The following is a 140691-nucleotide window of genomic DNA, read 5'->3' on the forward strand; positions in this document are numbered from 1 at the left end:
CTTGGGCAGTTTAATGAGACTCTGTCTCCAAAATCATAAAAATTTAAAAAATTAAGAAAAGGCTGTTTGTTTGGCATGGGTGGGGCCATGGATTCATCCTCAGCATTGCAAGACAAAAGCTCATCTACAGATTGGATTGGCCTCTGGATGGCCTGTTTGGGGTCTTAGAGAGGGGAAAACCTCATCTCCAAAGTTAGTCAGGGTCCTGGGCTTTGCCAGCCATCCATGGGCCTCAGTCCTGCGTTTAGCGAGAGGAGAGGGTTATGCATGCAAGGGCCAGTCCTTACAACACTGCTTAGCTCTGGTTTGGGCATCTTGGTCATGGATTCTGATGCTGCTGAGTTGAAGTTGGGTCAGGTTGATATAAAGCTCTGATGGAGCCCCTCCTTCAGCCATGCCTGAAAGTGAGGGCTGGACCACCTGGATTGTGTGCCAATGAGCACTCTTCCCTTGACTGCCTAGATGCTGCCAAAGGTCCTTTGTAACTCCCCACCCCCAAGGAAGCCTCTCAGACTGGAGGTGTACCTACAGATCCAGATCCTGGGGAGGGGGTGGCTGCGGAGATGGCGGTGATGATAAACTCGGTGCACACACATAAAGCTTTGCTTTCTGGCTTTTGTGTGGGTGCTGTCCTAGTGAAGGAAAATCAGATGTCCTTGAATGGATGGAGCAGAGCCTAGCCCCACCCTTGGTGCCTGGTGCCGGAAGAGAGGCCAACGGTGAGAGAGGAGATCTCACATACAGTGTGGGCTGGGTTTGAGTCTTCCTGGGGCTAATAACAATGGCTGCCACTGTTACATGAGATAAAGGAGCAAGTGAGGGACGTGAGCAGGTTATATATTGGCAAACTGAATGAAAACCATGAAGAATGTGGGAGCAGGGGGGTGGCTTCCATTCTGGATGAGAATAAAAACCATTTCTCAGCTGGATGTGGTGGTGCAGGCCTGTCATCCCAGCTCTTAGTAGGCCAAGCCAGGAAGATGATGAGTTAGAAGTTAGCTTGGGATGAATAGTGAGATCCTGCCCTCCTCCCCATCTCTCTCTGTCTTTGGGATAGCAGCTTACGATGCCCACACTGCTCCTTTGGGATAGCAGCTTACGATGCCCACACTGCTCCTTTGGGATGGTAGCTTACGATGCCCACACTGCTCCTTTGGGATGGCAGCTTATGATGCCCACACTGCTCCTTTGGGATGGCAGCTTATGATGCCCACACTGCTCCTTTGGGATGGCAGCTTACGATGTCCACACTGCCCCTTTGAAGCCTCACTTCTAATTACTTTTTATTGGTTCAGCTTGCTTAATTAAAAAGTGATGAACTCGGGGTAATGTCCAGGCGTGTCACTTCTAGCTCTGGTGTTGCCTGAGCACCTACAGCCCTGAAGGACACCCACGGTGATACCAGCAAACTAAGAAGGCAGGAAGGTGATAGAGGGTGGTGACACTGGGCTCTTACTTTAAATTGGGGCAGGAATGAGGATGGCAGTGATACCCATCTGCAACTTTTGAGAAACCTTTGTGGGACACAGATGTTCAGGTGGAAGGGTAGCCTATTTATAGAAACACACGTCAAAGGAAGAAACAAAAACCAACCGAGAAAGACAATTAACCCAAGAGCTGCCCTGGCTGCAACTACAGTGGGATCTATGCCTTGGAGGTGGACCAGATGATCCTGGACAGCTCCACATGGAGACTATCCCTTCCCTGTGGGTGATGAGGGTGCCTCGGGGCTGAATGCATGCCATCTTCTGAGACTCCACTGAGTGAAGCTGGCCGCGGGCTCACGCTCAGCTTTCATTGAGTGGGGTCAGCAACACAACGAGAGCGCTCCTCTGCTCCAGCCGCGGGAATTAGCCCCATCTGTGTCTCCGTTTGTCCTTAGAGAAGGGCTCTCCAGATGCAGTTAGGAAGGTGGGCGGCGGGCCTCAGTGTAGATGCCCTTTCATCTGCAGATGTGGGCGACTCAGATGCAGCCCTGTAGAGCTGTTCTGCCTGCCTCCCCTTCACAGGGGACTGTGCTCCGAGGGGCAGGTCTCATCAGTCCAGGCAGACCCCAAGACCTTGCACTTAGTGTTTCACAAAGATCGCTCGACCTTGGGAGCAGCTGAGGACTTAGCACCCAGTGTCACCTCTCCAAGAGAGTAAACATTCATAAAGCACTAGATTGTTTTGTAAGACATTTTGATAGATGTTGGGAACGGGACAGAAAAGATAAACAAACCAACAGGAAGCTCAGGCTTTGCTTCTCAAAAGTCTATTCATCTTTTTTTTTTTCTTTCTTGGTTTTTGAGACACTATACAGCTCAGGCAGGCCTCCGGCTCATTGTCTCCTCACCTCAGCCTCCTGCGTGCTGGGCTTGTGGGTAGGCACTACCATGCCCAGCAATACTTTATAATCTGAATGAAGAAAATATCGAAATATAATACAAAGTGACATGCTGGATGGAATGACTGGGTGGATGGGTGGTGGTGGCAGGAGTCAGGTTTCCCACTCTTGGCGTGGGGGAGGGTTACAAATGGAAGAGAAGGCTAGAGACACACACCCTGCTGTGCTGGATTATCACGGGGCAGCAGTGTGCATTTAGTGTGGAACTGCAGATGGAGACATACGAACGTGTTTATGGATTTGTGCATATACCAAGGATATGCGCGCACACACATACTTTTGGTCAGTTGTCATGGCTTAGACAATTTCGTCCTAGTAAACATCGAGCCCGCAGAACCCAGACCTTGTTTTCTGTAGTTTGCCACGAAGAGGAAGCAGGCTTCCCAGGAGAAGTGGCTAGTTCTAATGCTGGGACATCTTTCAATTGTCCTGTTGTAGTAAAATACATGTAATATAAAACCTGCCACTCTTTGGACAGAGTCTCACACTGTAGCCCAGGCTTTTTGGGAGCCTAGCACGGAAGGTCCTTGAGCCCACAGATCTCCAGAGAAACCAGGAATGTTAAGCACACAGGACTGTCTTTCCAATGGGAAAGATGAAAAACTTGTTCTTTCATCCAGAAAGCTGGGAATTGGAAGTGATTAATAGCCTGGTGATCTGTGTTATCTGTTGGGCCAGGCCATACGAAGCTCCTAGAGCCAGGACCAGAGGTCACAGTCATCTAAATGACCCTTACAACCAGGGGCTCCCCAAGTCCCACAACCAGGACCAGAGGTGGGTATTAGTTCAAATGATCTCTATACTATCTGTATGACTAGGGCCAGACCAGACTCTTCCTTAGGCCCTTTGGCTAATAAAGGTATCCTATCTCTAGAACCCAAATAGCCTGTACCCTGAGTTGAGTTTTAATGTTTTAATTATACTTCCTTATGCACCATGGGTTGTATTATACCAGTAAACTTACCCCCCCTTTCAAATCATAAATGTCTTAAATATGCTAGGAATGAACCACCTGATACCAGACTCTTTACAAGTCTTGATCCAGGTTGATGAAGTCAATCTGAGCTGAGTTTTCATTCTCGTCTCTTCCCAGTTCACAGCTCTGTCTGATACCTGCAAAAACTCCCTCACAGGCTGGCCTTAGACTTCTGTCTATCCTCTGCCTCAGCCTCCCAAGTGCTGATAGTACAACCATCAGGGCTGGCCAAAATCTAACTCCTTGAAATATTAATTTTTAAGCACATTTCTTTTGTGTTGGGGGCAGGCTTGTGTCACGGTGTTTGTGTGGAGGTCAGAGGACAACTGGCGAGAGTCAGTTCTCACCTCCCACCACGTGGGTTCTGAGGATCCAACGCAGGCAGTGAGCTTGGCAGCAGGCACCTTTACTCACGGAGCCACCTCAGCAGCCCAGTTGTAAACCTTGCTAAGTGTGTAGTTCAGTGAGGTTAAATATGCTTGCAATTGCCTGCAACCGTCACTGCCACTCATCTGTGTGCCCGGGGAACTGAAACCACGTCTGTTAATCAGTTTGCCTCACACACCCTGGCAATCCCTCCACGCCACCAGCCATGGCACCTGCCCCTGGACCCTCTCTCTTCTGCTGGTTACCTTAAGACCCCCTAAGGCATTCGCCTTTTCCTGCCTCGCCCACTTCTCCTACAGTGGCGTCTTCCAGGTTCACATAATTGAACCATTTGTTCAAATCCCCTTCCCTGTGAAAGCCAGAAGCATTTTGTAGGGCCTGAGCCTTAGCCATTCAAAGAAACCTGCACAGCGTGTGAAACCGTCTGAAGCAGCAAAGGGAAATATTCTGAGCCTTTGTGCAGAAGCTCTCTTCCTACAGTTGCACATGGAATGGAATCTTCACTGTGCGCTGTGAACAGCTAGTTCCTCCCAGAGTGTTCCAAGCAAACAGGACGGGAAAACCACAGCTTCACAGTGGAGAAAGCTGGCGGAGGCAACTCAGGCAGGCACACAAGTCAGCATCTGCCACGGTGACTGACTGTGTGTGCTGCTGACATGGTTGGAGACGGCAGTTATCGCTTGGTCTTGGACCAAAACTCTCGGTGAAGGGATTGTAGAAAGATCAGACAAGTTTGCTCTCAGCCTTGAATTCTCTACCCTGCCCCACCTCCTCAGCTCTCAAGTGCTGGGGTTATAGGCTTATATGTACCACCATGCCTGGCTGCTATTAATTCTTTTAGTTGTGACACATTCATGTTGTGTATGTAAGTGCTTCATAAGAGAGAGTGAGCTCAGGGTGTAGGTAAAACTGTTTTAAGAGGAGCTATGGCCCGAGGCAGATGGAGAGAAAGCTGCGCTGGCAGGCAGAAGGGGGCAGAGCCAGTTGGGGCCAGAAGTCAGGGCAAACTTAGGAAGCTCAGTTTTCTTGGGTGTGTGTGTGGTGGGGGGGGGGCTGTCTCCTTGTCTCCTGGCTCTGATGGCTTCTTCTCTTCCTCCCCAGCTCTGAGCTACTCCCGCTCTGCAGGTACTCTTCCCCAGCTCTGAGCTACTCCCGCTCTGCAGGTACTCTTCCCCAGCTCTGAGCTACTCCCGCTCTGCAGGTACTCCTCGGATATCTGTTTTCTATCAGGTTGACACCCTGAACTTCTGAACCCCAGGAATGAGGGATTCAGAGAGGCCAGTTCCACTGGAGACACAGCTCCACACCCAAGATGACTTTCCGTGGACAAGGACCCTGTCCTCTAGGTACTTGGACTTCACGTGGAACCCATGCTAACGGCACTGCTGGGCCAGGACTCTAGTGGAAAGGCCGTGCCTGTATGCTTGCCTGCTTGTCTGTCTTTGAGACAGGGCCTCCTGTCATCCGGGCTAGTCTTGAATTCACTATGTAGCTATGGATGACCTTGAATCTCTCATCCTTCCACCTCAGCCTTCTGAGTGTTGGGATGACTGGTGTGTTTTCTAAAAGCAAGACTATCATCTCTTTACAGACTTAACATAGTTCAGAACATGAGATTGATCCTGACTGCATCCTGCTATTCGACCTGCAGACTTCACCTGTTTGTGCCTGCCATCATTGCCTTCCTAGCAAGGAAAACCCGAGTTCTGAGACTTCCCTTAATGGCTCCTCTGACAGGAAGCTGCTTTTGAGTCTTCGTCTTTTGTCTTTCGAGAAGTGCGTGTCGGACGCTTTGTAAAATGTCAAAGATCCCCTTGAAAATAAATAGATTTTTATTTTATTTTCTACAAAATGAGTTCATTTAAAGAAAATCTAGTAAGGTACCCAGAGGAACCAGCAATCCACATATAAAATCTTGAAGACCCACAGGGAAAATGGGCCGAGGAAACGATTTGAATCAGCGGTGCTCTGCCCTGCGTTCTCACCCCACTGGGGTGGTTGACAGTGGGGCAAAGAGCTGACCCTGAGAATGCCCCAGACTAGGAGCAGGAAGCCATCCCACGGAGCGGAGTACGGTACTAGGTTCTCCCCAGGTGCTCCGGGGAGGCAGGGCTGTGCTCCTGAATGGGTGGAGGGTTAAGATGGACTTAACCAAGCCGGCTGGGACATCAGGCTTGGAGCCAGACAAGCAGAGAGGACCAAGTAGGGACAGGCAGTTCCCAGGACCCCTGGCAGGGGCACTCGGGATCTTCACAGGCCAGGGCCCAGAGCCAGTGCCACTGCTATCACCCTCCCTAGACTCCCTAGATAGTTTCCTACTGCCAGAGCCTTAGTGGCTCCTATTAACAGGGTAACCTGGCTGCTGTGGCTTTGTACTGACTGTCCCCTCTGTGTATGCATGTACATGCGTGAATGTGTGTGTGTGTGTGTGTGTGTACATGATTGGCCCTAGGCCCTAAGAGGGTTGGTCTGCTCTTGACAAAGGATCTGTAGTCCTGCAGAGAGCAGGCCTCCCTCTTGGGTGTCTGAGGGTCTGTAATTGCCCTCCTGGCCCTCCCCAACGCTGCTTCAAGCTGCAGAGAAAGGTGGAAAGAATCAGTGCCAGAAAACACAGAGCCAAGTTTAGGAAGTCAGGATGCCAGCCAGAGGTTAGGCCACAAGTTTGGGGGAGCAAAAGGTGACCATTGAGGTCATATCACAAAGGGGTCACTGTGCTGTAACCAAGCAGTAAGAATCGGGGGTCACTGTGCTGTGAATATTTAGGATCTCATTCTCAGAAGCACAGTGGCTACATACTTGGGACCCAGGGGAAGGCCAAGGGGAAGGATGGAGGCCAGGGGGGTAATGGAGGCCGGGGGAAGGGTAGAGGTCAGGGTTGGGATGAGGACAGGGTGAGGGCGGAGTTCAGGTGAGGGGCAGAGGCTAGGGGAGAGATGGAGGCCAGGAGAGAGGTATGGAAGCCAGGGGAAGGGTGGAGGTCATGATAGGCATGAGGCCGAGGAGAGCGTGGAGTTCAGGAGAGGGATGGAGGTCAGGTGAGAGGTAGAGGCTAGGGGAGAGATGGAGGCCAGGGAAAATGATTGTTGTACCCAGTAAGGGAGCTGCAGGGCAGGGTTGGGGCTTAGCTGCAGCTCTATGTGCTGAAGCCCCGGTCTCCGGAGGGATGCTGTGTAGCCATGGAGGAACACGGTGTGTTTGTTCACTCTGCTCACCTCTACGATATGACTCGGTACAGGGAAGCTGATGCTGCGGAGAGCGGTGGCAGAGGTAGGAGGTATTCTTGGAAGCTGGTGACCTCTCAGAGGCAAATGTTGAGGTAGAGCCCTCTCTCTCTTCATACTTGGGGGTGACTGGGGTCAGGTGGGCCTGGGTTGGGCAGGGAACATCCTCCTGCAGCCGGGATGGCTGGGCTCTTCTGGGTTATCCATAGCCCTTACTCAAGATAGACCTACCACCTGACCAGCCCTCTTGGCCCCTCCAGCCAGTCCTTCCCACTCATCTTTTCTACCCTGGGCAATAACTTGCGGACTGAGTCAGGCTCCACAGTCCCACTCAGGTGGCCTTGACCTACTTTGAAGACTTTTCTGGGCTTCATAGCCCTGACTGAAGACAGGTGAGCCAGGAAACGGCAGGCCTGGGGTGAGGACTCACCAAGACTGCGGGATGTACCTTGCCCATGACATTCTTTCTTTTTTCTGTTCCCCTCCCCTAGCTGCTATTTTGGTCCTTCCTCCATGATGGTGCGGGGTGAGCCTCTTTTCATGTCAGGATGCCAGGCCCCCGCCACCCTGTAAACAGCTGAAGGATGTGGTAGGAGACAAACTTTCCACTAAGATGTCTTTGAACCGGTTCCCTCACACAGGGGCTCCCCAGCTCCTCTCAGCCAAGGGGACCCTGTTCCATCTCACTAGGCCAGGCCAAAGTATCAAGGTCATCTCTAGAGGGGTCCCAGTGTCCCTGCCCATCTTGAGGACCCTCACAGGGGTCTTCTTGAATCTGCAGAAGTGGCTGCCGCCTATCAGGAGGATGCAGTGAGAGCTTTGTAAAGTCCACCCTGCAGGCGAGTGTTTGAGCCCTAGAGCCTGTGGCCAGCCTGCCAGGGAGGAAACCTCAGAGCCAGGTCCGTGCTCGTTCTGGCTAGGCAATCCTTCCAGTGATTCCTCCTGAACTGTGTCCCATCCACTGGGACTTCTCCAGACATCTCAGATGTAAATGAACTGGGAGATTTGCAGAAAGCCGCATGGCTCTAGCCCTCACTTTCGCACAATAGCGGACACAGACAGGAGCCTTTCGCATGGATCTTGACACCTTCAGGAGGCCACGCAGTCTCAGCCAGAGCCTGGTCACACTGCTCCAGAAAGACTGGTTCCCAGCCTCAGTTTCTTCCACTGTATGGAAAGTCTGGTGTCCAGGACAGCCTGGCGTGTGTGAGCTCAGGACTGAAGCTGCCGTTATCAAAATCACTGTCAGCAACTCTGTTACGGCCAGAGACTGGTGGGTAAGAAAATCACACCCCCCCCCCGCACCAGTGAACACTCTCTGAACCCCAAATCTTTATCCAATCTCCCCGCTGTCCCCATCTCCACTCCTGGCCTTTTTGCTCCAAAGCCACCTTCCCAGTGGCCCTCAGACCAACCTCTTTTCTACAGCGGAGATGTTTCTGAAGTTCCTCATATCAAATCACTCCCCAGGGGCCTCAAGAACAGTGAGCGACACCCTGGGGAAATGACATGAGCCTCCAAGACACTTGCAATGGTCGTTATTACCTGGAGACTTGTTCCCAGACAGGCGGCGCAGCCCAAATTTGGATGCCTCTATGGATATTTTTATTTTCTTATCCTGTCACACCCTTCAATGGTCAGTTCAGCCATCCCCTCTTTTATCCTGTTTTCTCCTATTAGACACTGTTTTTTTGTCTCTGTTCCCACTGTTACTGTAGCGATGCGGTGGTAACTTGTGCAAGGTAGAGATGGTGTGTTTGGGTGACGTCAGTGCTTCAGGATGACACTTCCATTAAGATTGTTTAGTGCTGGCTTCAGTCAAAGCTTCAGATCGGTTCAGTAAAATAGCTAGTTTGTTTTAGAGTATCACATGTGAGAACCGAGTCTTTAGTAACTAAGTCTTCCAGTGTGGAGAGAAGCCCACGGTGTCTAAGATGGAGAGTCTGGGGGGTGAGGGAGCAGAAAAGCTCTGCCTCCTGTCTTGGCCCTCCTAGGCTTGTTTGGGAGCAAGGGGGTGCCAAGAGGTTCCCCGAAGTTCTTGTGGCTTAGACATGATGTGAACTCATCGTATTAGCAAGTGGCTCCACATGGGGTCTTTGTGTTAGGAGGGAAATTTTTGCTATCTGCCATGCGGCTTCTGCCTGGCCACTGAAGCTCTCTGGCCTCGGTTTCTTTCTAAGTGGCGCAGATGATCCCTTCTCAGAGTGCCATTATCACAATGCTATGAAACCACATCCCCCTGGCAAACGCTGCTCCCCTACATTGCTTGTCAAATTTGTCATCACCATCCACAACCCAGACTGTGAAGTCCCCAAGGGTGACGGCCAGCTTCCATTCCTCTCTGTGCACTCAGGGCCCGGAGTCTGGTCCCCTGTGCATGCTGAACTTTCTGTGTCCCTGAGCCTAGGAGGGTATGTGCCCTAACAGGGAATCTGGTGTGCCCCCCACCTGCAGCTCAGGGCTCCAGAGCGAGGCAGGAGGCCCTGCTGAGCCTGGCCCTATGGTTCTGACCGCACAGGGACAGAGCAAGTATGCAGATTACCGCTCAGTCTCAGGAGCCAGGGGTGTGGCCTGCGTGTGACACTGAACCTCTATGAACCTTAGCACTCTCACCCACAGAAGAGGACTGTCCCCAGCCTCAGTTCCTTGGTGTCATTGTTCACGTCTAACGTAGACGTAGACACCATGTCCAGTCTTCCCCAATGTCACAGCCAGTGCTGCTGATCCTGCCACACCTGCTCAAGTGTCAGCCCCTGAAGGCCTTCCTGTGAGTGCTTACACAGCTAGCTCAGGGGTTCTGGGAGTTAGGGGAGCCTCCACCATCCTTTAGCGGCTCCAAGAATCTGAAACTGTGGCAGCACCCCTCTCTGATAGCGCCCCCCATTTCTGCAGCCACGCCCTTTGCCTGGGTGGGATTCCTGAGGGCTCCATCCCACACCAGACCCCTGAGGCCTTTTCTAACTTAAGGTCCTACAAGAGTGGAGGGGAAAACACTTGCTTTTTTAGGGACTTCCCTGCTCTCTGCTCCTTCAAGCTTGCTGCTTAGGAACAGGGGTGGAAGAGGGTGAAAAAGGCCTTCTCGCAGGTTCCCATCCCCTCCTCCCCTGCTACAAGTCCTGCTGCCCAGAGACTGGAAAGTGGTGGGGAGACACGTCAATGATTTATATTTCTCGTGTAGTCGGGGGATCTGGGCTTAGAGAAGGTGCCTCCTCTATGTCTGAGGCTGGGTTGAGGATAAGGCAACCATATTTATGACTCCTTATTAATTCTCTCTCAGTGACCTGGGGACAAGACCCTTCCCACCCCTCAGCCTCTCTCCTCCCCAAGTTGTCCTAATGTGAGACTTTATTAATCTTTCTACCAGTGTGGAACCATTGGGTACAGAGCCCCTGACCCTCCCCAGCAGCCAAGCTTCTGTTAGCAGAGGACCAGAGCAGGCGAGCTGCTGGCCTGAGGCGGCTCAGGATTTATGGGATGATTTAGCACTGAAAGTAAAACACAGATTGTGGAGCAAAAAAGCTTTCCCTGTGGTTCAGGCCGGCAGAATGCTCCGCCCTGCAGTTGCGACTCCTCCCCTAGGAATCCCCTGCAGTGGTTGGAGACTTGGTTGGGAGGTACCGCAACACAGGCGACCACATCCTGGAATGGTTGCCCCGGGAGCGCCTGTGGCTGGTACAGCAGGGACAGGAACGGGAAGCAGGTCCATCAACCAGGACCCCAGCTCCCGGAGGAAAGCTAGACCCACAGTCCACAGGCGGCATTGAGCAACGACGGCAGTAAGACTAAAGTCACCTGCGACTGGGTGAAATCCCAGTCAGGCAACATGGACCACAGCACCTACTCTGTCTGGGGAGGTCCCTGGGCTGTCGGGGTGCGAACAGCCAGCTCCTCTGGCAAAGCCAGCTTGGCCCACAGGCCTGGGAACAGCTGGGCAACTCCCGTCTGCCCTCCATCCTTTGCATCACGCGGGCCGGGCTCTTCTTTCCCTACATTTGGCTAGAGTACCAGGCCACAGTGGATGACAGCTTTGACATTTCTGCCCGAATGGATCAAAGCTGCCTCCGCTTTGCCCACAGCTAACGTGGAGCCCAGGCACAGTGCATTCAGCTGGTCTCCTACAGACAGTGTCGGGAGAAGCTTGCTGCTCTTAGGCCACCTTTGCATTGAAAGTATTTTAGGGGGGCACCGGAGCATTGGGCTTACCTTCTAAGGCAGCTGGGTAGTGGTGGGGAGTGGGGGGAGGATGAAGCATTCCCAAGTCCCCAACCAACCACAGGATACCCGTCTCTCATCCCTTGTGGAACAACCTTCAGGTGTGTGTTCAGATAGCCCTCAGGACTGAACCTGGGAGGCCAGAGCACAGATGAACTTGTACATGGTGTCGCCTCCTTCCTTAATTCTTGCTGGAGCCTCCAGAACATTCCACTGCAAGGGCTTGAGATCCTCTACCCTTGAGGAAATGTATGCACACACACACACATGCACACATACACACATGCACACATACACACATGCACACACACACACATACACAAGCACACACAAACACAGACACAAACACACACAGCACCGAGGTTAAGGAATTGTCCCAACACACCTCATTTTCACTCAGCAATCATTTAATCTCAGGAACTGAGGACAGGCCACCATAGCCCGGCTGGAACCCTCCAGTTTTCTGAGGCTGTGGGGAGGTCCTGTTTAAAAGTCCTGGGGGCAATAGCCACATTCACCTAAAGCGTTCTTGTCAACCCAAGGGGATCTCTGGGGACTCAGAGCTTCTGGTGGCCTCTGGCCCTCCAGGACAGACCTCTGCACTCTTGCCCCAACTGAGCAGCCCATCCCTTGATTCTGTGACTGGGAAGGGACCCCCAAGGAGCTCAGAATAATGTTCTATTATTCAGGGATAGAGACAAGGTCCAGCCAGTGCCTGTGGTGGACTCAGAGAACCCTGGTGGGCAAGACTGGCCTCGGCCCGACTGGGTGGGAGCATGTGTTTGTCTTGGTTGCTCTCAGCTGATGGTGCCCAGGAAGGCCATGTCCCATGCTAAGTGGATACTTCTGTGATTACATTCAGACAGTAGTATCTTCCTGAGTGATAATGGCAGCCCCTGACCCAGGACTTATCTTGCAACAGTGAGTGAGCTGCTCAGCCCCTTGGCAGCTTCCTGAGACTTAGGATCAAAGTTTCTGACACACAGAGTGAGCTGAGGCCTCAGAGTCACCTAGCATGGCCCTCCACCACTGCCAGAAGTGGCCAACCCTGCTTGCTCAACCCAGAGCGCAGTGCTCACACCGTTAGCCATGCCTTCTGCTCCAGGTTCCTGCAGGTTGATGGGCAGGTGGAGGATGAAGGTCTGGGAGAATGCCCTTCCATCTCTGCTAGGGGTCGTAGCCTCTTGGAAGCTGATAGGTGGCAGAGCAGGAGAGCAGAGGGCCAGGCCATCCGTAAGCCTCAGGGACCCAGGCTAGGCTGCTCCGATGTCATCATAGTCCTCCTCTTCATCAGTGGAGTCTGACTGGGGGTCAGGGGGTCCTGTGGGGCCAGGAGGATCAGATCAGCAGGGGGCGGAGTCAAGGGACATGCCATGCCATGGGGCAGTGAGCGGGCCTGTGTCCACCCCCTACCTCGGTCCCTGTGGCACCATCTGAAATCATCTCCTCCTCTTGCCTACTGCTGCCTCCAGTCCAGAACTGAGGTTCCCAGGCTGGTGCACAGCGAGTGAGTGCGTGCGGGCAGCCTTACCGCTACTGGCACCTCCCCTATGTGGCCAACAGCTTCTGCTTGGATGCCTCCAGTGGCAGTGAGCTCACTTCCTCTTACAGAAACCTCCAAATATTCCTCCACCCTGTTCACATCACCCACCCCACCCTGCCTCTGCCCCGGGTACCTGGACATTCAAACTGCTCCCCTGGAGGATTGTGGTGTGGTGACTGGAAGTTCTGGTACCACTCTCCGGATGAGGTGCTGGAACTGTCACCGTCTGCTGTCCCTGCTGAAGACCCGGACTAGTTACTCTCTGCCAGGAGCAAGCCTGAGGACTCAGGAGAGCCAAGTCTGGAGCTGGGCACATGAGGAAGGAGAGGCCCAGAGAGAGAAGGAGACTTGTCCAAGGTCACACAGCCAGCTAGCTACTCAGAGTTTGGGCTCTGTGCCTCTGCTGGGTAGGTTGGACATAGAATTAGGAGCTTGGAAGGGGGGGGGGCATATAACTACCTGAAAACATTGCCTGAGAGCCAGCCAGTTCCAAGTTGGGGGGCTGCTCTGTGGAGGGATTCTTCTCAGAAGAAAACACCTGGGAATTCCACGGAGGTGGCTTGCTGCTGGGATTGTTGCAATAACCCTCCCCAGAGGAGGTGCTGGAACCACTGTTGCTCCTCACGTGGTACTGAGAGCCCAGAGGTGGGACATTGGTCACACAGGGTCTGGGGTCAGCAGCTGGGATGTGGGAAACGTGTAGCTCTTCGAGTCCTGGGCCAGGAAAAGGGAAAGAAGGAAGCAAGAGGGTTTTATTTTATTTTATTTTTTTGGTTTTTTCGAGACAGGGTTTCCCTGTAGTTTCTAGAGCCTGTCCTGGAACTAGCTCTTTTAGACCAGGCTGGCCTCGAACTCAGAGATCCGCCTGCATCTGCCTCCTGAGTGCTGGGATTAAAGGCGTGCGCCACCACCGCCCGGCCCAGCAAGAGGGTTTTAAATTAGACTTCCAGCAGAACTTACTGCTTATGGGAATGTTAGGCCAGAGACACTAGTTGAGGAAAGTCGCTGCTAGTACATCCGAAGACGAGCTCAGCTACCGAGTTTGGAGGCAGTGTTAGCACCCTGCTTATCTTTTCCAAGACCTGCCCACTCTGGACTCACCTTCCTCCAAGGGTGGCATCCGAAACCTGTTCTGCTGGGCCTCCTCCTCGGTGACCCGATGCCTCTGGGAATCTGCAGGAAGCAGGGTGGGTGAGGGGGCATCTCCTACCAGGAGCCTGGAGGAGGACAACCCTGACTGGGACAGGGTTCGAGTTTCATCTGTGGTATCTCAGGTCTACTGTGGACCAGTGTGGAGAGACAAGTGATTCCCGCCTGCCCCTGCCCCGTGCCACACATGTTCCTCATAAGAATGTTACCAACTCCGTGGCTCACACCCGTGCCCTGGTTGGTCCAGAAACGCGCGGCTATTTGACCTGGGAGGCACTTCCTGGGTGGAGAAGCCGCACGGCCCAGAATCGTTGCATTCTGCGCAGCTTCAAGGCTCAGGATCAGGCTTAAGAATGTGGGTCAGCTCTTGGAAGCCTGACCATGACTGTGAGTTCCAGTGTCATAGCATCTGGGACACAACATGACACCTTACACACCTGAGTTCGGATGTCCCACCGTATCTGCATGGCCACCAAGCCTCACCCACGGGTCAGTGGATGTGGATCCTCCTCTGGGATCCTCCCAGAGACCCCAAGTCAGCTGTGAGGTGGGATAGTGTTCATCCTTCCTCTGCAGAACCCTCAGAGGCTCCCTGTCCTGCCCCCTTATAGCTAGCAGGCTTGTTCTCTGAGTGGAGGGATGGAAGTGAAGGATAACCTTGCTGTCCTGCTGTGTGGATTGGCAATGGCTCATTCTGTGCCATGTAGATAAAGGTCATGGCGGTGTTGAAGGAATCTGGGACTCCCTCAGCTTCCAGGACTCTGATAGTTGGAAGGTTTCTGTCACGCATGACCGAACTCCGGTACTAACTTGATTGTACAGTAGGCATAAGTGACACTCAGGGATTTTTGACATGTTTCAAGGGGATCCATAGAGGTGTGGGACCCTTGTCTGTCCTTGTCTGTCCCCCAAGCATTGCCTGGGTTCTGATGTGCCATCTTCCCTGGTCCTGCTCCCAGCAGGCAGTGGGAGAGCTAGACAGACTGACTAAGAGGCATGCGCTGGCATAGCAGTGGAGGGACTGGGCAGGCCGGAGTAAGACGTGGTTGGGGGATGATGAATGTGTAAGAATTTGCCTGAGCTGTGTCTCACCTGGAGTCTCAAGGTTTGCACAAACTCAGCATCTTTAGATGCATGTGCGGGGCCTGGTGAGGGTACTGAGACCTTATCCAGCCAGGGATAGCATAGGCCACACTCCTGTGAATAGGCAGATCGCCAGGGTCACAGGGAACTTTGGAAGTTTTAGGACCATTTGGAATCAGTACAGGGGAGCACAAGGAAGTCCCATGAAAGTCTTAATGGGCACCAGCAGGTGCCCTCCTGCAGGTCCCAAGCCCCTGAAGCCAGCCCAGCACTCACTGTAGAAGGTGGTCAGGGCCACAGGTGGCTGGGAGCTGAAGTCATATTGCTCATAGTCAGAGCCGGAACTGGTGTCTGAGTCCTCAGGGACCCGGGGCTGGATGAACAGCATAGGCGCTGGGGAGAGAACAGAGGATTGGGGCACATGACCCAGCACTAAGGTGGGCAGAACCCTGAAGGGGAGAGGCTGAGAGCCCAGAGGCAGCGACAGGGGCAGAGTAGCAGGTGACCCATTTTGTTTCACAATGCAATGAGATTGAGCTCAAACTTTTGGAGGCAAATCATGAGTCCTAACGGGTGTGTGTGTGTGTGTGTGTGTGTGTGTGTGTGTAGAGATAGCAATCTCTTTTTCTTTGTTTGTTTTGATAAAGGCCTCATTGAGTATACCTGGCTGGCCTGGACCTCTCTTATGTCAACAGGACTAGCCTTGAATTCATAGATATCTGCCTAACTTTGCTTCTGGAGACCTACGATTAAAGCCACCTGCTGCCAGCCACTACCCCTCTCTGCATTTTGACAGGTTCTCTTGCTGGGACCTGGAGCTTGCTCAACAGCCTAGATTGAGTGGCCAGTAAGACCCAGGGATCTTCTGCCTGTCTCAGCTCCCCAGCACTGGGATTATAGCCCCATGCTACCATGCCCAACTTTTTGCATGGGCACTGGGGACTGAATTCAGGTCCTCATGTTTGCAATACAAGCACCTCAACCGAGTTATCTCCCCAGTTCTATTTTTTTTACTCAGAGAATATGAAAAACATAAGACCCAAGAGAATCTTTTTTCTTTCTTTTTTAAAGATAGGGTCTCATGTAAGCCATGTTAGTCTCAAACTCAATATATAGCCAAGATGCTCCTGAACTGCTGATCCTCCTGCCTCCACTTCCCATGTACTGGTATAACAGGAGTGCACCATTGTGTGGGTTGTGTGCTGCTGGGGACTGAACCCGAGACCTGTGTGTATTAAGCAAGTACTCTACCAATGTAGCCACACCCCAGCCTTTGTTCTGGGAGAATGGTGATGGGCCCTGTGGGGCATCTGGTTGGGGGGCATCTTGAGAAGTGACATCACATGTCTACTAGCTAGTGAGCAGATATAATGTTTCCTCCGAGAACCAACAGTCCAAACACTTGGCTGTATTTGCTCAGAACTCAAAAGCTCAGAGTTGGTGCAAGGCTGAACTAGAAAGTCTGCTAAGTCAGAGAGGCTGTGACTGCTCAAAGCAATACAACCTGTGCGTAGTCTGGCCTGGGCTCCTCTTCTGTTGGTGCCACTTCGACCTCAGCAATGGCGACCCTCCAGAGTCCACCCTCCCATCCTTTGCCTGCCTTCCTCCATGGGTGACATCCTACCTTCTTTGGGAATGGTGATGGGGACAGCATGATAGTTATTGCTTCCTGCTTGGGTGGCAGCGGGCAGGTTCTGGTGGTTCGCTGAAACAGGGAGGGCTGAGGAAGGGAGGCAGAAAGCCTATACATCATTTTGATTTTCCCTGTCTCTCAGACTTTCAGGTTCCATCAAGGGCACATTTCCTTCACCCCACACCCAACACAAACACAGAGTCTGCTTCTCCCAAGAAACCTCCACTAATAGGTTCTACTACTATGCATGCTTGGAAAATTCTTCCCATCAGCAGGTTTCCCCAGGCCTGAGCTGGGTGGTCCTTGCAGGGCCACTCCCACCAGGGCTCTTCCACACCTCATGTACTGGGGGATGCCTATACCTCACAACTGCTGTTTCCTGTGCAGTAGCCCTGGGAAGGTCACACCTACCATATTGTCCTTTTGCTCTCAAGAGAAGAACAGCTATGAAGACGAGGGAAACAAGAAGGAGACTTCCCAAGACAATACAGGGTATGAGGAGTGTCAGCTCTTGAGACTCCTTGTCCTTCACGCTCACCGGCACAGAAGATTCTGGAAACCCAATTCAGGCAGAAAAAGAAATGGATGTGGGCCCCTTTAACACCTTCCTATGCCCTTTCAACCTTCATGAAGCATCCCCACCTTCCTTTTCACCATTTTCCTCCTCCTGTGCCTTTTATTCAAATCTTCCCATCGGCTTCTAAGTGCCTCATCTATGGTAAGTGCTCTGTGAGTGCATATTAAATGAGCAGTTGACTAAATGTATTTACTATCTGAAATTTCCCTTTGGCTACTAGCCCACAACTCACCCTCTCCCCTCCCTCCCCCTCCCTCCCTCTTTCCCTCCCTCCCCCCTCCCTGCCCCCTCCCTCTCCCCTCCCTCCCCCCTCCCTCCCTCTTTCCCTCCCTCCCTTTCCCCTTTCTCCCCCATCCTCCTCTCTCAGCCTTCAGCACTCAGCCTTTGTTCAGCAGACAATCATTTAGTACCCTGTGTGTCAGGCATTATAGCCTAGGGTTACACCAGATGACATTATCACAGGCCTGGAGGCTCTGCCAAGGGAGGAGCTTTAAGGAGAGCCATAGGCTTTGACTGTGTCTGCTTTCCCAGAGGAAAACACAGTTCTCCATCAGCTCTCACTTTCTCTCCTTTCCTTTCCCGGCTGCTGACAGGGATGGTTTGGGCTAGGAAGGGAAGGTGGATTTGGTACCCAGAAGCAGTGTGAGGGGATCCTGAAATGTGGGGGTTCTGGGGTATAAACCCCAAGGAAACTGCTGGGGCTAAGGGAAGTGTTGACAATGGATCCCCACCTGACTCCAGGAGGCCTAGTCTCTCTTTGCAGTGGGTGTGACTCCCTACCCTGTTTCCAAGAAGGGACATGGGAGCTGCAAGTTCTGTCAACCTCATTCTATAGCCTGAGCAGTTCCTAGCGTCTCACTCCTGTCTATGTTCTTTATCTGTAGCCAGGGCCTCTGGCAGGACACTGTTCCTTTGGTGTCTCCTCCAGGCCCTGTCCTGCCCCATCTTGAGGGTCTGAGGTGGGTGCAAGTGATCAGGCAGAGCAGCAAGGAGCGCAGCCAGTGCTGGACCTCCACACGGCTCTCACCGCACAGACTGTGCTGAGGGTTGGAAAACTCTCTCATGAAATAAAAGAACATCTCCGCAGCAGGGATGTGAGCCCCAGGAGCCAGCCCTGGTGCCGGCCAAGCAACACAGAGCTAGCAGACGGACCTGGTGCAGAAGAGAGCTGAAGCTCCGAGTGCTGGCCAGCAGGGCTGCTGTCACCCTAACTCTGGACCTCAGCTTGTTCCTCAGATTTTAGAGAGACTTCCCTCAGTTGATGGGGGGGGGGTGCAGAAAGGTTTGAGAAATAGTGCATGAGGGCTCTAGACCCCACACCCTAAACCTTACTCACACTGACTGGTGCTCTTGGTATCCCACCACCTAGCCAGGCCAGGAGTTTGGCACCCAAGTGGTTCCAAAGCACTTAGGACCTCTCTGGCTCACAAGAAATGTCTCTCTCTCTCTCTCTCTCTCTCTCTCTCTGTGTGTGTGTGTGTGTGTGTGTGTGTGTGTGCATGTGTGCGTGTGTGTGGTGTATATTGCTGACATATCTCCTTTATGGCAGGATGCCCCCCAAGGGACTAATTCATCAGTGGGATTGGGGGCCCAGGAAACAACCAGCTATCCCTAGGCAGAAAGCCATGACTATATGAACTCACATGCAAACACAGGCACCTGCCCTGCTGGGAGAAGCTACACTCACCTATCGTGACTGGAACTCTGGAAGGCACTTCAGCAGTGGACAGGTTGAGATGTCTCCGGGAGTCTGTTGGAAAGTACCACCCATTCACTAAATGAGTTTACTGAGTACCTACTGTGTACCAAGCCTTGGTCTAGAAACTGAACAAGACAGACAAGCGCCCTGGATCCCACTGTAGGCCTAAGGGTACAGGAACCATGCCCGTAGCAGTGAGAGGAAGAGGCTTCAGTTAGGATGGGTGTGGCTAGAACTATCCCTTCTTCCTCTATAAGCTGCTGCAGACTGTGTCCTTTCCCCACTCAACTTCCAATTGCTCTTTAGGACCTAGGAACTAGGGAGCTGTGTTCTCGTTTACATAATCCACACCTCCTCTAGCGGATTCCTAACTTGTGGCAATTACACAGCCCTTAAGCCATAGCATCTCAGTCTCCAGCTACCCAGAAGAGCACCCTTTATTCTGAAGCCACAGATGTTAAGGAGCTGTTAACATCCCAGTCCTCCTGCTGCTAAACAGCAAAGCTGGAACTTGGAGTCAGGATTCTGAGCCCCACAGGGAGGCTCACACTGGGTTCCTGCAGGTGGGGAATCTCATGTTCATACTACAAAGCCTCTGTCACTGGAGCAATGGCCTCACTCACAGAGAGCATGTCAAGTTTGAACAAACGTCTTTTTAGTTTCTTTCACCACACCAAGCACAGCAGGATTTTTGGTGTTTCTTTTCCCCCCTCCTTTCCTCTCTTCTCCCTTCTTCCCTTCCTTGAGGTGTTGAGGTTTGAAGCCAGGGCATCGGGCACACCTTGGCAAGTGGTCTGCCACCAAGCTGCACCTCCGGCCTGTTTTTATTTGTCTTTATGGGTCATAAGACACCAATGTTATGAATTCCACTGTGGTCTTAGAATTGGAGAAGTGCAGTAGAAGCCTCCTCCTACAGTGGATGTAAGACCGGACTGAAATGAGCTGCTAAGAGCCTGGCAGTGTTTGGCATGTGACTACAGCTCCAGATGCTGTCACACGTGTTATTACCATTCATGTTTCCTAATCTGCTTTTTCCTGCAACCATCACCTTTGGGATAGCAAACTGGCTTAACCTCCTGAACCATTCCAGTCAACAGGGACCAATTAGTTAGCACATAATAATGACTTCCTTGGTAATTACTTAATCCATGAATTTGGTTCTGAGTTGAGTATCTTGCAGAAAAAGACAAAAAACAAAAAACAAAAACAAAAAAATCGAAACAAAAAAATTATTCTGATCCATTAGTAATGCCTGCCCGAGCACGGTAAGGGCAATGATCTTTCTTGGGCCAGTTACTAAGCCATCTGTAGGCACAGACAAAGGCAAAATTTGTGGATTAGATCTAGTGGTGGAGGGACTGGGGAAGGATTACCTGAGCAGACGACTCTGGCTGCCAGCGACTGGCGACACAAGTTGGCGTTGTTGAAGCGCCAGAAGCAGTTGCTGAGGGTGGGTTCCTCTCCTTTACAGGAGTAGTACATTCTACTCTCCAGGGAATGCGGCAGCCCCCTGGGCCGATCCACCTCCGATCCGCACCCCAAGGACCGACAGAGCACTTTGGCCTCAGACGGGTACCACTCGCTGTCACACACAGTGCTCCAGACCCCTCGGAAGGACACCTCCACCTGCCCTTCGCAGGAGTCGATGCCTCCAGTCAGGCGCCAGGACTGGTGCTCTGTGGGCAGGTGACAGAGTCAAGCTAGAATGTTCTGGGCCCAAACCGCTGCCAACTTAGAACCCCAATGCAGAGATGGGCCCAGACAGCCCTTGTTTTCGCCCCTCTTGCACCTGTGATCCCTCTGCCCACCCCACCTGCTCTGGCCAGCCCCCTGGTGGGACTCTAGATCTTGGCTGCTCAAATGTGAGCTGTGAACAGACAGAAGCAGCTCATTCTGGGGGTTGTCACAGATCACTTCACTAACTCCATCGCTGTGGATATAAAAAAGCAGCACAGGTAGGACCAGAAGCCCTGGCTCAACAGTGATGGGGGAGGGGGAGATACGACACTCCCCGCCTTCAATCCAACTTCTACTAAGGGTGTCCCATCACAAATATGGCACCTCCTTCAGGCTCACCGACTGACCTGAACATACCACTCCTGCGTCCTCCTTGTGACCGCAGTACTGGTCTCCAGGCAGCCCTGGACAGTCCCACAGATAGTTCTCAGTCCCGGAGCAGTTCACCTGGTCTCGGTGGATGGGTCCTTGGCCGGGGGTGAAATGCAAGCCAGCCAGCGCTTGCACTGCCCAGCCGCACCTCAGTTGCTTACACACCACGTGTGCATCCTTCAGGTCCCACGTGTCATCGCACACTGTCCCCCACTCGCCATGCTCCAGCATCTCCACGCGGCCAGCGCAGCGGCTACCACCATCCACTAACCGCACAGCCTGGTTCTCTGAGGATGGGAGGGTTTTGGATGTTGGGGGTGGGGCAGGAAGACTGGGTCCTTGAACTCTGTGGGAGTGGCTATAACCTAGAGGGAGGATTGGGAGCCCCCTCTAAACTGTGAACCCCGTGGGTGTGACTTAGAGATTATGTGGGAGGAATTTGAAAGACAGAAGGCAGGACTAAGGACCAGGTAGGCAAAGCCTTGAGTATTGTCTCAGTCACCAAGACTCAGAGCAAAGACAACCTGTGAACATGGCAAATTTATCTACCTGGAGGGAAAAGAAAACATATAGGTCCCAATCAGGAAGGGTACAGGGAATAAACAGACTGGGTTAGTATAGGAGACCAGAGCTGACCAAGAGGGTGCTCTGAAGATCCAGCTGGGGAGGAGTCTGCAGGCCACATCTGAGGTGATGCTCAGATCTTGTAATGACACGATATGGTGGGGCATCAAGGTGGAAGGAACCCCTTGAGTTGGTACGACTTGGGAAGCTGGTGGTGGAAGTCTGGGAACCAAAGTTTGACTGCAGTGGTTGAAGTCTAAACTGTGGGGGAGTTCAGGGGCAGGCACATGTACCTGCACAGGTGACCTGCACCAGCCTCTTGTCGCTGCTGCACTCGTGGTCCACCACCTTGCAGAGCTGCCAATTGGCTCCGCTGCATCGCACGGTTGGTGCCTGAGCCCATGTTGTATTCCCGGCACTGCTGATGTTCCCAGAGGTGGCCCCGGGTGACAGCTCCGAGGTGGGTGGCATCAGGTAGGTAGCCTTCTCCAAAGCGCCGCACCCCAGCGCTTCACACACAGCCTCGGTAGTGAGTCTGTCTCCGTCCACCACGCATACAGGCTCCCAGGACGTCACCAGTAGAACCTCCACATAACCGCTACAGGGACTGCTCCCGTTCACCAGGCGGACTCCCAGCTGCTCCTCTGGAAGCATCAAATTTGAACTGAGAGCTCATCAGAACTTTGCTCCCCCATAGGAACTCTAGCGTTCAGTTTAGAGAAAACGTGTGGCTCAGGAATCAAACTAGTGCTTTATGGTAGGTTAGTCCCAGTGTGAGAATCAGAGACTGGGTCCCACAATCCCCTCTCTGGTACCCCTGTCTCCAGTGGCATCCTTTGTAACAGAAAATCAGGATTTTGGCTCAGGGGCCCTTGTTGGACCAAAAGTCCCTTCCTAGTCCCTGAGCTATACTGAAGGTGCTATTGTAGAGGACACACAAGACCTGCTGTTGCAGTGAATTGGATGCCCTTCCTATAGGAACCTTTCTTAGGTCCCAGGGACCTTCCTATAGAAATAACCTGTTCCTGCTCCCAAGAACGCACCCCACTGCTTGCTCACAGCTAGCTCTGCACAGAGTAGGGCATCAATAAACACTTGCAGAGAAAACGAAAGACAGGGTTGATGGTGCTCATCACCCCACCACAAACCCCAGCTTGCACTGCACAAATCCCTCAAGTGGCTTGTGGTATACATGAGACTCTCAAATACAGTTGTTCTCAGACTGCAAGGAGAGCCTAATGGGACCCTGGTTCCCAGGCCAGGAGGAAGGGGCGTTCTCTGGAGTCAGAGGGCTTCCTTGGTACCTGAAAGTCCACTGTCCTTTCTCACTAACCCAGAGGCAGTCAGCTTGGCCTCAGAAAGTTGACTGTGGGGCCTGGGAAAATGGTGTGCTTACCTGGGTCCAAGGGCACATGTGTGGTGCTGCCATTTCCACGCTGGACGGAGGGGAATGGAGATGGGAGACCTGAAAAACAAAACAGTGGTAGCCGGGGTGGGTGAGGGAGCTCCAGCCTGGGAGCCACCAAGATGTCCTAATGACGGGAGCCTGCTGAGGCTCCCAGGAAAATGTGGTCCTCAGCCTCAGGTTCCTTTGCTCCCTTTAGCCTGGGGTGGGGGAGGCTCTCACTGTGTGGGAATCATTGAGCTACAAATTGCTTTTAGATGAAACTGGTTTTCTCTAAGGGCTTGTTCCAGATCTTTGCATATCATAATCCATTTACTCTCAACAACACAGTGCAGGCATAGTTATCAATCCCATTTTACAGATCACAAAGGGAAACACAAGTGATAAAAAATGTGTTGCCAATGCCAGAGAGGGGGCTTTTGTCCCTTTAGTGCCATTGCTGTCCACTCTGTCCTGGGAGGCTAACCTCAGCATCTGCCTAGGGCTTTGGGCTTCTGTTGGATCCAGGCTATGGGGAGCTATAAAAAAGCTGAGAGGGAGGGAGGCCAGCAGAAACATGGTGCTTATCCCCCTGGCCCCCTCCCTGCGAGGTCCCTTGAGCAGGCTGTCCCTTATCTGAATGCCATTGCTTCTCTCAAAGTATAAACCTCTCCTCAACTGTCTCCCTCTGGATTTCCCTGCTCACTGTGTTGTCTAGGGCCTAGGGAAGTCCCAGGGCAGCACCCTTGGAGATACAGTCCTTCCTATCTAGGCCCTGCCATCACCCTGATAGAAAGTAATCAGGTCTTTAACTGCCAGTCTTCACCAGTTCCGTCCTTTGCTTCCCAGCCTGACCTATATGGGGAAATGACTCAGAATTCAAATTACAAACTCCACAGCGACTGTAATATTCAGAGCGAGAATTCATATGTGCATGAATGAAGATTGCAGAATTTTGCAGAATTCCGGTTCCCATAGCAATGAGCCCAGTGCCCAGGTGTGGCTTTTAATATTTGTGCATATGCGGGGGAGGGAGAAGAAGGGAGGGTTGGAATGGTAGCTGGGGGGCTATGTGTAAGTGTATTAGCACGTGACTGAGACTTTGTATTCATCTGGTTGAATGTCTGCGGGTGCATGCATGTGTGTGTGTGTGTGTGTGTGTGTGTGTGTGTGTGTGTAAAATCATGTTTGGGGTGGGGTGGATCTGGGGGCTATGTGTGAGTGTGTCAGCATGTGATTGAGACTTTGTATTTATCCGGTCCTATGTCCAAGTATGTGTGCATGCAACCGTGTTTGGGGTGGGTGGGTGATTCAACTCCTTTGGTATCATCTCTCTCTTAGTGCGGACAACCACTTTCTTGTGCATAAAGGTGAGTGCTATTTCTCCTATACCAGAAAGTCCTGGAGGGCAGATCCCAGTTGGGTCCTCCAGGACACAATGTTTGTTGATGGGCGGACTGAATGAAGCTGCCAACTCCCAGGGTTACCACAGTATTGAAGTTGGCTGAACTCCAGCACCGTGGGCTTTGTGTTACAGGCACTGTCCTGTCCCTGGTTGCAAGAAAGGACCTGGCTTTGTGTGACCTTGAATTTCTTGCTGTGGGAACAAGAACAGAGGCTACCTCAAGCCTTCCTTCTACCATGGTCTCTGTTCACAGAGATCCCAGGGCAGGAATCCTTCCTCCTTGTCGCCAACACTTTGACTGGCCATCAGTTGTCGTTTCAAATTGGGTCACAATTTTGCAATAAAACTTCATGAAAAGAAACTTTTGCCTTTCCCCATGAGTTTACTTTGTACCATTAAGAAGCCTGGACCTATGGTGGCGCACGCCTTTAATCCCAGCACTCGGGAGGCAGAGGCAGGCAGATCTCTGTGAGTTCGAGGCCAGCCCGGTCTACAAGAGCTAGTTCCAGGACAGGCTCTAGAAACTACAGGGAAACCCTGTCTCGAAAAACCAAAAAAAAAAAAAAAGAAGAAGAAGAAGAAGAAGCCTGCTGGACCTAAAAATGTGCGGTGCTGATAGAAGAGAGAGCTCAGCGGGTAAAAGCACTTGCTGCCAAGTCTGAGGACCCGAGCTCAGCCCCCAGACTCAAATGGTGGAAGGAGAGAACCTGCTGCCGTGGGTTGACTTTGACCTCACGCGCATGCTGTGGCATGAACACACGTGAACGAATATGATGTGTGATTCTTTGAAAGGAAAGCAGTGTTCAGTGCATTTTTATGGAATAGCACAAAACTACCCATGGATTCAAATGACTGTCCATGGGCACACTGCTTATAAAGTCTGGTCTGCTCATAGCATGGCGTCGTATGCAGCTCTTTGAAAGACAGAGGGCTGAAATAGCAGGGCACACCTTTAATCCAAGCACCCTGGAGGCGGAGGCAGGTGGATTTCTGCTTGAGGCCAGTCTAGTCTGTCTAGCACATTCTGGGAGCAGGAAAAGAGGAGGAGGAGGAGGAGGAGGAGGAGGAGGAGGAGGAGGAGGAGGAGGAGGAGGAGGAGGAGGAGGAGGAGCAGAAAGAAGAAGGAAGGGGAAAGAAATAGAGCCATGTTGATCTGAGGGATTTTCATGCTTTATTAAGTAGAAAAGGCAAGACACAGAGAAGAAACAATGAAGGAAACGCTTCGTTCAACGGCTGTACTCTAGTTTAATAAAGCAGTCACATGTGTAAAAGGTATGTACGTGAACAATGAGAAAACACTGAAACACAAAGCTCCTTTTATACCACACACATGAAATAGAAGGCAGGTGCTACTGCAAGCATATTAAAAAGAAAGAAAGCCCAGAGGCTTTAGTGAGGTGAGTGTCTGACATGCCTTGGGTCCCATCTTCTGCACTGCACAAAACAGACACAGTAGCACTTGTGTGCATAACCCCAGAACTTGAGAGGTGGTGGCAAGAGAATCAGAAATTTAAGGTCATCCTTGGCTACACAACGATTCACTGTTGTATGTTGAGTTCACTGACCACCTTAAATTGTCCTTCATTTTCCCCAAACACGAAACCTTGAACTGTGCTTTGCATGCTAGGAAGCAATGGACCAGGAAGAGGAAGAGGTGGAGAGGAAGAAAGGGAGAGAGAGAGCAACCCCAGGCAGCAAAGAGTCTGCCTTTGCAGCCCGGTCCCAAGCAGAAGCCCAGGTGGGACGGGAGCTGCTGTGGAGAAGGCTCCAGGGGAAGAAGGGACAAAAGTCCAAAGGAAGCCAGGAGCAGCACAAGTCCATGATCCTACTACCCAACGGGACTGAGAGGAAAAGCCAGAGAATTCCAGGTCAGCCCATGCTAGGTAGCAGGACCGTCTCAGAAAGAAACAACATCAAACCAGAGCTGCGGAAGAACCCAGGATGGTGGTACATGTCTGTAAAGCCAGCGCCTCAGAGACAGAGGCAGGAGAATTAGAAGGTCAGTTGCTCTTGGCTACATAGTGAGCCTCAGTATCAGAACAACAAAGCCCATAGGAGAGCCTGAGGAGCTAGGACTCTGATTTATCCTGTGTCTTCAAGGCTCATGGGCATACTAGGGGAGGGATGCTGGAAGGCAGAGGGGAGAAATCTGGACACTAAAAGAGAAGCTGAGGCCCCCAGGCCATCCCAGCATTGGAACAAATTCAGTAAGGAGACTCTCACTTCCCTTCTCAGTTGTATATGTCAGTTAGCTACCAGCTACAGCCCGGGGCGCCTGTGGCCACGGCTCCACCCAAGATGCCAAAAAAAGCATAGGTGCCTAATGAAGTTGAGCACGTGATGGATGAAGGGTTCATGTTGGGGAGGAGGAGGGGAAGGGAGGACTGAGAAATAAGGAGATTGAGTCTACAGAAAGAACCTCTTGGGAAGTGTGGTATGAGCCACTGCTGGCAACAGGGTTAGTAGCGTGGAAAGTGATTTCAAGTACACACATCAGGAACAGCCGCAAAGGAAGCCCTCTGTACCTGTGCTCTGCCTCTGGGCTTGTAGCTTGCAGGCGTGGCCTTGAGGGTTGGGGGTGAATTGGAGCCAGAGAGCTCATCTAAATTGTGTATTTGCCCCCATTGGATTGGGGGGAAAGGGAAGAGCGGGGAAGAGAGTAGAGGGGTAGGGAAGGGAGGGGAACTTCCGGATCTGGTTACTCATGGGGCTCAGAGTCCATACCTGGAACTAGTGGTTGGAGAGACCTTGCTCCAGCTGACACTCTGTCTATGTAACTGAGGCAGGTCATCGACCCTCTCTGAGCCCCAAACTGGAAAGAAGTCTCACCATTTTACAAGTTCCTGATAAGAATGAATCAATATGACATCTAGTCATTCAAAGCCTGGGGAACAGAGTACTCCAAATGCGCTGGCGCTGTTTTTACAGATAAAAGCTTCTGGCCATCTTGTTTCTCAAAGTACTAAAGCCAAAGCAAGCAGATACCCACTCTCCCCAAAACCAAAGACCCCTGAGTTCCCTAGAAACCACTGGAGAGCTGGCTGGGAACACACAACACAGGCAAAAATGTTTGCCATAAATTACTTATGGAGGGGTTTTAATGGCTGGGTGAAGGTTTACAATAGAATGGCAGTTCACCTTCTAGAAAATTGGTAAATCAGATAAAGGCTGTGCTTCTGAGCCTGACAACCTGAGTTTGGTACCTGGGGCCCACGTGACGGGAGAGAACAGATTCCTGCAAGTTTTCCTCTGATCTGGCCATCCCAACCATACCCACACAAAATATATAAAATCCAGATTAAAAATGACAGGTAAATAAATAAGAAAGCAAAGCTACCTCTAGGTGTGCCTGAGGATGTTTCCCAAGAGAGTTCATTCACTAGGGGAGGGGATCTACCCTGAATGTGTGGCATCATCCCACAGGCTTCCAGAGAAGAGCAAGCCAATAAGTGCAACTATGTGCGTGCTCTCCCTCTCCCTCTCCCTCCTCCCTTTCCCCTTTTCCCCCCTTCCCTCTCCCCTCCATCTCTCTCTTTGCTCGCTGGCAACCATTCGGTAAACTTTGCCCTGCCATGTACTCCCTGCAGTGATGGATGGACACCTCTGAAACTATAAGCCCAAATCAATCTCTTTTTCCCTTAATTCACTTTCAAGTGTATCTGCCACGGCAACAGAAAGCCTGGCCAACACAGCTCTGCTATATTTTAAGCGACACATGGGCAGCATCCATATCCGTGTTGCGGGCCACATGCACCGAGCACAGAGCCTCGCCCAAAAGCAGTGCTAAAAGGATGGAAATAGAAGGAGCTCAGTCTTTGCCAGTGAGGAAAGATCATCGGAGAAAGAAAACACATTCTCCTGCTGTGAGGTTTTCTGTTTTCTGCCTGCTTCGCGTTCCCCTAAAATGTCCATGTATTCTACATCAAAACGAAAACTAGCTCACCTACACACTCATCAATCTTCAAATGAATGTGCCAGGTGCTGCCCATGGCACCAATGAAATGAGTTTTAGGGCTGGCTATCTGGGCATTCTGCTCACACAGTCCTGCAGAGAAAACTAGGAAAAAACATATGGCCAGGTTAACCAAAGCCAACTCCCTCCTGGGGAAGAAACGAACAGCTTAGACGATTGCAAGATCTGGGCATTTTCCATGCAAATGTCAGCATTCTCTAGGGGGAGGCACAGTGGGGGGAACGCCAAGCTAAACACTTGCAGAAAGGGATCTTGTTTGGTTCTTATCATTAACTTGCTGGGTGACCTTAGGTGAGTCCTTTGCCTGTCTGACTCTGTTTTCTCACTGGTGTAATGAGTAGATGACTATTTTGATCTCTTCTACCCCCTACAGTCTTTGGTAATTCGATTATAATCTAAAAAGAGAGAGAGCAACTATTGAACACTTACCACATGTTCTATAGTTGTACCTGTCATTCGGCTGTTTTACATGGAAGGTGGACCAGAGGCCTCCCAAGAACGCTCTTGGATAGGCCCCCTTTTCAGTCTTACGTCACTATCAAATAAACAGACACAGTGAGGTGCAGCAAACGGTCTAGGGATACCCAGACAGGCAGTAACAAGGGCAAGATTTGAACCTGAACAAGCTAGCTCTTGAAGCCACTCACTAAGCCCCCAAGCACAGACAGAGCAGTGTCTTTACACGCCTGGCATCCCACTGCAGAGGCTGGGCCACCGCCACTGTGTGTGGAGAGCTCACAGCTAAAGGCCGCCAGGAACATGGCTCTGAAAAGACTAGAGATTGTCCTGTCCAGCTTGGCGGGAGAGCTGCCTATGCTGTGGCCCCATGACAGAGGGCACACAGAGCACCCAGCATGTGGTCTGTACAGCCGAGGGAAGGAAAGCTTTATTTCACTTCGTCTGAGGCATGTCTATTAATTTTAAGTTCACTTCAGCCCCTGGAGAGCTTCTCTAAAGGATAAATTATTGTCATCATTGCCGTCATCGTTGTGTGAGGTGGGAGCCCATGCCACAGTGCATGCGTGGAGGCTGGGGGATAACTTTGTGGAGCTGAGTCTTTCCTTCCACCTGTATATAGATTCTGGGCATCTAATCCATGTTGCCAGGCTTGCTTGGCAATTGTGTTTACCTCCAGAGCCATCTCTATTGGCCTGGAGAGCTTTTAAAAAATGCTTGGAGCCGGGCGGTGGTGGCACACGCCTTTAATCCCAGCACTCGGGAGGCAGAGGCAGGCGGATCTCTGTGAGTTCGAGACCAGCCTGGTCTACAAGAGCTAGTTCCAGGACAGGCTCTAAAGCCACAGAGAAACCCTGTCTCGAAAAAAAAACCAAAAAAAAAAAAATAAATAAAAAATGCTTGGAACAACTTGGGTACAACAGTCTCCTTGTTCAACTGGATATCCTTGTTCAACTGGATAGTTATGAAGTCTTAATACAGATGATTCCTTTTCCTTCCCCCTCCTCTTCCTTCTCTCTCTCTCCCTCCCGTCCTCTCTCCTTCCCTCCCTCCCTGTCCTTGTTCTTTTCTTCTTTTTGAGACAGGGTTTGTCACACAGCTAGCTCTTCTGGTACTTGCTTGTAGCCCATACTAGCCCTCAGACTCCCAGCCATTCCATTGCCTCGGCCTCCTAAGTGCTGGGATTACAGGTGCGAGTCACCATACCCAGTGCAGATTGCTTATTTCTATAATTAATGTCCAAATTTAGATGGCCTTTACATATGAAGTCCATACAGTATTAATGAGGGAAACAAAGTATAAAAAAGACTCACTAATAATTACTTTGATACGTTGAAATGAAAATATTTTAGATAACAAAACATTGTTAAACTAACTTTTGTCTGTTTGATCAAGGTAGCATTATTAGTTTGGAGTTTCGATATGAGTTCACTTTACTTCAGAAGCCTTACATTTTCCATTCACCCATGCTACTTATGAAAGACTTGAGGATACACAGAAGTCTCTATGTACTTGACTGACAGAGAGACGTGAGTGTCAGAGGCTCAAAGGCTTCCAAACCCAAAGCACTTCAGTCTCTCAGGTCAAAGAAATACAACTGTGTGTGTGTGTGTGTGTGTGTGTGTGTGTGTGTGTCTGTGTCTGTGTGTAAGTGTGTGTGTGGTACATGAACATGCATGTATGGTGTATGCACACACATGATTGTGCAGAGGCAAATAGTGGGCGTTGGTGTCCTATTCTTTCACTCTCTCCCTTATTTTCTTGAGGCAGGGTCTGTCACTGATGACCAATTACCCCGAGGGATACCCCTGCCTCCCCCTAACTGCCACAATGCTAGTGTCACAGGTGTGTGACCATGCCTGGCCTTTTACAGGGGATTGAACCCAGGTCCTCATGCTTAGGCAACAAGCACCCTTACAAGTCGATCCACCTCTCCAGCCCAAGAATGCAGCTTTTAAAAGCATCCTTGTCACTATAGCGCACAGCAGAGGATGTTCACCTGCTTGGCTCTTTCATGCCTTCCTGAATTCTAATTTTTTTTTCTCCTTTCCTTTCTGCCAATGAGTCCAGGCAGATGGAGAGGGCATTTCAGAACCTCTACTGTAGGGTCTTCACAGTTCAATAGGGTTTGGGTCTCCCCCGCCCCAGTGGGAGACAGTGAGAACATGTGAGCAGGATTCTTCTCAACGCTGAGAAACAAGCCTGTTGTCTGTTTGCCAAGGTAGGCAACAAGCCCATTAACATGTGCTGAACCCAGCTTCATGCTGGGAGCTGGGGCGGGTGTGAAGGTGATGAGAGGAAACGGAATGATCTACAAAGTGAAAGCAGCACACTTCCAGAGCAACAATTCTTCGGTGTCACGGCCTCTGCTCTCAAGACATTCTGTTTTCACGATTTAAAAGAGGGACCTTGGAAACAAACAAACAGCGATTTAGATCACCGCTGCTGATCACCAGCTACAGGACCTGGCAAAGTCATTAAGCCCAGATAGTTATAATCTGGTGCCGGGCACAATACACAATGCACATGGGATTGCTCTGGGGGTGATGTCTGTGGAACGTGGAGGACTTGGCACATGGTAGCCACTTCACCCTGCACCTTGAGGCTCCATCCTCACTTCTCTAGTTCAGTCCAAGTGGATTTGAGAGCTCAAAGGACTATTAATTATATATTCTGCCCTTGGCATTGTGGTGACCATGAAGCCTCTCAGCCTTTGCCTTTGCACAGGAACAACCCTCCTTTCCCCAAAGCCCCATGCTCTCCCTCTCCCTCCCCCACTTTGTCCTTAACCTCATTAGAGCTGCTGCTCCTTCACAACTTAGCTGCTGGTTTCCCTGACTCTGCAAATGTAGCATCCTCTGTTCCTGAAGAGGAGATGTGGGCTCTGGTTGCCATAGTAACAAGAGTTTCTCTGTATGAAAAGGCTCCCTTCTTGGCCTCCAGGCCTGCTCAACTTGCACCTTCTTTGCAGCTACCAGACTATACGATGAGATACCACTTCACAGAAAGTAAAGAGCACTCGAAATAAAATCCCCAAGGACTGAGAGGGAGACCTTGCCTCTAAGAGAGCCCAGCAGCCAGGAACACTGCCTTTTCCTTTGCCTCATGCCTTTGATCTCCCTCTAAAGATTCAGACTGGAGTAGCAGAGGAAGTCCAGGTCCCTTCCTAGAGTCTCACTCACTGGGAGATCTTAGACAAAGTTTTGCTGTCTGGTGGGGGAGGACCATCTGTTCTAGCAGATGTTACACAGCAGATTGGAATCATGCACGAGTAGATTCAAGACTTAGCCTCAGAGCTAGGGATGTAGTTGTATCAAGTGAGGACATGACCACCTGCTTCAAGATATGGTTGAGGGAAGGTTTTATTGTAGATTTGAGGGAGAGTACAGACAGAGGCATCTGGAAGAGTCCAGAGCAGGGAGAGAAAACAGAAGACTAAACATGACCAGTAAACTGAATCAGGCCATGAGAGGAGAGAGAGGAGGAGAATGAGAGAGGAAGGGAAGAGAGAGCAAAGAGGAGAAAGGGCCAAGAGAGAGGACCAGGAGCCAAGAGACCACAAGGCCAATATGGCAGGGTTATATAGGAGTGAGAAGCTGGGGGAAGGGAAGTCCATGAACTGGAGAAGTTTAGGGTAGGAGCCAGGGTGCATGGACTCTGTAGCAGGAATATGGGCTCTGTAGCTGGCTCTGTAATAGGAATGCTGGAGGAACCTGGAGGTCCGCACATGCTTTGGATGCTAATAGGCACCACAGTTATTCACTTGTGCCATTTCTTTTGCCTGGACAGTAGTTCAGTCAGGAGAGTCATTGCCTAGCATTCATGAGACCCTGGGTTCCAGGGCCACCATCACACAAACAGATGTGGTGGTACACACCTCAGGGTGGAGAGGAAGCTGACAAGTTCAAGATCATCCTTAAGTGCATTGTGAGTTAGAGGCCAGCTTAGGGTGCATGAGGCCTGGTCTCAAAAAACAATAATATTTATTTTCAAATACTCATTTTTCCTTCCAATGGAGTGATCTCAGGCAAATCTCTTCACATACTGCCTCCTCGCGTGTGTAGAAACCTCACAGAGCTGATGCAAGATAACAAGAAGAGCCCGTTCTGGGAACTGGCTTAGTCAGTGCCCAAGAAGGCCTTGTTGAATCGACCAGTACAAATATATAACATATGTAATAGATTCATGTATGCACATATGTCTGGTGGGTGGGGAAACCCTAAATATACAGGATGTCCTTTTATTTATAATAGCAACAGTGTAGAAAAGGGCTGGTGGTGATTCCTTGATAAAACTCAAGATGCTAGAAACCATCCCTTCATGTGTGTATCTTAGGAAAAACATCCTGGGTGTTTTCATGCTGATGTATGCAAAAGATGCTCCTTGTTAGCAGAAGAAAGTGAGAAGCAATCTAATAGCCTACAAGTTGTAAGCATAGTGTGTTGTATGCTGACCCAATAACCTGTGAATGAAGCAGTTCGTTGGCACATCTTCAAAACACAGGTTGGAGGTTTAGGACCATGTGTCCCATAGCAAGTCATACATATTATATATACCCTATCCACTCTTGATCTTGGCTGATCATAGAAGCTAAGCAGGGTGAGACCTGGTTAGTACTTGGGTGGGAGAATGGCATCTATATGCAATTCAGCTCATATACTAATACTGCCCTCTGTGCATGGATGAATTTTTGTGTAATAAAAATACCAAAGCATGGAAGAAAAGATGCACACACCATGCTGGTCGTGGAGGGTGGCAAAGACAGGGAGTCTTTTAATAATATCTGTATGCTTTTTCATTCTAGTTAATAATGTCCTTATAAGATCTGGGCAACTGTAGCGAAAGAAAACGTAACTTAAACCTGAAGGATAAGGATGACGTTGGCTTGTTTAAAACACTCACAGTACCCTTGTATGTTTGTGATAGTTATCAAAACACTCTGGAAGATTCTGTAATAGAGTAGTAACGATCCATCTTTGAGGGTCATCAAAATGGCTCAGTGGGTAAGGCACTTGCTGCTAAGCTTGGCGACCAGAGTTTTAGCTCCAGCAGCCACATGGTGGAAAGAGAGAATGAACTCTCAAAAACTGTCCTCTTACTGCCGCAAGAAAGCTAACGGCATGCATACTAAATAAATAAGAACTACCTTTGAAGGTAGCATTATTGGCATTTTCTGTACTTTCAAAATTCTGTAACATTTACTATGTGCGATTGTAGTGAAAAAAGAAAAAGAATTGATGAATGCACAAGTGGGAGGTCCCGGAAGTGGGAGGTCCCGGAAGTGGGAGGTCCCGGAAGTGGGAGGGGCCGGAAGTCACCCGAGTCACGGTGATGTGTGCCAAATGTCTTTTTGCCCTTTCTTGGACCATGGTTTTCACTCTCTGTAATGGTGCTCAGAGATAAATTTATTGGTAAAGAGATAGGATTTAAGAGATGAAGGAACTTTCTGAAACAGTAGAGTTCCTAAGAGGCAGAGCAAGGATCTGAGCCTGATTGGGAATATTCTGGACTCCTTCAATTATCACCCAGTCACCTCAGGGTGACTCACAGGGTGACTTTGCTATGGATGGAAGAGCCTTGTGGCCTACTTCACTCCACCAGTGCTTCCCGAGCCAAACCCAGGCCAGCCACTCTTCTGTAAGGAAGTGGAGGTGTGGGAACCTGGCATCATCCAGCCTGAAGGCCCAAGAATTCTCTCTGTAGGATATAGATGCTGGCAGAGAAAGGAACGATGGGCCAGGAGCGCAAGGACTGCTCTGTCGAGGCAGAGTAGCCAGCAAATCCAGGAAGATCTTGGTTTTGTTTTCTCGGTTCTAAGAATTACAGCCAGGGTCTAGCATATGCTGGGTAAGTAAGGGCTCTGCTTGGAACCACATCCTCAGCCCACTGTTCTTTTGGTGTTTTGTTTTGTTTTTTTTTTTTAACAGGCTGGCCTTAAACTTTACTGTGTAGGCCTTGCATGTATGGTCCTCCTATGCATGTGCACATCCATGCTTGGCTGAAGTTAGGAAAGCTGGAGGAGAGGTGAGTGACCTTCAGGCTAATGACCCTTCATGAGGAAGATTCCTACTGGTCTGGTGAACCATATCCACATGTACAAGAATGTCCTTTCTGCTGAGTAGTTGAAATACTTATATCACATGAGGGAATGCTAGGAAATCCATCTCAGGCTTAGAGAGACAACTGCCGAAAAGAGCTGACTGGTCCTCCAGGGGACCCAGGTTTGATTCCCAGCACCCTCGTGGCAGTTAGCAACCACCTGTAGTTCTAGTTCCAGGGGCTCTGATGCACTTTTTTGGCCTCCATGGGCAGTGCACACACGGTGCACAGACATACATGAAGGCAAAACACGCATAGATAAATCTCAAAAGAAAAAAAAAATCCATTCCATTTCAATGACAAAGATGCTCAGGGAAATTAAGTTACCAGCCTCAGGTCACATGGCTTGGAGATAACAGAATGAGAATTAGACCCAAGTTTGCTCTCCAGATCCCACTCCTTCCAATATATCAGGTGGCCTCCATAGATGAGAGAGATAGAAAATGAATGTTGGGCAGGAGATGCTGTGAGCAAAGGCCTGGAGATAGCATGGGACCTGTGTGTTCAACTGAGGAGCTGTCTAGAGCTTGGCTGTCAGTGTGAAGGCTGAGCTGGCTTCTGTAGGCTGGAAGGGGCAGAGGTCGAAACTGCTGGGCCGAGTATCACCTCTGGGGCCTGTCCCCACCCACTGGCTTGACTGGAGGTTGGGGGCTACAGTGAGGCCTTCCGGGGATGCTGGGGCAGCAGTTTCTGAGCAAACGAGTCTCGGTGCTGTGGGGCCGGGTTGGGGGCCAGGGATGATGACAAGACGTTTCTAAGACAGCTGAACTCTCCTGGGAGAAAGCTACCTTGATGATGGGTGTCCAGAAGCCACTACAAGTCATCTCTCCTCAGGAGGAAACACAGGCATCTCTCCTGTGCCCATAGACCCCATAATCCTGCCGTCCTCTTCTCTTCCACCACCCGGCTTTCAGTGAAGTCAGGAGTAAAGCCAGATTCAAAGAGGAGCTAGGGATGAACTGAGGGTCCACAGCTTGCTGCCCCACAACGACCATGCGTTTTTAACGGTTGGGGTGGTTCAGGGTCCAGCGGGTCCACAGCTTGCTGCCCCACAACGACCATGCGTTTTTAACGGTTGGGGTGGTTCAGGGTCCAGCTAGGCCTAGGGAATGGAGGTGGATCTGACTGCCCACCACGAACCCTTGCTTTATATGTATAGCAGTGTGCTCATTCATCTATGTTAGAGACCCACGGAATCTCAGGTTACAGATGACAGAGTTGAGGCTCAGCAGCAGGTAACAACCTTGCCCAGATAACAGTTACTAAGCAACATGTCCAGGATTAGATGCCGGCGTCTCTGCCTCCGAGCCTGCACTCTGAACTACCTGGCCATATGGTTCTCCTACACAACACCCTGTAAGCCACGTTTTGGATGCCTCTGTGACAGCTCCAAATCTTTCCAGTTATTATGTCTTTAAACTCTTCGACTGGGGGCTGGAGAGATGGCTCAGAGGTTAAGAGCATTGCCTGCTCTTCCAAAGGTCCTGAGTTCAATTCCCAGCAACCACATGGTGGCTCACAACCATCTGTAATGGGGTCTGGTGCCCTCTTCTGGCCTGCAGGCATACACACAGACAGAATATTGTATACATAATAAATAAATAAATATTTAAAAAAAAAATAAACTCTTCGACTGGGGGCTGTGGGTTGCTCATTTTTCTATGGATTCCTTTTTCTTAGCCTGTGTCAGCCTGTCCTGGCAGAGTTCACAGATGACTGTGATCGTTAAAAAAAAAAAAAAAAAAAGAGTACGTTTTGGCGTTTGAAACAAAGTGCTTTGAGAGAAATAAAGATGAGAAAGAATGATACCTTAAAGACGGGTGCTCTCAAGAACGAGGACGTAATAGAACAGAAGTCCGGATCTCTGCCTAACGGCCTATGCTAGCTAACAGGTACCTTCTCAGAGGGCGAATGAGTAAGATGTCGTTGTGTAGAACAGTAGCCTGCCACTCCTACTGCCCCCAACCCCATCCACACACACACACACCTTCCTTTCTTCATCAGTGAGATGGTGCAACAGGGAACCCATAGGCTTCCTGGCAAAAATATTCAAATCTCGGCTTTAGTGCTGAGAGTGCAGTGCTGCCTTCCCGGCCTCTGAATGTCATTGGTCAACACGGCTCCGTCATACAAAGTCCATAAGTCTTCAACACAGGGCTGAGAGTGACTTGGTGGAATGTTTGTCAAGGCCAAAGTGTAAGGTCTACTTGGGAACGTCTGAAAAGCAGCCATGCCAGGCTCTGAACATCACTACCCACTGTTTAGGATGATGGTCTGCCCCAGCTGATGGTCACCTGCCTGCTCACCCCCAGCTTCCTCTTCTGGTATAGTCTTTAGATTTTGTTGTTTTGTTTTGGTTTTGTTGGTTGGTTGTTTGGCTGGTTGGTTTTGGTTTCAGTTTTTCTAGACAGGGTTTCTCTGTGTAGCTCTGGCTATCTGGAACTCATCCTATAGAGCCTTCAGCCTCTACCTCCGGAGGGCTGGAATTAAAGATGTAGAACAGCACACACAACTATGATTTAGTTTTTGAACTCTGGAGTCCTTGGGAGAGAGACGTCAGCTCCACAGCTTGAGAAGATCTAAGGAGGCAGACTGAGATGGGTTCAAATCCCTTGCTTTCTATTTTTGACCCTCAGGAGGTTTTGTCAACCTAACCTCCCTCAGGCAGTAAAAGAGAGCATAGTCACCCAGGGTCTGCCTTAGTAACCATCCTGGGACAATCTTACACACCCATACTGCAAATCTGAGGCTCTAGAAATTGTTTCCATAACTGTTGATGGTGAGACCTGATCTAAGGAGCCATTTGCAATCTCTATTTATCTCTGAGGAGTGAGGTGTGAATGTAAGCGGTTCCAGCGGCTTGCCTGCCTCCTTCCGACACATTGCATCATGGACAATATGTGCATCCATCGTGCCGACTTTTAAAAATCCAAGCCAAGTGTGGAAAGGGCCACCCTTACTCGCTGCTGGTGGGGCATAAACTAGCATAGGCACTATGAAAATCAGTAGGGAGGTTCCTAAAAAAATAAATAAATCAAAATAGAACCGCAATACTCCCAGGAACACACCCAAGAGACTCTCTCCCATTACATAGACACATTCTTGCACATTCTTCTCAGGAAATAGAAGCAGCCTAGCTGCCCACCCACGGCTGAGTGGGTAATGGACACCCAGTGCACACACACGATGGAATTGAGTGGGTAATGGACACCCAGTGCACACACACGATGAAACTGTTACTCATCTACTAAGAAGACTGAAATAATGAAATTTTCAGAAAAAGCGGGAGAACTAGAACAGACTATATTCAGTGAGGCGACCAGGTCCAAGCGAGACCACACACGCTTTCTCTCATACATAGAGCCTGCCCTTTAATGTTTGTATATAAATAATGTATGTAAATGCAAAGTTGTGAGGTAGATGAAGACCCTATGAGACTAGATAGGAGACCACTAGAGGGGAACGAGGGATCGAAAGGGTGAGGCCAATCACGTGACTACAAGAAGAGAGAAAGCTATCGATGGAGGCATGGGGGGCTGGGGGAGAAGCAAGAAACAACAAACTATTTTGTAAGTGCCATAATGAGGGGCTAGAGAGATGGCTCCGTGGTTCAGAAAACTTGCTGTTCTTTAAAAGTATTTGGGTTTGCTTCCCAGCCCTCACGCGGCAGCTCAGACCCATCTGTAGCTCCGGTTCTGGAAAACCTGGTGCCCTCTCCCAGCCTCAAGGAGCACCCCACACATCCACATCCACACATCCAGACAAACATTCTTACACACAAAGTAAAAATGAGCAAAAAAATTTTCAAATGCCATAGTGAAAGTTATTTTGAAGTTAATAAAAAGAATGTAACAAGCCAGGTGTGGTGGCCCACACCTTTAATCCCAGCACTTGGGAGGCAGAGGCAGGTAGATCTCTATGAGTTCGAGGCCAGCCTGGTCTACAGAGTGAGTTCAAGGACAACAAAGGCTGTTACACAGAGAAACCATGGGGAGGGGGAGTTTGCAAATATTATTTTAACACACAGAAATGCCATAATTACCCATTCTTATTCTTTTATTTTTTTTGGTTTGTGCATGTGTGTGATATTTTTACCATTAAAAATAAATACTGGAATCTTAACTCCAGTTACCCTAGAATATGACCTTATTTAAAAATAAAGTGTTTAAGCTGGACAGTAGTGGTGCACACCTTTAATCCCAGCACCTATGAAGCAGAGGCAGGTGGATCTCTGTGAGTTCGAGGCCAGCCTGACCTCCACAAGAAGTTCCAGGATAACCAAAGTGTTACACAGAGAAACCCTGTCTTGAAAAATACCCAAATAAATAAATAAACAAATAAATAAGTAAAATAAAGTGTTTATATAGTTCATCCAGTGAAAATGAGGTCCATGAGGCAGTTCCTAGTCTAAGATTACTGATGTCTTTATAAAAACAACTCAGATGTAGTGCCTAGGGAAAAGGCTATGTTAGGGTTAAGTCAGAGACTGGAGTGGTATTTTTCCTTTTGTTTTGTTTTCTGAGACAGAGTCTCCTATAGCCCAAGCTAGCCTTGAACTCTTAGCCGCCCAACCTCCACTTCCCAAGTGCTAGGACCACAGTGTCCACCACCATGCCTGGTCTACACAGCACTGTGTATTGAACCTAAGACTTGTTGCATGCAAGGAAAGAAGTCTACCAATGTAGCTACATCCCAGACCCTCAGTGATGTTTCTGCAAGTCAAAGGAACACCCTAGATGGGACACAAACCTGCAGAATCAAGGAGATGGGGCAGATGTCACCTCACAGCCCTCTGCAAGAACCCTAGCAGCTGACATCGTAACCCTGGTCTTAATTCAAATTTCCAGTGCTGTGTGAAAACACATGTCTCTTATTGGTGCCACCTAGTCTTTGGGACTGTGCCACTTAACCCCAGGTCAGTAAATTACCCACCCTGACACTCATATCTAAACAGAAATTCAACAGCAGCTTTGTGGGAGGAGCCTAAAATTCTAGAGAATTTGAGGAGGGAGGAGAGGAACCAGCAAGAGGGAGGGACATAACCTCCTTTATTTCTGGATACTTGTAGAGCCTATAAGCCAGCAAGTCCTTCTAAGGCCAGAGTTTTATGGCTATGTTGATATCGCTAGAGCTAAAACAGTCTCATAGATGTTGGTAACTAAATATTATTTACAGAAGCCTATAGGGAGCCACAGGGTCTGTCACAGCCCAGAGCTGAGGGGCTGACCTACTGGCTACACTCATTTTACCTGAGAGGGCTGAGATTTTCTCAGATTCACAGCAGAAGGGCTAGAGCTTAGCTTGAAGACCCCAGACTCCATGTACAAACAGCTGCTCCGCAGAAGCTGCTGAAAACCTGCCTCAGGCCTACTTCTCTGCACCCCCACCTTTGTGCTGAGGGGCCAAAACGTCCTCCATGCTTCTGGGAATGAAAAGGTCCCTTCTTCAAGGACCGAGTGGGCTGTGTGAAGGGGCTACGTGAGACTTCTGCTCTCTTTGCAGTTCTTTTTTAAATGTGGTTGTTACAACTTTTTTACAATAAGGATGACTAATGTTTACATTGTTTCTGAACGTTCACTAGAGTTGGGTGGGAGCGGTGAGAGTAGGCAGAAGAGGCCAGCTACTGTAGCCATCTTGGGCAGTAAGACCCGGATCCTTTCCACAGCCGCATTTCTCTGTATTAAAGGGTTCTTTGGACCAGCTGAAGTCTGGCTGAAGGAGCTAGAGGGCACCCTCATTTACCAACGCTGACTGCAAACTGCTTCTATCCCTCTAACACGGCCCCCTCTCCATCCTCCCCCCCCCATTTGCCTTTACCCACTACTGCTCCCACCAGTTAGTGAAACTTTCCCACAGCAGACTTAGCTCAGAAGACAGTTTAAGATAAGAGATTAAAGGGCACTGAATTGCATAATAATCAAATTACACCCTTTCTAATTGTCCAATCCTTCCAAAAAATCTGAAGCAGTCCAGATGGCTCAGCTGGTAAGGGTGCTTACTGCTGAGCCGGACAACCTGAGCTGGATCCTCAGAACCCACATGGCAGGAGGAGAGAACCGACTCCTGCAAGTTGTTCTCTGATCTCTATACATAGACTATAGTTTGAGTGCACGCATGCACATGTGAACATAGTCACATACGTGCGCGCACACGCGCACGCACGCGCACACACACACACACACACACACACACACACACAGCAATAAGACCAAAGTCTCAGCACAGCATTGCCAGCCTTTAACTCCTACCGCCTTCTAAGTGGGATAGGGCCCGCTCAGGCTGGGTGGCAGGCTCTTTACTGACCCCTTTTTTGTCAGTGTTTTGGTGCATATGTATAAATGTATTGTATATGTTAAACCCTGATTTCCCACTCCCCCCCCCCAGGTCGATTCTAAACCACTGGCTCTGTGACCCTTGCTAGCCTCTCTGACCCCATCTCCTCTCCCTCACTTCCTGGGATCTCTCCTTTCACATCAGGCTTCATGGTCCCAGCTGTTCCCTTTTCCTGGAATGACTTCCTCCCTGCTGTCAGCATCCACAGATGTGGGCGTCACCCAGGCCCCTGTTCAGATGTCCTTGGAGCTTTCACATGCAGCCTTACCTCCGTTCCTGTGCATATTAGTTTCTGGAATAATACAGTTTTTCGAATGCATTTATTTAGCTCTTCCCCATAACTTCTATGACTTAAAAAAGTATCCAACATGTAATACTGAGGTCCTAACAAGCCAAAAGAGAACTCCCCACAGTGGCAGAGGGTTGCTGGGCCAAACTCCAACATCTGAGGCAGAGATGGCCGCCACCGGAGGCTCCCCTAAGGGCAAATTCCAGCCCTGGTTTCATTCCTACCAGCCTCCCGTGCACCAAGTCACCGAGATCTCACCCACTGAGGCAGCTAAGAAAGTCAAGCCAGTAATGATAAATACAGAAGGAATGATGATGTTCTGAGATTCCAGACCGGCAACCATGATTATAGTAACTGATCCGGGCAAGGATCATCCATGTTGCAATGAGTGAGCAAAGGTTTGAGGGGGAACCCAGAATATTTATGTATACATTCTCAAAGAATCTACTGCAAAAGTATGCTTTAGTTCCAGAAAGAGGCAGTTCTAATAGACAAACCCAGCCAAAAGTCATCAGTTAGGTCAACAACATGGGACAGTCCATCCCATGGGCTGCATCGATTATGACATCCCTGCCCAACAAGTCATGACTCAATCCATCAGGGGCAATCACCAGACCAACCAGATAAGGAACATTTCCCGAAACAACTGTTCTGTGTGCTTCAAGAAGAACAATGTCATGAAAGAGAAAGAAAAAGCTGGTAAATCATCTAGGTGGGAGAGAATAGACACAAGAGCCTCACACAGAACGTGAAGCAGAATTTTCTTCTGGATATTACTGGACTGACGACACCGTTTGAGTAAAGTCTGGAGAGCAGTAATGTTGTGTTCGTGGTCATTTCCTGGTTTTTGGAAAGTGCACTGTCATTATGCAAGAGGATGCCTTCTCCCCCGTCCCCAAAACTAAAGTGTTCAACCCTAAATGGAACATTTTACACACACACACACACACACACACACACACACACACACACGGTAGTCAAGGGTCAGGAGATATCTTGGAAGAGGAAGGAGAAAACATGGAAGAACTCGAGGATGGGAAAAGGTGCTGTGCAACGCTGTCTCTGAACATGACATAGCTGTTGCCACAGCCACAGTTCTTAATTCGGTTTATGTGCACAGTTACATATGCAGTAGCTATAGACACAGCAGATGTAGTCATAAACTCAAGATGAAGCCAGCCAAAATGCCCGTACAGACGGGAGAGGTGCCCCAGGCCCTCGCCCTTGCTGGCAGCCGATGGCTTTTACAAGAGAGCAAATTGTTCTTCTAGGATGTGGCTGCTGCAACTTCCCCATGCATCAGTGGAGGACCCCACACCCGTGCGCATACGAGCAGCACTAATTGGACTTAATGGGCTATAAAAGGGGGGCTTTAAGTTGGGAGGGAGAGGTATGGGGGAACGGAGTTGGAGGAGGATAGGAGGGATATGTGGTCATATTTCATTGTATACAGGTATGAAGTCCTCACAGACAAAAAGAGCCTAGTGCTGGCCATGATGGTACATGAATGTAGATCTAGCTACTTGGGAAACTGAGGCAGGAGGATTACTTGAGCCCAATCTGGGCAACATAGTAAGATTCTGTGACCCTGTCTCAAAAAATAAAACAAAATAGCAATACAAGCTAAGAAACAGAACTAAAACATAGAGTATTTAGAGGGAAAGAGACAGAACGTCCACAACCTGCTCTCAGACTGTTAGGAAAATGGTAACGGATAACAGAAAACTGACTTTGAGAGCAAATGAGAGGCACTTAATGGCTGGGAGTCTGGGTGAAGTGTTCATGGGAAGTCTTTGTGTTGTTCATGAAACTTCTCAGTAAGTTTCAAATTAAATGGCTATGATAAGATTTACAAGATAGAGAAGAGAGTAAGGAAGAGGGAAGAAAGGAAGGTAGGAAGGAACGGAGGGAGGGAGAGAGAATTAAAAAAAAAAAAAACAAGATAAAAAGTAGCCAGAATTCAGGGGCTGAGTCAGCTGGTAGATGGGCAGGGTAGAGGGGCTGCCCAAGACAGCTCCTCTCTTCACCCAGCTGGCCAGCAAGTTGAAGCTGAGGGTTACCTGTGTTCAAGTGAGACCCAGTTGGATCAGAGCATCCCCTAGCTATTCTGGCATGAGGATGGGGAGCTGAGCATGAGCCAGGCTCATGGGTAATGTGAGAAGAGGCCTGGGATGGGAACTGGGAGCCTGTAGAGCTGCCTTCTCGCCCTGACCTTGGGCACCTCCCTTCCCATTCTGGGGTTCACTTTCCTCCTCGGTTCACTCTGGGTTTCGTCCCGCTTAGACGTCTTTGTGTGTCTGAGTCTCATCTGGACAGAAGACACTTCTCCAAGGAACTTAATTCTAGTGTCCAGAAAGGACACAGAGAAGGCTAGAGCAATGAGCAGGGTAGGAACTAGGTCTCTGGCAGCTCAACAGTGCATGGTTACCTCTGCCCTGACCCCCAGTCAGCCCCAGGCACCCCTCCAGGAAGAGGTAAACACGCTAGCGGAAAGCATATTGTCTGCAGAGAAAACCCTTCCTCCTAACCCCATTGAGGAAGCAGCACCTGATGGGGGTGAGCTGGTGACCAGGTCTGTCAGGACCTGAGGGCTCTTTGGTATCACTCTGTTCTTCTGTAATGGGGGCAGACCTCTGCTCAGCTTTGTCTCCAGTTATGAAGACACAGCAACTTCTCCTTGACCCTGACAGTGACAGGTGACTCCTAACTGAGCTCTGAATCTTCTCTCCAGCCTGGCCCCACTCCTGAACAGTCCACGCATGCCTTCAGTCCCAAACAGGCCCTTTGGGCATCTGGCGGCACTGTCTGGAGTCGTCAGCTAGGCCAAGATTGTGACAGAAGCCTGGAGTGGCCTGAAGAGGTGGAGGCTAGATCTTCTACTATCGCCCCATCATGAAGACTCGTGGAGACCCAGGAGCTGGGTCTCTCGCAGAGGAAAGCAAGAGGTTGCTTCCCCATGGTGAAGACCCTGTCCCCAAGCTCTCAGGAGTGCCAGGCCCAGTCCCACAGCTTGCTCAACAGTGGATCAGCTTCTCTGACTATTGGAGTTTGTCAGGTGTTTCAAGCAGGAGGCTGTCGGGCTACTGAACCTACAAAATGGCGGGAGGAAACCTGGGCCTTGCTTTGTTCCTCCTCTGCTGCCCCATGCCTCAGCCACATCGCCCCCTCGCAGCATCCCAGGACGGCTCACCGTTTTCTCAGTGTGTCACAGTTAGCATTTCTCACTAGCTGGGTTGACTGGCTAGCGAACCCCAGGGATCCACACGCTACTGCCTCCCCTGCACTGGGATTACAACTGCATATCACCACGCCAGGCTTTTGTTTTCTAACATGGGTTCTGGGTGTCAAATGCAAATCTCCATGCTTACAAGGCAAACACCTTATCCACAGAGCCATCTCCCTAGTACCAGATTTTTTTTCCTCCTTAAATTTAGCATTAGCCACCACTGAGACAAATTACATGATCTTCTGAGCCTCAGTTTTTCCCTACCTCTAAAACAGGGGTGGCTGTCCCAGAATTGGGAGGTTAGGATATGATAAACACCTAAGCCGAGACTTCGAAAAATGGATGTTGCTAGCAATGGGTGGGAGCTATAGTTCAGTGGCTGGCATCTGTGGCCACAGTAGGCAAGGCCGAGCTGGTATATTTCCCCACCTTTTTCATAATGAGATGACTTTTGTATCTTGTATCTTAATACAGCCCAAGGTTCAATGCAGAATAAATATGTTGAGATGGAACTTCCTGCCAGGCAAGCTTCCCCTTGGCTCCTGGTGCCTCCTGAGCTTCACTTTTCTGCCTGGTCCTGATGTTTGTCTTCACTGCCAGGAAAACTCTCTTAAGGGGAGCCATGGCTGAGTAAAGCAGCCACATTGTGTCTCCTGTACTGCCAAAGGCCTTCTGGAACCACGGGACCACAGAGCTCCTCCAGGCAGACCCTGGGCTCAATGGTAAGCAAGCCAAAGAGACAGTATCATTTGGGGAAGGAACTTCAGAGCTTGATAGAATGCCAATCAGGCCTCTTACTTACGGAGAAAAGGCCCTGGGCTGCTCGGGTTCTGGCACTCACTAGCTATAGATTTTGCTAAGCCTCCATTTCTGCATCTATAAAAGAGAATTGCCTTCTGGGTAAGTGTGCTCACTGTGCCAATGGTACCAGCTTAATGACTAAGTCCTCTGTACTTGTACAGGGTTAATCACCTTTGGCCTCATGTGACACGTTTCTAATATAACAATTATGAACACCTCAGTTTGCTCAGGAACTTTGGATGTATTATCTAAGCTGGCTTGACCACCTGAGCATGCCAGGCATTGCTTTCTGTTGCCTGCAGGCCTACAAACAACCCTGGGGTCTTACAGAGCTGGGATTGGAAACAAGCCTGTCTGACCCCATGGGTCCTGGCTGGAGTTGTGACACACTATGTCCATCCTGAGGCTGAGTGTCTACTGGATCTATGTTCTCTCAGCCTGTGATCTCCAGGGCTATACTTAGAGGACAAGGATTTTTAGATCCATCCTTAGTGTCCAATATGTTCATTTTCCAGGGAGGAAACCAGCACCAGAGAAAAGAAGGAGCTTGCCAGAGATTACCCTGTAGAGTTTGTTAAGTCAAGAGCTGGTTCCCAAAATCCAGCCTCACTTCACCCCTTCAAAGACTCCCCATCTTTCCCAGGTCATAGGGAATCCATTTCCCAGAGTCTATTGGGAGGGGACAGCTCAGCCTGCACAAGGACCTGATTTCAATCCCCAGGCCTCATGCAAAGTAAGCTGATCATGGGGTATGTGTTTATAGTCCCAGCGTTGGGGAGAAAGTCAGGCAGATCCCTGGAATTAGCTGGCCAGTTACCCTAATCTAATTTGTGAGTTCAAGGCCAGCCAAAGATGCCTTCTTAACAAGGCTGATGGCTGTCTGCTGAGGAACTGTCTGGCTCTATATATACACAAATCAGAGTTGGGTCATGGGGCATGAGTTAGGGTGTCAACCCTATTTTAAGGCTTACCAAAGAAATTCAGGAGCTTCTCAGAGTGCCCTGGGACTGCCTGTTATGTGTCTCTTATATCCAGAATGTTCCAGGCAGCCGAACAGCTTCCTCAGACTGAGTCTTGTCAAAGGGGCATAGGCCCAACCCCTCTGCCCTTTCTTTGATCACTGTTTCCAAAGTGCAAGTACACACCCAAAAGTTTGCACAATGGCTTTGTTGGCTGCCACCTCAACTCTATCATCACCGATTTGTTTATCTTGCAGCTTGTCATGGAGGACAGGGCCTCCTGAGGGACTAGTTGTAAACATCCCTGGCACCTGCAACCCTCCTTTGGAGGAAAGAGAGTAGCAAAGCAGATGGCTGGCATCTAGTGTCTGGTGACATCTTTCTTTTTCCACGACATTTCTTTTTTTACTGATGGCACGTTCAGGTGCTTTCCAACGGCTTCCCCTGTGAGCCATGTGGATTCTCTTCTGCGAATAAACACGACTCCACTTTAAAACGTCCTTTAAGAAGGGTTAAGGGGTGAAGAGCTGTAGGCTACTGGCAACCTGGGAACGACAGCCTTCAAGGGCTCCTCAGTGCAAGCGTCGGACCTGGTACAGGCAGTGCAGTTTGTAGCTTCAGTCTGTGGTCCAGGCTTGGGAAAGGTGACCTGGTCTTTTCTTTTCCTGTTAGACCTGCCAGCCCTGTCCTGATCAGTTGGAGTTACTCACTTGCTGCTCACTAACTCACCTTTTCTTTCTTTCTTTCTTTCTTTCTTTCTTTCTTTCTTTCTTTCTCTCTCTCTCTCTTTCTCTCTCTCTCTCTCTCTCTCTTTCTTCCTCTCTCTAGCTCTCTTCTTCTCTCTCTCTTTCTTTCTTTCTTTCTTTCTTTCTTTCTCTCTCTCTCTCTCTCTTTCTTTCTTTCTCTCTCCCCCCTCTCTTTCTTTCCCTCTCTCTGTCTCTGTCTCTGTCTCTGTCTCTGTCTCTGTCTGTCTCTCTCTCTCTCCTCTCTCTCTCTCTCCTATGTATATGGGTGTGTCACAGTACATACATGGAGGTCAGAGAACAAGCGTGAATCTGTTCTCTCCTTCCACCATGTGGTTCCCAGGGCTCTAATTCTCGCCACCAGATTTGGCTGAACCATCTTGCTGACCCCCATCAACAGCTACTTATTCTTTTTGTCTCAGGGGAAAACTTGGGGTTTTTTTTAGCCTCAGAATCCAGCAGCCAGGGCCTGGCTCTCTCATGAACTTTCTTGTAAGGAAATGAGGCTGGTGTGGGCAGCAAAGAAGGCCTTGGCAAACCCAGAATGAGCATGGGAGCTATCGGCAATGTGTCTCGGGCCTCTCAGATCACTCTGAAACCATCTACAGCTAACTAAATGTGCCAGCACTACCCTGTGGGACGGCCACTTGTCCCTTATCAGTTGTCACCTGTGGCCAGACAGCATGAGAGGCCAGATGGTGCAGAAGTCTGGCCCGTGTCACTGATACATCTGTGAGCTGTAACGCAGGCAGGAAGATGGGGCATGGGATGGAATGAAAGAGTGGACGTGTGACGGATTTTAGTCACCCAGGTGAGGACGCAGACATAGAAGATTAGGTTTGTGATCCATGTACCCAGAAACTGTGGGTCGAAGGACTGCCCAGTTGAAGAACAGAAAGACACAGCGTGACCATTTGCAGCACCACAGGAATCATACCTTCTATTTTTGTAAAATGACGAAAGAGCCGACCTCAACTGAATCCACCAACATGACAGACTCTCCCTGCTTGAGAAAGCCCCAACCTCCAGCACACCCTTCCAATCAGGCTAGACCTTACATAGCATACCCGATTAAATAAGTAGAACCTTCTAGTGTTTCTAGAGGAGCACAAAGTGAAAACTGAGCCAAATTCTGTGCATTGGTACGTAAAAATCCCGTGTTTGTGATATTTGAGGACATGGTCCTCAGAACTTGTGCACATGATGGAGCAGCTGCTTTCAGTTCAGTTTAATGTAGAAATTCAAGAGAATTCAATAATATCTGCCAACCTCATTAGAATATTTAGGAGAATCTCGCGGTCGCTTTGCTCGTGTCAGAGTCTTAGGTCTAAAAACACCCTTCCTTGGGAAGAGTTTGTTCCCTGCTGTGAAGGGGAAGGGATTCACGGTCTGAGAGTTTAGCGCACATAGGACACTTGCCTAGAACCTGCAAGGACTGGAGGTCAGTGAGGGATGTGCGTGAATATTTGAACCCCTCAATTCCTAAATTCAGTTTAGAATATCAAAGATGGGCTGGTAAGTTGGTTCAATATGCAAAGGTGCTCACAGCCAAGCCTACAACCTGAGGTCCGTTCCCAAGACCCACATAGTAGAAGGAGAAAGTCAATTCCTAAAAGCTGTTTTCTGACCTCCATGTGTGTCATGCATTAATGTAATAACACTATATAAATATAAATCCATATATATATATATTAACTCATTTTCAGAGTTTGTTCTGTAATTTGCACTGATACATCTCAGATGGAGGTAACAGTGGCTGCCATATTAGAAAGCACAGAGCTGAGGGAATTAATTAGCTAGAATTAATTAGTAAGGGGCATTTATTATTTAAAGAAGTTGCTCTCTTCATCCTGATTAGTTCAGAGGCCCCTTGAAATGATCAAGCTTACAAATAAAACAAAATTTATATTTGCAAATAAGGAAAAATAGATTACTTTTTAAAAATTAAACCATTTCTGTATGTGTGGCGCTGGGTGTCAAAGTGGGCATCTTGTACACACTAGACAAACGCTCAACCGCTGAGTGGCATCTCCAGCCCAAAGTTCTAATATTTTAAAAATAGTACAAACTGCCTTTTCAGAACACAAAAGACGTTATCTACTAACCAGGAAAGTGGGGACCAGGGAAGGATGGGAGCTCAGGCCCTCGGGGAGTCAGAAGCAACAATGGATGAAAACCGGTTTTATAACCCTGTCTTCCCTGCCGTCAGGACTTCTACTTCACTACCTCAGTCTCCTTCCCTTGTGTGACCAGGACCCTGAGGCACAGAACTGGGCCCGGGTAACAGGGGAACATCATCGTGAACCAGAGGGTCTGTCTCTCTAATCTGTGGTCACCCAGTAACATCCAAACCTTAGCAGGGGCCAGCTAGGCAGAGAAAGCTGTGTGGGACTGAGTAGGGAGTTAGGCACCAGGCCTAAGTGAGGAGCAGAAGAGAGGAGTCCTGCAGCTCTTAGGAAAGCCAGCACCTACAACTGCCAGCCCCTGGCCCTCAGAATAGAACCAAGCAAGGCTTGGACCCCTCACCAGGCCTGGACCTCACCAGGCTTCACCCTTCTCTTCCCTTTATTCTTTATTCTTGCTGCTCATCATTTTCTACCTCTTTTCTCTTTTCTCTTAATGTCCTTTCCCCAGGCACACGTGGTCCACACAGATCCACCACCCCTGGAAGCATTTCCACACCCAGTCAGCAGGGCCTACCAAGTCAGGCAGAGGGGAAGGAGCATTCAAGCCCTGAGTGCAGCCTCCCTAACATCAGCAGAGAGAGACATGGGGACACCTTAGGGGTGCCGTTTTCCTTACACTTGCAAAGTTCATCCTCTCAGGACATTTCTCAGTGGGACATAGACCACCAGTGACTGATGAACGAACATTGCCCAAAGAGGGGACTATCCCTGCTCAGAGTGCTGGACAAGTTCAGAAGAAAATAACCACTTTTTAACCAGTTTGTCATTACCCCCTCCCTCACCACCCCTTTAACTAAGAAGGAAGGTGGGTCTAGGCCTTAGGCGCCAGGAGCTTGGTTGGCCTCATTTCAAGTGCCACAGATTGGTTTTTGCCCCATTTATTTTTAATTTCCCTTTAATTACTAGCGAATAATAAGGGTTTTCCACTTACAACATAACAAAGCGTTTTGAGTGTTTTGCTTTGTTGTTGTTTTTTTAAACTAAAGTTGTATTGGTAACAATAAGCAAGTCAACTGACATCAGCACGGGGACAGGAGGGAGCCGGGGGGGGAGGACATTAACACAGGGACGGGGGGGAGTACAGGAGGGAGCCGGGGGTACTGATTCCGTGCAGGAGGCAGGTGCAGCACACACCGAGGGAGGCTCTCTGGACTGGCCTGCTGCCAAGGTCTTGCCTTCCCATGGGCATCACCCTGACCCTTCTTCTTAGACCTAGGACCAGCCACCTATGAGCCTCAGCACAAAGGGCTCCTGTATCCTCCTGGCTCAGCCCCAGCCCTCACTCCTACTGGGAGGCAGTGGGAAGAGAAGGGGTTGGTTTGTTTGAAGCCCCAGTCTGGGCTATTAGCAGTCCTTTCGCTTTAGGACTTAATCCTGAGCCTGTACCGGGCCTCTTAGGAAGGGCAGGGATGGTGGCACTGACGGACAGGAAGAGGCAGGAGACCTCTCACCAGCTGCAGTCAGCCTGGGCAGAGGGCAGCTGAGCCCCAAGAGTAAGTGCTTTGGGAATGGCTGGTCAAGAAAGGATAGCCAGACCCAGGCCCCTCCTGTGCAAGATGTAAAAGTCCCTCTTCCAGAGTAAAATGACTTTTTCCTAAGCCAATCTGGCACCAGGAAGCTTCGAGGACATGGCCGCAGATCCAGACAGAGAAGAGACAATTCTTTGGATATTCCTGGGTGCTCACAACCTCTGAAGCCAGACAGCTATCCCTGTCGCTCTGCCCGGGCTCCCCTGCTGTAGGGCAGACCTAACTCCTTAGGCCCTAAGTCTGTTTCTGTACCATCTTCCTCCCCTAGATGTAAGTCCCAGCATGTGCAGGAACTCCCAAGTCTCTGGGCTGTTGCCTGTTCCAGTAACTCGGCCTCTGTCCTCTACTCTACCTCACGAGTGTCTGGTGATCCCATGCCTTTGCCCCCGAATCCTGGCCCAGGAGGCCAGAATACCTCAGCACTCGGAGGGTAACTTGGGACCTCAAGAGCCTTCCTGATCACTTGTGTCTCAAATTAATCCAAGAGGATGAACTGAAGTCACCAAGAATGACAGTCTAGGGGTCCCCTGGGTGTTCCTGGGTTCTGCCTCCGGTCCTGGAGAGCCCTACCCTGGGGCTTAACATGGGGCTTAACTGTTGTCGGTTGGTCCTGTTTCTCAAAGGTTCCTTCCTTCCTGTGAGATGGTAAGAAGGCGTATGGGGGACTTCCTGAGCCTGCAGGTGGGTGGTGGTGTGCTCCCCTCCCCAGGCCTAGGACCCTAGTCAGGCACAAAGCTCATTCATCTCACTCCCAGGAGGCCTTTTAGGATGAGAGCACCATCCGGCCCATTCTGGTCCCTTAAGGGGTCCCCGTGTCATCTCAAGCCCCAAGGTGTTGTCACACCAGGATGGTCTTAACTTAAAGGCTCTGCAAAGGTGGCCACAAGGAAGCAGGTAGCAAGAGGTCAAGCTCACAGTACCCAGGTCCTCTAGCATAAGTGGCAGGAGGTGACAGAGAGAGAGATCTACCTGAGAGAGCCGCTGTCAGCAGTCCAGCGATCCCAACGAAGAGCCACATGTCTGGTGCCATCTCCAGCTGTTGCTGCTACACATGCCTGCCTGTAGGAAATGCCATCCTGGTGCGGGGAGGCAGCCGTGCCTGGTGGCCTCTCTCACCTGCGTTGCTCTTTCTGTTCTTGTTCTCCTTTGTGTCTCTCTCTCTCTCTCTCTCTCTCTCTCTCTCTCTCTCTCTCTCTCTCTCTCCTACACACATGCCTAGCCTGCTGCGAGTATCTTACACCTCTACTTTCTGCTTGTGGTTTTGGTGGCCAGGAAGCCAGGTCTGTTGTTACAAGAGGTGGGGTGGGGGAGCCCAGGCTGCCTGTCATAAGCCCACCAACCCAGGAGAACCCCTAAGAGTCCCAATTACATGTCCAATGTGCACATCCCCAGCGGTCTTCCAAGAAAGACCAAGAGGCTGTGCCTTGTTCCCGTGAGATGAGAGACAGCTCCTTCCAGAGGTGTCCAGCAAAGATTGCTAGTAGCAGAGTGAATTCACGGCCCCCTGCTGCCCCGCCCACAGAATCCAGCTCTCATGGGGTTAAGTTCCAAGGTTTGTGTTTTCCTTGGGGGTGTAGTGATGAAGAGGCAGAAGGATAGCATCTTAAGGCACTTTTCACTTGCGTGTGTGTGTGTATGTGCACATGCGTGTGTGTGTGTATGTGCACATGCGTGTGTGCGTGTGTGTGCATGTGTGTGTGCACTGCAAGTGTGTATGTATGTGCATTGTGAGTGTGTGTGCATTGTGTGTGTGCACATGCATGTGTGTACATTGCGAGCGTGTGTGTGTGTGTGTGTGTGTGTGTGTGTGATGTGTCTCGTGGCGGGCAGGGGAGCTGAAGCTGATGCTGGGAATCTTCTTCAGTTGTTTTCCATTTTATTTTTTGAGGTTGGGTCTCTCACTGAACACAGAGCTCGCAATTCCATTGGTCTCTCTAGCCAGTTTCTCCTGGAGGTCCCCATGTCTGACTCCCAGGTTCTGGGCTTACAGGAGGCTGTCCTGACATGGGTCCTGAAGATCTGAGCTCTGGTTCTCCTGCTTCCATGGCACACTACTGAGTCATCTCCCCGGTCCTGGGATGCAGTTTTGAGAGGCAAGGACCCAAGCCCATCCCAGATGGGAGTTGCACAGAGGTGATTCGGAATCTGAACCCCACCTTTGAGGACTGGCTGTTCATGTCCCGAGAGGTGGATGAGAGGGTGAGCAAGTTTTCAGCAGATGGTCATGGGGAGAGGCTGCTGGGTAAGGAAAAGATTCAGAGAAGAAAGAGCCGGAGTGGAGAGGACCAGGTTGCCTGGGAGATGAAGAATATGCTCGCGAGGAAGCTGGGACTGTGTGTGGTTAGCTCACCAATGTGCTCCCCTTGGAACACATAGTACCTGTTAAATAAATTTTGTTGAAAGAATGAAGGAATGGATTATTCTGGTCTCTAAGCTGAACCCTAGGATCTAGAAAGGCACTGGTTCCCAATTCCAACCTTGCCCCATACGATGACATTTTCGGGTTTTCCACTCTCTCCATTCTAGTTTGTTTTCTTCACTTGTGTGATGGACAGGATTTCTCCCTCCAGTAGGAGTGTCCTACCATCTGAAGGAACATTTGCTGTGGCACTTTGGAAGCCTTAGAGAACCAGGCCCCTCCCATAGTAAGACCCCGCCCAGACCAGAGGAAGAGAGGGGCGGGAACTGATTCTGGCATCAGCTAAGGGCACCCTCTAGTGGAGAGTCTCTGACAGCACAAGATGCCCCTGGACAATGGAGCTTTGTCTGGTTTTCAGATTCTATTCCACTGGAGGCCAGAGTCTTGGGAGTGTGCTATCTCAGAGTCGCTGCGCGGGAAGAGAAGAGATGAAACGACTTCCCTGCCTTCAGGAAGCATACAATTCACAGCAAGAGCGAGACGGCTCAGTGAGTAAAGGAGCCTGCTGTCAAGTCTGACGAACCGAGTTCAGTCCCTGGGACCCCATCACGTGGTAGGAGAAAACTGACGTCTGCAGGTTTCCCTCTGACCTCTGACCTCCACATACTCATGAACACAGGCAGGCAGCTATGCGTGCACGGACACGTGCGTGCACACACAAACACACACACACAATTTTAAAAATAAATTAGTGGATCCAAAAACTAGAATGGAAAGGGATTTGTCTCTAAATCCAAATGAAATCAGGGCAGACAAAAGAAAAGACTGAAATAGAAAGGAGGGGCGGTTTTCAGCGGCAGAGGTAGGTACAGGGCAGGGGAAAGGTGTTTCTAGCAGGGGGCACTGGGTACCTCAAGGCAGGACAACAGGAGGTGTTACTGTGGCTTCCTAGGACACGATACATTGTAAACTGCTCATGCTTTGGGGACTTTAAGATCAGAGCAGGAAGCCAAAAAATATGTCCAGTTGGGTGCTCAGACCAATGGCGTCATGTTTATTTATAACTATTGGAACCAAGACTTTTGGATCTCAATTTGCAAGGGAAACAAGAGTGGCTCTCTGTGGTTGAGGAATCCAGGCGCCTTCCACTATCTCTCCACTGACCTTGGCCAGATGAGAGAGAGAAGAGTTTCTAAGCAGAAGGAAAAGGAAGCCCACAGAAGCAACCCACTTCTGTATGCAGCAGGGAAGGTTGGATGTTACCATTCTGAAAGTCGTGGTTGCCCCCCTCCCCCGCCTCGTCTACCTCCACGCATGTGCTCAGTCCATTCCCACAATAAATAAGTAAATGCAAACACACACACACACACACACACACACACACACATGCTTAGACAAGAGAGAACTGGGAAATGTAGAATTCAAAATCATCATGACTCACTCATGAAAGCTTTCAATCACCATAGATGGAAAAAATACAATATTCCATGATAGAACCAGATTTAACCAATACCTATCCACAAATCCAGCCCTACAAAAAGTGCTAGAAGGAAAACTCCAACTCAAAGAAGTTAGCTATACCCACAAAACACACGCTATATATGATCTCACAGCAGCAAATCCCAAAGAAGGGAAACAAACACAATGTCCCCGCCAACAACAAAAATAACAGGAACTAGCAATCACTGGTCATTAATATCCCTTAATATAAATGGACTCAATTTTCCTAAAAAAAGACACAGGCTAACAGATTGTATATGAAAACAGAATCCATCCTTCTGCTGTATACAAGAAACACATCTCAACCTCAAAGACAGACTTTATCTCAGAGTAAAAGATTGGAAAAAGAATTTCCAAGCAAATGGACCTAAGAAACAAGCTGGTGTACCTATCCTAATATCTAACAAAATAGACTTCAAACTAAAATCAAGCAAGAGAGATAAAGAAGGACATTTCATATTTGTCATCAAGAGGAGATCTCAATTCTGAACATTTATGCCCCAAATAAAAGGGCACCCACATTTGTAAAAGAAACACTACTAAAGCTTAAATCACACATTAAACCCCACACACTTATAGACGGAGACTTCGACACCCCATTCTCACCACTGGACAGGTCTGCCAGACAGAAACTTAACAGAGAAATAAGGAAACTAACAGATATTATGATTCAAATGGACTTAACAGACATCTATAGAATATTCCACCCAAACACAAAAGAATATGCTTTCTTCCCAGCACCTCATGGAACCTTTTCTAAAATTGACAACATACACACTAGGTAACAAAGCAAACCTCAACAGATACAAAAAACTTGGAATGCACTCTGAAATGCTCCGTACCTTTGCGCTGGCTCCTTTTGTCAACTTGATAGAAGTTGCAGTCATCTAAAGGAAGGAAAACTTCATAAGATGGGGCTGCAGGCAGGCCTGTAGGGAATTTTCTTAATTAGTGAAGTGGGAAAACTCAAGTCATTTATGGGTGGTGCCATCCCTGGGCTGATGGTACTGGGTACCATAAGGAAACAGACTGAGTAAGCCATGAGAAACAAGCCAGTAAGCAGCTCCCCTCCACAGCCTCCTTATCAGCTCCCGTCTCCAGGTTCCTGCATGATTTGAGTAGCTTCCCTCACTGGACTGCGATTCAGAATATGTGAGCCAAATAGGCCCTTTACACCCCAAGTTGCTTTTGTTCATAGTGTTTCATCATAGTAACCCCACCTAGGACAACCTTCTTTCCATTCCGTTACATGTAGTCCTAAAAAGATGTGTGACCATGGCCTGTGGTTATTTTGTGTGTGTGATGTGTATGTGTGTGTAGTTGAATATGCCTGCCCGTTCCCGCCGTGTGTGTGTGTGTGTGTGTGTGTGTGTTTAAAAAAATGGAGGTCAACCTCGGTTGTCTTCCTCAGTCACTCGCCACCTTACTTTTCTAGACAGGGTCTCTCACTAAACCCTGGCTAGAGATCACAATTCTGCTCACCTTGCTGGCAGCAAGTCCTGGGGATCCTGTCTCCACTTCCCTAGCTCTGGGATTAAGGGACATAGCACTATACCCACTTTTTATGTGGTTTCTGAAGATTTAAACTCAGGTTCTCATGTTTGCATTGAGAGCATTTTACCCACTGAGGCATCTCTCCCGGCCCTGGATTGAGTTCATACTATGAACAGTGCTAACAATTTCCCTGCAGACATTACATAAAACCAGTTGTCACTCATGTTTGCTCCCTCTGTGTAGTGTAATCCAGTGGCTACAGGGAGTTTTTGAGATTGCCAGGCCCATGGCAGCTTCAACCACCATTGCTTTTGATCCAGGCCAACTATGCCAGTGGAAAAAGAAAAGCAACCCATGGTCTAACATGGCTATGAACATAATTTTGACTTCATGAGCTCCTGCAGAGGGCTCAGGGATCCTTAGGACTGAGAAAGGCTGTGGTCAGAGGTGAAACCTGGCACCTCTTCTTAAAACCTAGTTCCTAGTTCCATAGAATAGCCAGAGGCGAGCAGGTCCCCTTTCGGCACAGCCTAGGGCCAGTGCTCTCCCCCACCGGATCCCAAGGCTCTCTGACCCCCCTATTACTCATCGCTGATCTTTTGAATTGTGCAGCTGCTGGACCCAGCACTCCCCACAGAGCCCTGAACAACCTCGGGTGGATTCTGATAATCGAAGCCTTGGAGCCACAACAGAGTGAGCTCTGGGAAATTCGAGGGAAACGCAACCATCCATGTACGTAGGAAATGCCTTGATTTGTGACCTTCTTTTGTTCTGTAACTATGAAAATTTCATGGAACTGTATAACCTTTGGCTATAAAAAGACACTTGTAGCCCCTCACTGGGGTCACAGAACCAAATACTTCTCTGTGGCCGTAACTAGTTAGAAATTTTGTTCCCTGAGGTGTTTTTTAATCAAGTTGCTTCTGGTTGACAGACTTCAGTGGTCTGCCCCATGTTATTTGTGCAATTCCAGAACCCAACATTTTGTGCACAATTCTGGAAAGACACCTCAGCTACTGGCAACTTTATTCTACTGGTTCTGGCCAGTTGATAAGTTTATCTCTGGTTTCTGTATCTGGTGTCTGGACAAACAGGAGGCTCAGTAGAGAGCGGGTGAATGCAGTGTTGAGCTTTGAGCCAGAGGGGAAATGGAGGATGCTTTGACCCCTCTTCCGGTCTTTGAGTCACTTGGGATTACAGGGCCTTTCGGGACTGGTTTGGGATTACGGTGATCCTGTGTGCAGCGTTCTTCCTTCCGTATGTCTCATCAACTTTGTTTAATTGTCCTGTTGTCTACTGTCAGTCTCTTTATGGTAATTGTCAGTAAATTAATGTCTACCATGGGCCAAGCTTCCTCTGAACCTCAGGCTCCTTTGGATCTTGTTCTCTCTTGTTTCCAGGGTTTCAGGAACTCAACCGTAGTTTCTACTAGCTTTCTCTGCCCCTCGCTGTCTCAGGTATCCGTACTCTGCACTGCAGTCCTGATGGCTCGGGGCCCCACTGCCTAAAATACCAGCTGGAGAAAGTAAGAAACGTTTTGTTTGGTTTAAATGCATGAATATGGCCACTAAATGTTTGTCTTTAAATGTATGAGTCAGCTACGTTCAATGTGTTCTGGCTGCAGCCCTTACTTCCTGCCCAAGCTCAGAATTTATCTCTGGGTGCTCTGGTAATTGGATCTGATGTAATAAGGATCCAAATGTCAAAAATTGTTTTATGCTGTTAAAGAACTGGCTCTAAAATTGGAATAAGATTTTTGTGCAATTCCTGTCCTGTCTTAAGACAAATATAAAAAGACAGACATAAAAAGATAGGATCTAAAACAGTGCTTATTTAATAAGATATTAAGGTTGCATCTCTATGCTTTTATATGCAAAACTATACCTGGCTCTGGCAGCTAAACTCTGTAATTTAAGCATCACTCAGGTGATAAGGGTTTTAAAGGCGTAAAGAGATCATGGGGAACAGGCTGAGATCTAGAAGGCAGGCTATGTATATGCTGCTGCCGATGGGGCAAAGAGGTGCTCTCAAGTCCCTTGAGAGAACCCAAAAGACTGTGACTAAATCCCAGACATAGAGCTTTGGATTGTTTGCACGTTTGGAGCTTGGTTTTTCCTTATGTCGATTGAGCTTGTGCCCTGTTTCTCCCTCTTTAAATAAATAAAAAAAACCAGGACTAGATATTTTAAAGAAATAACTTTAACATATAAGTTTATATTGCTCTGAAACACTTTAAAATTTATATTTTATTAATGCTGGACAAATATCTTAGAAATTTACTAAGATAACTAATTACCCAATGCTTAATCTATTATACAACATATCCAAAGTTAATAAAAGATGGTAACCCAAGCCATTTGACAACTTGAAACTACTGGCTTAGAAAATGTCTCTCCTTAGTTAAGGTTTATTCATGCTAACAAAAACTGACTTAGAAATATATGCCTACCAGCACTCGGGAGGCAGAGGCAGGCGGATCTCTGTGAGTTCGAGACCAGCCTGGTCTACAAGAGCTAGTTCCAGGACAGGCTCTAAAGCCACAGAGAAACCCTGTCTCGAAAAACCAAAAAAAAAAAAAAAAAAAAGAAATATATGCCTAGCCATCTTGTTTTTGCTAGCATTTTTTTTTTTTTATGGTTTTTCGAGACAGGGTTTCTCTGCAGCTTTTTTAGAGCCTGTCCTGGAACTAGCTCTTGTAGACCAGGCTGGCCTCGAACTCACAGAGATCCGCCTGCCTCTGCCTCCCGAGTGCTGGGATTAAAGGCGTGCGCCACCACCGCCCGGCTATTTGCTAGCATTTTTAAACTATAACTATTTTGATAAACTGAGTCATGCAGAGAATTGTTCCATTATAATACACTATAGAAAGATAAAAATAATATCTTAAAATTATGTTCTAAGTTCTTATCTCAGGACTTGTAGATTGTTCCTTGGGTATGGTTTAAAATCTATGTAATTTATAACAAAATTTGGCTTTAAACTTATAATAAAGGACTTATAATTAAAATTCTATACATGGATATACATTCACACACACACATATATATAAGGTTCAACTCCTGTTTAAGATATATATGCACATATATTACTTGAATTTAACTCTCTATATTATATATAGCTAAATAGATAAATGTAAGCTGGATTTAATTCTACATATATGTGCTTATAACTTAGATCTAACTATTATTTTTAAAAACGTGTTTTAAATAGCTACCACATGGCTCTCCTCCATCCTGGCTGGTGATCTCATCAGGATGTAGGCGGCCACATGGCTGGCCACCATCTTTACAAAAGTTAGAGAATAAATATCATTTGACACTTCTTAGTCCTAGTGAGTTCTCTGCTCATTGTATCTCCTTTTAAATTAAGGAAATAACAAATCTCAGATATTTTAATTTGATACTTTTATATAATAATAAAAAATATAAGGTTAGATTTATTACAACATACTGTATATATAATTCAACTCTGATTTAAAAATATATTCTATATGATGCTAAAAATTTAAAGTTATAAAGATCTATTCATATTAACAAAAGCTGACTTAGAGATTTGCACCTAAATACTTGTGTCTTTGCCAAGTGTTCAACACCAAGCTTCTAGATAAATGGCAATAATGTTTAATAAATAAGATATTTGATAAAATAAATTCTATATATTATATCTTATGTATTCCATAATAGTTTCTGGTCCCCCAACAGGGTCCTTTTCCCAGGGTTGGACACTTGGGCAGAGGCCCCATGGCTTGTTAAGGGCAGTGCTGGCCCTTGGGCTCCCTCTTTCCCAACTCAAACCCCCCACCAAGTTCACAGGTTCCCTTTTCTCCTGTTCCCATCTGACCCTAGGGATCTCTCCCCTGTCACCTTTCCTTGCCTTCTCAGTTTGGAACAAACTTGTTCCATTCTTACCCACAGAATGGCTACTTTGATTTCTTTACTAATATCTTACTATAAACAATTAAAGACAATTAAAAAATACAAGTTAATGGCCACCTACCTTAGAAATGGAATATAAAGTCCTAGTCTTATGAAAGCTGCTGACCATTATAAACCATTAAACAAATCACAACTTAATAGTTAGTCTTCTTATAAATGATCAATTCTTTAATTATAATCATGCTAAATACTAACATAATTAATTACACAGATAAGCCTTACTTAGCTCCCTATGTATATTTTCAAAGTTAAGCTTAAAACAAATAACTAAAAACAAAGTTCGTTTATTCAGATATACCTAGGAGATAGACAATCCTCAAATACTTTAGAGATCTTCAGACTATGGCGTTTAAGATTTTTAATAAAAATCTTTTTATAATAGAGAGACAGGCCAGCTCCTGACAGCACTCCTGTCTCCTCCAAAGAATAGAGATGGGCACAGAAGAATCTCCACCTGGAGCTTGCTTTTCCAGACCCTGTCCGGACTGTGGACAAGCAGGACACTGGGGAATTGATTGCCCTGCTTTACTTAGACAAAGTAGGCTGGTTCCCCCAACACACATATACCCAAGTTCCTACTCTACAGAAAAATCTGTAAGATCTTCTGGCCTGGCAAAGGCTGATGCTGCCCTGAGACCTCTGCACTCAGTGACCGTGGAGGAGCCTGGGGGAGCTGTCTAGGTAGCCAGTAAGTCTTTCTTTTTTTTAAAAATAGATTTGGGAGCTACTTGATCTGCGTGTCTATTTATTCAGGCAAAATTAATCCTTCTCAGAAATCTGATGGTATTTGATAACTCGGCTAATGATGGCTTTGTCAGTTTGACAATAGTAACCAAGGCTTCTGCCACCTTCTCAGTTCCCTTTGTAAAGTTCAGGGCAGAGCTCTCTCTCTCTCTCTCTCTCTCTCTCTCTCTCTCTCTCTCTCTCTCTCTCTCTCTCCCTCCTCCCCTCTCTCTCCCTCCTACTGCTAGACTTAGACCCAGTTTACCTTGTTACCAGAGTTAGAGAAGACATAAACTCACAAAACAGATTTCAATGTAACTTTTTATTATTCCTTTATTAAAAGGAACTCAATTAACAATGATGGCTCTCAGCAATCAATCACCTGTGTCTCCTGGTAAATAATAGTAAAGATAACAGAAACTGTATGGATACAGATTAGAAAGTCATAAATAAATAATTTAAGACATATAATAATATAAAAATGTTTTTATTTCTTTCCCTCTCTATGCTATTGTTACTCTAAGATTTCTGAAGTTCAGAGTTTTAACACTGATCAATTTTAATAAGAATTCCAATAAGAGTTCTAATAAGCTGATAGGGCACTGACTCCTTAGTGTTAGATATTTTGGTTGTCTTCTAAATATATATAAGCTTAAAGATGCTTCTCATTGGGCTAAAGACATCTCAGTCCAATCCATATCTGGCTCTCTGGACAGAAAAAAAATATTCATGCTTTTTAACCTCTGTAGCTTTTGCTAGGACTCAAAGGTGTGAGTCTACTCCAGCTGCCTTACAGATAACTGTTACCTGCATTTTCTACAATATGGATTTCAACACAGAATGGTAATACTAATGTATTAGAACTTTTATGTCTTTTTATAGACTAAAAATTTATGAAGCTTCAGAAAATCGAGTCCTAAGACTTGGATTCACTTCTCACACATCAAAAGAACTCCAGATAAGTACAGACTAAGTTTCCCTGCCTGGCTACTCTTGAGGATGGTATTCCTTTCTCTCCTGGTCTTATGACTTCTCCCCTTCCCCAATTACTAGGACTATGGGCCTAAAAGTTTCTGTTGTAATATTTTTAAATTCCCAAATTTTAACTTCCCTAAATATACCTGTTTAAGCAAATTTCCACTTGACTGACAGACATATCCAGACATCAGTGTGACTTCAATCTGTAATCCCTGGACTTGCTTAAAACTTACTTGGACCAATCCAGCCAATGTAAATGTTTCTTGTCTCCAGTTGGGTCAAACCAGATGCTTCTGATAAATGTCCCATTATCTAAATTTCCTCCTTACCTTTACTAACCTTTCAGCCTTCCTGGGCCCTGACAATATATGCCCCGTTTCAGCTTGAAGTAACCTTAGGAAATAGTACATTGTCTCTGCCCCTGAAAAAAGTCCAAGTCAAAAGAAAACTCCCTCACATAGAGCTAGCTGTAATATAAAGCCTATTGGTGTACCAGAAAAAGGACCTGTTAAAACCAGACCTATCAAAAGATAGATTCATTAGCTAAAATAATTCTATAATATAAGATACTCAACCTACTCTAAATAAAATAGAGAGGTTATCATATAACTTTAAGATGATCAAAATGAATCAAAGGTTTGGTTTGTTCTGATATAAACTCAAGGGAAAATGAAGAACCCAGAAATATGAAAAATTATATGCCTACAGCCTGATAATGGCCTTAAAACAAGCTACCTAAGCCGGGCGGTGGTGGCGCACGCCTTTAATCCCAGCACTCGGGAGGCAGAGGCAGGCGGATCTCTGTGAGTTCGAGACCAGCCTGGTCTACAAGAGCTAGTTCCAGGACAGGCTCCAAAGCCACAGAGAAACCCTGTCTCGAAAAAAAAAAAAAAAAAAAAAAAAAAAAAAAAACAAAACAAAACAAAAACAAAAACAAAAACAAAAAAAACAAGCTACCTAATCCTTCACCCTACGTTCTCCCAGATACAGGAAAGCAGTTAGAACAGACCCAGGCTATGGAGACATCTTGAACTAATACCCTGTAATCAGAGGTTGTGAATCATGACACCAAGGGTACACTCCATAAGAGTTTAGACCCTAACCCTAAGGAGGCATTCCCAGGAGGCTGTAAATCCTGGAATGTACTCTCTGCCCCATGTATAACCTTTGGCTATAAAAAAGTCACTTGTAGCCCCTCACTGGGGTCACAGAACCAAATAATTCTCTGTGGCCCTAACTAGTTGGAAGTTTTGTTCCCTGCGGTATTTTTGATTACTTGTTTCTTTTTTTAATAAAGTTGCTTCTGGTTTATAAACTTTGGTCATCTGCTCCCTGTTCCTTGTGCAATTCCAGGACCCGGCATTGATCTCCTTTCTGTTATGCAATATTTGAGGTGACCTCACTTAATATTATATTTTCTAAGTCTAATTTTCCTGAAAATTTCATGACTTCATTATTTTTAGGGGGCTGAATAACTTTCTATTTTAGATACATAGCATGTTCATTATCCACTGATTTGTTGGTAGACATCTAGGCTGGTTCCTGCCTATCAGAAATGGAACAGTCTGTAACTATCTCAATGGTAGGTTATGGAGACCTCCGTATGTGCTCAGGAGTGTAATAGCTGGGTCATATGGTAGTTCTATCTTTAATTGAGGAATATGCAAACTGATTTTCACAATGGCTGCATTAATTGAGAGTGGATAAGGTTTCTCTTCTCCCATGTCCTCTCCAGCATTTGCTGTCAGATTTCTTGATGACAGCCATTCTGACTAGGGTGAGGTGGGATCTCAAAGTAGTTTAAATTTGCATTTATCTGACGACTAGGGATGTTGAACCCTTTCAAGAACAGTTATTGGTGGCTTTGTTTTTTCTTGCTTTGAAACAGTTCATGTGATGATTGAGGATGCTTTATTATTAACATCTTGGCATTTCATTTCTTTCTTGGCAGTTAATTACATGTAAATTCTAGATATCGGTTCTTTGTCTGAAGTGTAGTTGGTAAAGACTTTCGCCCATTCCTTGGGCTGTCTGTTTGCTCTGCTGATGGTTTCCTTTGCTGTGCGGAGAGACTTTTACCTTCAAGTCGTCCCGTCTGTCGGCACCTGGGGCAAGTCCCTGTGCTACTGATGCTCTGCCTGCCCCGGTGTCACAAAGAGTGATGCCTATGCTTTCACCTAGAAGTGTGAGCATTTGGGGATTTAAATTAATATCTTTGATCCATTTCCAACTGAGTTTTTATAAGATGAGAGATTTGAATCTAATTTCATTATTCTGTAGGTGGATATCAACTCTGTCACGGTATTTTTTGTAGTTGGTAAGTGCATAAAAAGTAATCAATAGAGAAAGCGTAAAGCCCTAAAGAGAACTCCATAGCTTCCAAACAGCCATTCTAGCTATGTAGAAGTTCATTGAGATGTATGGAGTTTGTGACTGGGCAAGCATTTGTTTAAGTGACTACTTTGATCTAGCTGCGTGGAGTATTTTATTTCTGAGTGTATTACAGCAAAGTGATTTTTATTTATAAAGAAAGAAAAAAAGGGTAGGTAGTTAAGCATGGGTCTGTGAGGGAGCCAGCAAACATTGTTCTTCCTGTTTTTCCTGACCTCTCTCATTGATGGGCTGTGACTTGTAAGCTGAAACAGTCCTTCCCCTGCAGAGGTGCTTTTCGCCAGAGTGATATATATTGTTCCATATAATATATATTACATAGCATATATTATATAGTATATCATATAATATATTTAGTATTGTGTATGATATATTATATATTGTGTGTGATATATAACATTATATAATATATAATGCAATATATTGCATATAGTATTTATATTATAATATATATTATATATAGTATTTTGGAATGTTTTATATATAAGATATATGTATAAATTATATATACAAATACACACACACACACACACACACACACATATATATATATATTTGGGGATTGTCAACCCATTGCAGACAATCCCTCATGGAGACTTCCTTCCCAAGTGATTGTTGTATTAAGTAGACAAAGGTAACTATCACACTAATTAAGGTATAGACATTGTGGTGGTTTAAAAGAAAATGGTCCCAAAGGGAGCGACACTATTAGGAGGTGTGGCCTTGTTAGATTAGATGTGGCCTTAGAGAAAGTATCACTGTGGAGGTGGGCTTTGAGGTCTCACATATGCTCAAGCCAGGCCCATGAGACAGACCACTTCCTGTTGCCTGTCAAGATGCAGGACTCTCAGCTCCTCTAACACCATGTCTGCTTGCATGTTGCCTTGCTTCCCAGCATGATGGTAATGGACTGAACTTTTGAACGGTAAGTGAGCCACCACAATGTAATGTTTTCCTTTGTAAGAGTTGCTGTGGCCGTAGTGTTTCTTCACAGTGATAGAAACCTTAGCTAAGACAGACATTTATTTGTCCTCTATTACATGCTCGCCATGGTGCTAGGTTATCTCATTTTGATTAAAAAACAAAAAACAAACCCATCCCCCAAAGTCTAATCCCCTGGAGTAACAGAGAGATGAACAGATAGTATGACATGAGCTATAACAGTGGCTCTGAGAGGTAACCCAACCTCCCCAGGGAAATTAGGGGAGATCTTTCAGAAAAGGTGACTACTGGGTCAAGTCCTGAGGGACCAATAGTACTGAGTCATGGAAAGTTCTAGGCTTGAGGAACAGCATGGCTCCAGATGCAGATGAGATGGAGCTGGAAGCTGAGCAGAGGTCAGAGTGAGGGCAGAGTGAGCCAGGGCATGTTCAGTCCCCAAAAGATTGAGACCCATAGGCTTCAACGCTGTTCCATGCCCTCTACCAAACTGCTTAGGTCATTGTCTTCTGCATCACAAGAAATGAACATTTCCATTTCTGGTTAGCTTTTGGTGCTTATGGCTCTGACCCTAATTTTTAGCTTTTTATGAAGGCCAAATATGAACAGTATAAAACATTTTATAAGCGAAGATGTCCCACAGCCTTATAAATTTATTTAAAAACTTTTTAAATTAAAATCTCTTAAATCTCTTCCTCTTAAATAAAGTGCTTCTTTGGTCCCACACTTGACAGCATATACATAGCCTGTCTCCGAGATCTCAGCCTGATCACTGGAGCTGGCACTTCTGGTGAGATCACCTGGCACTGGCATTTCTAAAACTGTTAAGGTCCATTGTTGCAACTGCACATTCCTTGGGACTCTAGTCCTGTCGTACGTTTGTAAACCTCAGCTTTTCCTACGATCCCTTTATGTCTTTATGGCCATTGTCAACTGGGCGACTGGCAGAGCAAGGTACATTTTTGAGTATAAAAACATGAAGGTGCAGCTTTAATAAAACAGTTTTAATATTATCTATACCTAAAAGTCATCTGAATATCTGCTAACCCAAATCCAGTAACCAGAGCTCAGAGATAAATTCTGAAGTCAGGCCAGTAAATGTGGTCACAGCAGTCATGGGTGGCAGAGACAGCAAAAATATCCAAACCATTTCTGTCTCAGCAACAAAACAAGCATATTCAGTATTTGCAGATAGGAGAAATCACAGCAAACATAGTTCAAATCCCCTTCTGACCTTCTATAATTTTTTATAAACCTTCAATCCATTTTTCCTCTCTTTATTATTTCAGTCTCCTGCTTTCTCCCTTGCTTTCCAGACAACATACCAAAGTCTTTCTCACTTCTCAGACAACATTAAAAACTCTTACCAAAGTCTTTCTTATGGTTTCCCTCAGTGGTATGTAATATATTGTATGGCTACAATATTTTAAACAAGAACAGAAGCATTCATATACTATAACAAAAATAACTTTAAATTTACATCACATAAAATCCTGTACCAGCGTGAAACATCTGAGACTAAGAATAGTTTTTTCCCATTCGCTAACCAATAGAAATTTGTAACCAGCCCCTCTAAATGATGACAGATATTTATAACCCATTTGATCTGAATGAAGCAGCTCCGGTGGAGGGAAGTCTGGCTATAGTGTCTTAACACCAGCTTAACACCTACAGCCCGTGACTGCAACTCATTGCCCTTGGCGCGTGGAGCCAAACCTTGGCCAGGTTTGGCCAGAAATGGAGGCCCGCAGTCTCCAGGGCAGGCTGAGGGAACCTACCCATCGTCATGGGAGAGGGCAGAGTGGCATGCAACATGCGAGTTTTAAGGGGAAAACCTGCAAAAGCGAAGAGGGTACAGTTGGATTAACCGGAAAGAAAGGCCTATCTGGTCAAGTCAATCGTCAACAGAGATACAAAGACAACACACAAGACCAACAAACACAACATTTAGCCAAAGGGCCCAGAACAGACTCTTGCGGGTACCAGATGGTCTGGTTTGTTGAGAGCCCAGAGATTTCGGCCTTGACAAGACCAAAAACCATTCAAATGGGATAGGAGCTGTTAAGGCTACCTAATCCCCAGATTCTTACAGATGGGGCCTGACTGGGTCCCTAACAGGATAATCTCAGATGAAAGACCCCCATCTAAACGAAAAAGGAGACATCACCCCATCCCTCCAGGTTGGCCCTCTAGAGCATTTGCCAGAGCAAATTGACCTGTTCAGATTCAGATTCTCAGATTCAGACTAAGATTCAGAGGTTGGTGCTGACAAAAAACGGAAGACAGACAGACAAGGCTTCGAAAACAGATTTACCACAGTTGATCAGAATAAACCTTTGGGTCAGGGGTCCAGATAGGGGTCTCTGGGAATCCCAGATGAGTCCTCAAGTGTTGTGCCCGGTCAGTGGGGACCCCAAAAGACCACCAGGGAGACCGACTCACTGAAATGCAAAAGCAATTTTATTATCATATTATCATTTATGTGTACAAGCCGGCAGGGACCTTGTCAGGATGGCAGCAAGAGGAGGTACCTTGCTCTTCTAGAGAGCACTATTTAAAGGCAAAAACCAAAAAAGTTACATTAGCAGGGTTTGGGGTAATGGTTCAGTCCTGATTGGCTGACATTTGTCTAGGGGTGTCCTGGTGAAAAGCGATGGGTGTGTGCTGGCAGGTGATCCTATCTACAATAGTTGGAAAGTTAGGGATTTCCTTTGGATGGTCTGTTCCTGGGTGGTACCTGGGTAGTCTCAGTTTATGGTCGGTCTTGCAACCAGGTATTGCCTTAGGGAAAACTCCTGAGACTCAGGCCTCTATCAAGTTTATCATGGCTGGGTCCTACAAAAAATAGACTGAGGAAATTGTTTTCATACCACTTCCGTTGGTTGATTTACAAAATATTGACACAAAACTGGGCTATTTAACAGTTTTTTAAGGAAGTACTTTTTATTGATATTTCTTTACAAATTAGGCATTATTACAAGTAGCTACTGTAAAGGCAAATTTTCTCATCCTGTTCTTGTAAAGGAATCCCAGTCTGTGAAGATCCCACAGGTTGAATTATCTTTTTAATAGCTCTTAGATCAGTGACTGTTTCCCATTGTCCAGATTCCTTTTTATTACAAATACAGGTGAATTTAAGGGCTAGTGGTTTCCTTGGTGTGTTTAGCATCTAACAGTTCTTTTGTTAGTTTTTCTTAAAGATTGATTTATTTAGTATGTGTACAGTATTCTGCCTGCATGTATGCCTGCATGCCAGAAGAGGGTCCCAGATCTCATGGTTGTGAACCACCATGTGCTTGCTGGGAATTGAACTCATGACCTCAGGAAGAGCAGTCAGTACTCTTAACCTCTGAGCCATCTCTCCAACCCCTTTTATTAGTTTTTTAAATGTCTGCAATTTTTACTCACATAGGATTTAACATCTGTTCCTGTCCTTCAGTTTTTATACATTTAATCACTTTATATTTTGCTCCACTTGAGATAAGGTTTCAGTGTCTAAAACCTGAGTGGAGACCTCTTGCAAAGGCCAATCGGGATTCTAGGATTTGGGAAAACTACAGATACATCAGCTTTAGCTTTTAGTAGGCCTGAATCTCAATGTCATTTACGTGTAACTTTGGCTTTGGTCTCACATCACAACGGTTTGCTAAAAACACCTTCTTTCCAGTATGTATAAAACCTTTTCTCGTATAATTCGAGCTGTTTTACCTTTAAAGAATGGGAGCAACGACAATTAAGCAATTCTATCACCAGCTTCTGGCTGCGTTGTCTTTTTCACACAAGCCACCTATGAAAGCACTGAAGCAATCTCTATAGGATTTTAAAGGTAACTTCAGGCAATACTCATGGAGCATTTTTATAAAAATCTTATAGATCCCAAGTAACACGTTAGTGCAGCTTGCCAGTTATTGATAGTGTGGATAAAATAATTTACCTGCATTTTATTTCATCGATAAACAATTCTGTAACCACTTTATCAGTAAAAGATTACTTCTATGAGCTTTTACCTTAGTAGTAGCCTTAGTATCTAATAACCTAATAACTCAATCTGTTTCAGGTGTTACATTTTTGTAGAATTTAACCACAAATTTTTAGAAAGCAACTTAAAGAGCAGAGCCAAATTTTCAGTAATGAAAAGTATGGGCTCTCCTTTTTGATGAGCTCTCCTCAAAGCTCTCATAACCTGCTTCCAAACCTTCAGTTTCAATTGAACATGAGGAGTTGCCTGGAACCGATGGCAATGCTGTTTAATTAACAGCATTTGCTCTGTAAGCTGGTTTTTCTTTAGTTTCACTCCATTTTCTTTGAGCACGCATTTTAATGACTGGACACACTGTTGCTCCTGAAATAGGAAGCTTCCCATGACCCTGTCAATCCTGGAGTCCCCTTTACTTTGAGGGCACTTGTTCTTTTAGTTCTTAAAGTGACCAGATTCTGTGTTCTTTTTTAGGAGGTCCTTTGTCCTTCTTTAAGCCCCATGTTGGGTGCCAAAATGTCACAGCTAATGTGGTGCCAGTTGGTGAAATGAAGACTCAGAGACACTTTGAGAATGAACTTAGCCTTAGCAATGGCAGGAGGCCCAGCCTCTGTGGACTGAAACACTTCCCTTAGCCCTTTGGCATTTTTATTTTTCCCTTTGTTTACACTTTAGCTGTTAGATTTTCATATGCTCAAAACAACCTCAATAAAGCTTCCAAAAATATATTGCCAAGTGAAAATACCTGATTCATGAGGTTCCACAGTTTTCTGGGTTGCCCTTAACCAAGTTTTGCATTGGCTTTGTATCCATGGGAAACTCTCAGACAAGATTTACATAGGGTAACAAAAGGTATTTGTAACAAAAATGGATTAAGGCTGGATGCTAACACCAGAGCTAGACCAGGTAAAGCCCAGCAGGAGTTGCTTGATAACTCTCTGGTGCCAGGCTGACAGAAATTTCTGCCACACACACCCCACACCCCATACACACATACACACACACACACACAAGATATAAAAGAGAATAAAAATTAAAGTTATTATCTGGCAGTGGTGGTGCATGCCTTTAATCCCAGCACTTGGGAGGCAGAGACAGGCGGATCTCAGTAAGCTTGAGGCCAGCCTGGTTATTGAAGTGAATTCCGGGACAGCCAGAACTGTTACAAAGAGATATCCTATCTCAAAAAACCAAAATATTAAAAATTAAAAAAATAAAATTATTAAAAATAAATAACTATCACTATCGCTATTACCAGTATATATCTTGAAGATTTCCCCAAAGGTCCAAGTGTCCAAGGCTTGGTACTTCTGAAGCTTCTGAAAAATCGCGGTGCCTTCAGGAAGTGAGGCCTGTTGAAAAGAAATTAGAAAGTTGGATGTCCTTGACGGGGATTTTGGGACAGGAGGCCCTTTCTGTCTCACTCTTTGACTCCCAGCTGCCACCATTCACTGCAAGTTCCCAGCCATGCAGTTCCTGAGTCACCACGGCCCCAAAGCAGCTGGACCAAGGGATTATGAACTAAATCCATGGGCAAAATGTCAACTTTTTCTCCTTAAAAGTTTCCAGACCTCAGGCGATTTGTCACCGTGATGGGAGGTAATTCATTGCTGCCCCCATTCATCCCAGTACGTGGCTAGTCACATTCCTCATTCCTGGGGGCAAAGAGGACAGAGAAGACAATAAAGGGGTATATCCTCAACTGCTGTTTTCTGTGGGCCAGCCCGCAGTCTGTACAGCATCCCTAGAAAAGCTGTGCTTGGGTTCTGACTGATAGGCCCTGAGCTGTCTGCTCTGCTTCATGTGGCTCCTGGTGGTGGGAATGGATGGAAACAGTTTCTGAAGCTTGCTCTGTGCCGGCTAAGGGAATGTCTGCCTTCTCTTACCTGCTCTCCCCTCCCAAGAACACGAGTGCTCACACCCTTCCCTTCTCTTTCTACACCCCCAGAATTCTCAAGGCCCCCTCTCAGAAGTTCCAGAGTGTCAGGCGCACGCCATCATGCCCAGCCTCTGGGATCGTCATTCTCTGCTGCTTTCTTTGGGTTTCTCTCAGCAGAAGAGGAAACTTTCTCTTCGTGGATCCCTGAAGATGAGTGACATCTAGTGAATTTTATCGTTTGCCTCACTCTTCTGGATTGGCGTGTCATGTCTGCCTAGCTCCGTGGCTAATGGAGGAAGGAGTTGAGTCTGATGTGACCTGAGCTTCATCACCACATCTTGGTATCAGGGGATCCTGAAACACCTTCCAAGAGAAGCAGAGGTGTGTTGATGAATTTTCTTTGGGCCACCATTTCAAAAAAAAAAAAAAAAAAAAAAAAAAAAAGACACAGGGCTTATTATTAATTATGAAAGCTTGGCCTATAGATTAGGCTACTCCTACTATCTCTTATAACTTAAATTAACTCATTCCTAGTCATCTACATGTTTGCATGAGACTCCTGGCTTTTACCTCCCCTTTTGCATGTCTTGTTCTCTTTCTGCATCTGGCTGGCAGCCCCACCTTTATTATTCCCAGAGCTCTCTCTGTCCAAAAAGTTCCTGCTATTCTTCCTGCCTAGCCATTGGCCATTTAGCATTTTAATAAACCACAGTGACACATCTTCACACAGTGTAAAGGAATATTCCACAATAGAGATGTCTTTTGAGAGCAGTCTTTTCTGTACTGTCTTTGCCAACTTTTTAATTTAATTTAAGACCATGTCTCACTATGTAGTTCCAACTGTCCTGAAACTTACTATGTAGGTCAGGTTGGCCATGAACTCAAGAGATCCACCTGCCTCTGCCTCCTGAGTGCTGGGGTTGATAATATGTGTCATTACTCCAAGCCTTCTCTTTGTCTTAACCAAAGTATATTATCCCTCCCCAACAGTGGAAAGCAAAACCATGGTGTAATCCCCACCCCTTTCTGACCACCAAACCCTAAGCGTTATGTTTCCATGGACTCTGTTCCTCTGTTACAGCTGGGCTTCTTCCCTGATATAAAATGTTAAAAACTGGGCTGAAAGACTAGAGAGATGGCTTAGCGATTAAGCATACTGGTTGCTTTCTCAAAGAGCCCAGGTTTGGTTCCCAAAATCCATATGGTGGCTCACAACTGTCTGTAACTCCAGCTCCAGTGGATCTGACATCCTCTTCAGACTTGTGAGAGGACCAGGCACTCAATGTGGTTTAGATACATGTATACATACATACATACATACATACATACATACATACATACATAACATCCATACACATAAAAGAAAAATAAATACATCTCTAAAATCAAGTAGAAGACTGAATAAAACCCAGGCTGGGGCTGTAGCTCCATCTGTAGAGAACTAGCCTAGCACGGTGAAAGCCCAGGTCTAATTACCAAGCACTACATATACTGGACATGGTGGCATTCTGAGGGTAGAGGCAGGAAGAACAGAAGTTCAAGGTCACCCTTGGTTACATAGTGAGTTACAGACCAACCTAGCTTACATGAGACCTTACCTCAAAAACCAAGCAAACAGGGGCTGGAGAGTTAAGAGCACTGGTTGCTCTCACAAAGGACCTGGGTTCAATTCTCAGCACCCATAGGACAGTTCACAGCTGTAACTCCATCCCAAAGGATCTGACACCCTCACACAGACATTCATGCCGGCAAAACACCAATGCACATAAAATAAAAAATAATATATATGAACACACACACATATATATGCAAACAAAAAAATGAAATCACACACACAAGTTTAAAGCCCAGGTATTTGATGTTGACTCTGGCTTTGCCAAGGCTGTTTGTTTTAGCTTTTAGCTTCCTGGTTTTGTTCTTGCAAATGCAGCTGCTTAAGCTTGCTCTTTTTTGAATTCATTTATTCAACTAATACTTTATGAACAGCTGCCATTTCTAAGCACTGGAAAGTACTCAGAATGAATGGCAAAAGGTTCTTAAAGGTGCCTGCCCTGATCATGAGTCTTTCCCCCCCATGGAGCAGAGCACGAAACAGTAGCTCAGCCATGGCAGAGCTGGGACAGCGTGACCTATTGAGTGTGATGGTGAAATCCTTCTGGGCGGTTGTTGACCTCACGCCATCTGGGAAGGCCCCTAGGAACACCCAAGGGAAGAGAAAGTGGCCACATAAAGGACTGGAGGAAGAGCCTGTCTGGACAGGTGACAGCAAAGTAAGGCACAAAACCAGCCAAGGGGCTTGGCCTGGGGGGGGGGGGGGGGCAAACAGAAAGGTCAGCAGACCATACTCAGTGGGTTGAGATGCTGTCAGAAGACGGGTCAGAGCCCTCTAAGCTTATAGGTCGCCGTGTAGCTGGCTCTTCTTTATTCTACTACATGCCGCCAGAGAGGCATACAGGGGTGACTGTGATTGAGTCTGAGGTCAGTGCCCCATCAATCTTGTGGCTCTCATATGGCGCCACTTCCTTCCCCTTCTCAGCTTTTGCAATGCAGAGTGCCCGTGAGCACTTCTGTTGACACAGGCACTGGGGGACCCTGGGGCTCAGAAACCAGGATTCAGTCACCTCCTACTTTCCTTCCCCACCCCTACTGGGCTGTCTCTCGTTCTGGTAAAGGACGTTCCAGCCACCAAATGCTCCATGTGACCTTCACAACTCTGCGTGTCTGAACTCAGTGTCACCACCTCACGTTCGTGTTGAAGGATCCTGAACGTCCACCAAAGGTGGCTCCCTAGGCAGAAGCTGTCCCTCAGTGTCTGCCTGCCTCACCCAGAGTCCCTAACTACAGTGATAAGCAAACTCTGGTGGAAGTGGATGCTGCTCCAAGTGGGATGGGGGGATGGGGGGGAGTGAAAGCGAAAGCTGCTTGTGCTTTCCTGGTCCTGGGAAAGCCGGCAGACTTGGGCTAGTGGGCCGACGACAGTCCAGAAAAAGGGAGATTTTTAGAAAGCTGAGTGAGAAGGGACCCTGTGACCCATACGCTTTCATTTCTCCTAAAAACTGGGTGACGCAGGCAGCCACAGGGCCAGTGAAAGGGGAAGTCCAGAGTTTCTTAAGAAGGAGAGAGGGACAGTCTGAGCTGGGAGGAAAAGACAGAAGAGGCTGGGGGGAGGAAGGGAGGCAGTGAAGCGCAGAGGGGTGTGGAGGAGGCGGTTGCAGGACCCGTGGGGGAGGCATTGAGGCTCAGGTGTCATAAGAGAAAGGGACAACAGTTGAGAAAAGGCAGCAGGGGAGGTGGGAGCAGGGGTGGACTAGCCGGAAGGAGGGGAAGGTTAGAGAAGTGGAGTGTGGAGGTGGGGGGTGTGATAGCGTGCGGGGATAGACAAGGCCGCGGTGGAGGAGGGAGAGGAGGAGACGAAGGGGTAGAAGCACTGGCTGGGGCAGAGATGAACAAGAACTAGGGAGTGGAAGGGGAGTGGAGAATTAAGGTGGCCATCTAATCCGGGTAGCAAGGAGAGGGACCTGAGGGGGAAAAGAGGAGAAGAGAGGGCAATTGGCTTAGGAGAGAAGGCAGTAGTGGAGAGGCTCTGGGTCACCGAGACAGGAGGCCCACGATGTCCACACCTCGAGCTCAGGAGCAGCCAAGCAGGTCTGAGGAGCGGCGACCGCTGGTGGCTCGAGGCCCGAGGGGTCCCCGACGATGGAGAAGGACAGCGGCCGCCGCGGTGCTGCTGGTGGAGATGCTGGAACGCGCTGCCTTCTTTGGCGTCACCTCCAATCTTGTGCTCTACCTCAACAGCTTGAACTTCAATTGGGAGGGCGAGCAGGCGTCGAGGGCCACACTCCTCTTCCTGGGCGCCTCCTACCTGCTGTCTCCTGTGGGAGGCTGGCTGGCTGATGTGTACCTGGGCCGTTTTCTCACCATCTCGCTCAGCCTGGTACTCTACCTGGCTGCCTCGGGCTTGTTGCTTACTACCATCACCTACGATGGCCGCAGATCCTTCTGCGGAGAGATGCCCTTGTCGCCGCTGGAACCCGCGTGTCCATCCACAGACTGCCCAGGTTCCTGGTCCAGTCCCTACTGCGCCACCACCCTCTACTTGGTGCTGCTGCTCCTGGCGCTGGCTGCCAGCTCTGTCAGGAGCAACCTCACTTCGTTCGGAGCTGACCAGGTGAGTAGCCAGAGGCATTGTGCCATGGAGGCCCAAGGACAATGGAGATCCTGAGCTGGAGGTTCTAGCCTCCAGAGTGACTTCAGACAAACCACTTCCCCTCTCGACACCAGTTTCCTTATATAAAAACAGAAGAGCTGCTTGCTCTCAAAACCGTCATGCAATCTTTAGTAAGATTAGACATAGCTCCCACCTCTAAGCCATGCCCCAAGCCTCAGGCCAAGTGCCTTTGATTTTTTTTTTTTAAAGACAGGTTCTCAGAGTTCCAGGCTGGCCTCCAAATGTGCAGCTGTGGAGGACCTTAAACTCCTGAACCTACTGCCTCCACCTCCCAAATGCTGGTGTGCCACTATGCCTGCCCCAGTGGTGTGTGTGTGTGTGTGTGTGTGTGTGTGTGTGTGTGTGTGTGTGTCTGTCTGTCTGTCTGTCTTATTTTGACACAAGGTCTCACCAGCCTGGTCTAGAATTCATTAAGTAACCCGGGTTGGCTGATGCCTCTCCTCCTGGCTCAGACTGCTACGTGTTGGGATTTCAGCTGTGAGCCGCCATGCCTAGCTGCGGTGGCTTTCCATGTTTTAACTTGGCCTTCTTACCTTCACCAGGCGTGGGTAGTATTGGAGTCTCTCATCTTCTCTCAGATGACAGAGAGCAGCAGGAGGGCTGGTGAGGCCTCTGAGCCTCAGGTCCCAGCTTGAACCCTGTACTGAATCCTAATGTATGGTTGGGACTTGGAGGCTGGTGCAGGAGCCAGTCAGGCCCTTCTCACCCAGCAACACCAGAGGCAGTGGGCACACATATTCAGATCTCACATGTGCCCCTCAGCAGAGGGGCAGCCAAAAATATACCTCGACTTTGGTCCTTGGCATTCCCCTGGGACATGAGGTGGCATACAGGGAAAACAAAACCAGAAAATAAATACTTGCTAAATGACGAACTTAAAGTCTTGCTGCCATGGTCCTCTTTTGGTAGCTATGCACAAATAGTACCGTTGATAATAAAATAAACTAGGAGAGAATATTATTAAAACACAGTGGCATGATCACAGGCAGAATGCAGAAACAGTCATAGACAGGCGTGGGGAAGGCAAGGATGCGCAGAGGGACCAGTAATGCTGACAGTGTGATCAGGCCACTGGGTGAATCATACTTTCTCTCTAATTCATTCTGTTTTCCTCAGACAGCACTCTTAAGTCAGGCAGTTTCCAAATGGTATGTCTTTCAGTTGGTATCCACAGCCTGGCACCTCACAGTAACCGGTGTACTTGCCGAGGAGTGCCCTTTTTAGTAACAAGTATTGTATTTGTTTGTGTGTGTGTGTGTATGTGTGTGTGTGTTTGCAAGCATATGTGCACATGTGTCAGCAAATGCATAGTAGAGGTCAGCAGCATGTGTCGGGTCCCTTGGAACTGGAGATACAGGTGTTTATAGACAGCTTGAACCTCAGGCATTCTTCTCTCTCTCCCATTTGGTGTTGACCAGTAGATTCCCAATACTTGCCAAAAAGAATGTCCCATCTTCTACTAACTTCATCCTTTTATTGACATCCCACTGCTTACCCACTCCCAGCTGCCCTGCAACCCTGGTGTAGATAGTGGTGGCCAGCTATTACAGAGGGCTGGCAGGCAAGGAACAAGCTTATTCTACAAAAGAGAATATAAAGGGTGGTTTGTTGATACTGAGTGTGTTGCGAAGAACAGCTGGCAGGGGAGTAGATGGTATGCCACCTACAGTACAGGGTGATGGTATGTGGGTCTCCATTTGGTTAGGGGAGTCTCCTTATGGGCATTTCCTGGCATGTGATTTGCGCCCCCGTGAGGGAAGGCAGCCCAGATTGGTAGCGTACAGTTCTGGAAGGTTACACAAGCTGCTGTGTATAGAACGTCTGATTGCGCAATATCACCTACGCAAATGAGAGCCATGCAAATTTGGGCAGTTCCTCTTGATCGAGATTCAGCCCCATTAAAGCTCAGGTCAGAGGACAGCTCTGTCAGCTCAGAGAACTCTGCCACTAGCAGTTTGGGATTCTTAGACCAAGCCTATGAAAATTCCCTAAAGGAGGCCATCTCTGTTTCTGATCTCTCATCAATTCACCTTCAAGGGCCTCAGGCACCAAGCACCTCTTCTCTCTTTCCTTCTGACGGCAGAACTGGTTGCCCAGAGGCCAGATCACTGAGCCTCCTGTGACATCTGTAGCTTTTACTCAGTGAGCTGTCTCTTCAACTCGGGCATTGATATTTCGACATAAAATCACTGTCCATAAGATGTATACTGTTTCTATGTTGGCAACCATCACAACAACCATTCATTGTGCTGGAATTCTTGATTCTCAGCTGGTGAGTGGCTTCAAAGCAGACTTTGGGTTGAGGGCTCCTTTCCTGTCCCCATAATTTTTACTGTCTTGGTATCCTGCTTCCCAGGATAGTGTAGAGACACTGGATTAGCTTGAGGCAGGGTAGACTTTACTGGATTTGAGTTCTTTAAAGATGGTTCTACTGGCCAGGTGATGATGGTGGCACACTCCTTTAATCCCAGCAGTCAGGAGGCAGAGGCAGGTGAATCCCTGAGTTCGAGGCCAGCCTGGTCTACAGAGTGATTTCCAGGACAGCCAAGGTTACACTGAGAAACCCTGTCTCAAAAAACAGAAACAAAACAAACAAACAAAGAAAAATGGCTCTACTGCGGTGGAAATATGGGTGGGGCCACAGGATTGGGTGTGCCAGAGCACAGGACAGGCTGCTGCAACATTCAGGAGGTTAGGTAGTCGGTCTAGGGATATGCGGAGCTTGGCACCATCTGGGAAAGAACCATGCATAGGTGCTGCAAGTTTAGCAGAGTTGCTGATTTCAGGAAGGGCCATCCATCATTCTCCACACGGCATTCGCTTACTCTGGAAGGACTCATTTATATCCCGCATGGGCTGCCTGGCCGGCCCCTTCCAGTTACACTTGTCATCTGTGCTTACTTCCAATTAATAAATGGAAGTAGCTGTTCATAATGGGGTGTATTCAATTTTCTGCTTGACGGTCCAGGCAAGGATTCCCAGTAAGCTGACATGGCAGTGCCCCTCCTTCCTTCTCCAAGGGAGAATCCCAAAGGCAGTGCAATTTTAAGCACATCTGTATGAATTATAATTTTACATTTGGATAAGGGGGAAAACATTTTTTTTGCTTTTTCAGCACAACAGCTGCAAGGAAAGCGTGGGAGAATCCTCTTAGTAAGTGGAATATGTATTCCGTGTTGGAAGGATGGTGATGAATCCTAAGATTTGGTGGTTGTTGAAAGATGACTGTCAGCCAGCCTGGTACCACAGACTCGGAATCCCAGCTATTTGGGAGGTTTAGGAAGGAGGATGGCAAGTTCTGCAGAAGCCACAGAGTAAATTCAAGGTCAGACTCCACAACTTAATGAGAGTCTGTTTCAAAATAAAAGTCAAAGAGTGCTGGAGATGTGTCTCAGTGGCAGAGATATGTGTAGCGTGTTTGAGGCCCTTACTTGGATCTTCAGCATGGAAGGCAGAGGGTAAACGGGTAAGAGTACACGCTACGAAAGCATGAAGACCTGAGTGAGATCCCAACAACCTGTAAAAAGCACAATGTGAGGTCTGGAGAAATGGCTCTGAGGTTAAGAACACCGACTGCTCTTCCTGAAGACCTGGGTTCAATTCCCAGCACCCACATGGCAGCTTACAACTGTCTATAACTCAATTCTAAGGGATCTGACACCCTCACACAGACATAAATGCAGGCAAAACACTAATGCGCATAAAAAGAAATAAGTTTTTTAAAAAAGCACAGTGTGAACACACATGCCTGTCACCCCAGTGCACACACATGTAGATAAACCCTAGCAATACATGCATGTATGCACATGCACGCATGCACATACACACATGCACACATACACACACATTGATAAACCTCAGTATACTTGCACACAAATGCACACACACACATGCACACACATGTGCACAAACAAGAATGTAGAGAGTCATTTAAGAAGCACCCCCCCAGTTCTTCTGGCTTTTCAGAAAGAAGGCCTGGGCCTTCCTACTGAGCTGCTGAATCAGAATCTAGGGGCCATGGTCTGGGAATGGGAGTGAGGCCAATGCAGCTAGCCAGAGACAGCAGGACAGAGTAGAGGGTCTACTATATGTAGAGTGACCTAACTCCTGGGATGAGATCTGCCCTTGCCAGGGGGCCTGAGAAAGATTTCTTTCATAAGGTCAGAGCTTGCACCTAGAACCACCTCCACCCACCTCCTATTTCTCCTTCTTTGTCTGGCCACGCATAGAAGGGAGGTTAGCACATCAGAAGGGGTAAGCTCCATGCAATACTCAGTCTGCAACTCGATCTTCAGAGAAAATTCTTAACCAGTCTCGGTCTAATCTTTCAGTGGTAGGCATTCATCACGTTTAATAGTGTGGAATGAACAGAGACTTTTATGGACATTTTGCTGATTATGAAAGCAACGCACAGCACGGGCTGTTCAAAGACAAAGGGATAAATCAACCAGAAGTGAACAAAATGGCCCTGAAGACATCTGCTGCATGGCCTAGTTGGTGGCAGTAAAAAACAATTTGTGTCATGAGCATATAAAAACATCTGGGTAAAAGTGTTTCCATCGTTAACTGGCTCTCAAGAGAAGGGCGTATGTTTGCATGGACTGGAGAGGTTGTTCAGCAATTGACTTGCTTACTGTGCCAGCATGAAGACCAGAGTTTGGGTTCCCAGAACCCACACAGAATGCCAAGTGGACTTGGTGGCCTGCCTATAATTCTTGTCTTAAACAACAGAGATGGGATCCCCAGAACAACCTGGCTAGGGAGATGAGCCATATTGATGAACTCTGGGTTTGACTGAGAGACCCTGCCTCACTGAATAAGGTGCAAGAGTAATTGATACATCTGACCTCAAACCTCCATATGTGTATGTGCACCCCTGGACATGTATACCTACATACATACAAACATACATGCAAACATATGCACACCACATACATGAAAAAGTATATTCATTATTCATTTAGTGGATATTTATTGAATATATATTTAGTAATCAGAGATTAGGAATATGCTTATTTGCTGACCCCAGAAGCATCCCTGAGGGATGTATGAGTATAGAGGACTTCCTGTGTCCTCCCTCACTCTCATCTCTGGCTGGATGGCAGGTGATGGATCTCGGACGGGATGCCACCCGCCGCTTCTTCAACTGGTTCTACTGGAGCATCAACTTGGGTGCTGTACTGTCCCTGTTGGTGGTGGCCTTCATTGAGCAGAACATCAGCTTCCTATGGGGCTACGGGATCATCGTGGGCCTTGTAGGCCTGGCATTCTTCATTTTCCTCTTTGCCACCCCTGTCTTCATCACCAAGCCCCCAACAGGCAGCCAAGTGTCATCTATGCTGAAGCTTGCCTTCCAAAACTGCTGTCCCCGGCATCCTTCCAGGTAACAGAGGGTAAAGGCTGCCAAGCCCCCTGGGGAAAGCCAGATGCAGCTTGTTGGGCTTTGGGTTCTGTTTGAGGGGTGGCACTGATGAGAACCTGCCCTCCAGGTGTCTAAGGACGGTGGTTAAGGTGAAAATGACGGGGGTGCTGCTGGTGCAGGTGGCAGTGGTGTGGGGTGATGGTGGCAGTGGTATTACTGATGATCTTCTAATTAGAAATCATAAGAACTGGGCTGTGGGGATGGCCCAGTCAGTAAAGCTTGCCTTAAAAGTACTAGGACCTGAGTTTCATCCCTAGCCCCAATAGAAAAATGCCCTTCATGGTGGCACAGAGCTACAATCTCAGCACTGGGGAGGTAGAGACAGGTGAGTCCCTGGGAATTGCTTAACATCCTGTCTAGCCTAATTTGTGAGCTACAGGCCAATGAGAGATCATCTTAAAGACGGCAGATAGCATTCCTAAAAATGATACCCAAGGTTATTCTCTGGCCTCTACATGCACATGCATACATGGGCACCTGCACACACACACACACACACACGCGCACACGCACACGCACACACACACACATTTAAAACCATGTTAATAGGGAGAAGGAATTAAGAAAGACACTCAGTGCACCTCCAGCCTACCCAGGAACGTGCAGCACACACTGTTCCAATCTCATTCTGTTGCTGTAACAAGCACAGCGATCAAAAGCAGCTCAGAGGAGAAAGGGGCTTATTTTGGCTTACAGGTTACAGTCTGTCGCTCAAGAAAGTCAAGGCAGGAACTTGAAGCAGAAACCATTAAGGAACACTGCTAACACTGCTTGAGGCTCGCCCAGGCTGTGTAGGCTTTTTTTTTTTTTTTTATAGAACCTGCCTAGAGAATGGTTCCCACCACAGTGAGCTGGGTCCTCCTACATCAATTAAAAATCAAGATAATTCCCATAGACACCATGGCCAATCTTAACTGGACAACCCCCCGGTTGAGACTCCCTTCTTCAGGTGACTCTAAGCTGTGTGAAGAAGTTGGCAATTGAAGCTAACAGAGACACATGCACACGTGAACTGAGCACAGAAGCATTCTCTCTCTCTCTCTCTTTCTCTCTCTCTCTCTCTCTCTCTCACACACACACACACACACTCACACACACACACATTCACAATTTTAAGAAGGAAAAGAAAATGCAGAGCACAGTGACGGTCTTGGCGGCAGCAGTGGGGATGCATGATGGGATTGGTAGTAAAAACAAACACTGCTGGTGGGCCTTATGGTGACAACCAGGACGGGTGGTAATGTGATGGCCACAGTGATGCTCCCCAAGATAGGAACTGCACATTGGAGAGGACTACACTGGCATTATTTCCTTTCTTGAGTCTCAGAGGATGACACTTTTGGACAAGAAAAGGATCAGATAGTCTCAGGACAAAAGACGAAGAGCAAAGGTCAGAGGTGTAGCCATACCTGATCTAATTATTCCAAAATAAACAACCCTGTTATCAGGTGAAATAGTCTTCAGAAAGTAATTTCATGGCTCCCTATCTCATGAGCTCATACCTGAGAGAAACTGATTCCAAGTGTCCTTGGAAATGATTGGTAGTCTACTTCTGTCCGTTCCATCTGGTCTGATTTTTGAATGTAGTTTGTGTGTGTGTGTGTGTGTGTGTGTGTGAAACGATTACTTATATTGTTGTATTATTAAATAAAATTTGGGAGTCAGATATCGGGGTAAAAACCTGATTGATCAGAGAAGTATCAGAGAAGTGACCAGTGACCTCTCTCTCTCCTTCCTCCATCCAAAAGGACTGTGAATCTCTTTAAACCCCTCCCTCCTACTTTCTGTGTCTCTCTATGTTCTGGGTTCTCTAAAACCTCTATGGCTGGTTCTGGTCAGATAGTAGCTAACTCTGCCCTCTGATTCAAGGATTCAAGGTAAACTTTATTGGCAGTTATCGGGAGTATCAGAGTGTGATCAAATTATCCCACAACGTGTGTGTGTGTGTGTGTGTGTGTGTGTGTGTCTGCTTACAACATGCATATAGAGATTATAGGACAATTTGTGATAGTCAGTTCTTCCTTCTACCATGTGGGGCCCAGGGATCAAACTCAGGTCATCAGACTTGGTGGCAAATGCCTTAACCTATTCCCCTTGTTGTACCTCCAGTCTCTGGGTTTCTCTGTGCAGCCCTGGCTGGCTTGGAACTCACTTTGTAGACCAGGCTGGCCTTGACAGCAGAGATCCACCTGCCTCTGATTCCTGAGTGCAGAATTAAAGGTGTGGATCACCACCATCTGGCTCCAATCTCTTTTTAAATTAGCTTACAAAACAGCAGAGCAGGTTTCCTTCTGGCGTTTTCATACATCCTTCCCCCTTCCTCATCTCCCTGACCCCACTCCTTACTGTACCCTTCTAGCCCCTCTTCTCCCTTCCTATCACGTGTTCTATTACCCTTCCTAACCTCTCATTAAAGCCTCTTCTTTTAAATTCTCTCCCAGTCCCCTTTCTAGTTTCCTAACATCTAAACACACTCATATATACATACACATATGCAATAGTTAGCAGGTGGGATTCACCTATGACAAAGATCATGAAGCATTTGTCTGGGCCTAGGTTACCTCACTCAGTATGATGCTTTCCAGTTCCATCCATTTTCCTCAGATTTAATAATTTCATTATTTACAGTTGAAATAAATTTTATTGCATAAAATTACCACTTGTTCCAAGCAAATCTATCTCTAGTTCCAGGCTGGGCCCACATCCAGCCGGGGTCAGTGGAATCTCGAGAAAAGGGTGATGCGCCAGCCTTCTTCCCCAGCCTGCTGGGTTGCTGGAGGTCAGTCCGTGAAGTTACAGGTGCCGAGGAGTCTGGTGGTTTTAATTAGCCGTTACTGCCTCACAAACCACGCCGCAACTTTCCACTCAAGCACCAGCTTTTCATTCTCTTTCAAATGCTGTGGGCAACTACGGTTAGCGGGGCGTGTCTTCTGCTGCTCTCAACATCTCCAGGTTACTTGGGAGCTTTAAAGGGCTAGATTCTAGCACATTCTCACACGGTGATAGGAGATGGTGAGCTCAGAGCTCAGCTGGGACTGATGGTAGAAACCTAAGTCCCCCCCTTCCCTTGGCCTCCTTCCCGTGGCCTCATCTGTAACTTGTACTTCTCAGGGATGGTGTCTGGGATGGGAAAAAGGAGCATTCCAAGGAGGAATGTTCTAGAAGGTGGGTGGCAGAAGCAGCTGTGGGTTTTCTTAAGGTTCGCAGGTTTTACAAAGCATGGCATCACATCAGTCTCTCTCTGTTGAGTAGAGTCACAATGCCAGGCTGGATCTGGCAAGAGAAACAGATCACAGCACTGTTGAGGAACAGCACTGATTGCTGGGAGCGGGGAGTTCATGGCAGCTGTCCCTGAAGAAGACCAGCTGGACATTTTCCTTTTGGAGTCTCAGGGGACAGCTTAGGGCTTTTGGATGAGAAAGGTTCAGAAAGCTTGAGGGTAAAGGGTAAAGGTCGGAGTGCTGGTCAGACTATCTGGTCTCCTGGTGATGGTCCTTCCATCTCCGCCTCTCTCTCCACTCTCCAGCTCACTACTAAGTTCCCTGAGGTTAGACCTGGGTCAGCAGCAAGGGAGTTGGGGTGCATCAAATCTGTGGGAGACTGAGTTAGATTGTGTTGGGACTCCTGTGGTTCTCATGACAAATGGATGCCACAAGTCAAAAACAAAAACAAAATCCCTGAAAACTCTGCTTTCCTCCCTCTCTGGGTTTACTCTCCTTCCCCCAAACCCAAAAGCTGTTTATAGCTTGAGAGTGGTGTAAGTCTGATGGCCACTCGTGATAGTTTGGGTGGCATTGATGACATCATCACTAGTGGGGTGACGGGAAGGGTGATGGAGTTGGTGTGGAGGTCCTTACGGTATAAATGGAGGGGAGGAATGGCTAAGATCCTCGGGAATCTGGGAACTGGTTCTCTCCATCCACTGTGTGGACCCTGGGAATTAAACTGAGATTAAAGGCAAATGCCTTTGCCAGCTGAGTCATCTTATTGGCCCCTCAATGGGGATCCTGGAAGGAGGATGGCTGAGGTAGAAAGGGTGACTTTAGTGCTAGAGAGAGCTGAGTTGTGGCTGTCTTTTTGTTTCTCTCCTGTGGCCTTACAGAGACTCTGAAGGTGCCCTTCTGCTGCCTGACCAGAGGTCTCACCCACGGGGTCCTTCACCACAAGAAGACATGGCAAACTTCCAGGTGCTGGTGAAGCTCCTGCCTGTGATGGTGACCCTCGTGCCTTACTGGATGGTATATTTCCAGGTAGGCACCCCACCTTCTGATCTGGGGCCTGGCATCCCAGCCCCTCATAGGCTCAGCCTTTGCTGTAAATACCTGCGGTATTACCTCCCCAGGGTAATGGTGTATGTGTGTGTGTGTACATGCATATACATGTGTATGTGTCCATGTGTGTGCACATGTGCATGTGTACATAGACTTAATGTGCATATGAGTTATGTATGTGCACCATATATGTGTGCATGCATTTTCACATGTGTGGAGCCAGGGCAGCAACTTAATCCTGTAGTTGGATTTTTCTTTGGACCTCCAACTCACAAATAACAACACAGAGATTTAGTATTAATAATGAAAGCTTGGCCTTAGCTTAGGCTTGTCCCACTAGCTCTTATAACTTAAATTAACCCATTTATTTTAATCTACATTCTTTTGTGTGGCTTGTTACCTTATCCTCCCCATATTGCCATGCTGCTTTCTCTGCCTCTCACTGGCGACTCTGCCTTCTTCCCAGAGTTCTCTCTCTGCCTGGAAGTCCCGCCTATACCTCCTGCCTAGCTATTGGCTGTTCAGCTTTTCATTACACCAATCACAGCACTACATTTTCACATAGTGTACAAATCTCCCACAGCCTATTCCATTCCCAACCCTCACCCCCATGTAACAAGGCCATTGCTTCTCACACCCTCTTGTTGGATGGAGAAAGCCTAAGATAGGATCGTAGCCTGTTACCCTAGGGTGGCACAGACTGTCCCATAAGATACAGGAACACAGTGAAGATGTCCATACCAGCTGTCAGGATATTGACAGTGGCTAACAAGTAGCTGCTGCCCTGGGTGACCCCAGAACAACCCCTGGTCTGGTCCCCTGCCAGGAGTCTCCTGGAACCCCTCCACTTCGTGACAGCTAGAGTACCAATGTCTGGTATAGCAAGGGGCAGGGCTACCAAACCTGTTCCTTTCAGCGGCTGTGTCCAAAGCCATGCTGTGTCAATCTTCAGGACTCAGCTTGGCTTCAGTGTCAGACAACAACTCCCAACGGAGACAGTCATGTCATTATTCCCCCATTTCACTGAACACTTATCCATACCCACCCTGTGTAAGGCATGGAGACACAACAGGAAGGTCATCTGAGCAGCTGCAGCCAGGCTCTGGGATATGTCTATGGTTATTGCTCATAGCCTAAGGACATCAGAAAACCTCATCACCAAGGCTGACTCTCAATATGAAGTGGATTGGGAGTGCCTTTTCCTGCCTGGGGGAAGGGCCAGCTGCCCAGGGATACTGCTGAGGAATACCTGCCCCAAAGCCTTCTGGAGCCAGAGGTCCAGTGACCAGCTCTAACTCAACCTGCCTCCATCTCTCCACAGATGCAGTCCACCTATGTCCTGCAAGGTCTTCACCTTCATATCCCCAACATCTTCCGGACCAACCCTACCAATAGCTCCTTGGCTCTGAGTGCAGAGAACAGTAGCTACAGGGTAAGGGAGTAGGTGTATGGTCAGCCCCAGCCAGGCTGGGAGCATCCTGTGAGAACTGCCTACACCCCACCCCCAGCCCCTCAGTGATGTGGCATGCTTAGGACACAAGAAAATAACCAGCAGGATGGAGGAACGTGTGTAATATCCAGTCCCTCTCACAGCACGACCAGTTGCCCACAGGACCTCAGGCTTGGTGTCCCCCACCCTGACATGCTGCTGCTCACCTCCCAGTGCACACACGGGGCCCTATTCTATCTGCCTTCCCACTATTTCCCTGGGACCCTTTCCACGCTGCGCTCATGATGGAAAGTTGTGTACCAAGGAAGAACTTTGCCTTCCCTGATATAATCCTGTCCCTTAGTTACACAGCTGAGAAGACTTGTGAACCCTGGGGGATGGAGGTGGGACAGGAGCACTAGCCCTGGGTTACTCAGGGGCATGGTCCAGCCCAGAGCTCTTTCTGCTCTGCCAACCTGTCTCCTGGGCCCCTCCCACGCAGATCCCAGAAGCCTGGCTCCTGCTGGCCAATGTTGTGGTGGTACTGGTTCTGGTCCCGGTCAAGGACCACTTGATTGATCCTCTACTGCTGCGGTGTAAGCTGCTGCCGTCAGCTCTGCAGAAGATGGCCCTGGGCATGTTCTTTGGGTTTACTTCGATCATTGCAGCAGGTGCGTGGTACATCATTCAGACCTTGAGTTAGGAGTCTGCCTTCAAGACGCACAGTATAAGGGAGTACATGTCTCTGGGTGTAATGGTGCACACTTATAGTCCTTGGCTCTCAGGAAGGTTCAAGGCCAACCTGAGCTGCATGAGACTGTCTGAAAACTAAGATAGATAGATAGAAAGGAAGGAAGGAAGAAAGGAAGGAAGGAAGGAAGGAAGGAAGAAAGATAGATGGATGATAGATAAGTAGAGGCTGAAGAAATTAAAGCTAAATGAGCACTGTCTTATTGGTTCATGTGCAGCACAAACTAGATGTGGCTATCTAATTTAATTTTGTCTTATTACACCCTCAGTAATCTCAGGGGTTTTATTGCCTCTTGGGTAAGGGGATGGAGTCTCCAAAAGGCTAGGTGAGTTGCCCAGGTTTTCACAACAAGCCAGTGTGGGAGAGCTAGGGTTTGAATGCAAATGCCTATGTGCTTGTGATTCGTTCACCAGGGCCAAGAGGTCTCCCAGGTATTGAAGGGGAGAAGACAACAAAACTAAGGCCGGGTTGGAAACACTACCATAATGCCTAACCTTGCCCCGGAGGAGTCATGTGATCTGATGGAAAGTAGGCCAGCTGAAAACCAGATAGACTGGGACAAAGATTCAGTCCCAACTGCTTATTACCTGTGTGGTTGTAGGCTGTTGCTCAATCTAAATTTCACTTTCCTCATTTGCAAAGAATGTCATAACAGACTCCAGATTAATAAGAACTCCTGTGAAATAAAAAACCTAGCTGAGCTTCCTAGTGGCCAAAGCAAAAAAAAAAAAAAAAAAAAAAAAAAAAAAAAAAAAAAAATTGGAACTCAGGCTCTAAACTGCCTGGGGTGGTCTGACTGTACTCTTTTGCTCCCCACAACTCTCCAGGAATCCTGGAGAAAGAGCGCCTAAGGTACATCAAAGGCAACCAGACAGTGCCTCAGTTGATTGGGAAGGACTTGTACTACGCGGCACCACTGTCTATCTGGTGGCAAATCCCCCAGTACCTGCTCATCGGCATCAGTGAGATTTTTGCCAGCATCCCAGGTATTCTGGATTCCCTCCCCAGCTCTTAAACTGGTGTTGAGCTCTGCTTGGGTGAATGTCCCTCTAGACCAGGAGGAACCATCAGCATAGCATTCTGGCTTCTGTATGGAGGGCAGCGGTGATGCCGAATGAGGTCTGCCTCTGTTCCGGTGACGTCGTGAGGTCGTGAGGTCGAGGGACTTTCTAGCACTGGGTTCAGGCTTGAGCCAGCCCATTGCAAGACCCCGGGGAGTTGGAGGCTAAAAGGCGCTTTCCATATGTCCCCTGTGCTGTGGATTCTGCCTTTGTAGTCATTGTTCCTTCTGCCCCTTTCTTCGAAAATCCCCTGGGTTGGGTGCTCTTCCCTTCTGGAACTCAGCACTGTGTCCTATAGTGTGTGCATGGACACATGCATGCACACACACACACACACACACACACACATACACACACTCACACTCTCTCTCACACACATACACATTAGTCAGGAAGCCAAAATTACAAGAGTTGGGTAGGCTCTCCCACTCGGCTGTGGAGGGAATTCTAGGCCTTGATAAAACTGACCCTGTGAATTTAAGTTGCAAACAAAAAACCACCAGTCTTGGACTGGGGACTGGAGAGTGTGGCTGGACTGTAAGGTGGGGAGGGGTGAGGAAATGGGACCAGCATGAGCCAGGGATGGAGGGTGTGGTGGGGAGCAAGGGCTGGAGAGGGGATTGTGGGGAGGACAGTCACAGTGGGGCCAATGGCTGAGCCTGGATGAGGGAGTTTTCCGAGGCCACCCTTCGATCCTCCCATCAGTTCTATAGGAAATGGAGGCCTCCAAGAAGTTCCAGAGAGCGGGCAGTTGTGGCACACGCCTTTAATCCTAACAGAGGCAGGCGGAACTCTGAATTTGAGGCCAGCCTGGCCTACAGAGTGAGTTCCAGGACAGCCGGGCTATAGAGAAACCCTGTCTCACAAAAACAAACAAAAGTTCCAGAGACCCACTCAGCCATGTGTGGGTGATGAGGTCAGGGCCCAGGACAGAAGAGACAGGAAGGGAGGCCAATGGTTGGGAACTATTTCAGATGCTGAATGAAAACGATTTGGTGGTGGTGTGGAAGGTCGGCACAGAAAATGGCTGAGGAAAAGCCGAAGCAGCTGCTAAGAGGTCACACAGACCCCATCACTGGGGTGCCCAGGAGGAAGGAGACTAGTCAGAGCTCTGGGTAGCGTTCATAATGTCCAGGGGGAGGTGCTCCATCAGACGTGGATGAGAAGGGCAGATAGAATGTGTCATGTCACAGGCATGCAGACGCTGTCAGTCATGGGGACACACTGTCCAAGGGAGTTAGGATAGAGGTTTGGAAAAGAGCAGGATAATGTGACTCCCCGACACTGGGAGGTTAGCAGTGGGGTCCATCTCTCCAGCCCAAGTCCCTTCCTTCTTTTTCCCACAGGTCTGGAGTTTGCCTACTCAGAAGCTCCACGCTCCATGCAGGGTGCCATCATGGGCATTTTCTTCTGCCTTTCGGGGGTAGGCTCACTATTGGGCTCTGGCCTGGTGGCCCTACTGTCCTTGCCTGGGGGCTGGATGCACTGCCCCAAGGACTATGGTGAGTGAGAGGGAACCCCCAGGAGAAGGCACGGAGGGCAGTGTAGGGATGGGATGAACAGTCATGCTTTAGACTCAGTGGCCCTCAGAGGCACCTTCCCGCTTCCGGAACTCAGCCATTACTGACTGCTAAGTGGTCACTTTCTCCCCTGGTGTTTGGTTCAAGTCTCCAAATAAAGGAATAGGCGATACACTGAGAGACACCTGGGGAGTTACAATATCAGGCTCTCTACCCAGTGCTCTCAGACCACACCCACAGGTGTGTGGCTTTAGTCCCTCCCCACCCACATGTCAGCCTTCCTGTCCTCAGGGAACATCAACAATTGCCAGATGGACCTTTACTTCTTCCTGCTGGCCGGCATTCAGGCTGTCACAGCTGTCCTGTTTCTCTGGATTGCTGGTCACTATGAGAGGACTCGTCAGAACCCAGCCTCCCAGAGTATATCCAGCAGGCTCAGGGGCTGAATCCAGCTCCACCTACCCGGAGAGACAGTGCCATGGCAATACCAGCTGCGCCCATTCTCTTCTCATTTATTCTGTACCCAACATTAGAATGGAGTGGTTCCCATAAATAAGGGGCATGCACCCTCCCTCTTGACCATGGTCCACGACAAGGGGTGGGGTGGAGGGGACCTGGGTTCGTGTCCCCAAGGGGTCCCAGCAGGGGACTCGGATCAACAAGCACCAGAGGATGAGCATGAGGCCCAGGTAAGAAGTCCAGTCAAACATCCCACTGGTCCCACTGCCTGGGTTGGTGGCTGAAGCTGTACCATGGCAGGCCAGGGAGTGGTCAAGAGCTGCCTCGGATCCTCTCCATGTAGTTACGAAGCTCCTCCGGGTCCTTCAGGCCCATGTCTTCGCACACCCAGCGGATATCCTCCTCACCTGCCACCAGGATGGACTGTACAGCCGGGGCCCCTACAGGCTCCTCGGGCGGCTGGGCTGGGGGTGCTGGTGCAAATGTCACAAACTCTACTCTCTTTCGACGTCCCCCAGCGTCTTTGCGGGCCAGGGTGCTTGAGGAGCCAACGGTGCCCTCTGAAGCACTGGGGGCCACAGTTGAGGCATCCCCTCCTGCCCCACTTTCACAGGGGCATCCTCCCTCCCCCTTGGGTGGGCCCGGGGAGGAGCATCGGTCCAGCTGACGACTCAGTTCCTCCTGATTGGTGCCCAGCCAGACCCAGTTATGGGGCTGGGGGGAGGAAGGGTCCGTAGCGCTGTCGGGAGGCTCTTTGCGCTGGTAGCGCAACACAAAGACTACACCATTGACCAGAAAGATGAGGATGGCAAGACAGAAGATACCCAGCAGAGCATACATCCCCAGCTCTAGGTCGGTGACACGCTGAGGGGCAGGCACCATCTCTTCCTCGTCTTCTTCCTCTTCTTTGGCCTCATCCTCTTCCTTCCCAGCTTCTTCTTCTGCCCGCTCAAACTTGCCTCTGACATCCACATGGCCCCCCATACCACCTGCTACCCGCCGCTTTCCCCCCACAGTGGCTTCTGTGAATGGTGGACTCCGGGCGGGACTGGATGGAAGGGCAGGCGCTGGTGTGGGCAGAGGGGGCAGCCCCAGCCAGGCAGTACCTGAGGCCAGGGGCACACGGTGGCGGCCCCGGCGACACGGTTCGGGTGGGTGCAGAGCCACGTGTAGGGGCAGCCCTTCGGCACCCACCCCACTCACCACCACACCAAGTTGGGCTCCCTGCTCTTCAGCCGGGAGGACGGCACTGGGCTCCTCAGCTGAGACCGACAGTCCCAGGTCACTGCGGTCGTAGAGCTCGGCAGGGGCCAAAGTGTGGTCAGAGAAGGACAGCCACAGGGAGAGGGCCACCTCCTGCAGGGCACACAGACACAGGCAGAGACACGCGAGGGCACGCACGCATGCACACACAAACCACTCCCACAGTGACAGGCCACACGGAAGAAAAAGCACGGAGGAAACAAGAGACACAGGCAAATGGACAAAACACAGGGAGAGAGGGGACGCGTGTCAATCACCTGTCTGCCACTAAGCCCAGGAGTCTGAGTCCTTAAGAGAGCCTAGTGAACCTCCCAATGCCATGCTCCAGCCAATCTCTGCTGGACCACTTCCAGCCACAGAGAACTCACTACCTCAAGGGAAGTAGTCCTTATTTTGAAAACCCTAGAGTAAGGGGTCCAAGTACCAGGACCTACTTCCTCCCCTCCTCCTCCACCATCAGCCCCCATCAATAGCTGTTGACCATGCTCCCTGATCCCCAGCCATCACCTGCTTTGGGGCTGGAAGAGCTGACTGGGCCCAGCACATGGCTGTGACCTCCCCAGGGTGGGATGTGCCTCGGCTCAAAGCCAGTGAGATGCCCATCACGGGCTGCACTCGCAGCTCCAGCATTGAGACCTTGTCGTCTGTCACAGCCAGTGCCTGCTCCCCCAGGATGGAGTCAGAAAGCGGGGAACGAACCTAAGAGTGGGAAGCAAATGAAAGTTGGGTTTGGGTGGGGTATCCTGCACAGTCTCCCAGCATCTCTATACTCTAATACACTAATAAACTCCAATCAACAGCAGAGGACAGGGCCCTTCTGGTGGCCTCTCCCCACACACCCTATCCCCTCGTCCTTCACACCTGCCACACTTCCTGCAGAGAACTCCATTCTCACTCAGCCTCCTAGCCCTCCTAGACCTGTCTTCCCAACCCCTACTACAGTCTTCATACCTAACCAGGAACATTCTGGGGACACGGGGCACCTTGTGGAAAGGGGGCGGAGTCTTGCTCTTTAGCATCCCCTTTGGTGACTCACCTCAATAGAGGTGACTCCAGGCTCCCGTCCCACTAGGATGCGGCCGCCTTCCAAAGAGGCTATGCGAGGATCTTGCACATGGGCGTGGGCTGCCACGAGGTGAGTCACATCCAGCAGCCAGTCAGGGCCGAGTAGGTGAGTGAGGCGGCGGCCACCGTCCAGCGGATGGGCCACAAAAGGTACCAGGAAGCGCACACCAGCTCTCTGGTACTGCAGGCGACAGCCGCGGGAGCGCCGCTCTGCCTCTTCAGCAGCAGCCTCAGGTTCAGGCTGTCTGCAGGGCGGAGCATCAGTGATGGGCCCGCCCACTGGAGACCACGCCGTGCCCAAACTCCAAACCCAGCCAGGCCCTAACCAGCCACCCATCTAGAGGTTCTAAATTGAAGCTTAATGCCTCAGTTTGCACAAATGACAAAGCAAGAATAGTAACCAGAGGCGCCTGACTGGTGTATGCCTCATGTTCTTCAAACTTTGTCCTGAATACCCAAGTCTTTCTGTTCAGGTCCCCATGTTGCATGTTGACAGGTAAAATGTGCCTATCTATGCAGTTGGATACCTCTGGAGTGGGAAGGTGACAAGGCAATGGGTGACAACTCCGTTTCTACAGGGCATGAAAGCTACCTTACTTTGAGAGGCCTAGGCACCTCATCCTTGCCCTCAAGGTCTGGTGAGCCTCCTCATTACCCAGTATAGTTCATTTTTACAGAGTGCAGGCCATTCAAGGCTTTGGGGTAGAGTAGTGAACATTCTCAGGGATGGAGTGTGGAGCTGGAGAAGGATGGACAGAAAACTGAGCAAAAATAATTCGTATGTATTATAGCCAACAAGGAAGCTGGGGGAGAGGGGCTATGGAGGCTGCCAGTTGAACTACAGTGCCCAGCGTTCTGGTGGTCAAAGGTAGGTGACGGCTAATATCATCAACCTGACAAAATCCAGGATCATCTATGGGACAAATCTCTGGGCACGACAGTGGGGTAATTTTTTTCCTTAATAAGTTATTTTTATTTTATGTGTATGGGTACCCTGTCTGCATGCATGTCTGTGTGAGGTGTCAGGTCCCCTGGAACTGGATTACAGACAGCTGTGAACTGCCATGTGGGTGCTGGGAACTGAACCCGGGTCTCCCAAAAGAGCAAGCAGAGCTCCAAACTGCTGAGCCATCTCTCCAGCCTGTGAGGCAGCTTTGTAATAGGGTAACCAAGGTGGGAAGACCAGCCCTAACTAACTATGGGCAGTGCCATCCCATCAGCTTGGGTCCCAGTACTGAGAAAAAGGAGAAAGTGAGCTGAACACCAGTGTCCATCCCTCTGCCTCCTGACTTGGAATGCAATGTGGCCTGTCCAGCTGTCTAAACCCCTGTCACTATAGCTGCCCCAGCAGAATGGGCTGTGCTTTTAACGGGGAGCCAAATAAACCCGATTCTTAAGTGCACAGTGTTTCAGACCCCAGCCTGGGTCCATGGAGGTGCTCACTGTGTATCCTCAGGCCCCGAAGGAAGTCACCAAGTCCTATGGCTCCTGCAGGCTGGCACTCACCCTTCCGCTGGGCCTGGGACCCGCCAGCCTCGGATCTGCTCCAGAGTCGAGTCTGTCAGCTCAATGTGCAAGGGCAGCAGTGGAGCCCACACGGTCAGCCTCAGTGAGGCCCGCAGTCGGCGCCACCAGAAGTCCACCCGCACTCCCTTGGCACCCCGACTCTCCTGGCCAGCCACGAACACGGCGTCACAGGCCTCAGATACCTATGGAACAGCAGAGATGGACCGAGACACGAAGAACAGGCAGTAAGATGGCATCACCTGCTCTAACCATAAGTAGGGCTACAACTCAGATTCAATTCTGTATGGCATAGAAATGTGTGTTGTGGTGGCCTGGATAGTGGCTGTTCTTAGTCTAGATATTTTGCTGTGCTAAAATCCACCCCAGAGGTACTGGACCATACTTTGGCTTCTCCAGCAGATGAGCTGGGCCATTTACACACACAGCCTTCCTCCTAGCATGATCAGGACAGAGGTGTCACTGTTAGCCCCTCAGTACCAGTCTCAGACATTGGTGCTGGAGGTATCTAACAACCAGATACAGCTAAGTGGGTGAAGGCTGAAGGGCAAGACAGGTCCACCTACCCAGGGGCCCCCAGGGTGCTGTTCCTGCTGCCTGGGATCTAGGTCAGTGCATCCTCATTAAGACCTCAAGATGAAGAAAGCTGTCTACCCTCTTAAACTCACAGGTCATTACAACAGTGATTATTATGATAATCTTCATCAAACGATAAGAGCAGTAACTGCTGATGCTTCAATTCTTGCTATCTGCTGGATACTGTCTTAGAGACTTTTAACTCTTCCAACAGCCTAATATGTTAGAGTTGAGGGACCAGGGGCTTGGAGAGGCTAAGAGACTTGCACATAACCACACAGCTAGTTTATATCAAAGAAGGGCTGCGATGATTCATATTGTCAACTTGACAAGATCAAGAACTCCTTAGGAGACAAACCTCTAGACATGTCTGTGAGGGAATTTCTAGATTGAGTTCACTGAGAAGAGAAACCACATCCTAAGAATGGGCAGCAACCATGGGCTGGGTCCCCTGCCTCGTCCCCCGCCCACCACCTCCGAATAAAAAGGAGAAATCCTTTTTTCTCAGCACCAGTATTTCGCTCTCTGCTTCCTGACAACAGTGCCACGTGACCAGCTGCCTCAAGCTCCGAACCTGTAGCCTTGAGCAAACTCCTCCTTCCTGAAGTCACCTTCCTCAGGGATTTTGTCACAGCAGTGAGAAAAAGAACTAACGCAGGTCTTTACAAAAATGTCCTGACTTCAAGGGACATGCATTATTCCAGCTCAGCTCCCTGTCCGGGGCCGAAATGGACGACAGACAATGAATGTGGGAATAAGCTTAAGGCCGAACTTTCAGAGTTAGCACTTTTAACTTTAGTTACACTTTACTAGACAGATGATTGGGACAAAAAAAAAAAAAAAAAAAAAGGGTGACGTCACACAGCCCTGAACATGAAGTTTGTGCTTGAGAAGCCATTCTCTTGGAGAGGTACTACAGGAAGGAACAAAGCTACGCATCTCGCTGCCTATGCTCACACAGATGGGCGCTGCCACTCACCTGCAGGACCTGAGTGTTGGCTGACTCACAACCAATGTGCTCTGTCACCTCTTCCAGAGCTCCCCCACTGTCCACAGTGACAAGCCGCACCGGGATGCGCTGGGGCACTCCTGTCAATGGAGCTGTGTTCACCAGCTCCTCGGCCTGCGGGTGCAAGGGTCATTTAGTTTCAGAGTTCTCACCCGGGGTTTCTGGGATCAGGCTTCTATGGGTCTGGGCCCAGATGTTAGCCTCTTACCTTGGCCAGGGGGATGAGGGCTCTGATATCCCGCTCAGACACCAGGATCTCCCAGACCATTTTGTCTTTCTCTGCTTCGGGGGCCTGACCTGGGTATTCCAGCTGCCACGTGACTGGGCGAGTGACTGCCACACCCCCACCAGTGCTATTCTCCACCGCGAAGTCCACCCACAGGAACTCAGACAGTTCAAGGGGACTGCTGGCAGAAGAGAGAAGAGCTGAGTGTTGGCCAGATGCCAGTTATCATCTATGTTCATAAGCAGTCTCTATAGTTATCCCCATTTGATTGACAAGAAGATTAAGGCACAGAGACCATGCAGCTCTCCTAAGATTACAGTGCAAAGTGACAGAGCCTAAACCTCCATCCTGGCTACAGAGCCCAACTTGGCCTCCTGGCCCCTCTTAAGAACCACAGAGCCACTGATTTATAGCCCCAAATGCTCACTGAGGGCGGGGGGCATCCACTGGCCCTCCACACCTGTTCTCTAGCATTCTAGGACTAGAACTCTCTTTTGTGCCCACCTGGAATCTGGTCCTGCAGGCCCAGCGCGGTGACAGGTGATCAGGCTGGTGTGGTGCTTTGAGCCCTTGAAGCGGTCTAACTTAGCAGTCCAGACGGCGGGCTGGGCTGGACGGGCAGCAGTCACCTGCAGCCCTTTCTTTACCTTGATCCTGCAAAGAGCAGATGGGTTTTGGTGGAGATAAAGACTGAGCTGCAGGTTACGGGGAAGGGTGGAAAGGCAGACAAAGAGCTGAAGATGTCAGTTTCCTGGCTGGCTTTCCTCCACCTGGAATTTCTTACTATCTCTCTCAGAAGGACCTCACTTCAAGACAGGTCACATCACGTTCCTTCCTCTACCACCCCCCACCCCCCCGAAAGGCCACTCTACTGCCCACAAGCTGGCATTCCAGAACCTCCAGGTCCTCGCTCAGCCTCAACAGGGGCAGTGACATCTCTCCATCTCTCCATACATTCTGGGCTTGCGCCACACCAAGAATTGTCCCTCCCCAGCCCAGCACATAGTCATGACCCCAGGCCTTTGCTCAGACTGCACCTACAGTCTAGTCTGCCTTTCTTCCCAAACACGATTTCTTGTAGGTGTTAGTAAATGGCTTTCTCCCTTACTCTGCCCACGGACCCAAGTTCTCAGGGCACTTCCTTCAGCCACACCCCCTCCCGTGCTATTTAATCTAGTTCATGCCCTCCCTCTGAGTCCTTGGTACAGATGGGCGCTGGGCCTTCCACCTCTGTGCCACTCTGGTGTGGAGACACAGGACTGGTACTGTAATATCTGTGGACTCAGCGGATGAGTGAGCCTGAGTGGGCATGACGCGTAGGAAGACACGTTGGGTAGGACTCCCGTATACCCACCCTAGGGTGGGGGAAAAGTGAAACTACAGATCCTTGTCAGTTTCACTGACTGGGGTGGAGGATGCTTTGGTTTAACGTCCTACAGACAAGGACATATAGAATGTTGCTGTGCAGGAGTAGGCTTTGTCCAAAGCGCCAGCCCCCCACAACCACAGTAGCAAGCAGAGGACCCTGTGGGTGGTCGATCCCCATAGATACCTGTATCGTCAGCATTTGAGCATACCCCAGCACTGGACACTACACTTCTCGGGCCCCACGCCTCTCCTACTTCATCTACCACAAGACATAAAGTCCCGTGGAAGCTTCCCACTTCTGGGCTGTGATCATCACAGGGTCTTACAACTCTCTGCTGGGAACATTTATGCAGACCTCATGGTTTGAAGAGGCCAAGAGCTCCAGCGAGGACTGCAGGAGAAATGGATACCTATTGTCTTCACACTCAAGTTCCTATCCCCTCCTCCGCCCGTGAGGTCCCAGTGCTCACCGAAGGGTAAGAAGACTGGCCGTGAAGTTGTGTCGAAGCAGGAGGGTGGCGGTGAAGAGCTGGCCAGGCCGCATGGGCACATCGGGTGCCCGCAAAGTGACTGCTTCATCCAGAGGTACCTCCTGGTACTGTGGGGGGTCGGCTGGGTGCAGCTCCACACCACCCACTGGGAGAGCCTGCTCCCCGGGTTCTTCCTCTGTGCCAAGGCCGCAGCCCCCAGGTCCCTCGCCTGCAGGCTCCAGCGTGTAGGCCAGTTCAGCCCTTGTGGTGGCACTTTGGGAGAACCAGTGAGACGGGAACTGCAGTTCCACCACGCAAGCACCCAGGGATGGCTGCAAACACAACAAAGGCAGAGGTTGTGGTTGGCCCTGGGCAGGGTGGGAAGGAGGCTTTACTCCCTTGCAGAGAAACCTAAGCTGGAGAGGTCTATGAAAGGCAGAACCAAGGAGGTTTGCCATGTGCCACAATAATCTTGGGACCCACCAGGTCTAGCGTGTAGAATAATACTCTGTAGGTCACGCTTCTGATCTCCAGGACAGACTTGTAGCAAAATGGGACAATCTTGACCACATCCAGGACCTGCCTAGAGCTCAGAATATCAGAGCAAGAAACAGATCGCCTGTGGGTCTTTGGGCCTAACTCCACAATAGTAGAAGTAGAACCCACAAAAGTTTGAGTTTCCACACACAAAGATTGATGGCTCTGTTACAGGGATTCTTACATTTGGCTCATTTATTTCTTTTCCAGTTCCTATTGGTGGGAACTATTGTTAGTCTATTTTACAGATGAGAAAAACTGAGCCTCAGAGGGATTAAATTATGTGCCCAAAGTCATGCACCATGGACTGAAATTCTTAAAGGAACCTCTCCTAGGGCTATCAGGACCCAAAACAGAGCCGGGGGGCTCATGCCCTAGACTTCCCAGACTGCAGTAGAGTTCTTTCCTCTCCACCCTGGCACCACACCTGTATGGCACAGCAGCAGAAACACTCACCTGGAAGCGGCAGGCTTGGTGGGCAGTGCCTGCAGGGTGCGTGGCGTGTAGTCGGGCGCAGGGCAAGCTGCCAGGTCCTGGCGGCCAATCCTGCCCTTTAAGGTGGAAGAGGACACGGGCATAAGGCTCTGCTGGAGTCACAGCTGCTTCCACTGAAACAGCCCTCACATCCCAAGGGACAGGTCGCCGGTGGGGCTCAGTGACCCTAGGAGGGACCACCTGGAAAAGAACGAGGCTGCTCAACTGCAGGGTGGGGTGGAAAGGCAGATAACATGATAGCCACAGACGGGATCTTAGCACGAAAGGAGATTAAGGGCCTCAGTCTTCCCGTGGGAAGAATGGGTAAAGCTGTCTATTGCCATACCCCCCTGACATACCAAATCTTGCCTGATTTCATTAGTTAAGCGAGAATAGGTCTGGTTAACGCTTAAATAGAAGAACGAGAAGAGCCCCAGAACCCCAGACAGCAGAACTCATGAGTCTCATTTGCCTGGAAGTCACTGGGCCCTATCCTTACCTGCTGAGTGGCAAAAGGTGGGTAGGAGGCCCGAAGAAGTGGCTGTGCCCTGGGCCAGGGCTGCAGGAGCAGAAAGGTCTCAGAGCGGGAGCCCAGAGAAGAGTTGGCAGGTGGGTAGTGGCCCACCTGCTGCACACGGAAATGCTCAGGGGCATCCAGGAGTTCCAGGGCCACTGGCAAGTAGATGGGGTCCCCGGCGTCTTGGTTACTGCCAACTGAAGAAGAATGGGGGTAGGTATGGGATGGTTTTGGAGCAAGCAGAGGTTGAGCCGAGCGCCATCCTCACTGTGGGGCTGCGTAGGAGAGGGAGAAATGGGCTACAAAAGTACCATGTCCCAGATGTAGAGGAATAATCCCATTTCACAGATGAGGGGACTGAGGTACAGGGAGCCTCACAAAGGCAGTTTGAGAGTCAGAGTTTGGAAGTAAACTTCCCTACAGATCCTTCTGCCTTCCAGAGACATTGCCTTTCTCTCCAACAGAGGCTTTTCAGTGTCTCCCCTACATGTGCCTACTACCTGTCTGCCTCAGATACCACGACATTAAGGGCAGGACTCCTGCACTGGGGTCTATTCAGTGAAAGATAGTTCTGAGCTGAGCTTTGTAGAAATAGGGACGTTTTGTGTCTGAGTCCTTTGGTGTAATTGGACATCACCTCCAATTTTACCTATTGCCACGGCACACCCACACCAAACTTCCAAACTTGATCCCTTCTTCTCTGCCCCAGCTGGAATGAGACTTGGGGAGAATACCAAGGAGGTCCATGAGGCTACTGGCACTAACCAAGAGTGGGAATCACAAACCCGAGGAGATGGAATACTCAATCACAAAACCCACTAAGGCTGTATTGATTTGTCCTATAATCCCTAAAGAGTAAGCACTTAACCCCACACAGATTCAACTTTACATGTATTAACTCTTTCTGTTCTCACACAGTTCTGTGGATTAAGTTCTACTATGACAAACTCTACTTGATGGGTTTGGAAAATGATCTGTAAGGGTTCTCCTACCTAAGGATCTCTTAAGATGGACCTGAGAGGCCAGTAAGGGATTCACCACCAAGCTACCCAGCCTTTCTATCCAATGCAACACCATTATGCCATGTGAGCTTCACTCCTAAACAGTGTCACCACCCTCCTCAGGGCCAAGAGCAAATGCTGCTTGCTCAAGGAAGCCTTCTGTGGTCATTCAGTCTGTGCCCCTCGCTAGACCCCTTGTTCCGGCTCTGCTTGCTGCTGCTGTTCTGATAGGGAATAATTCTCCCGTGGTCCAGACTACCTGGATCCACAAGTACAGACAATATGCCTGGATCTGCTGCCTCTTCTGAATTAGCCTTCTGACAAACCACAGAATCTGTCTTACTCATTCTGGAATTCCCTCATCTCTCCCTGGAGAGGCTTCCGGGGAGCCCAGGGAGCTGACGTTCTTTCCTAGCTGTACACCATGAAAGACTGGCCAGTAATCAACATCTTGAAGCCTAGGTATCCTCAGCAGTAGAGGGGGTGGGAGTATTTCGTGACCTGTGAGCAGGGGAGGGCTTTGTAAACTGCCGTAGAATCCCACGGGAAGTGATATTGTTGGTGAGCAGAATGGTTGACAAAGCTTTCCTCCCTCCCCTTTCTGGAGAGGTTATTAGGGCTCCCACTGGGTCTGCAGGGTGGGGAGCATGTGTCTGAAAGAAGTTCTAGAACCAGCTCCCTCTCGGCCCCACAGTAGAGCTGGGATGGTGGTGGTGGTTGGGATGGGGGGACACCCTTCCCCAGCATCACCATCATCACTCCCATAACCCTAAGGGTAACAAGTGAGTGACTGCTGACCCCTGGAGTGGCTCCAGTCCACCTTCTAATTCACTGCTTCCATAATTACAAGATGCTCAGGAGCCCAACTCCCACGGACTCCCATGGTCTCCCATCACTGGGAGTCCAGCTCTCTTGATGGGGGCAGGAGGATAGAGAATGCTTCACCATCTCCCAGTCTTCCATAGCATCTTCCACCTTACAGCCCCAGCTCATGTCAGGCACGAGGTAGCTGCTGCCCCTTACCCAGTGATGGGTACACCCACAAAAGCTCGGAAAAGCAAGGCTGGGACTCTCCCTGAAGACTCCAAGGTCAGAGATCTCCTTGGGACAGGGAAAGAGAGACGCACATCTCTCGGACCCCAGGCAAAGGTGCTGTTTTGCATTCCTGGGACTGGCGGGCGGGCTGGTGGAGGTTAGAAAAGCAGGTTGGGGGCGGGGGTGCACCGGGAAGCAGGGCAGCAGGTTAGACGCTGGAGCTGGAGAGGAGGATCGCTGAGGAGTTGGGACCGGGCAGGTGAGGATGGAAGAAAGAAGACTTTAGACCCAGGTAGGCGCATCCAGATGATGCACAGGGAAGAAGGCAGAAGAGCAGCTGGCTGGGAATCGGTTTCCCAAGGTTGGACCTCTCCAGAACATCACTCTGGGTTTTAGTTCCAGGGCCCAAAGACTTGAGGGCACATCACTGGCTCACGGCCTCAGCCGAGCCGGGTCACTCCTCCCCTCCCTTCCCACTGACCTCTCATGACTTCCAGGGCGAGGGCCACCAGGAGGCAGAGCCAGGCACCATAGGGCCCCCGAGGGGCCGCAGCCGCGCATCCAGCCATCGAGGCGCGCATCCTTTCCATCGAAGGCGGGTTCCAAGCGCGCGGCTCAGGTGCCTGCTTTCCGGCCCCGCATCTCACGCGCCTGCTCCGCGCGGGCCCCTCTTGCCAGCCAGTTCCCTGCGCCCGCCCGCGGCTGCTGTTCCCAGACAATGGAGCGGGAGCAGTAGGGTGGGAGGGAGCGCAGGCACATGGGCTGTCCCCCCTCCGCCCCGCCGGGTCCTAGTGCCCTGCGGATCCCAGACCCAGAGCGCCCCCTCGCCTCAGGTCGGGAAGAAGTCTCCCTGGAGACTGAGCAGACTGATGGCCTCTGCCAGGAGGCACAAGGTGAGTCCTTCTGGGATTTCTCTTGGAAGCTGACGATCAAAGAGAAACCAAAAACCAAAAACGTTTCCTCTGCCTCATGCCCTCCCCACAAGAATATCAGCTGTAAAGGCATCTCTCTATAGAATCAAAGCTAGAATTCAGGGAGCTAGGGGAACAGAGCTGCTGGGGCAGAAAAGGAGAGGCCAAACCAGGCCAGGTGACAACGCTGGGCCTGCCCTGGGCCATTCCATTCCGTAGAGACAGTTTGCTTGTGCTCAGCCCCACCCAGGGAGAGTCGCAAAGGTAAAGGGTGCAGGCTGGTCAACCCTTCTAAAGAAGACCTGACTTCAGGTCCCACCCAACCTTGCCCCCTGGGTAGTGTTGGGAGAGGTTCAGAAGATGATCTGGTATCTCCATGGCAACCTAAAGAGGAAAAAGCAGCACAGACATGCCTGGGCCACCTGGAACCACGGTAAAAACCTTGGTGTGGTAAATTCCTGAGTCTGGGAGGGAAAGCCAGTCTTCCTAGGCTCCCCAGGCCAGCATGGGACATCACAGCTCCCCAACGGAAGGAGTATCTTCAGTTCCCCAGCCTGCTGCCAGATCTGCAAGCTTTACAAGAGTGCTGGCCTCCCTCCAAGTTACCAGAGGGAGGGGTACCAGGTACAGACTGCCTTCCTGAGTCTCCCTTCCTCCTGGCAGCTCCCTGCTAGAGAAGAGAGTCTGGCAGCAGAGGGACTTTGAGTAAATACATTTTATTCAGAAGAAGATAATAAAATAGCGTGCACTTTATTTAAAACCAACCAAGCGCGATAAAAATATATGTCACTGCAGCCGTGATTCCACATCAAACCTTATCAGTAAGAATGGGCATTTAGTCTTCACATCTTGTGCTGGACATGACACAGGGCACCTCCCTCCACGAGGGCCCTAAAGGCCAAGGCCAAGAGTGAGCAAGTGCCCTGGTGGAAAGGGTTAGTGGCCGGCTTGCCCTGGGCTCTGTATAAGAGATCAGGGCAAGGTCATGCTTTTCCCAGCTGCTGGGACACAACACTGATCAACAGTTGCTTGGGGATGGCAGAGTGGACGGGAGGAGAAATGCAAGACATTGGGTCCTCCTGCCTTTCTCAAGATCCCTGAAATCCCCAAAGGGCATCTGACAGTCCCTGCAGGGCCACAGCTGCAGGAGAGTTAGCCTTTGCTTTGGCTGCAGGAGAGCTGAAATTCTGCGAGGGACTCCTCTCTCTGAACACAAAGTAGCCATAGCACACTTTCCTACATTCGGTGTGGCAAAGGGCAATGGGAGGGTGCTGTGGACTCCTATTAAGGCACTTGTAACAGAACCCAGATGTGCAGGCCCCCAGGGACCCTGCTTTCCCTTATCCTCAGGGCTAGCATCTCCTGCCCCTTCCCACTGCTGTGCAATGAGGAAGACAGTGAGGGCCTCGAGGGACTTGGGATGTGGAGTGATGGGAGTCTGGAGTAGGAAGAAGAGAGCTGGCGTGTAGTCAAACAGGAGCTTCAGCCTGGGACGGCCTTTTGTAAGGAAGCCAGGTAACAGTGGGTTAATCATCACGGAGATGGATGGCAGTGGTGCTGGCTGGGTGCAGAAGCTGGAGCTGAGGCCCCTCCAGCCTGTCCTGGGGGAGGCAGGCTGGGAGCAGAGAAAGAGCAGGGAGCCATCCCTTGACTGAGCACCTGCAGAGGGCAGGTTCTCTTCTCTCGACTAGGGGCTAGTACAGAGGTCAAGGGGTCAAGGGTTCAGACACAAGGCAAGGAAAGGGCAGGGGGCTGCAAGGAGGGCCACGAGACCCAGAAGCAGCTCAGCTCTTTGGTATGGTGAGGGTGTCACTGTAGGACAGCCCTGTCATTCTTCCTCCATACTCCGGGGTGGCTTGGCTGCTCGCCTCTGCCTCCCACGCAGCTCGTCTATCTGGCGCTCCAGCCCTCTCACCTTAGCCTCCAGGTGGGCCCCTGAGCCCCTGGAGCCGGTGAGCCGGCTCAGCAAGGCAAAGAGAGTCAGCAAGGCCAGGAGCATCAGGGCCCGGGTGGAGGGGTCAGGTACAGACCTCACCAGGCCCACAAAGCCAGCCACAAGGAGGACAAGCTTCAGACCCCCCAGGATCCGCCCTAGCAAGGCCAAGACCAAGCCTAGGAGTAGGGACAGCAGCCAGTAGGTGACCAGTGCCGCTGCCCCCCACAGCAGAAGGGTCTGGACTTGGCTGGGGCTGAGCTTCAAGCCCTGGGTGAGATATTCACCTGGAAAGGAAAAGGACAGAGTCAGCAATCTCAACATGTGGTGAGGGCAAAGAGGGGCAAGGGCCAGCGAAGCAGGAGGGAGCGAGAGCCTCGCAGAGGCGCCGCCACTCTTGCAGGCTTGGGAGACAAGTATGAATCCCAGTTTCCTGGCCATGGGACTCCTGGAAGACTACTTCTCTTGTGGACACTGAGTTTTATTTATTATATGGCCGCCACTCTTGCAGGCTTGGGAGACAAGTATGAATCCCAGTTTCCTGGCCATGGGACTCCTGGAAGACTACTTCTCTTGTGGACACTGAGTTTTATTTATTATATGAGGACAGTCAGTCTGTTTCCCAGGGCTGTGGTTAACCAAAGAGGAAATACTACACCTTTGCACAATGTCACAAGTAAACCCCTGGGACAGAGGAGAGAACCTCCAGCCTCCCCTTCTATTGCACTTCCGGGGATCTCTGCACACAGCTGGGGAATGTCTAGATAAACTCCCACCGACGACAAGGTCAGACACAGCCCTGGCTGTCTAAGTCTCTGCTACTCACCATCCAGCCCCAGGGCACTCAGCAACTGGGCAGCAATCCCAGACAGGGCAAAGCAGGCCACAGAGATGGCTGACGAGATGGCCCACATCACCTGGACCAGGGTCTGTGAAAGAGACAAATCCATCATGAATGAGGCTCTTCTCCTATCTGGTCCTCGCAGCCCAGATACTACAGTGTAGGGAAATCTCTGGCCTGTCTCTTCCCCAGTGGAGATGGGTTTGGGTCAAAAGTTCATGGACTCTAAGTCCAGTGAGGGGCTCTTCTGCCATGTCTCCCTCCTGACCCAGAATCCAGGACGTCTTCAGCTGGTCAGCTGAGATGTTTTGGAGGTGGCAGGAGGTGTGGTTGTGTGTGAATGGGGGCGGATTATCATTACCCATGGTAGTCACGCTATGAAACTGCCTCTGAGCCTCCTAGGGAATCAGGAAGGAGTGTGAGAGAATGTCCACGCAGGGCTGGGCCTTGTGAGAGAGGAGGAGCCAATCAACTGCACTACGCTATGGATTTGCATGCGTGTCTGCATGTGTGCACTACATTATGAATTTGCATGCGTGTCTGCATGTGTGCACTACATTATGGATTTGCATGTGTGTCTGCATGTGTGAACTATGTTATGGATTTGCATGCGTGTCTGCATGTGTGCCCACACAGGCCCACATGAGACTGGAGGCTAATATCATAATGCCTTCCTCAAGTCTCCACGTAACTTTTTAAAAAAGATTTTATTTTTATCTATGTATCCATGTGTGTTTATATACATGAATTAATATGTGTGGGGGAGTAAGGGGGTGATCAAAGAAGCCAGAAGAGGGTGTTAGATTCCCTGGGGCTGGAGTTACAATCAGTTGTGAACCACCTCTGCAAACTCTGGTCCTCTGCAAGAGTAGCAGGTGTTCTTAATTCTGAGCTGCCTCTCCAGCCTCTATTTTTTGAGAGGGGGTTCTTACTGAACCTGGAGCTCTAGTTCCTGCTAGACTGGCCAACCAGCAAGCTCCTGGTATCTACCTGTCTCTGCGCACCCCACTTTCCACTGCTGAAGGTTACAAACATGCACACCATGCCCAGTTTTTACATATGTTCTGGAGACTGGAACTCATACCTGCATACTTGCAAAGTAAGCACTTGACTCATTGAGCATTTTTCCAGTGCCTGTTGTGGATTTTCTTTTATTTTTTAAAATATTTATTTATTTATTATGTATACAATATTCTGTCTGTGTGTATGCCTGCAGGCCAGAAGAGGGCACCAGACCCCATTACAGATGGTTGTGAGCCACCATGTGGTTGCTGGGAATTGAACTCAGGATCTTTGGAAGAGCAGGCAATGCTCTTAACCTCTGAGCCATCTCTCCAGCCCCCTATTGTGGATTTTCTAAACCACTGGATGGGCATTTTGGTATCAACTCTCGGAAGGGACACCACACTAGAAATGGCACTGGCTGGAAAAACTGACCCTGTCACAGGCCCTCATAAGCCCTACCTCACCTTCATAGGTGAAGACTTGAACTCTCTGTGCTCCGCCAGTTCGGTCTGGCTCAGATCAAAGACTCTGTGGGTACCCATTCACGTGAGTTTGGAAGAGTTGGCCGTTTTATAGCCTTTCTGACCAAATGGACAGAAGCTGGAAGAAGATGGGGTGGGGCTAAAAGGCCAGAAGGTAAGAACCAGGCAATCAGCCAGCTAGAGGCAGGATTGCTGGGCTATATTTGTAGAAGGTGGGGCTCTCTGCAGTGGGGACAAGGACAAAGAGGTTGTGGGGGCAAGTGGGGTAGCGTTCATATGTCTCTCCTTTCGTTTATGCACACAGCCACGACAGGCACCTTCCTTACCTCTGAAATCACATGCATGGTCTCCGGCCCCAGCCAGGAATCCAGTGTCTCCTTCAGAGATCGGCCAATCTGGGTCAAAAGATCAGCTGAGGCCTCCCTCTTCTCTTGGCCAGGTGAGACAAAGTCTCGATAGGACTCGGACGATGATGAGTGGACGAGGAGAAGGGCCACGAGGACCGTTAGGATAGCTTTGAACAGATGCCGGCTCCATGACGGATTGCTGTCTGAGCCTGCCATATTTGCGTCTGTCAAGAGAGGGCCACAGGGTAAGCAGTGAACCAGACCAGATGGATAACTTTACTTTCCCAGCTGTCTGTCCTTCCCTTCTCCACCCCTAGTCCATAGCAAGCATCCCAGTTGAACCGGAAAAGAGCTGTGTGCCGAAAAAGGGTGAACCAGGACTTGCGATCTAAGCTGGGCACATCCATCTGATTCACAACTTCCTCTTTTGTATTCTCCACCAGATCAACTCACCAGCATTACTATTCCATGCCTTACAGTGGCCAAGACCTCACTGCAGTCTGTCCCTCCAGTTCCAAAATCTGAAGGTCTGTCTCTACGTAGGTCTTAGGCACCATGGTCATGAGGGAATTAATTGTAAGTCTCTAAAGGCATCATCCTAAAAGCTTATAACATACTAAAGCCAAAGATGATAGAAAAAGTAACTTAAAAATAGCTTGTAAGTAGGATTACCACCGTACACCAGTGTAAAATAAAGCACTCGGTTAACAGCATAGGAGGAGGGCTGCATTTGCAGCAGTATCTCTCCATTACACAAGGTCCCTGTAGGCACAGACGTGAAGAAACAGTCTACAGGTGAGCACTTGTGCGAGGTCACTGGGTTTAGAAGGATTTCAACCCAAGCCTCTGATTCCAAATCCTACCCTTTCTGGGGGTCAAGGTATTCAGCAGATCTCAACCTGAGCTCCTCAGTGGCACTGCCTGAGAGTGGGACAAAGTGTCAATGTCTGTATCCAAGCACACTGGTACTGATGGCATTGTCTCTCTGTGACCTGGTCTTGGACACGAGGCCCTCAATGGTTCAACTATCCAAAGTAGAGAACCACTGTAAGCATAGGGAAAGCTAGACTCTGCTGCTCCTGTACTGCCACTCAACAGTCACTGGAAGACTTCTGTGACTACGTGTGCGCTTTTGTTGTTTTTATTTTTTTATTTTATTTTACTGACCTCTTCCCCAGAAAGCAAGCAATCCATTCTGCACTGGACATCTAATTCCACTTGGTTTTGACCCTGCTTACCCGGAGGCAGAGTCTCATCCCTTTGTCTATTGGGAGTGAAAGTTGAGGTCATTCTGTGTCAATGGTTATGATACAGTGCGCACACAAGAGATACACACACACACACACCAGCAGTTTGGTTTTTCGGCTATCTTTCCTTGCTTAGAGTTCACATATCTCATCTAATTTAATACTTGTTTGGAAAGAACAAAAAGGATACCTTTTGTCAAAATAAATGACCTTTTAGCTAGCTTCCTGCAACATCTTCAGAGGATGAAGGGTGAAAGACAGCCCTTTCCAACATACAGTTTACATTAATAAGACCATTTTTAGAGAGCTTCCCAGATAACCTCAGGATCAGAGGGGTGGTCGCCCCATGCCTTTGGAAGGACGAGACTTTCATCCTCAACCTCTGAGGAAGAAAGGTGGCTAATGATCAAGTTGATTCCCATGGCCAATGGTTTGGCTGAACACGTCTACACAGTGTGACCACTGTTTAGTGGGTTATCCTTTCCAAGGTTATTTCCTGTTCTTATGCCCACTGACACCTTATTAACAACTGAAGAGAAGCTGCACCCTAATGATTAAGATGGTAACTGTTGCTGGGGGCAGGAAGCGCAGTGACAGATGGCTTGCCTAGCGTGTGCATGGCCTTGACCCCTAAAACAGTAGCTAGGTAACTGCTAAGTACTCTTTATATTTACAGAATCCATAACTTCTGGTAATGTTTGGATTACATCTGGGTGTGTACTATCCTTCCTTGTTCTTTAACTCCATACTCAACTAATACAAAACATGTGAATAAATGGATATGAAGTCCAACTTTCCTACAAGTAATGTCTATCTAAGAACTACAGGACCTGGCCCAAGGAGGTTGAAGTCAAGGTCTATCTCTCATGATGTTCTGGCCAGAAGGAAGAAAAAGAGGGAGCTGCATGCCCTGGATGAGAAGACATGAGAGACTCAGCATGTAGCACCCCACCCACACCATATTTCACTCTTTACAAAACCCTTTATCGCACTCCGTAAGATGGGGATTTGAGGCCAACGGCGCCCTGTCTTCTCAGAGGCAGGCTCTAAGTGAATCTTATTCCCTTCCCACCAATTCTCTCCTGAGTATTTGCTTTCGAGCAATGAGCGGCAAGGGACCCCTGTCCACAACTTCAGATGCTCTCACCAAGTCCTAGCTTATTTTATCTGCTCTGTGTCTAGATATAAGTCAAGGTTCCTACAACCCCTTTATCAGGTTCAATCAATTGGCTGAGGAGAGTCAAGAGTTCAGGGAAATATGGAAATTTAACTATATAAAGGTGTGTTACATTTGTTTATGCTGTGGACTATTTAACTGTGCAAAGGTGTGTTACATTTGTTTATACTGTGGACTATTTAACTGTGCAAAGGTGTGTTACATTTGTTTATGCTGTGGACTACAACTGTGCAAAGGTGTGTTACATTTGTTTATGTTGTGGACTGTTACTTTAACTGTGCAAAGGTGTGTTATATTTGTTTATGCCATAGACTATTACTTTAACTGTGCAAAGGTGTGTTACATTTGTTTATGTTGTGGACTATTACTTTAACTGTGCAAAGGTGTGTTACATTTGTTTATGCTGCATATGTTTAATTATATACGGATGTGTTGCTGTTGCATATTGCCTGCCAAAGGCACTTAATTGTTCTATTAAAAATTGTTCTATTAAATAGCTAGGCAGAGAAAGGATAGGCGGAGCTGGCGGGCAGAGAGAATAAGTAGGAGGAGAAATCTAGGCTCAGGAGGGAAGAAAGAAGAAGAGAACAAGAGAGAAAGAAAGGGACGCACCGGGGCCAGAAGTTAGGCAGCTGCCAGACAGACATGGAGAAGCAGTGAAAGTAAGATATGCAAAAAAAAAGGAAAGGTAAAAAAGCCCCGAGGCAAAACGTAGATGAAGAGAAACAGGATAATTTAAGTTATAAGAGCTAGTGTGACAAGCGTAAAATAAGGCTGAGCATTCATAACTAATAATAAGTCTCTGTGTCATGATTTGGAAGCTGGTTGGTGGTCACCCCCTACCCCTCCCCCATAAAACCCTGGTACAGGGAAACACTTAGGTTCACTGGCTGGATAACCACAGATATCTATTAAAAAGAACAGTGACATACACCAGCTGTAAGGGTGGCAGCACAAGGTATGGGGGAAGGAGTGCAGAGATTCCGTGCCCTCTCTGGGCATTCCACCATCAGAAAGCCTCTATACGTTTAATGATCAGGAAGCTCGCCAAGCCCTGTCTTTTCTGGATTTCTCTAAATGTTTCATTATATACGTGTAATAAACCAAATCTCTGGGTATTGGAATCAACTCTATCATTAGCCACTTCCTTCTCAGAGGTACCAACTCTTTAAGACATGGCTGGTCCCCTTGGCAATTACCCACTCCAATCCTATGGTGATCTAGAGAGCTTTCTGAAAATGGCGTCATTCACATAAAAGGTATATTTGAAAGGGCTATTTTCAACCTTTCTCCTCTGAAGATATTGCAGAAAGCCAAACCAAAAGGCTAATGATTTTGATAAATGGTATCTTCCCATATATTAAATTACAAGGGATATGTGAGCTCTGAACCAGAAAGGGTAGATGAAAAAGAAACTGGTGTGTGTGTATGTGTACACGTGTATGCGTCCAAGTGCAAATTGCTGGAGGCATATTTCTGTGTGTGTGCAAACTGCTGGTGTGTGTCGGTTATGTCACACCATTGACACAATGACTTCAACTTCCTAAAGCCAAAATAAGCAAAGGGTTAAGGAATAACCCTTAAGGGAAGATTACTGTGAATAAAAAGCCAACAGTGGACTGGTTTTGTGTGCACTAATCTTAACCTCACAGGTACTTATCCAAGTAGGCATTGTTATCCCCTGATGATGAAATCCAGGAAGAACAGGCAGTATGTGGGAAAACCCAGCTGTGAATTCAGGTGCCTCTAAAGAGCTCTCCTTCTTTGTCCACAACCACCCTGTTGTGCCGTGTTCAATTTAGAAGTTACTGATAGGGCTGGAGAGATGGCTCAGCGGTTAAGAGCATTGCCTGCTCTTCCAAAGGTCCTGAGTTCAATTCCCAGCAACCACATGGTGGCTCACAACCATCTGTAATGAGGCCTGCAGGAAGAATACTGTATACATAATAAACAAATAAATATTTTTTTAAAAAAAGAAGTTACTGATAAAGTCACATAATAGATTATCTGTAAGCCAAAACACACTTGGCATCTACCAACCATCTCAGGGAATTACGGTGAAAATTTACCCAGGCACTTTGTGCTCTGATCTCATCCGTGATATGATGCCACGGATGAGTTACGATTCAGCAAGTACCAACTTATTGAAGGAGCAGGTGAGGAGCAGGCAGGAAGAACATTTGCAGGCCCACCTTCTTTTTGGCAACTCTGCTGGAGCAATGTCAAAAGGCTCTAGCAAATCCTGTTCCCTCTCAGGCTCAACAAGTCACTGGCAGCTCCAGACTTTCTGTGATTCAGAGCTTAGAGGCAAGCCTCTAAGGTGGAGAAAAGGCCAGGTTTTGAAGTGTTTGTGGTTGCCAGGGTACTGGGGGAGTTGGCCACAAATCTAGAGCCATCTGGATAGCAGAGAGGGAAAAGAAGATGTTCCCATTTGGGCAGAAAAGACTCCAGAAAAGGACTTCTAAAAATACTATATTTGGGGTAACTTCTGGCCCAGAAACAGCCACCCGACACCCCTCCAGAGGCCTGTAAGGTCAAGTGGAGATGCAAAACACAGAGTTCAAGGGGACGAACCTTAGGCTGGGAAAGCACTCTACCCTCTGGCACAAACCAAGAGCCAGATGGCTCCCACCTGTCACTGGTGGGAGACGTGGGAAACGTGGGCTAGTTTCTGAGCTATCTGGGTCACGTTGGGCCTTAAAGAGCAGGATTGCTATCTTGGGTTGGATCCTATATCCAAGGACCTCCAACAGGAGGGATCAGGTGTCACCTCTTCCCTACTAGAAGGTCAGGGTGATGTGAGCTGCAACTCCCACGGCAGCCTGCTGGGTTTTCTGTGCCAGCTTTCTTTACCAGTTCCTAAGCCCAGGCAATAGGAATCTGACCACCACCGTCATGCTTCCTCATGCCTCTTAAGAATTTCACAGTTTTTTGCCAGGCAGTTGGTGGTGCATGCCTTTAATCCCAACACTCGGGAGACAAAGGCAGGGGGAGCTCTGAAATTTTGAAGTCAGCCTGGCCTATAAAGCGAGTTCCAGGATAGGGAAACCCCATCTCAAAAAAGAAGTTTACAGTTTTGTTGTTGTTTAAGCCAGGGGTCTGATGTAGCCCAGGCTGACCTGAACTTCTTATGCAGCTGAGGAAGACTTTGAACTCCTGATCCTCCTGCTTCCTCCTCCCAAGTACTGAGTTTACAAGCGTGTGCCTCCCATATGTCGCACTGGGGACTGAACCCAGGGCTTTGTGAATAAAGGCAAGCACTCTACCAACGGAGGTACATGCCAGCCTTCACCAAATTATTATTGGTTTTTTGAGACATAGTTTCTCTTTGTAGCCCTGACTGTCCTAGAATTTTCTCTGTAGACCAGGCTGGCCTCAAACTCAAGAGATCCACCTGCCTTAGCCTCCTGAGTGCTGGGATTAAAGGCATGCACCACCATGACCCAGTTCTTTATCAAATTAATCCACGAAGATGCTATAGTCATTAAAAGATGGAAGCATGTCTGAAACCTTTTTGCTTACTCAGACAAACGGGCGGTACTCAATAAGTAGTAATATGTATATGCTATCAAATTTTTGTTTGTATAGTGATTTATAAGTACCAAGTGCTTACTATCTACCTCATTTAATTCTGACAGCTGTGTGTGTGTGTGTGTGTGTGTGTGTGTGTGTGTGTAGCTACAAATCAAACTCAGAGCTATCAGACAGGCAAGCACCCTACCACTGATTTACAAAACAAAAGACCAACATGTGTGTACAAGTATGCATGTGTGAAAGCGAGACCAACTCAAACAAGTTGGTTCTCCTACCACGTGGGTCCCAGGGATCAAGGTCATCATCAGGCTTAGCGGCAGGTGCCTTTCCCCCATGGAGCATCTCACCAGCTGTAATTATCTTATAGTTAGCATTATGCTCCATTTGGCTTAGAGCAGAGGTGGGACTTGATCCCCAAGCCCAGAAGCTCAGGCTTGCCCTTTCAACTGTCCACACTTCAGTACTGCCTTGGTAATGCCTGCTTTCTGCCCATGGAAACATACAGTTCCACCGACCACCATCAAGCTCAAAGCAGAAGACCCCCAAATCTCCAAAGAAGAGGAGCCCTCACACTAGGAGATGGCCCACCTTCTGAGTTTACGGTTATGAACCTAGAAGGTAAGAGAAGGGTCAGCCTCAGATAGCGCTGCTGAGACTGGCCACACCTGTTCAGACAGCTGCAGATCAGCTCGGGCAGGAGCAGTCTCAGCTAGGCGAACTGCTTTACTTACTATGGTGGTAAGAAGTCGCTATAAGTTCAGCTGTGGTTTGCTCAGCCAGGGTAGGGTGGAGCTGTCCACGGGGCCCCCTTCGGACTCCTTCCTCTTCTTTTTCACTTCTCGATATAAATCACTATAAGGGCAGGAACTGACTTGGTGCCCTCTGCTGGCTCCAACAGTCCCTTCACTACTCAAACGCCCGTCCTGTGAATCAGCGGTCCTCTGCTCTGGACTGCCCATCTGGACTGCCGGCACAGCCTGTTAAACAAGGATGTCTGCCCCACCCGGGCAACCCACTCAGACTCTCCCAGGGAGGGGTTCAGAGCCTTTTTTGTTTTTAAAGTGCCCCAGGATTCCTGAGGCAGAATCAGACAGCAGTTGTAAAGGTCAGCAGCCCAGAGAAGAAAAGTGCACTTTAAGCAAAGCGTCCTAAGGGGCTCTGTACAAAGGACATAGCCTGAATTCTGTCACAAACTATCTGTCACTGCCATTACACCTGTTACTTAACCTATCTGACTTTCAATCTCCTCCAGTGTAAATCCTGTTGAAAGTGGGTTAAGAGTGGCTTTGAGAAATTAAACCGTTGGTGCAAGCACCATGTTCATGGTTTGTTCCACAGCCTCCCAGCAACTCAGTCTAACTCGACACTAACTTTCTTGGGATCACCAGCACCTCGTATAGAATGACTAATAAATGCTTGCTAAAAGAATATCAGAAACCCGCCAAGAAGCCACAAGTGTAAGACATAAAGACTTGAAGAAGGGGGGGGGGGCGGGTAGGTTATTTGAACAGTGAATCCAAATATACAACAGCCACATGAGAAGCATTGCTGAGGTGGAAGTTCCTAAACGAGACGAAGTCACCACTAAGGAGAATGAAGTCAGCGTTCTGGCAGGTTGGAAGCAGCCCTAGCTAAACCCCTGACAGCTGCTACCCAGCAACTGTATGGGGGGCAGGGTGCCTGCAAAAGGGAGCGCCGCTCCCTTCCCAAGGCCAGACTCCCGACGACAGGGTGCCAGTGGCATGTGCTATTTCGAACGGCACATGCCCTGCCAAGCGCTTCATAGTGGCTTCGCAAGGCCTGTGAGGTCGGGGTACCCAGAGGGGGGCTCCAACTGGGATGGCAGGAGGCGGGACCATGGGGTTAGGAGAGGTGTACGGCTCAGCACTGGCCTCATCCCCAAGTCTGGTAGCTGCTCCCTCTACTGGACCTCAGCGCTCGAACCCGCTTTTCCAAACACTCTCCTCCTGGGTTACCTAGTAACAACGCCCCCGGTTGCATAGCAACGAGGATCCGGGTCCCAAGCTTGCTAAATCCCACACTCCACGTTCGACCCCTCCCCACTCGGGCTCACAGGCCTCTCGGCTCCGCCCTATTGCCGCCTGCAAATCTTTCCCTTAAGCTGCGTCCACAACCCGGATCTCGGCCCGCACTCACCCTGCTCCGGCCACCGCTATCCTTCACGTGCGACTTCGCTAAAAAACGCGCCAGCAAACCCGCGCCTCAACTCCCGGGGTGTTGGTTTAGAGTCTGCGCATGCGCGGGCGATTGAGCTGGGCGACTGGAGGGCCTCTTAGATGCCCGAGCGGACACCGCGGGCGCATGCGCTTTGCTCACTCCATTATTGTCTGTTTCCCTCCCAAGCTTTTCCTAGAGAAGAATGGCGTCGGAAATTGGAGCTGGAACGGAAGCGAAGCCTTTGGCAGGAAAGGAAAAAAAAAATGACTCTGTCGAGGCTGTGGCGTAGGTAGAGTCGGTGTTTGGTGCAGGCTTCAGTGCTGATCTGAGTCTGCCACGCATTTAGTGCTGCATAATTTCCCCGAGCCATGCCTGCTGCTCCTGCGGGAAGTGTAATTCTTAGGCGGAGCTCTGGAGAGCACCTGGAGGGTTGAGAAACCTTTCTCGCTAAAAAGTCACAAAAGAATGAAAAAGCAAAGGTCTTAGTGAACGCATTAGTAGTGCAGTGTCCTGGGGAAACTCACATCCTCTCTACAGGAGAGAGCAAAACCTCACCCCTACAATGCAGGTGACCCTCAAAGCTTAGCTTAGAATTGTAAACAAAGGAAGCCGCCCCATTCCCCCTCCCTTTTAGAACCACTGAGGTAACTGTGAATGGGGTAGACACAGAGATTTAGATTTTTAACTTACATATATTTATTCGTTTTGTGTGTATGTTTGGGTGTGCACACCACAGGACAGCTATGGAGCTCCAAGGACAATTTGCTGAGTCAGTTTTCACCTATGTGGATCGCAATAGAATGCAGGTTGTCAGGGTGGGCGACAAGCACCGTTATTGCTGTGCCATCTCAGCTGCCCAATGTTGTTGCATCATTGGCTGCCATAAGACAGCCCCCTTGTCATGTTAAAATTCCTTCCGAAACAAACTCTGCCGCACCCCCCTCCTTATATCAGCCTTCCAGTTCTATCTTCACCCCAAACCTGTCACCTCCTTCAGATGCTTCCCAGACTTCTCCATCTTCATCTGCACATTTGGTCGTTTCCTGCCTCTCAACTAGGAGTCTTCCTTCCAGAATTGGCGCTGGTAGAACCTTCATTCCGCGGCCTTCTAATAGTTGCAACTTAACATTTGCTTGTGAAATTTCTTCTTCCAGTTTCAGTTTGCCTCAGTGGAAAAGATTTCAGGGGTGGTGATGTGGTGGTGGTTTTTACCACCCTTGGTTTTAGGCTGCAAGTACCTTTGGAAATTAACATAGGGCTAAACATTGAGGTAGGACAGAAAAATGGAAATGTCTGGGAACACGGGAAGGGAAAGAAGGCCCTCACTCTGGAGTCTGGTTAAAGCGTCCCACCAGCTAAGAATCAACATTCCAACACAGTTAACCACAACTTAGGGTCTTTCTCTCTTCCAAGCTGTAAGCCTGTAAGTTTCTAGGAACTTCACTAGAAACCCCCATTTACAATAAGAAGGCCATGTCATAATCTTCCCCAACTCTGTGCAACCCTAGTAGATTATACTACTAACTTAGTCACTTCTGGAGTGATCTATAAAATCACTCACCGGAAAGAGAGAAAAGGATAAAAAAAAAAAGATTCTTAGCAACCCTTTAAGATGTGACTTGAGATCTACCAGAATGGTTTGTATGGGCTAACACTATGACACTTAACTGTGACTCTCTTGAGAATCCTGTATACACACTTGGTTATGCCTTATTATTTCTCTGGGTGTATCACTCTGTTAACTCTCATTCCATATATGTATGTATATGTATAAATATATATATATAAAACTTCAACTCTGCTTTATCCTAGCTAGCCTTCTTTTCTGTGTTGAAAAAGGGATGAAGTTTTACCTGTCAGAATCCCTGAACGATTAAAGGAACTCTGCAAGTTTTGTGGGTGGCAGTGTGGAGCTGTTAGTCCCTGCTACCAGTGACCCAGGGAAAGGGAACAAGTTCATCTAATCCTCCCTGTCAGCTATCTCAGCTGGCAGTGTCAGAAACTCTGCTACCTTAGCTAATCCTCTGCTCTTAGATCACACCCATGGCTACCGAATCTCCTGAGAAAGAGATGCTTTGGGGATTTTTGCCAATGTGCCCCCATTTTTCCTAAGCAGTAGCATCAGCAGCTCTTGCGTGAGAGGTGCATGTTGGGGGAACAAGGCATAGAATTCCCTTTTTGGTGGCTCACAACATGTTATGCACATACCTTTTCCATCCTGGCTTCTTTTGTTTATTCTAAAACCAAACATCCTTTTTGGAATTCAGGAAAATGACTCAACAAAGTATGGCACTTCGGCATATGGTCTAGTTTGTTTTCTATTGCTATGATAAACACTATGACCTAAAGCAACTTGGGAAGGGTTTATTTGGCTCACATGCCCAGATCACAGTCCATCACTGAGGTAAGTCAGGGCAGGAACTCAAAGAAGGAACCTGGAGGCAGGAACAACTGCCGAGGCCATAGATGAATGCTGCTTACTGGCTTGCTCCCCTGGCTTGCTCAGCCTGCTTTCTTACACAACCCAGAACTATTTATCCATGATACTGCCCACAGTGGGCTAGGCCCTTCTACCTCTACCATAGAGTAATAAAATGTCCGATAGACTTGCCTGCAGGACAATCCGATGGAGGCATTTTCTCAATTGAGGTTCACTCTTCCCAGATGACCCTATCTTACACAAGTTGACCAACACCAGCAACAACTAATGAACCTGTGTGGTACACTGAACTAAACAAATGGTTCAGCAGGGAAACACATCTGCTGACCGAGTCTGATGATCCAAGTTCAATCCCCAGATCACACATAAAAGGGGGCGGGGGGACCAACTCCACAGAGTTGTTCTCTGACCGCCACATGCTCACAGTGGCATGTACACACACACACAAATCTTGCTGTCTGGCATGCTTGCTTGGCATTACCATGCAGTTCTCTGTGTTGTGCTGTATGTTGTGGCACTCTTCAGGTGTGGAACCCTGTTCTTAGACTTCCTAGCTTTCAAAGACAGGAGCTAAATAAGCCTCTAATGTTTTATAACTAGTCTCTGGGATTCAGTTACAGCAACAGAAAACAGACTATGACACCTGGTGATTAATGATTGGTATCATGTGCCTTGTAGATAGTGTATTACTAATTGGTGATATCACGAGCAACATCAGAAGTGTGTCCGTACTAGGGAGCTTATAGCTGTGATATAAATGGTGTCCAGAAATCAGGGGAAAGGAAGCCTCTTGAAGTCTGTTCAGTGTCAAAGGCCAACTCCTCCAACAATGGGAGGGATTCAGGGTATAAAGGAAAGGAAAACTTTTGACTCTCTTAAGCCTTAATACTTAAGGCTATGAAATAAAATTCTTGTAGATAAATAGGAGAAAAACAATTTTTAATTAAATATATATGTGTCAGAGTCCCACAAAAATATATAACAGAGAAGGGCCAGGTGAATGAGGATATGATAGCACCCTGGGCTGTAGTAGGGAGAGGGCTCAGGGCCTCTGGGTATGAACTGGTGATAAGTACTGAGAAAAAAAGAGGAGAAATGATCTTGGGATAAATCATGGTGTAGGGGGGCACTGGGGCTGTATCTCAGAGGCGGAGGGTAGATCACTTGCCTCTCTTACCAAGGCCATGGGGTCCAGTTTCTCCATACACACAGTCTCTCAGATAATAAAAGTTGTCTCTGAGGATACTTCAGAAGTATGATTGTGGACTGAGGACATAGCTCAGCTAGAAAATGGCTTCCCTAGTGTGCACGAAGCCCCAGGTTCCACCTCAGCACTGAAGCAGGCCTGGCAGTAAACTCCTGCCATCTCAGTGCCCTGGAGGTAGAAGCAGAACGAGTTTGAGGTCATCCTCAGCTAAACAGTGAGTTGGGGCTAGCCTGAGCTGTCTGAAACCCTATCTCAAAACAAAAGCAAAACAAAACAAAAACCAAGAAAGAAGCTGGGCAAGGGTGGCACACAGCTTTAATCTCATCACTTAGAAGGCTGAGGCAGGGGAATTTCTGAGTTCAAGGCCAGTCTTATCCCAGGACAGCCAGGGCTACGTGGTGAAATCTGGTCTTGACAAACAAGAAAGAAAGGAAGGAAGGGAGGGAGGGAAAGAGGGAGGGAGGGAGGGGAGGGGAGGGGAAGGGAAGGGAAGGAAGGAAGAAAGAAAAAAAGGGAGAGAGTTAAATAACACGTCTTCTTTCCTGTGAGGGAACCTTTCCAGGCAAGGGGCTTATGACAACAGGATTCCTGTGTGTGTGTGTGTGTGTGTGTGTGTGTGTGTGTGTGTTTATGTGTGTAGTAAGAAGGGTCACTTGTTGGTTCCCGGCCGCCCGGTTAGCTTAGACCTGAAATAATCACACAGAAACTATATTATTTAAATCACTGCTTGGCCCATTAGTTCTAACTTCTTATTGGTTAACTCATATATTAATTAACCAATTTCTATCACCATGTGGCAGTAGCTTATCGGCAAAGTTTCGGCATGTCTGACTCTGGCCGCTGCTCCATGACATCCCCCTCACTCCGCCCTTCTTTCTCCCAGCATACAGCCTAACTTTCCCTGCCTAGTTCTGTTCTTCCCTGACATAGGCTCAAAGCAGTTCTTTATTCATTAACCAGTAAAAACAACACATAGACAGAAGGACCTCCCACACGTGTGTGTGTGTGTGTGGGAGAGAGAGAGAGAGAGAGAGAGAGAGAGAGAGAGAGAGAGAGAGAGAGAGAGAGAGGGAGAGAGAGAGAATCTTTAGGCCAATATGAGTACTTTAGAGAAAGCACCACTTGGGGGTGGAGAAAGAGGACAAGAGACAGAAGAGCCTAGAGGTCAAGAGACTTTGCTTTCTGAGCCTGCTTCTGACCACTGAGCTCTGCCCCCAGCTCTACAGAACAAGTTGTTATAACAAAACCACTCCTTTAGTAACCCACTAACCTGTTAATCCCATAATCTACAAGAGCTCTCACCACCCACTCATTTCCCAGAGGCCCCCTCTCTCAACACTGCTGTATTGAGGGCCAAGTTTCTAACATACCAGGCCTCTTTGCTTTTATTCCATTTGTTTGTGTGGCTTTTCCTGGGAAGATGGCCAAAGAATCAACTCCACCCAAGCCTAGCTTGGTGAAGCAGTAAGTTTAAAGGTGTCACTTAAAGGCCCATGGGTGATGCAAAGTTACTGCATGACTAAAAAGCCCACCAGCATGAGGGAGAACTGACAAAAGCTGCTTCCCCGGGGCCCCCTGGTCAGCTTGCAGGCAGTTCCCCTAAGAGTCTTTCCACTTTTCTCTCTCATTTGCTACCTTTATAACTGTGAGGCGGGGCTTTGAGACTCTTGCAACATTCTGAATTTATTGAACCTGGTCACTGCTGCTAGCTCCTTGAATTTTAGGGTCGGCCCTCCTCCCCCCTTGAGGAAATATTTCAATTCAGAGGAAATAGATACACAATACTCTCCCATTCCAAACTACATAGTATGTATCTTCCAGAGGAAACTCCTGGAAGTATGGTTATCAGTTCATAGTTCAAAATGCAATCAAATGCTACTTTGTTGCCAGACCAAGCTAGGCCTTGGGTTCAGCGGCCCCACCTAGACTGATTTATTTCCTACCATACATCTAAACACTTGAGATGCCAGGTCTGCCAGGCAGCCTGCCATTCAATAAACAATAGTGACAATGTCCCTGATAAGTATCAGACACTGGGTGACACTCTTGGACTCTTGAGAACCAGTAGAGAGTAGTAAGTACAATGTAGTAAAGAACCCAGATACCAAAAGGACTTTCTAAATAAATAATTACAGGCCAAGGAGGGGGAGGAGCTGATAAAAGTTGTCCATGTAAACATTTGAGCCACCAAAATGCAGGTATGCTGGGAACATTGAAGCGCCAATGTGTCTGAGAAGGTGAGGTTGAGGCTGTGGAAGAGGTTGGCTCACCAGAAACCTGTGGTCTCAGACTGACACCTGTCCCTGGTTTAGGTCTCAGCAAAAACGTCACACTGCCCTTTGGGTTGGTGAAGTGACTTACTGGGGAGATGAATGTGCTGCAGTCTGACGACCGGACTTTGATCCCAGGATCAACATGGTAAAAGGAATGAATCGGTTCTCCCAAGTTCTCCTTTGAGCTCCACATATGTGCTGTGACACTCTCTCTCTCTCTCTCTCTCTCTCTCTCTCTCTCTCTCTCTCTCTCTCTCTCTCTGTCTCTCAAATAAAATTTTTTTAAAAAAATAAATCTTAAGTGCTAAAGGTAATTATCAATTCCCTGCTGTGGAATAATCCTGCTGTAGAATAATCCTTCTGTACACTGTGAAAATGTGTCACTCTCTTTGTTAATAAAAAGCTGATTGACTGATAGCTAGGCAGGATTTTAGGGACAGAGAGAATGCCGGGAAGAAGGGCAGAGTCTGGGGAGTCGAGCCAGATGCAGAAGTAACATGGGAAGTTGATAGATGATGTAAATGAGCCTCGGGGCAGCACATAGATGAATAGAACAGGTTAATTTAAGTTGTAAGAGCTGGCTGGAGATAAGCCTAATTTTATAATTAATATTAAGTCTCTGTTCATTTATTGGGGAACCAGTGGTCCTGACAAAAACTCCTCCTACACTTCCCCAGATGCATACCTTTTGCATACCCTGCCTAAAGTAGTCTCCCCACATTTTCTCAATCTACTATATCTTATCTTGTATTCAGAGTACCCAACCCTTTTTGGAATTTTCTTCTTATTGTTTTTATGCCCACCACCCCACAGACTGCAATCTACATAAGCATTTTTTTATCTTGTTTCTGCCTCAGACCAATTAGATCATTTAAAGATTTACATTGGCTTTATTTTTATTCTAGACTTGGGGAACACTTCATTCCATGAGATAGACTGTGTTCTGATTTATTTAATAATTAATAATAATTATTATTATTATTAGTTTTTTGAAACAGGGTTTCTCGTAGCTTTTTGGAGCCTGTCCTGGAACTAGCTCTTGTAGATCAGGCTGGCCTCGAACTCACAGAGAACTACCTGCCTCTGCCTCCCAAGTGCTGAGATTAAAGGCATGAGCCATCACAGCCCTGCCAATGTGTTCTGATTTAATAAACTGAATTGAACTTTTTCATCAGACGGTCAACTCCCCAATAACAACACAGACTTATTATTAATTAGGATAGCTTCTTTCTTTCTTTCTTTCTTTCTTTCTTTCTTTCTTTCTTTCTTTCTTCTTTTTTTCTCTTTCTCTCCTCCTCCTCCTCCTCCTCCTCCTCCTCCTCCTCCTCAACAGGGTCTCTCTGTATTTTGGAGCCTGGAACTAGCTCTGTAGACCGTGCTGCTTTCTCTCCATCTGGCTGGAGACCCCACCTTTACTTTTCCCAGTGTCCTCTGTGTCTGGAAACCCTGCCTAGCTATTGGCTATTCACCTTTTCATTAAACCAATCGGAGTGACATATCTTCACAGTGTACAAAAAGATTATTCCACAACAATAGACAAAAAAGGACTCAAAGAAGCAGACATAAAACAACAACAAGAAAATGGTTGAGGGCTGGATAGATGGCTCAGAGGTTAAGAGCATTGCCTGCTCTTCCAAAGGTCCTGAGTTCAATTCCCAGCAACCACATGGTGGCTCACAACCATCTGTAATGGGGTCTGGTGCCCTCTTCTGGCCTGCAGGCATACACACTGACAGAATATTGTAATATTGTATACATAATAAATAAATAAATATTTTTAAAAAATGGTTGAACATCTGATTTCTTTATAAGGTTAGGAAAGGAAGAGGGAATCACATAATCACATAGAGGCATCTGGCTAATAGATCAGATCATTCCAAGTTGCTTTTTTTTTTTTTTTTTTTGGTTTTTCGAGACAGGGTTTCTCTGTAACTTTGGAGCCTGTCCTGGAAATCACAGAGATCTGCCTGTCTTCTGCCTCCCGGGTGCTGGGATTAAAGGCGTGCGTCACCACCGCTCGGCTCCAGGTTGCTTTTTGTAAAGACTAAGGCAGGCAGAATGTAGTTATCATGTTAGTTGGGATTGGCCTGGCTAGGAAATTGGCCAATGCCTCTTTCTATCCTGATTTCTTAGAAGGTCAGAAAGTTAGTTTTAATTTGGTAACGTGGAACTTCAATATGAGGGACTCCATTTTAGTTTTAATTTCATTTATTTACCTTTTTTTGAGACAAGGTCTCAATGTGCCATTTATTTATTTATTTATTTATTTTTTGTGTGTGTGTGTGTGTCTGGAGGTTGGAGGATAATATGCAAGAGCCAGTTCTTCCCTTCTATCAGGTGAGTCTTGGAGATTGAACTCAGGTAACAGGTTCAGCAGCAGGTCTTTGTCACAGAAAACAAAGGAACTTAGTAGGAGGCAGGGAACCATTACTATAACAAAATATCCGAGACAGACTACTTTATTTTTTTTATTTTTATTTTTTTATTTTTTTTTTTGGTTTTTCGAGACAGGGTTTCTCTGCAGCTTTTTTAGAGCCTGTCCTGGAACTAGCTCTTGTAAACCAGGTTGGCCTCGAACTCACAGATATCCGCCTGCCTCTGCCTCCCGAGTGCTGGGATTAAAGGCGTGCGCCACCACCGCCTGGCTGACAGACTACTTTATAAAGAAAAGAGGGTTTTTCTTGGCTCAAAGTTCTAGAGGCACAAAGTTCAAAGAGAATGATACAGGCTTTGGCCGGGCTCTCTTCCTTGCTGGTGTCACGTTACTGTGGGAGTCTAGGTGTAGATTTTTGTCTGTCATTCTAATGCTCCCTATAAAGCCGCCACCAGGATCCTTGCACAGGCCTGCACACTAGCGACCTATTCTAATTCCAAAGATCCCACCGGTAAACACCATAGTCATGCTAACTTCCCATTTTTTTTTATCTATCTGTGTCCATCCATCCATCCATCCATCCATCCATCCATTTAGAGACATGTCTCTCTATCTGTCTACATAGCCCTGACTGTCCTGAACTGTAACTCACTACATAGACCAGGCTGGCCTTGAACTCAGAGGTCCTCTGCGGCTGTGTGCTGCGATAAAATGCGCGAACCAACATGCCTAGCAACTTTCTGTTCTTTTAATAGTCACGTAAGACTTTGGGAATTAAATTCTTTCCAGTGTAGAAAACAGACTGTATTTAAAACATAGCAGGCAACGCAGTCAATTACTTGAACAGATTCACAGAGCAAGAGTAGAGACAGAACCTGGGCAGTGTTAGTTTCTTTACTCATTTGTGCGAAATTTATTTACAGGGTCACCTGGCATTGTTTCTCAAAAGGCAGCCAAGGAACACAGGCCTACAGGGTCTCTAAGGCAGACCCTAGAAATCCGCATTCTTGCAAGCTCCTGAGGAAACTGTCCTGCACACGAACGTTTCAAGGACTACTGTGCCCTGGGTGACAGCAGCACGTCAAAAACCCGCCTTGGCCAAATTCCTGGGTTTAAGGTTCCCGCAGCCTCATGGGAAATGTAGTTTCGGCTGGCCTTCCCGCCTCTAGCCTCTTGGAGAGCTCGCCGGAAGGAGCCGAGCCAATGCGGAAACAACCGAATGTTCCGAGGCGGGCCTTTTCCTGCTCGGTTGCATGCTGGGAAAGGGCAGTTTCCGTTAGCTGCTGAAGGCTGAGGCGCGCCACCGGCCACCTCCCCACGTGAAGCAGTTGTGCGAGCATCGCCACGCCGGGTAGCTGTCTACCCGCGTCCGAGCGCCCCGGAAGCTGCGGGGGACCGGAAGTGGCCCGCGGAGGCTGCAGAGCTAGTCCGGGAGCCCACTGCAAGGCGACTGGCAGCGCTGCGACGGCGCCATGTCCCTGATCTGCTCGAGTGAGTGCTGGCTGCGGCGGGAGGCGGGAGCGTGGCTGCGGCCCGGGACCCGGAGCCCGCGGCCCTGCCTGCGGGGTGCATTTGCGCAGTGCTGCGCAATTCATGTAGCTGAGAAGAAAGGCTGTCGTTGTTTTACTGAGCCGAGACAGACCTAAACAGAACAGGGGGGAGGGCGAGGGGGGAGTGGTGCAGGGAAAAACAGCTCTTGGTGTCGGAAACCCGAGGACTTGCCCAGCATCCACCTTCCACTGTGATCTGGACTATGGCGGTCTGGGCCTCAGTTTCCCCATCTGCAGCATTGAAAGCGTTGCAGTGGGTATTGCTCGAGAACGTCGCTTAGGAATCGGAGTTTCTGCGATTTTGCAGAACACGCAGTGACTTCGAGACAGGGCTGGAAGCCAGGTGTCTGGCATCTAGTCTCGCGCAGTATGACTAATGAAAACAGCGAACGTTTAGAAAACCTGTATTGATTTACGACGCATCTCCAAACGATGATCTCATTTTATGCTTACAAGAATTTTCTGAAAGGAAATAAAGATCTGTGATTTAGAGAGGGCGTCATAAGCCTTAGGAAGAATGGGGGTTATCCAGGGATGTGTGGCCCAGTTGGGCGATGGAGCTCGGTTCTTTGAGCGGGGATCCATGCTGTATATTGTCTTGTCTTTGGGTATTTTATTACGGCATTGCGGGTGTTTACCTTCTTGTTGTTTGCCACATTACTAGCTTCCCCTCCCTCTCTATTCTCTTCTCAGAACGTTGCCATTAATTCAAAGAGGGAAAGGAAGGAGGGAAATGACAAACAGAAAAGGGAATCTCACACTGAAGAAATTGCAGTTTGCAAAGTATTTTCGAACGATTTGTTTCCTTTTAATCTTGAGAGAGCACTCTTACATGCCCTGGGCCATCCTTCCTTTTGCAGGGGAGGGAAAGCTCCCTCAAGTGTCCAGTATGCAAGATAAGCCAACAGGATAGCACAGGAAAGCCATATTTCCTTCCATTTTTGATTACATTTGCTTGGGAGTCCTGCAAAAATAGGTGACTCCGAGGGAAGCTTATACAGAACCCGTGCCACATAAAAGAATAGGAGGTTGAAGCCTTGGGATGTGACTCACAGGTTCTGGGAGGGTGAGCAAAATTATGTGGTGAATAGGAGCTGTTTTGTTATGTGCCAAGTTTCTCGGGCTGTAAATATTATTTTAGAGCAGGCCTCGGGAGAGTCTGAGCGTGGAGGTGGCTTTCACTTGTCTGCAAAGGTAAACCAGTTGTCCCTGTTTAGGGGAAGTTAGAGAAACACGAGGGCCTGAGAAGGTCACAGAGACCTTGGTTCTGAGCTTGTTTTTGAGGCCTTCATTTAAGGTAGTTCAGCATGCCCAAGTCCCATACTGCATTGTCCTGGAGGTCATGACAGCTGTGTCGCCCATCTTCAAGGGTACACAGACTATTCTGTCAAGTGCCTAGAATAGAATCTTGCTTGGCACATAGTGGCAGACACTATGGAAAGTTTTTTTTTTTTCTTTAATTTTTTTGCCTGTTGATCCATGTAGGGCTCCAGAGGAATGGCAGGGCTTTGAGTTGTGCTGTGTGTACTTTGTCATGTGCCTGGTCATCTTTGTTCAAACATGAGGTGGGCAGAGCTTACTGCCCACTCTTTACAGCACTAGCACATGGGATCTGGGCAGTTATTATTTATTTCCTTTTATTATTGGCAGACTAGAGACTCTAGTTAAGTAGTTGGCAAGCATTGTAGAACCAAGAACCAGCTAGCTTGCTGCCACAGACGTTGCTTCCTGATAGCTGAGTATGAGGACAGGGCCTTCTTAGGGGATGACACAACAAAGAGTCCCCTGTAGCCCAGGTCTCCTTTTACTCTGTGCTCACTACCTGCTTTCTCTATAGTCTCCAACGAAGTGCCAGAGCATCCATGCGTGTCCCCTGTCTCTAATCATGTGTATGAGCGGCGACTCATTGAGAAGTACATTGCAGAGAATGGCACAGATCCTATCAACAACCAGCCTCTCTCAGAGGAGCAGCTCATCGACATCAAAGGTGCCTACCCGATAGCCTGAGTCCAGGGCCAGCTCAGCACAGCCTTCAGGAGTGGGAAGTGGGGCCAGTCTAATGGAGAAGATGGTGGCTGTGAATGAATAAGAGAAGAGGGAAGGAGGAGGGTCCCTGGGTTCTGGTTCTTCATACGTGCTTTGCTGCCTTTCTTGGCAGTTGCTCACCCAATCCGGCCCAAGCCTCCCTCTGCCACCAGCATCCCAGCCATTCTGAAAGCCTTGCAGGATGAGTGGGTGAGTTCTGTGAAGGGAATGCACCTCTGAACCTGGGGATTGAAAAGATGGGACCTCTCTCCCTCTTTGCTTTTTTAAAAAATTGTTTATTCTATTTTATGTTTGGGTCTTTTGCTTATGTGTATGTCTGTGTATCACTTATGTGCCTGGTGCTTGGGAGGAAGGGGAGAAGGTGTGTGATCCCTTGGAATTGCAGTTACAGACAGTTGTAAGCCACTATGTGGGTTCTGGGAATTGCACCTCTGGAAGAACAGCAAGTGCGCTTAACTCCTGGACCTTCTCTCCAGGCCCTCTTATTTTCTTATTTTAGGACCTTGCTTTGTGGCCTAGACCGGTCTGGAACTCATGATCCTTCTTCCTTAGCCTCCTAGTGCCTAGGGTTACAAGAGCCCACCACCAGGCCTGGCTCTTTGTGGGGGTTGAACACAGGGCTAATTAAATGCTGTGCTGCTGAGCAGCTCTTCACTTCTTGCCAGCCGTACTTCCTATGTGTGGGGCAGGGTGGCAGCACAAGAGGAGCCTGGTTGTTGGAACTCTTGCACACCTGGATTCCAAAGTTTTCTCCACTGTCAGCCTTTGTGACATGGGGCACACTGCTCAGTCTCCGACCTTCCTGACTTTAGGACACTGATTAGTCCTGTCTGTCTGGATTCTGTAAGAAGTAGAATAAAGCTGACATGTTTGCATTGTGACATAGGGACTCTTTTTCACTACTGAACACTGCACTTGCTGTGGGTAGCCAGTAAACAACCACAGCAGTGTTAGCCTTTCCTTTCAGAGGAGTGATGGCTGAACACCTGTGATTTGCCAGTGACTACTAGCTCTCACTTCTGGCTGTGTGTCCAGGGTGTGCTGTGTTGTAGGAGCTTCAGTGCCTTACAGGGGATTGTCATTTGGATGATAGCTTGGGTCTCTGAGCTGCTCAAGTTGGTTTCAGTATAGAATGGGAGGTGGTGTCCTCGTCTCTGGCCAAGTTCTCCAGCTCCCCCAGTCCTCATGGTCGCCTGCCCTCTCCCAGGATGCAGTCATGTTGCACAGCTTCACCCTCCGCCAGCAGCTGCAGACAACCCGCCAGGAGCTGTCCCATGCTCTGTACCAACACGATGCTGCCTGCAGAGTCATTGCCCGTCTCACCAAGGAAGTCACTGCTGCTCGAGAAGGTGTCTCTTCCCACTGTCCCCCACCTTTGCTGGCTCTGCTTTGTAATGTCCCATTTCTAACATAATCTTTTCTCTCAGCTCTGGCTACTCTGAAACCACAGGCTGGTCTTATTGTGCCTCAGGCTGTGCCAAGCTCACAGCCTAGTGTTGTGGTAAGTGTTCCCTTCCGAGCCCAGTAACTGTCCTTCCATAGGTGCCTTTGGTATTGTGAGCTCCTCCACTCTCTTTCTTTTCTACAGGGTGCAGGAGAACCCATGGATTTGGGTGAGCTGGTGGGAATGACCCCTGAGATTATCCAAAAGGTGAGTCCTAAGCTGTTCTGTTGGGACTGCCACATGCCCTCCCTTAGTGCCATGGGCCCTGGGGCCAGAGTAAGAATCTCACACTGAGCAGTGGGAAGAGCCTGCACTGCTAGTTAGCTCTCTGACTACGCTTACTGTAGCCTACATTGTCTGTCTCATTTCCCTTGCTTCTAAATAGAGTGAGGTGTCTACTTCACAGGCTTGTTGTAGGAAAAATGTAATTACTGATAAGAGTGGCTCTTAGCTCTTGCCAGTTTTTGGGGTTTGTGTGTGTGTGTGTGTGTGTTCTTCGCTGATGTTCTGCCACTTTGTTACAGTTTTCGGGGGTTTTGCCTATAATATATGTTATCTGAAGATGGAAGTCAGAGCTGAGACTTCCAGACTGCAACCCAGGGTTCTCTTGAATGTACAGTCTGCATTTGTAGCGTCCAACAGTGTCTGAGCAGCTCATCTCAGCTCTCATATTTGGTCCCACAGCACAACAGCCTAGCTCTGCCATTCGTCATTTTAGTGACCTTGGCAAGGGCGCTCTTTCTCTGTGTAGCTTTGGAGCCTGTCCTGGAATTCACCCTGTAGACCAGGCTGGCCTCAAACTTACAGAGATCCACCTGGGATTAAAGGTGTGCGCCACCACCACCTGGCTACGGGGGGTTCTTTTGATGTTCAGTTTCCTTGGCTATACCATAAGGTCATGGATACCCCACCTTGTAAGATTGGAGTGGAAATGTGTCAGCTTTTAGCACATAGCTTGGCAGATAGCACGTTTTTGATGATGATTGTGACACCAGATATACCAGCATCCAATGTGTTTCGTTCTTGCAAAATCATTTGTCTCAGAAAATTGTGTTCTCCATAGCTTCAAGACAAGGCTACTGTGCTAACCACGGAGCGTAAGAAGGTGAGTTGATGCGTGGTGTGTGCATTAGACTTCTGGGAGGAGGGGCTAGTTGGAGCCTGCTTTCATGGCTGCTCTTTGGGGGCTTTCTCTTTCTCAGAGAGGAAAGACTGTGCCTGAGGAGCTAGTGAAACCTGAAGAGCTCAGCAAGTACCGGCAGGTGGCATCCCATGTGGTAAGTGGTGGCCCTTACTGTTTCTAGGGCAAGGTGGGCCAGTGTGAGGAGCAAGGGGAAATTCTGCTCAGACCTCTGGCATGGTGTCTTACCATGCAGTGAGGGAGTTGCTGCATCCAGGCAGCCAGCCAAGCTAGATGGGTAAGGGATAAAATCCACTCTTGTTCCTTGGCTGGGGAGGAATATGAGGGTGTGGGGAAGGGGAGTGCAGGAGCTGTGTGGCTCTCTGGCCTGCCTTGATTTGGCTGTGACTGGGTTTTGTGTGAATCTGTCCGCAAAGGGGCTACACAGCGCTAGCATTCCTGGGATCCTTGCTCTGGACCTCTGTCCTTCAGACACCAACAAGATTCTCACTGGTGAGTCTGGGCCTGGCCCGACAGGCCACCGTGAAGGGTGGCAGGAGCAAGGGAGGTGCAAGCCCCTGGTCAGACCTTCTTTAGCACAAGGATCCTGTGACTCTTTTTTTTTTTTTGGATCTTCTCCAGGTGGAGCAGATAAAAACGTTGTTGTCTTTGATAAGAGTACTGAGCAAATCCTGGCCACTCTGAAAGGCCATACCAAGAAGGTCACCAGCGTGGTGTTTCATCCTTCTCAGGTAAGGTACTCTCACAGCCATTCTCATCCTTCCCTAAGTCCAGTTCCAGTGGTTTTGCGTCTCAGAGCTAATTGCCCAACCCCCACTGTCTTGATGAAGTGGGCATTGATGGGTGGGTCTCTGTGTAGAACACCAAAGCAGTGGCCCTCAAACCAAAGGAGAAAGAAAATGCAACCAACAAACCATATTCACATCAATTTTGCATTAGGAAAAGAAAACAACCATCCTAAAGGGTTTATAGATAACTACAGACAGTTAAACTCCATGTAGTCCTGACTGCCAGGTGGCTGTTCACATAACCCCATAGGGTTGAACTCAAAATTTATTTAATGTTGACTATTGAAAGTAGTGTGAGTTCAAATAGGAGAGAACCACTGGCTTAGAGGAGAAAGGTAGCTCATTAGAGATTAGTGATCTCATAAGACTTGAGACAAAAGTGCAGTGGCATGGTATGCAGCTGCATGGGGTGCTGGAGCAGTGCCTCCCAGTTAAGTCTTTCTCATAGACCTAAGGAACTGAGAAATAGAGGAATATGTCTTAATGTTCTGTTGCTGAAGAAATGATACCAAAATTACAGCAATTCTTTTTTTTTTTTTTTTTTTTTTTTTGGTTTTTCAAGACGGTTTCTCAAGCCAGATGACACACGCCTTTAATCCCAGCACTCAGGAGGCAGAGGCAGGTGGATCTTTGTGAGTTCAAGGCTAGCCTGGTCTACAAGAGCTAGTTCCAGGACAGGCTCCAGAGCTACAGAGAAACCCTGTCTCGAAAAACAAAACAAAAAAGACAGGGTTTCTCTGTGTAGTCCTGGCTGTCCTAGAACTTGCTCTGTAGACCAAACTGGCCTCGAACTCAAAGCGATCCACCTGTCTCTGCCTCCCTAGTGCTGGGATTAAAGGTGTGCGCCACCACTACCCGGCTCCACAGCAGATCTTAATAAAAGGAAGTGTTGGGGGTTGAGGGATTGCTTACAGTTTCACATGCTAGTCCATTTTCAGCGTGGCAGGGAGCACGGTGGCAAGCATGGTTGCGGGACAGTGGCTGAGGGCACATCCTAATCTGCAAGGAAAGAGACAGACACACACACACTCTGGGTTTGGCATGGCTTTTGAAACCTCAAAACTAGTCCACCTCCAGTGAGATACTTCCTCCAACAAGGCCACACTTCTAATCCTTTCAAATAGTGCCACTTCCTGATGACTAAGCATTCAAATATATGAGCCTGTAGGGGCCATTTTTATTCAAACCACCACAATTATAGCAAACTGAAAAATGAATTCAAAATGAAAGCAGTGTTTTGATTTTTATGAATATGTGTTAATGAATGATGATAGTTGCTTTTATCTTCTATCTCTTACTCTCCTAATTAGTCAGAATAATTTGTTATGGAAACTAAATAAGCTTTCTATCTGCCCCATGTCTTTTGGACAGTCAACTCGCCCTTGAGGTCTCTGGCCATTTCAGCAGCATTCTCTCTTGGCTTTCTTAGGCACTGTTGTTCGAATAGGTAGTTACAGGCAGGGGCTAGAAGGAGAAGCAGTTGCTCGTAGTTGTGGTTATACATTTCACTTCCTGGGTTCTGATTCTTGGTCTCTTGCCTTTCAGGAACTGGTGTTTTCTGCATCCCCAGATGCCACTATCAGGATTTGGTCTGTCCCAAACACCTCTTGTGTACAGGTTGTTCGGGCCCATGAGAGCGCAGTTACAGGCCTCAGCCTCCATGCTACTGGAGACTATCTCCTGAGCTCCTCTGATGATCAGGTGCAGTCCCAGCCAGGGCTCTGAGGAGGCTGCTTACTCACTTTAGGAGGGAGGGGGACATCTTGCTGTGGGGCAGCCAGATTTCCAGAGTTCTAAAAATATTTTTTCTTTGTTGTGGGAGCTAACTTTGCCAGCAGGTGCTGAACCAGGGTCTCTCTTGAAGGCCACCAAACCCACTTTCTCATTGTCTTCTTTGTCTCATCTCCAGTACTGGGCCTTCTCTGACATCCAGACAGGGCGTGTGCTCACCAAGGTGACAGATGAGACATCCGGCTGCTGTAAGTGACCGTAGAGGCACTGAGCTTTTTAGTTTTCAGTGTGTCGTTAAGTTTTACTTAGTCATTTGTTTATCTGTTCTAAAGACAGTGCCTACCAGTATAGTGGCCATAGTGGCTGTTGACTACAGATCCCTCTCCCCTTTCCTTACTCAGCTCTTACCTGTGCGCAGTTCCACCCCGATGGCCTCATCTTTGGAACAGGAACCATGGACTCCCAGATCAAGATCTGGGATTTGAAGGTGGGACAATGCGGCCTCTTCAGTGACTCAGGGAGAAGGAACTGATGAGTTGTGGCAGTAGGCCCTGGGATATCTCAGGGCTCAGGAGAGCCTGGCTCTGTTTGTGTGGCATGCTGAATGTCACCAAGTAACTGGGTGCACAGGACATCTCAGAAGTTTTCTTCCTGCCTTGACCAGTGAGTGATAATTTTATTGCCCAACTCCCACCTGTAGGAGCGTACCAATGTGGCCAACTTCCCTGGCCACTCTGGCCCCATTACCAGCATCGCCTTCTCTGAGAATGGGTACTACCTGGCCACAGCAGCTGATGACTCTTCAGTCAAGCTCTGGGACTTACGCAAGCTGAAGAACTTTAAGACATTGCAGCTGGACAACAACTTTGAGGTGTGCCCCTCTCCAGTTTCAGTTGTTTCTCCTCACTCACCGATAGTTTGAGTTCATGTAAGCTGCTTCTGTTTGTTCCCAGTTCTGTGGCTTTTGGTCATTTGTGTAATTGCCTTTCTTTGGGGCTTGGCAGGTGAAGTCACTGATCTTTGACCAGAGTGGTACCTACCTGGCTCTTGGGGGTACAGATGTCCAGATCTACATCTGCAAACAGTGGACAGAGATTCTTCACTTTACAGGTAGAGGCTGGCTGTGGCTTACCAGGGCCTTGTACATCTGCTCTAGAGAAAAGTGGAAAAGCTTCACTGAGGGTGAAGCTTGGCTTGGCCTAGATATGCCCAAACTATTGTTCCCTTCTCTATTTGCTGTCCTGGGAGCAGAACCAGCCAAGTTTTCTACTGAGTCCAACCCCCAGGCTGCTTTTACTTATGTTTGGGGGCAGTAGAGCATTGTGGCCTAGGAATAGTATTTGTGAGTCTTTTTGACTATGATTAGTGTTATCAGCTGTACTCTCCCAAATTTGTGTTAAGGGGAAAATTGGAATGAAAAGTTCAGACACTGTGTGGGAAATACCGGGATTCACATGAAAGTGCCTGTGACTGCAGGTAGAAAGAAGTGTCTTATGGGATGTTTGGTATTGGGTCTTGATTTGAGCAGTGAGTAAGACCCAGTCAGGGCAGTAATGAAGTTTTTATTGTTTGTTTGTTTTGTTTATACGGAGACAGGGTTCCTCTGTGTAACAAGCCCTTGCTGTTCTGGAACTCACTTTGTAGACCAGGTTGACGATGAACTCACAGAGATCCGCCTGTCTACTGAGTGCTGGGGTTAAAGGCATGCACCACTATACCCAGCATGTTTTTTATTTTTTTGTGAACTTTATTGGGGGTCTATCATGGGTGAGTGATGAAGTTTGTAGTCAAGTTAGGAAGGCTTGTGGAAGCTGGTTTAGTAGTTTGTTTTCCTTTGTATGGAGATAGAGTCTAGGGCCTTTCCCACAGTAACAAGTGTTCAAGTCCCACACAAATACTTAGAGCAACTAGAATAATCAGGAAAAGTCAGACTAACACAGTGCTGCTCAAGAGGCTTTCTTACCTTGAAGTCGCCTGTGGCCCTGGGTAGCTATAGCTTCAACTTTAGGGGATCTTGCTGGGTATAATAGCTCATACCTGTAATGCCAGCTCTTGGTAGCTAGAGAAGACCTTGAGTTTAGGTCAACTAGGAGCACAGAGGGTTTTTCTCTGGAGAGTTGGGGAGCATGGGTATTTTCCTAAGTCTAGAAGGAACCTGCCCTAGCTCTCCAGCTATCTGAGTCCTGGGAGAATAGCTCAGCTTTGTCTATACTGAATGCAGCCTTGTGCTGTGTACCCCTGAACTTTGACATCTTTGAGCTAGAATAGGCTAATGGACAAGAGCTAAAGCCAAACATACCAAGTGAGCACTGAGGTTTCCAGTTGTAGTGTGCTTGCCCAGAAGGCTCAGGTAAAAGAGGATTGGTATTCCTCTGTTCATTCACCCAGTCCAACAAAAGATTGAGTGCTGCTTCCTGCCAGGTGCTGAGTGCTGGCTAAAAATCAGTAGTGAACAGAATCCTGCCTCAGGAGGGTGTCTTACAGTGCATTCTGACCCTTACCATATGGGTTTTTGCCAGGATCGTGGCATTCAAAGTCATTGTTCAGCCTTGAAGAAGAACAGCCTTCTCATAGTTCCCTTTTTTTTCTCTCCTCAGAGCATAGTGGCCTGACCACTGGAGTGGCCTTTGGGCACCACGCCAAGTTCATCGCTTCAACGGGCATGGACAGGAGCCTCAAATTCTACAGTCTGTAGGCCCTATGCCTTCTCACAATTCTGGGCCTCATCTCAGTAGTGGGTTAGATTTAGGGGGGTGGGGGGACTTTAGGAGGAGGGAGGTCTGGTGGGGGGGACATTCACATCATTTCATTCTGGTCTGGATGATGGTCTGAGCCAGGGCACATGGAGCACCGCTATCCATGCAGCCTTCAGGCCCCAGGGAACGAACATGGAGGAACTGTCACCCTGTAAGTGCTCAGAGTCGGAGTCCAGCACCTCTTCTCAGTAGTGGCAGCTGTTCCATGCCTGCTCTGTTTCAGCTCTTCTGAGACAGGGAGGTGAGCCAAGGGAACTGTGAAGGGAGGGGCAGGAGGGCTCATGCTGGTTTTTGTAAGCAGTGATCTAGTTTCATTAAAAAAAACCCCACATAGTAAATATATTGTCATCTCCTTGAGTCTGTCTGCCAGAGAGACCCTGAGTTGGGAAGGTCATGGGAAGGGAGCACAGTATGGGACACTGGCTATCAGGATGCCTCCCCTGCACCAGAAGTAAAGTAAAAGCCTAGAAGCCATTTGTCAAGTCTCCCATGCTCAGATGCTCAGGCAGGCCTTGACCTTGTTTCCAGTGCCTCTGTCAGTCACTCGTTCTCTGCTTGCCCTGGCTTGACTTCTCACAGCCTGAAAGGTGGTGGGGAATTAGATTAGCCTTAGCCTGCTAGTGGGTTGCTGGGAGAGGATTGCTGGGAATACTTCAGATGTAGGTGATACAGACTGGTTGCCAGCTGGCTTGACCAAAGAGACTTTCTTGACTGACAGCTGCTCCCAGGAGAAACAGCTAATGCACAGTAAATAAAAAACTAGCTGATGATGCCAGGTGGTGGTGACGAATGCCTTTAGTCGTAGCACTCAGGAGGCAGAGGCAGGCGGATCTCTGAGTTCGAGGCCAGCCTAGCCTGTTCTACAGAGTGAATTCTAGGACATCTTGGGCTGTTAGAGATAGCCTGTTTAAAAAAAAAATGGTTAGATGATAACACAGGGAGATTAATGTAGGGTCCTGTGACTGCTCTACAGTTGGAAGTTACCTGGGGATTGGGGGTGGGGGGCTGAAGGGGAAGAGGACAGTTGTAGGAAGAAGGGAAGAAGGTAGGTTCTGAGGTTGAGATAAAGGAGGTGTGGAGCGGGAGGAGTTAGTATGGTTGGGGTAAGTTACCATTAGGTATGCCCAGGAAGGCCTTAGGGCCATCCCAATGGAATGCTGGTGTTGGGATCCTGCTGTGAGCTTAGGTGTGTGCTGAGAGGAGGTGCGGAAGGGGATTAGCTGCTGCGTACAGATGAGAAACTTAGGAAGGAAGAGCGGAGAAGTGAGGTGTCACCCAGAGGTTGTGAGCAAGTCAAGGGGTTGTGGGCAAGTCAAGGTGGTACTTCCTGTGAGCACAGCACAAAGCCTCTGGGTATGTGATGCCAGGCAGTCCTGTGGTCCAGGAAATTCGGCCTTACTTTATCTGCCAGAATGGAAGCTCACAGTAGACAAACATCTCCTGTAGTTACTGTGCAGCCTGTTGCTCCGTAGACGTAGGTCCAGTCAACTGTTAAGCGGCTGGGGAGATAGCTCAGTTGGTAAAGTGCTTGCTAGGCAAGCACAAGGTGCTGAGTTTGATCCTCAGCACCTAATATGTAAAAGCCAGAAATAATGTGAAGTGCACAGGTCGGGGAGCCCTGGCATATACCAGAGATGCAAACAAACAGCCACCCTTCTTTTTACTGTACCAGTTTGCATAGTACATGTGCAGTTAGGGTGGAATTATATACAGATGACCAAGAGGCACTGGAACAAGTGTCTCCAGTGGCTCTCCACCCACTCGTATGAGAACATTGAGTCAACAGGCCCAGTCTTGAGGGTCCCTTGCTAGTAGTTACAGCTGCTCTGATGAGATAAAAGCAGGCAACTCTCAGTTGGGGCTTGATGGATCCTTGGCCACACCATCCTAGTATTTAAGTTCTAGGAGCATCACTGGGTCTGGTGACTAAAGAAACTGTGTTTGCTATGAAATGGATTGATGCTTACTGTACTCTATGAGTATTTGAGTATCTGGATGTCTAAAGCCATGTCCTTTTGCCCTGCAACTGACAGGGAGTCTATATTGTGCTTGAACTTGGAGCACCAACCAAGGAGGTCACTTTAGTGCAGTGAAGTTAACTCTGGCTCCCGACTAAGCTGGCGCCTTGGTGGAGCTCCTGCATGTCGTGCCCCTGGCCAGCAGGTGGTGCTAGTACCGTTCTGCAGGTGAGAGTGTTGACCTAAGGCATCCCATGAACTGGGATTTTAAACCTAGTTTTAGAGACAAAGCTGAGGCAGCAGTGGGCAGCTAATGAACTCCACATGTCTCTGGGAGTCATGATTAGTATCAGCTCTCACATCAAGCCCAGGTTTGGCTCCCAGCTCTATCTTTTTACAATGAGTCTGTCAGTTTGTGGTATCTACCTGGTAGGGCTGTGAGAGCTAAGTGAACACAGGGTGGCCCTCGGTAACTACAGACTGCTTCCCTGCTTTGTGGTGGCTGCCAGTGACACGGTTACAGTGCTCGACACCTATGGTGTTAAGGTTTGGCCTAACTTTCCCATCCTTAAGCCTGATATTAAAGCTCATCAATCCAGCTGGCCATGGTGGTGCACACCTGTAATCCCAGCAAGGATCTCTGAGTTCTAGGCCAGCCTGGTTTAAAGAGCAAGTTCTAGGACAGCCAGGGCTACACAGAGAAACCCTATCTCCAATAAACAAAAAGAACAAAAGCTCATCAATCCAGGCAGGGAGGCAAGATAAAGCAGAATACATCCAAGACTGAAATATGAATGGTTCCTCTGCCCTCCACCCCCATACTAAGAATTTGGATGGCACACATTGGAAAGAGAGACTTACACTTCTTGTTACTGGGACAGGTTTTTGTTCTTTTTTTTTTTCTTTCATTCATCAGCCCCAAGATAGGCAAGAGTCCTCTTTGCCCACCTCAATGCACTGGTCTGTCCTCCCCCTTGCCTTACTCTGCATTGAGCCTCTGCAGTCTCCTTCCTTGGGAGCCTACATCCTGCCTTTGGCAGGCTCTGAGCTTCATTTGTGGTCTCTGTTCTCATCTAGCCAGAATGTCAGCATTGTCGGGATTCTGTAGAAGTTCCCAAAATAGAAGCTGTTTTTACTTCCCAGACTTTTGTTTTTATTTTAATCCATCTTTGACTTTCTCCCCCCTGCCCCACTAGTTCAACAGTGACTTAAGTACATATAAAAATATTTTTAATTTGGCATTTTGTTGTTTACTTCTAAAGGTTGGTCTGGAATCTCCCATTATTGGAACAGAAAAGGCCCTTTTGCATTAAATGTTCCTGCAGGAATGCCTGAATAGGAGCCACATGTGAAGTACACCTTGAAAGATAGGTGTCAGCTCTGAAATATTCTTATCTCGTGTGTGTGGCTTGTGCCCTTACATGTGGAAGTCAGAACACAGCTTGCAGGGGTTGGTTGTCTTCTACAACATAGGTCCTAGGGCCCAAACTCAGGCCGCTGTCTTGGTAGCAAATTTGTTTACCTTCTGAGCCACTGAGCTGTCTGGTCAGCCCTCACTTCAAGTCAAAGCACATGGAAATAATTTGCTCTTAGTGTCTAGTGGGGAGTGTGGAGAGGCAGGAAACCTCTTGGGTCTCTGGTAGCTGTGACCCAAAGGCAGGAAGAGGAAATCTAATGGGCTACAAGCAGCCCCACTTTCTGGTCAGGAAGGGTGGCTGGATTGCCTGCCTCCCCATTGGGTCTGATACAGCCTATCAGGCTCCGGTGCCTGTTCAGGCCAGCAGGTAGAAATGAGGAAGTTTTCTTCTTCCCAACTTCCCCTTTCCTTCATTCTTCCTTCTCCCTCTTCTCCCTCTCTCTCTTGCTGGAATTAAAGGTGTGCATCCGAACACAATTCACATGAGATTTTGGTATCTAGGAATATACCTTCCTGGAAACCAAATGCTTCCCGCCATTGAGAGTATAGGAAAGTTAGTGTTGTAGAGAGCTTTGTTGTTTGTGTCTACTATGTGTTTTTGTCCATGGCCCCCCCCCCCCCCCCCGGATACAAAAGTATTGGTAGAACCTATATACTATTTCAGTAATCATTACAGAGTTCCCTATGAAAATCACATGCTCACGTAACTTGAAAGTAAGGGCAACCATTGCATTGTTAAAGTAACAGCCCCAAAGGGCAAATGGGTCTGTTTATGGTTATAGGGGAAGATCTTTGCCATATCCAAAGGTAAAAATGTGAGGGGAAAAGCTATGGCTATATAATTTTTCAGAGAGAGCTGAAACACATGGAGAAAAGCCCATGACCAGTTGCTGGGAACTATGTGGAGGTTGCCCCTTGGGTTTGTGAATGCTCTGTGTACAAGAAGAAATGGAGAGGAAAAACATGTTATAAGATGCAAGCAACTATGAAAATGTATAGCTTCTAACAACAGAACCAGGGGCTGGAGAGATGACTCAGCAGTTAAGAGCACTGGCTGTTCCTCCAGAGGACCTGGGTTCAATTCCCAGCACCGACTTGACAGCTCACAACTGTCTGTAACTCCAGTTCCAGGGGAGCTGACAATCTTCACACCAATGCACATAAAATGAAAGTTAAAGTTTGAAAGTAACAGAATCACTTTAAGACACAGTAGTGGCTGCCTCTGCTTATTCAGATGGGCAAAGTTCTAGAATGATCTGGAGGGATGAGGAGGACAGGCTCAGCCCACAGACGTAAGAGATGTGGCTTGCTGTCTGACCAGGAGTTCTACCTAGAAAGCAGCGCACAAGGAAGTCCATTCTTACGTAACTGCATTCAGCACTTGGTATCTGATGTGCTAAGCTCGGTTTCCTTTAGTAGATCAGATGTGCCCTAGTTCAACAGAAAGCTAGACAACACAGATGTTTAAAATGATACAAAATGGGGCACTGGGGCAGGGAACATAGCTCACTCGGCTGGGAAAGAGCTTTCTTTACTTGCACCCGGTACTGAGTAAAACTGGCATGGTGATCACGAAGTTCAGGGTCATCAGGTCAGTCTGGGTTATATCAGACCCTGTCTCAAAAAACAAAGGACTAGAAGGATAAATACTCAGAATGTAGTTAGGGATGATGCTGGTTTAGTAAAGGGACGACTGAGCTCTCCAAACATACACATTATACATAGCCTACGGACTGAGCAGGCTGTGTTTATATATCTAGGAATTCACACACACAAAGGCTATGATTTGAAAGAACAATGGGAGTGTATATGGGCAGGGTTGGAGGAGCAAAAGCAAAAAGTTAAGGGGCGTGGTCAGCAAGATGCTTCAGTGGGTAAAGTGATGTGGGAGCCTGCCAGCCTGGATTTGATCCCTGGAATCCATACTGGGGCGGAGAGAAGTGACTCGGTTGTTCTCCGGCCTCCGTGCGAATGCCAAGCGTGCTCACGCATCACCCTCTGGTCATACACAGTCTTGGGACAGGAAACCAAAGAGTGATGCAAGGAAGTGACAGCGTGACTTCCGTTGGCACCTGTGGGGTGATGCTTTATTTAAACAGCATGGATGTCGAGTCTAGGTCCACCTCAGGAGGAAGAGCTGGTGGGCTCGGCTTTCTAGCCACGAATACGGGCTACTCCGCCTGTGCCATGCCATCGCTAGCCACAACTGGGAGTCTGCTGTGTGGCTGGTGTCTGGGTCTCTAGTCTTGGTGTTGTGCTGCCTCTTCTAGAAAAACCTGGAGACAGTGGTTTTCCCAGTCCGGCATCTTGGCCTGCACACTTTACCCCATACCCAAACAAAACTAACCCCAAAATGCTAGGTATGCATTAGACGGGGCTGTGAGGACGAGACATTCAACATCCAGAAAGTGCTGGCTGGTGTCACCCATGATGCTAGGTATCTTAACTGGTTGAAACTTCTATGAATTAGACACCAGGCTCAGTTAGCATGTTGGAAACAGGCCCAGGAAAGCACAGCAATGCCACATGACCAGGGAGAAGCAGAGATGTTCCTAGAGTCAGGCTTTGGAGTTTCATGTTTGGCCATAGCTTGAAGACCAAGTAGGCCA

General features: G+C 48.4%; 5 protein-coding genes across 9 annotated transcripts; 2 read left to right on the top strand and 3 right to left on the bottom strand.

Moving 5' to 3' along the window:
* Window positions 1–11842: 11842 nt before the first annotated feature.
* Cd6 (CD6 molecule) lies at window positions 11843–52074 on the bottom strand. Of its 4 annotated transcripts, none has more exons than XM_038332307.1 (13): window positions 51892–52074; window positions 22936–23004; window positions 21833–22183; window positions 20951–21262; window positions 20240–20542; window positions 18855–18917; window positions 17002–17142; window positions 16582–16677; window positions 15234–15350; window positions 13827–13898; window positions 13185–13439; window positions 12859–12960; window positions 11843–12503 (listed from the first exon to the last, which is right to left on the bottom strand). In XM_038332307.1, the coding sequence occupies exons 1-13, from the start codon at window positions 51950–51952 to the stop codon at window positions 12436–12438; spliced, it is 2010 nt and encodes a 669-aa protein (XP_038188235.1). In that variant the 5' UTR covers window positions 51953–52074; the 3' UTR covers window positions 11843–12435. The 4 variants fall into 4 exon arrangements, with proteins under 4 accessions (XP_038188235.1, XP_038188229.1, XP_038188241.1 ...); XM_038332301.1 differs by having other exon boundaries at window positions 12859–12963; XM_038332313.1 differs by lacking the exon at window positions 16582–16677 and having other exon boundaries at window positions 12859–12963.
* Window positions 52075–74430: 22356 nt separating this feature from the next.
* Slc15a3 (solute carrier family 15 member 3) lies at window positions 74431–90349 on the top strand. Its single transcript, XM_038335279.1, has 8 exons — window positions 74431–75264; window positions 80430–80707; window positions 84849–84996; window positions 86339–86449; window positions 86949–87117; window positions 88025–88183; window positions 89605–89760; window positions 90070–90349. The coding sequence occupies exons 1-8, from the start codon at window positions 74707–74709 to the stop codon at window positions 90222–90224; spliced, it is 1734 nt and encodes a 577-aa protein (XP_038191207.1). The 5' UTR covers window positions 74431–74706; the 3' UTR covers window positions 90225–90349.
* Tmem132a (transmembrane protein 132A) lies at window positions 90249–102001 on the bottom strand. Of its 2 annotated transcripts, none has more exons than XM_038335269.1 (11): window positions 101784–102001; window positions 99249–99463; window positions 98732–98950; window positions 97739–98070; window positions 96405–96554; window positions 95883–96078; window positions 95645–95788; window positions 94072–94274; window positions 92537–92810; window positions 92008–92199; window positions 90249–91593 (listed from the first exon to the last, which is right to left on the bottom strand). In XM_038335269.1, exons 1-11 carry the CDS (start codon window positions 101890–101892, stop codon window positions 90550–90552), a joined length of 3078 nt encoding a protein of 1025 aa, XP_038191197.1. In that variant the 5' UTR covers window positions 101893–102001; the 3' UTR covers window positions 90249–90549. The 2 variants fall into 2 exon arrangements, with proteins under 2 accessions (XP_038191197.1, XP_038191188.1); XM_038335260.1 differs by having other exon boundaries at window positions 95883–96081.
* Window positions 102002–102944: 943 nt separating this feature from the next.
* Tmem109 (transmembrane protein 109) lies at window positions 102945–115069 on the bottom strand. The gene is made up of 4 exons (XM_038340212.2): window positions 114937–115069; window positions 106801–107045; window positions 104973–105075; window positions 102945–104433 (listed from the first exon to the last, which is right to left on the bottom strand). The coding sequence occupies exons 2-4, from the start codon at window positions 107035–107037 to the stop codon at window positions 104042–104044; spliced, it is 732 nt and encodes a 243-aa protein (XP_038196140.1). The 5' UTR covers window positions 107038–107045; window positions 114937–115069; the 3' UTR covers window positions 102945–104041.
* Window positions 115070–124517: 9448 nt separating this feature from the next.
* Prpf19 (pre-mRNA processing factor 19) lies at window positions 124518–135045 on the top strand. Its single transcript, XM_038314312.1, has 16 exons — window positions 124518–124742; window positions 126639–126788; window positions 126960–127036; window positions 128055–128196; window positions 128275–128348; window positions 128436–128498; window positions 129355–129396; window positions 129494–129568; window positions 129849–129924; window positions 130054–130163; window positions 131766–131921; window positions 132130–132199; window positions 132353–132438; window positions 132652–132822; window positions 132956–133061; window positions 134549–135045. Exons 1-16 carry the CDS (start codon window positions 124724–124726, stop codon window positions 134644–134646), a joined length of 1515 nt encoding a protein of 504 aa, XP_038170240.1. The 5' UTR covers window positions 124518–124723; the 3' UTR covers window positions 134647–135045.
* Window positions 135046–140691: the final 5646 nt, after the last annotated feature.

Source organism: Arvicola amphibius, chromosome 1 (genome assembly GCF_903992535.2).
Source record: "Arvicola amphibius chromosome 1, mArvAmp1.2, whole genome shotgun sequence".
In the NCBI taxonomy this organism is placed as follows: domain Eukaryota; kingdom Metazoa; phylum Chordata; class Mammalia; order Rodentia; family Cricetidae; genus Arvicola; species Arvicola amphibius.

Excerpts from the sequence above, each read along its gene's own strand:
- Cd6 (XM_038332301.1), bottom strand. The coding sequence starts at position 51,952 with ATGGCACCAGACATGTGGCTCTTCGTTGGGATCGCTGGACTGCTGACA. Across the intron at positions 13,899-15,233 it reads GGCCCTGACCACCTTCTACA|ATTCCCAGAGGCATCGGGTC; the intron begins GTGAGTGCTGGG and ends TGCTTCCTGCAG. Across the intron at positions 12,964-13,184 it reads CTCTCAGGCAATGTTTTCAG|CAGGGACAGCAGACGGTGAC; the intron begins GTAGTTATATGC and ends CCGGGTCTTCAG.
- Slc15a3 (XM_038335279.1), top strand. The coding sequence starts at position 74,707 with ATGTCCACACCTCGAGCTCAGGAGCAGCCAAGCAGGTCTGAGGAGCGG. Across the intron at positions 80,708-84,848 it reads TGTCCCCGGCATCCTTCCAG|AGACTCTGAAGGTGCCCTTC; the intron begins GTAACAGAGGGT and ends GTGGCCTTACAG. Across the intron at positions 84,997-86,338 it reads ACTGGATGGTATATTTCCAG|ATGCAGTCCACCTATGTCCT; the intron begins GTAGGCACCCCA and ends ATCTCTCCACAG.
- Tmem132a (XM_038335260.1), bottom strand. The coding sequence starts at position 101,892 with ATGGAAAGGATGCGCGCCTCGATGGCTGGATGCGCGGCTGCGGCCCCT. Across the intron at positions 96,555-97,738 it reads GCCAGTCTTCTTACCCTTCG|GATCAAGGTAAAGAAAGGGC; the intron begins GTGAGCACTGGG and ends TGCTCTTTGCAG. Across the intron at positions 94,275-95,644 it reads CCAACACTCAGGTCCTGCAG|GTATCTGAGGCCTGTGACGC; the intron begins GTGAGTGGCAGC and ends GCTGTTCCATAG.
- Tmem109 (XM_038340212.2), bottom strand. The coding sequence starts at position 107,037 with ATGGCAGGCTCAGACAGCAATCCGTCATGGAGCCGGCATCTGTTCAAA. Across the intron at positions 105,076-106,800 it reads CCATGCATGTGATTTCAGAG|ACCCTGGTCCAGGTGATGTG; the intron begins GTAAGGAAGGTG and ends TCTCTTTCACAG. Across the intron at positions 104,434-104,972 it reads GAGTGCCCTGGGGCTGGATG|GTGAATATCTCACCCAGGGC; the intron begins GTGAGTAGCAGA and ends TTTCCTTTCCAG.
- Prpf19 (XM_038314312.1), top strand. Across the intron at positions 127,037-128,054 it reads AAGCCTTGCAGGATGAGTGG|GATGCAGTCATGTTGCACAG; the intron begins GTGAGTTCTGTG and ends GCCCTCTCCCAG. Across the intron at positions 128,499-129,354 it reads CCCCTGAGATTATCCAAAAG|CTTCAAGACAAGGCTACTGT; the intron begins GTGAGTCCTAAG and ends TGTTCTCCATAG.